The following is a 116,729-nucleotide window of genomic DNA, read 5'->3' as shown; positions in this document are numbered from 1 at the left end:
TTGATTTAGAAATAGTTAAAATCTGTTTGGAATAATAAGATTTAGATTATATATAAACAAATAAATTGTTATTAAATCCAGATATAAGAAGCTAATCGTACTTAAAAATAAATTTTAAATATTGCTTTAAAAAGAAATATGGATTAGGACTCTAAATTGCTTAGATTTTATTGTAAAATACATGAAATAAGTATTTTTTAGCTAAATAAATTCAAATGTCTGATGGATTATGGATTTTATTTTAGAGATATTGATAACGCTTAGAAGCTTAAGTAATAAAAAAAAGATATTTTAGAATAAGCCAATACTATAGTAGATAAAGTAAAACATCCATTTATTTTTTTTTTTACTTATTTTTATCCCAGCTCAGCGTGGCGTTTTACACGATTCAATTTCCTATATTTTGATTTGTATATTTTTTTTTTAGTTTTAAACCCTCTTTCTTAGCCAAAAATCTATAAATATCAATATTTAATTACTAGATTATAATATGATGTTTATTTAATTAAAAACTTAATTTTCCTATTTTAAAAACAAATAGTGTTTTTATTTAATAAGAATCAAACCAAAAATTTTAACTATTTATTTTAAAAGGAAGAAAACTTTTAAGAATATTTGAAGTAAAGATGGAAAATATGCAAGGGACTTTTTGCAGTTAAATACTTAGAAATTCACCTTGAGTTAGATAATAAATTTCCAGAAAATAGGTATTTATAATAAACAAAAAAGGAGTAACAATTGTAACTGTAACTAATGAAAACAGATGAAAATTATATAAGAAAGTTAGAAAAAAGCTTAAACAAATTCTTAGAATATAGAGAATAAGTTACTGATGAAGAAATCAAAACTGAAATTTTAATTTTAGATTTAGTTGTTTTGCTTTTTAAGATAAGACTTGGTATCAGAAAATAGAATTTACCAGAAATAATGGCTCTCTTTGATGATTATTAAATGTTCATCAAAGAAATGATGAGTTTTTAGCATTATGGATGGATTATAATTTAATCTATCCTTATTATTTTTGGTATGTGTAGATACTAGACTGAAGATTTTAAAGGAAGTGCAATTTTATTTAGAAAAGCTATAAAGCTTAGCACAATTATGATTTAATCAGATTTCTTTTTAGAAGTATTTTTTTCTAACCCAGAGAAAAAAATGAAGCTTTAAATAATCATTTATGACTGTGAAATATTACTATCTAAGGCAATATTTGAAATGACTAAGTGTCTCAAAGAATCTATATAGCTTGAATAAATTATACTCAAAATAGATAGTGATGCTTTTCTCAATGCTCAGTAAAAATAAGAAATTTTTGAGAAATTCAAAAAACAATATGAAAAGCAAAGAGCTACAATCATAAAAAATGGAGGCCAGACAAAAAACACAGATTCTGAGCTAGGTTCAGTAACTAATGATAAACAATTTTAAAGAAAGGACTCCTAACTTAATTTTTAGAAACTTGCTTTAGAAGTTTCATAAAAATCAAATAAGTTTTAGTAACAATCAAACTCAAGCTAAAAAAAGAAAATTGCATTTTTGATCAGCCAGAAAAACAATGAGAAATGGTTTAAAAATGCAATGCAAAGCAATAATATTTAAACTAATACTCCAGTCTTTCATTAAAATTCAAAATAAAGTTTATCAAGAGGAACAACCTAAAGTCTTTCTAGAGGTGGTAGTTTAGCCAATTAATCTCCTACTCAAAAGAAAGAAAATCCATTTACTTTACAAGTTCCTTCATAAAATAATTCATAATTAAATAATTCTTTCTCAAAGCAAATTAAACCTCAAGTAAAAAGCATGCTTTTGTAAACTGTATCAAATTTAATGTCTAAAAAAAAATCTATTTTATAGTCACCTGCAAATTTGGAAATTCAGTCGCCAAATCCTAACTTAGCTGCAAGAAGATCAATGGCTAGATAATCAATTTTAGTAGGGAACACTAATATTAAATAATATTTGGCCAATATCGAAGCTTAAAAAAACTCTCCCGGTAACATCAAGTAGAGAGAAGGTCCTTATGAGATTGATGACGAAGATATAGAAAATTTAGGTAATAATCTTTCAGAATTAAGTATCACTCTCCCTCATGATAATTAAAGTTTTATGGATCGCTTTACTGATTAGCAATAGGAAGATAAAAAATATGAGAAAATAAGATCCTTGAATTTTTAAAATAATATGATCATATAAAAAGATATTTTAGTAGAAAGAATAAATTTGTTTAAAAAGCTCAAAGGAGGTGCTAAATTATTCTCTGATTATAATTTAGAAGATTAAATACAAGACAAGTAAAGACTTGAAATTGAGTAATCGCTAGGAAAAGAGGTAAAAGAAAGATTCAAATAGAATCTAGTTCCTATCTATAAAGAAACATAACAATAATAATCTAAATAACCAAGCGAATAAATCATGGAATAAAGTTAGCAATCTTAATAATTTTAAATTAAAATAGTATCTCATCATAAGAAAGCAAAAAGTATGCAATTTTCCGATGCCTAACATTTCTCAAGTACTTAACTTTCAATGAATCTTCAATAATAATAGCAACCTAAGACTAATAATTATAAATCTAGCTAACAAATCAACTCTTAAGAGAAATTAAGTCAGCATAATTTAAGTTAAGATAAAAAAATAAAGAGCATGACCAGCTTGAAAGGCCATCACCATCATAGAGTTTAGTCAGCTTAATTACACTCTGGAGGTAAAACTTAAAACAACTTATTTTAAAATACTTAAAATTAATAAATGAATGAATAACAAAAACTATAGCCAGTCTTTTAACATCAATTGGCTATTCCACTTTAAATTTAAATAAAGAATCAAAATTAAAATCCATATTATAGTTAGAGTGCTTAAATTTCTCCTCAATCTAATAAAAATGTATAAAAGTCAAATATCTCTATTCTATCTCCTTAAAATAAAAATTCTATTTCAATGAACAAAATGAACATATACAATTACCAAAATTTTATGAAAACATCATAAGAATAAAAGTTCAGTAATATCAAATAGTAAAATGGTTCGGCCTCAAAGTAATCAATAATCAATTAAATCAATAGTTCAAGTAGTAAAAAATAAATTAAGTAAAATTCTCCTGTTACTTCTATGGAATTCATATAAGACTACAATGGAAATATTGGGTATAAATAATAAAAGAATAGCTTAAGTAATATCCATTCACCAGAAATGAGTTCTTTTTCAACTGAAAGAACTAATGATTCAAGGGTATATAAGTCTGCCACAGGAAAGAACTAAAAAAAGCTTTCCAATATCATAGGAATAGGTAAAATTTATTGTAAATATCAAATTTTTCTAATTAATTTTTGTACCAGACCAAGCTAACTCAATTATGAATGCTAGGCCTAAGTGGGATTTGTCATCAGCAAGTTCAACAAAATACGAAGAAAGCATAAGTCAAAAAATGAAAAAACCAAAATCGACATTAAATTTAATAGATTAAATAATTGGATAAAGTTAAATTATAATGGAAAATTAATATGCAAATCCTTCAGATATTCATACTCCTTTCCCATTTATTTAATATGCCCTCAAGAATGTCGAAAAAGAAAGAATTTTACAATAATTAATTTAAAAATCCCAAACTATTGGTTTAGTTCCCGAGAATTAAAAGAATTTCGTTAAAGAAGTTGTTTAAAAAAAAAGAGCAACTCCAAAGCACCTTGAATAAGATGAAGTTGAAAAGTTATAATAAAATATTAGAAGAGAAATATTAAATTAGCAATCAAAAATAGAGGAAGAAATCACTAAAACGGATATTGACAAAATAGAAGAATCCTTTAACAAGTACTTGCTTGACAAGCAAAAAGGTATTTGTATGGAACTTGAATAAGAAAGAGAAAGGCTAAAAGCCTAAGAAGCTTAAGGCTAAGTATAAAATGAAAGGAAATTAAAAAACAGCTAATCCATCGGTTTAGAAAATCTAAAAAAATAGTAAAGCATCAAAGATGATAGTATAAAAATATCAACGCACTTTTAAAACTAATCTAAAAATGAGATTTCTCATTAGTAGCTATCTAATTAAGGTTTTATTTTATTTTATTTTAGTTATTTGCATAAAATTATTTTGATTAATAGACTCAATAGTAGGTGAAGAGAAGTTTTTAGAAATGTAGGATATTAGTAGAAAATAGAAGAGAGATGATGGAGGGCTTAAAGAATTGATGGATACTGAAGAAAGCTAAGATGTTCTATATTAAATTGAATAATCAAAATATTCAAATAATTAAAGCGAATACCTTGATAAAGTAGATATTTTAGAAGATGATGAAGATGAAGTATTGAGTTAAGTAAACGAATCATTTGTTTTTATTTAAACTAAATTTATTATTAAACTTATATAATAACAAAAAATATAATCCAAAAAAGAGTTCGAGTGAGTTAACCCACAAAAAGACTAAGAAGAAACCTATAAGCATGATCTTTCAAGAAAACAGTGACAACGATGCTTTTGCTTCAGAAAATATTTTAAAATAATTTGAAAATATGAAAAAAAATAAATTTTCTGGTTAAGATTCACTAGAAGATTTAAGTGACGAAGATATAAACCAAAAAAAGCAAAAAACTTTCAAGTAACCCAGCTTTGCAGAAATTTAATCTTAAATGGCTAGAGGAAAAATTAAAATAAGAAAGCAAAAAGCTCTTTCCTAAAGCTAAATCTAATTTATCATGAATGAAGACTAAAAAACAATGTTTTAGATTATAGATGAAGACAATAAGCAGGGTAAATTATATTTATTTATTATTAAGAAATAATTTATTATTTTGAGCTAAAACCTTTTATAAAATTCATTTTACATTTTTTATTTAATAAAATAATTATTTTTTCATTTTTTCAAATTAAATGGAATTATAATAAAAATAAATAAATTTTCATTATTTTAAAAAAAAAGTCAACCTTGAGAAAAATCATCCATCGTTTGAATTCACATTTTATCACCCATTCAAAATAGACAAAATAAAAATCTAATTGAAAGTAAGGAATGCTTTGATTGATGTATTATTGTGTTCTTAAGTATTTATTTTTATTAAAAATATAGGCAACTCCTAATCCAGATAAAACTTTTACATATTTTTTAACATTTTTGGGATATAATATTAATGATTCTATGAAAATCGATTTTAATTTTATTGGGAACTCTAATGTGAAAAACTTAATGGATCAATACACAATATGGCCTCTGGTTTTGGAATCAATAAAAAAGCAGCTAGCTTTTTAAGGGTTGGAAGAGATGATTAATGATAAAACAATTCATGAAGGATAATATTTGATAACAGATCAAAATTTACAAAAATTAGAAGATCATGACTAAACATTAAATGATTTGCACGATTGGAAAGAAAAAATAGCTCGAACTAATATAGGAAGCTAGAGTCTCGCCTAAAAAAAATTAAAAGGGCACTCATAAAGCGAAAATATTTAATTTACTAAAGATGGTCAAGCACGAGTTCTGAAAAGATAATCAACATATTTCATGAGAACAAAATACAAGATGAATTATTTTTGTAATTTAGATAAAGAAGAATATAAGTATTTGAATGAAAAAGATATCAAAAGTATTGGCTCAATTAAAAATCTTTTGAATAATTACTTTTTAAGTTGCTACGAGCACAGTTATAGGATATCTGGTAAATAACTGATTAGAAAAATAGAATAAGAAGACATTAATTTCATCTAGGCTTAAAAGACAATTCATGAAATATTTAATTTGTAGAAAAAAATAAGTAGAATGTCAGCTAGATAATGTAAAATACTTATTTTATCAATTTACTTTTATAAAACACTATTAAAAATTAATTTTAAATCGAATAGGCATAATACCTTATGTTTGTGATAATGTTGAGCAAGGAACGTCTATTCGCATAATATTGCACAAAAAAGAAGATGAATCAAAAGTTAATACATCACACTCTTAGAGAAGTGTAAGCTTATTGGACTAATCGCTAGTTTTAACAAAGAGAGACAAAATTTTTTTAAGTTATTGGATTAAAAATTAATAAAATCATAATAAAAAAGAGTAGGAGTTAAAAATTAAATTGAGTGAGTTATTAGTATAAAAAAGAGATGATGTAATATGCTTTTTGAGTAAAAGATTACAATAAAAGTCTTATATTGGTACTCTGATAAAAAAGCAATATTTATTTAACTCTTATTTCTATATTCATATCTACTTAAGCCACAATAAAATTAAAGACATTAATTTGGTTTCAACTATAGATAAGTACTGTAAAATTAAAGAACTTCCATTCATTATTTTAGTAGATGCAGTTAACGTAGATAGTCAAGAAAAAATTATTCCATTAGAGCTTCCTATAGAAACATTAATTGGCATCTTTCCGAGAGATGAGATTCTTACTTCAATAACCTAATTATTATTGACTGGTTAAATACAAAAAAATTTTAAAAGAAAATTAATGCCTTTTATTGAAGAAAAAATTTTTATAATGCTATCTACAAATAACTAAAGATAACGACAAGGCTACTATTCTATGAAAAGCAGTTAAACAACTTAAACAAAGCAGTAAAAAGTAGCATTCTAAACTGCAAAATTTGATGAATTTAGCTAATTACACATGGATCCTTCTCTCATTTATCAAGATCTACCTCGTATATTTTCTGAAAAAATCAAGTAGTAGATTGAGCCTACAATTTATGAAAAGCTATTTGAAAAGCTATTTAACGAAGTGTATGAAAAAGATTTCATAAATCGCAGAAATGTTGATGTGGATGCTATTTTCTAAAACATCAGTTAATAAAACAATGTTTTAAAATAGAATGCCCTATAGGAAGGAGAAATCGAAATGTAAAGCTAATAATAAATTAATACTTAGCAACAAATGCTTTCTTTAAACAACTCTTTTACAAATACCAATTTAATAGATCAAGCTAGTAACTTAGATGAAAGTCTTTAGTATTAATTTGGGACAAATAATTTCGAAGATGTTGATAAACAGAATCCTACATTCTCAGCAAATCCTATTTCTAGGAAATAATTAACACAATTATCTAACAACTATTCAAACTTACTCAATAATAATAAGTTCTTAAATATTACCAAAAACGTTAAAAATGAAGTAAAATAATTAGAAAAGCACAGAAAAAGGATTATCAAAAACATAAAATTAATTTAAGACATTTAAAATAACATCCTTGCCTAGCCAAATATTTCGATTAACAATATTAGCTTAGATTCTTCATTTGTTTCTACCAATAACTTGTAAGGTAGTTTTTATCAAAACGACTAAAACATTCAGCTTAATAATATTTATAAGCAAGGTAAAAACTTTTTTATATTTTCAGTTCATTATTAAAAACAAAGATTTCTTTAACTTAATTTGCTTTTGCTTACATTTAATTATTTTTTTTTATATTTCATCTGAATTTAGCATTTAAATTTAAATGTAAAAATATATTTTTAAAAAAAGAATAAGTTTTAGATAAACTTTATAGATAACTTAGAAAGGCTGATTATCAAATGGATTGGTAAGTATATGGATTGTTTGGAAGATTTTTGATATATGTAAATGAGCTTGGAAAAATAAATTTTAAAATTAACAATTTCTTGCCAAAGCTTGAACTCACATTTGACTAAATTACCAACAAACAACAAAATATTATTATTAATATTTTAAGCTATGCTGTCAATCTAAGATATGAGGAGCAAAAGCCTATTTAAAATACTAAAACTATGCTAAGATATATGCTTTAAAACATGGTTTAGAAAGACTTTAGATCTCTTACTAGTTTTCGCTTTTTTCCCAGGAAACCTTCAGAGTATGGAACATAATAATTAATTTTGTCTAACAATAGTTCTGTGTAGTACCACTTAAATCTTCAAACAAAAGAATTTCTTTCACAATACTCAAATATTAAATAAACCTTTGCATATGGCTTGAAAGTAAGTTTAATTTAAATTCTATATCATTTAATAAATAAATAAATAAATAATTAGAATATAGGAAGAAGTCTTGTTGTAGGTTTCAGCTTTACTTCTAATTTAGATATATCTTCATCAAAATACTCAATTTTATTATCTATTAATGTTATGCCACTTCTCTCCAAAACTATTATGTATAAAACAATATTAAGCTTACAAGATTTATCTATATTAGACCCTCAGAATAGTGTCCGAATAGTTTCTTCTAAAATGGCAAGCTCTATAGTAATGTCTACTTTCAAATCAATCCTGAAAAAGAGCGTTTTTATAAATACTTAAATTGGGAGGTTACCTGTTTTTCACTATTCCTAAACAACTTACTTATTTTAAATAAACACACCAAGCACTTCGAAAAGACTTTTTAAAACATAAGTCTATGAAGGTAAGAAATTAAGTGGGATATATTCAAGAAACAACTAAAGACTGAGAGTAATATTATTGTTTATTAAAATTAAATTTAAACTGAAAGAAATAATATTTTAATAATTTTTTACTAATCCTAAATAAAAAGAGTTTGTAAAATAATCAAAACTTCGAAGAGGCATCAGAAGCAGCTTTTAATAGTTCTGTACAGGGAGATGAAGAGATGTTTTAATGGAACAACCACTTAAATTAATTAAGAATATTTAGAAATAGTATGATAAAACTAAATTTTGATTAAAAAGTGGCAGAAAAATAAACCCAAAATTTTCTAAATGAAGATATTGTTAGATACAGGTTTATTTTTTCAATCTCTAAAGTTTTTTAAAATGAATACATCCTTGTTAGCGTCTTTAGGGATTTACTTTAGCAAAATTGGCTCATTAAGTTTTACTTTCCTAGAAATTGTAGGTATCTTTAGTGTCACTTAGATTCAAGTGATTTATTCTAGTCTAGCTCGAAGTTCCTAAAAAAGACTATTAGCAATCAAATACTATGGCTTAGTCATGAAAATGAATACCAAGATATATTTCAATCTTACCTGGATTTTTAAAAGCGTCTTAACTTAAAAGGGCTATCGGATAGCTCATAAATATAATAATAAAATGAAACATTTATTTAAAGCCCTGTTTTTCTAAATAAAAAAAGAGGCACTCTACATTTAAGTAAACATGATCTCAAAAAATATTCTATTATATAAGCAAGTAATGCCAATAATCCTGCTAATGAACGTAGAAATATGAGTTATGTTTTTCAAAAATCACCATTTAGCAGTAGATCTCCTTCACCTACTAAAAGAAGTGAGATATCTCCTAATTCATATAAAAATGAATACTAGTAGTCACCTTAAGGAAATAATGTTATTTTATCTAAATTTTTTGTTCAAAAAAAAGCAGCTGAAACTGTTAAAAATAAAAGTGATAAAATGAAAATGAAATCAAGCACTCATAAAAATTAGAAAAAATCAATTATTCAAAATGAACCTACTGTCGACAGCTAATATGATATGACATCTAAAAGTAATTGCCTTATAAAACCTTTCATATCAATATTTTTTTGTGAATTTATTTATTTATTTCTTATTTTAGGTATCGGAATTAAAACCGGAGGGTTTTAGGATTACTTAAGGAGTTATATATAAACTGAAAGATAAATCCCACTTAAGAAAAGGTAGCTTTCAGGAATATTCAATGGGTCACATGGATCACTAAATAATATTGGATCAGAAAGAGCATTGTATGTTTAGCGTAACGATATTAATATTAATAATTCATTTAATGAAGAAAATGAAAAAGTTAAAAATCGTAGCATTAATAACTTACCATATATAATTCCATCTAATTCTAGTTTAGAATAATAAGAGAAAAAACAATCCCATTAAACAAGAACAAGCAATCATATAGTGTTTGAAGAATAATTTAAAGAAAAAGAGCATGATTAGTCTTAGAATTTAATAAGAAGTAAGATGGAAAAAATCCAAACAACATAAGAAAATCAAACTGAAAGCAGAAGCGGAGAAATAAAAGAAACATCTTAAAAATCGATAAGTAGCTCCTAAAAAATTAAAGAAAAAGAGGAATAAAAAGAAAATGTTATTTAAAAAAAGAAAAATTTGAGAGATATCGTACATAAACATTTGAAGTCTGTTAAAATTATAAATAGTGTTAAGAGTATTGTAGAGTATTTGAAACCCAAAAGAAATGATAAAATAAATAGAATAGAAAGATTAAAAAATATGACTTTAATCCAAGATCAGTCTTTTATAGATACAATAAAGCAGTTTGATATGAGCAAAAATATAAGATTAAGAAAGCAATAACAACACTTTAAGTTAAAATAAGAAAAAAATGATAGATATTATGAACTTAAAATATGGGAAAATATCATTAATTACTCAAATTTGAGATTAACATGCTTATAATTAGATTTAGGAGGAGAAGGAATCAATCTAAAAGAAATTCTCATTTCTAAATATCTCAGAGTTGATAAGGTAGTCTTAAAATTCAATTTAATTTATAATAAATTAACATCATTTTTACTAAATAGACCAGCGAGAACTTTTTCGAAATAAGTATTGACTTGCTAGAAGTTTTGTAGCAAAAAAATATGTAAATATAAATGTAAAATAATGGTGGATAGAATTAGAATTTTGAAATCAACTTTAAAAATATTGTGACTCAACATATCGAGTAGTAATTAAATTAAAAAGCCAAAAAGAAATAAGAAGCTATACAAGAAGGAATAAAAGAAGAGTAACTGAAAAACAACTAAAGTTCTAAGAAAGATAGCACAAAAGATAATAAAGAATAAACATTTAGAAAAGTAAGAGAAAATCCAAATAGAAGTATGACATTCGTTAAAAATTTTACAGGGATTGATTACTTCTACCCCATAGAATACATTCAATATGCAGCAACAAGTGCATTCAACTTTACTATTTCTCATATGAATTTAAATTAAGCTACATTCTAAGATATTTATTTAAATTGCAGAGAAATAACAAATGTGTTTATTGCTGAAGGTTACTTTAAGTATTAAGCTAATTATATTTATTCAAATATTAACTATGCAGATTTTTGCAATCTTGCTCAATTTATCCTATACAAAATATGTAATTCTAATTTCCTTGAAATGTTATATGACAAATCTGAATAGAAGAGAATTAAAAAGGAAGATTTAAACAGATTCAAAGTTAATAACATCCCTAAAAAATATAATAAAAAAAATATTAGGTTTATTAATCCTCAAAACATTTAATTTATGCACACAAAAATTGTAAATCCATTTAAAAGAACGTACATAAGAACTCTAATATCTACTCATGATATGACATTTAACTTAGAAATGTTTTAAATATCAACAAAAAACTCCATAAAAATTACTAAATCTTTTATAAAAATGATTAAGAAAATTCCATTCCTTAGGCAACATTTTGAAATGGGAGAAATATTCTATGTACTAAGGCACATTACTGATTACTATGAGCAGTAGTTAACAATAGCATGGTCTCTTAAGTATGTATGAAATATTTAGAAAATATAAGCTGAGTTTAATTTACTTATCTTTAATAAAAAAATATTTTAATAATTAATTAATATTAATTTTATTTTTATATTAAACTTAATTGAGTAATTTATAAATTCGATATCTTGATTTATTCAATAAGTATAAATGTTGCTACATACAGTTTATATATCAATCACTATATTTTACTTATTATATTTATGTTTATTAAGAATTTTACTTCATATATTATCAAATATTTTAATTAATTTTAAAAATAGAGTAAAGAAATAAAAGCCTTTACTTAATGAATTCAAATATATGAATGATGTAATAAAATCTACTTATTAATTAATTTCAAGTACTTTAAATAATATTTTTAATTCAATTTTTATTTGTTTGCTTATCTGTCAATTAAATCAATTATTTCTTATTTATTTATTTTAAATTACAAATTATTTTTGAGATCTAAAATGTATCAAAAATTTAAATTTCATAAATATTCAAAAATATTTTATCAATTAATTATTAATAAATAAATACGGACAAATATACAATTTGTTATTATTTTACTTTTAATATAATATCACACTTAACTAATTGAGTAATTTATGGAATTAGATATAGGAATTGACTAGATAAATATCACCACACATAGTAAATATATCAATTATATTTTACCTATTTTATGTATCGAAGTATATTTTCAAATCAAAAATCAAATAAATATCTCTGTCTTCTGGTTAATTTATTGGTATAAAATTTAAATTTTATAAAAAAAATATATTATCAAATAATTTGAAAATCAAAATTGAATTTAATAAATTGATTTTGGATTAAATTAATTTAATTGCTTTAAAATTTAAACGTTTTTAGCACAATTTTCTAGAAAATATTTGCCCAAGATAAATATTAACTTAGGGACAAAATTCTATATTAGTTTTAAGAAAGACTTATTTTTTAATTAAAAACAAAAGTAGAGATAAATAAAATAATCATGATTAAATCAATTTAATCATTAGTCAAATCTAAAATATTTTACAACAAATAATAATTAATTCTTAAAAGCGATAACTTCAACACTAATAGAATATTAAGATATAATAGTATTACTAATAACCAATAATATAACTATAGTAATTTTTTATTTAAATGGAAAGTAAGATATAATTTGATATATTTGGTTGAAGATGAGAGAAAAATGTATTTTTTTGAAAAAATTGTCAATAAGTTTGGTTAATATGGTGAAAAAGATATCTAGAAAGTAAAATCAGGAAGCGATATTATTTTGGGAACCATGAAAGATCCAGTATTTATTTGTAAAGTAAAAACACTTCTTTTACAAGAACTAGAAGAGGATAAAAACTAGGATTTCTTTAAAATTCTTTCAATTAGAACAAGTCTCCTAAATGATTTAATTTTGATAAAGGACAAAAAAAAAGCTGAATCACAATTGATCAAAATGAAAAATATGTATTACTAATTAAAAAATGAAGATATTTAATAAGAAGATTTGGAGAACTTTATTCATTAGTATATAATAAGCAATATTTAAATAGAAAATTATTAAGAAGCATTGATATTCACTGAAAAGCTAAATTCGAATTTAGAAAAATTGAAGAAAGAAACAGAAAGTGATAAAAGTAAAGAAAAAGAGTTAATCAATAAATCTGTGACTATTTCTAGTTACTTATGGACAATTTTTAGATAGGGTGAGTAGAATTATTAAAAATCAATGGAAGTTGTTCATAATCTTTCTAAGCTTGTGAGCAATTAAAACTTAAAGCTATTTTAGCTTTTAAAACCTTAAGTTTTAAATTAATTCGATTAAATGATGATTGATGTCATACATTATAATATTGAAAAAAAAGAGTTTGAAAGATCCCTAAAATATTATAAATTCTATGTAAAAAATTATTATAGAGACATGATCCAAAAATAATTATAGCATTAAAATATTATCAATACTTTAGAAAGTATCTAAAGCTATTATAACTACATTGATTTATCTTCATAAAAATTCAATAAATAAAAGAAAATTGATAAAATTGATGAGGACATTTATTCTCACTCTGTTGAGTAATATTATAAATATTCTATTTACCTAAATGAAGAAATGGGAGTAGATATTAATTGCTTTTAAATCAAAGAATCTATAGATTAAGTTCTAAAAAAACTTAGTGGAGCAAATTAGAGAAGAATCAGTGCTTCTTTAATAAATTTTGAAGAAGCTATTTAAAAATAAAAAATGAGTGATTTAGAAGATCACATGAAGGAAATAGAAGAATAAAATAAGTTACAGTAAAATAAAGAAAATAAATTTAATGATTAAAATTAAGAGCAATAATAATTATAAAAAAATACTGAATAAGAAGGCAAAGAAAATGTAATTATAAATTCAAAACTAAAATTATGAAAAAGTTATAATTACTTTACATTAATTTTATAACCAAACATCAAATATATTAAATAAATATTAAAAAAACATGAAAATATCTAAAAATATTTATTTCTGTAATATTTTTTGAATAAAAGCATATTCATATATATTAATATTTTCTATTTTATTTTTATTTTTTTTAATATTTGATTTTATTAACTATTGTTAGGAATATTTTTGGTATCTACCTCTATCAATAAATATTTAGCCATTTTTAAGCTCTGAATTATTTATTTTCGAAAAAGAAAATTAGTTTAATGATCAAAATTAAAAGAAAGCAAAAAAAAGACATAGCTACTAATCCAAGACTAAAATTATAAGATGATCTCATCTTAGAATTCACATATATTTATTTATTTTAAATAATGAATAAAAAATATCAAATTAAATTAAGAAAAATAAAATATTTATCAATTAAACTGAGCAGTAAGAATTTTAATAAAATTTTTACAAGAAATGAAAAGAAAACATTTATACAAAATAAAAAATAAAATAGTGAAATAATTATTTAATAGGAAATTATTATTTTTTTAATAGATTTTGAATATTTAATACCAATTTTTAAATTGATCTAATAAATTATTTTAAATGTTTAGTTTTGAATTATTTGTTTTTGAAAAGAAAATTAGCTTATTAGTAAAATTAAAAGAAAGCAAAAAAAAAAATACATAACTACTGACCCAAAGCTAAATTTATAAGATGATCTTCTTAGAATTCACATAAAATTTATTTATTTTAAGTAATGAATAAAAAATATTGAATTATATTAAAAAAAATAAAATGTTTATTAATTAAACTAGCAGTAAGAATTTTAATAAAATAATTACAAAAAATGAAAAGAAAACATATCTACAAAATAAAAAGTAAAATAATGAAATAATTCACTAATAAAAGTTTATTTTTTATTTTTTTTTATTTTGAATATTAAATACCGATTTTTAAATTGATCTAATAAATGATTTTAAATGTTTAATTTAATTTTGATATCTTTTTTATAGTGTAGTCATATCTATTATCTATTTTGCTTTTATTTTTTTGGTTGATATGTCTTTATTAGTTACTACTTTTAATATTCTTTGTTATCTATAATTGTTTATTAATTTTATGGTACAAATTTTATAAATTGTCCATTTGAAGTACTCATAGAGTTGTTAATCAAGCAGGAGTTATTTTATATATACAAATTATTTTTTTGAATATTTTAATTTAACTTTTAATTTTATTTTAGAGTTGAAGTGTAAACATCAAGAAGAGGATTTTTCATATATATTTTTTGAATATCCATATTAGATAAGATACCAACCTAAGAATTATTTTAGTATTTCCTTATTTTCATTCTTTCATATCCAATATTTAAATGATAACTATTAGTTTCTTAAAATCCATATTATGAACTTTAATCTATAAAAGATTAAAGATTATTGTCTTACTCTCTGCTTTCAGAAATAAGCTCTCTTTGATTAGAATTTAATTCCTTTGTTGTTTTGTTTTCTTCATTTTATGGTATTTCACTATCAAGCTAGCCATCTATTTATTAATTTTAATTTTTAGCTTTGCTCATATAAAAGGTAGAATTTTCTTAATTAGTTAATAATATCTTAGACTAATCCAAAGCTTCATCATAAAATGATTGGCTTTTCTTTGAGTAAAATGTATTGTTTTATTACTCTTATTGCTATAGCTAACACTCTTTTAAATACTCATTAAATTTTATATGATTGTTCTTTTTACTATTTACATTTGATTTGTTCAGAATATCATATTATTGCTGATCAAATTCTATTTAGTAAGGCTTATTATACCTTAATTTAGAAAGATTTTTTATGTTCTCTTTATGAGTGCTTGAGTTTGATCTTATTGTACTGCTATTTAGCTACGTTCTTAGCATTTTATTTTTTATTTAGCCTGGATTTTTAGTTGATTAAGTTCTTTAGTAAGATTATTTTGTTTATATAAATGAACTTGGTTTACAACACTTTTCAAAATCATCTTCTTCTTATTGCTACTAAGGAGATTATACTATAAACATAGGCATTAGTATATCCTTTTTAACTTTAGTAGAAGCTGGCTGGCGAGGAGATACAGTTGTATTGTTATTACTTTGAGATTTTGATCTAATGTAAGGTTCTATCTTTTCGAGCTCAGCTTTTTTTTTGGAGTTTGTTTAATACTTTTTGTCTAAATAGGAAGTAATTTGCATCAATTAATTCTATTTCTCTTTATTTTTATCCTGTGATATCTTCCTTCTACCTCCTTCATATATAGAAAATAATTCTTCTATCCTCCTAGGAGTGTGTTTAGGTATATTTTCATTCTATTAATTTATCTTATTTTATTCGTTTAGTTGTGGCAGCACATTATTTTAATTATAAATAACTAAATCACTATTTTTCTTTGGTCGCATTTCTGGAGATATGAGATTACTAAATCCATGGCTAGAATTCTATTTTGAAGAATTTACTATGTAGGTTTGATTATTAAAAGATTAAAATTTATAATTTCTATTTGTTGCACTAAAGTTTTTTGTGATCATTTCCCAATTATTTCTCTTTCTAGGATTTGTTTGAGATCTAAAGAGATGATTTTTATCTTAGTTTTAGATATCTTTTTTATTATTTTTACATTGCATTAATTTTAAAGAGCTGATTACCTCCAATCCTTCTAATTGCTTTAGCTCAGAGTCATTTACCTAAATCACTTAGGGGATAAAAATTTTAGACTTGCTTAGTATACTACTATCAGGACTTATTGATTTTTATTTATTTTTAAGTTAAGGTGAAATACTCCTGCTATGTGTAATAAGATGATTCATTAACAATGATGATTGATTTGATTTCACAATACTCTCATAATTATTTTAGCTAGCGCTTATTTGATTCTATAATCTATTTTTATAATTCAGCAAACTTTGAACTTAATTGCTTTGTGTGTGTTTTTAAGGCTAATATTTCTTCAGTTTTTAAATTTCACTGATCATGATATCTTCCAAACTTTTTCTTTTCTTTCCTCCACTCCCTACATTTTAGCATGTTTTGATAGGTTTATTAGGAGGACTATCTTAAGACTACCTATTATCTCCATATCTATGATTTTTGCCGCTTCTTTAATCGTGTTCACTGCTTAATCTTTTTTCTCTATGAGATTTTTAAGTTGAATTTTCCTAATAAATTTGAAACTAAAATAGAAATTAAAATTTGATTAAAACATTTACATATTTTTTAACGGGTTTCTAAGATGAATTCTATTAGCTTTACTGAGTTATTTATTTAACCTAAGTGTATTTTAGATCTTAGCTATCTTAATCTTACTTTTCAATAGGTTATTGTTATTCTAATTTTTGCTAATCCTCTCCTAAATGTGGATTGGATATTGATCTAACCTTACTTTTATTTGAATTTCCCATGTCTTAAATAATTTTAATTTTGATTAATATTTGTGTTTACAACCATTCAATTTAAAAAATACATTAATTATTCGTTTATTGAAATTAACAAGAAATCTAAATTGTCAAAATAAATAAAGTGTGCAAAAGATATATATCAATCACTACTAATAACAGAATGAAACTTTACAAAAATACATTTTTGAAGCAATTAAATTTTTAAAATCATCAATTTCCTTAAAACTAGTTGTAAGTCTTAGTTATTCCTCTGAAAATAACCAGATTGATTTTTATTTAATTTATTTTGATAAAATCTTTATAAATTATTTTGATGACCAATAAAAATAATTTTTATTTAATTATTTTTTTTAAAAACTAAAAAAAGTATTTAAATTTTATATTATAAATATTAAATATTAAATGAAAAAATAAATAAATAATTAATAATAATTTTTATTAACGAATATATTTATTTATTTATATCTCTAAAAAAAAGAGCGCTAATAATTTAAATTTATATTAAAATAGATATTTCTGCATAATTAATAGTTTAATTTTTCATAAAAATAACTAAAAATATAAAAACTCATTTTATTAAACACTGCTATAACAGCTAAAAAAAAGAATTACTTTTAAATAACCAAGATTAAGATATTTAACTGCTTTTAAAAAACACCATTTTAAGTATTTGATATGAAATAAAGAAGTTATTTGTAGTAGAATCACTTGATGTAGATTCAAATAGAATAAGGACACGAAATCAGAATGTTATAAAATTAGTTAGAAGAAAGACTTGAATAAGCCATTAAAAATGATAGCTAATTATAGTAAAAGTTGCAGTAGTATTATGAATTAGTACAAAAAGTCAAAGATTTAAATTATTGTTCAAAATAGAAGATCTAGAATTCAAACGCTGTAGAAGAAATGGCTAAAAAACTGTAGGATCATCTAATCTATATATAAAAACAAAGATCTGAAATAGAAGAATTTAAAAACTAATAAATTGAAAATATAACTCAAATTCAATATGACTTTGTTCTAGAAAGAATGCAGAACCTAGAAAAATCACATAAAGATGTCCTATAAGATTTATTTGAATAATATACGGAATAAAGAGACGAGCTAAATTAAATTTAAATATAAAAAAGTGAGGAAGAATAATTATGTTTGCAGGAATATGTAAAACTGTCTAACATAAACAGAAAAGAGGCTGAAAAAATAAGTAAGTTAAAACATGATCTAAAATTACTAGAAGAACAAATACTTAAGTAGAATCAATAGGAGCATAAAAAGCTATTAATTAAAGAGAATAGCAGAAAAGCGTAAGAGATAGAATAATAGGAATAGCTAGAAAATTTACTTTTATAAGAATCTGAAAAAGAAATAAAGGAATTAGAATTAAAAAAAATAGATATACAACCTAAAATTTAAGTTTAGTTTTAAATTCTTTTAAGAGAAGAGTAAAATTTATTAAATTCCTAACAAATGTTATTAAAAGAGTAAAATAACTCAATATAAAACAATAAAACATTTAAAATTTTAATTAATGTTATTATTATTTTAGTCATTTTAATAGTTTCAAAATGTTTAATACCCTCATCTATATTTTGATTTATATTTTATTCATTATTATATATAACTAAATATGGCTTCTAACTCTACTTACAAATGTTAGTTTTAAAAGAAAAAATAAAAATTTTTTTAAAATTATAAAATAAAAATTATATATATATTTTAATTATATCATTAATTCATAAATATAGATATATAAATAATACTACAAAGAAAATTGATGTAGTAAACTCTGCCTTTTTCACACATCTAAATTTTTTTGAATAAATTAATATAATTTTAAAAACTGTAAATTTTATTTTATAGGTTAATACTTTTATCATAAATGCAAATCTATATTTTAGAATCTAAAATTAAATCTATTTAAAATGTGAATAATCTTAATTTGGAAATATCCTTTAATTAAAATTAAATTATTTAATGATAATATGGATAAAATATTTTTACAATCAAAAATTTACTATTTAACTTTTTTTTTAAATTGATATTTTTGAAAAATAAGAATAACTAGCTGAATAATTTATGGAATAATGTGAAGATAGTAAAATTTATTATTTTGAATAAAACTTATAAAATAGTCTATCTTAATTGAAGAAAAAAAAAGTAAAACTCAACTATTGTTTTTAAACCACAAAAATTATGTATTATCTTCATCATATTTTATTTTGATAGACAGATTGATGGAATAATTAATAGACTTAATAAAAATAATAAATTTTAGAAGTGCTTACAATCATTTCATGGGTAACTAATTTATTATTTATTTGCCTAATATATGTATGTTTGTATACATTGACTTTTTTTAATCATTAATTGTAGGAATTAAAAACTCGCCTTTTTTAAAAGTAAACAAAAGTAATAAAAAATTATAATTTCAATGTTATATCATCAAATTTTTAATTATCTACAAAAAAAATAAAAAGAATTTAAGCAAAATTAAAGGAAATTAGTTTTAATCATAGAAGATATAAAAAATAAGTTTTTTAATGATGGTAAGAAGAGGTAGTAGTAATCTTGCGCCTACATTTTTAATACTTTTATTAATGATTTGTTGTATATTTGGATAAGGTCAAAACACCTTTTTTTCTTAAGATTAAAATATTCCTTATTAAATAGATATATCTTCAAGTAAAGGATAATAGTTTTTAGAATTAACATTTACAAACAATTTCATACAACTTAATTAATCGAAAGACACCTTTTTATGCTTTTTAGTTACTAAAGATAAAGTATCAATAATAGATTAGCAATCTATTTATTCAATAGATTAGCTTAGTTCAATAGACTTTTAAAATTGTTTGCTTTAACTTGATCAAACGGTATTAGTAGAATTAGATCCAGCAATTAAACAAGTTTATATAAATCCTATCTTTATTGATGAATTAAAACAAATTAACTTTTCAAGGCTTGTTCCTATTGAAACATAATTTAATGCTAATTTCATTAAAAAAGACGGTCTTTGCCCAGAAGTTTGCAATGGAGCTACTTGTAATTCTTTGAGCGAGCCATCTTTTAACCTATAAAATGTGTGCCAAACTTGTCCTAATTATTATATCGGATAGTACTGTCAGCTAAATTATTAAATATACCAAAGTAAATTTTAAATTAATTTATACATATTTTATGAATTACTATTTAAAAATAAAACAGTTTTTCTTTATACAAAATATTAAAAATATTTTTTTTATCCAAAAACTTTTTCTAAAATAACAAAACAAAAAAATTAACGAAAGATTTTTAAAATTAATTTCACTTGAAAAAAAGTTGATTTTTTGTAAAAAATAATAAAAATTTTCAAGATTAATATTAATTATTTTAATTTTAGTAAATAACTAGTACCAGTTTACATTTTCTAGTAAGAGATGGAAATTCATAAGAGTATAGGTTAATGTCCCTACTAAATTAAACGCTAATTATCATATTGTAATGATTTAATAATAAACATTACTTTAGTAAAATTTTAGCTTGCTTTATTCCCAATAGATTAGATTTAAATCTAATTAAGAAGATGCTTCTTATCCAATAATTGGATTTGATAATTCTTAGGTAAGAAATTCAAGTAGTACTTTAGATGAATCTTTAACCAAAGAATATATTTCATCTGTTGTTTAGTAAAGCTCAATAGCAAGTTAAAATATTAATAACTAGACATATGAAATCGTCTTTTATATTAACCTTTTTAATAACGGATATCAAGATTTTAATGTTGAATTTGCTTTTTATGATGATCAATCTTATTAAAAGTATCAACTCTAGTACATGAATTTATTTGATTTGCCTTCCTGGGTTTTCTATCTTATGATGGGGTTCGCTATTTTGTTCTTTATTGCTATCCTTTGCTTAGTCAAGGCTCTTGTCAAAAGATATTAGGATGAGCAAAGCTAAAGAGCTCTTTTAAATCGTAGGAATCTTGAGAAATTAAATCCCGAAATTGTTGAATCTCATATTCCGAAGTATACTTTCAAGCATATTTTTAAAGCTGTGAAAAAGAGAAGAGATGAAATTCTTAAAGAATGTTAGTAAGAGCAGGCTGTACCATCTCAACCAAGGAGCCCAGAAGAAGAGGAAAAAAGAAGATAAGAATAAGAAGAAATGTGTAGAAAAGTGTAGGAGAGATGTGAAAATATTTTAGGAAATGGGGAATGTGGTATTTGCTTATGCAATTTTGAATACGAAGATGAGTGTAGATTAACAATATGCGATCATATTTTTCATATTGCATGTTTCGATCCTTGGTTGTATAAAAATTAAAATTGCCCTTATTGCAGAACACCAATCACTGAGGCAGCCCTTAAAGAATGGAAGCTTAAAACGATAAAGTATTATCCTCTTGACTAGTCACTAGGTTCTGTAGCTACTATCGATAGCAAAAAATTGAATAAATCTGACATTGATTAAGAAAAAAGTAAATTACCCAAAGATAATCAGTAAGATGAACTAAAACATAATGAATAAGAGAATTGCAAGAAAGATAAAACTTATGATGGAGATGTATTTTCAGCTGATTTGGTCAAGAAAGATATAATAAACTTAAAAGTAGAAAAAAAACCAATATATTTCCATACTCTTAGTCTTCAATCATTAAAACAAGCAGAATCACCTCAGCACTAAAGAGATGTTCGCATTAATAAAAAACATGCAACAGTAAAACTAACAAAAGACACAATTTAAACCCTAGAAATGTACTTTAATAAATCTTAAAATTAAGATTAAAATAAGAAATCAGAAAATGATGTTTAAAGAAAAAAAGAAAAGGCAAGTACTTTTGTTAATCCAGCAAATTAAAATTATTACAATAACGAACCTAAGTCTGCTCACCTGGCTAAAATTATGAGAGGACATGAGCATGTTTATTAAGATACATATGCTACAGTTAATTAAAATTCTCCTGAAACATTTATTTAACCCTTCAAGCCAGTTTTTGACTTTAAGTAGAACTTGAATAACATTAATGAAATAGATAGCTCTGAAGCTTCTACAAGAATAAGATAAGATTCTCATATTTATTCATTAAACGAACCCTTTTCTCATAATAAATTATTTTAAAATCATGATTCTTCTAACAAGTTGGGCAATAATTTAAATTATAATTTAAATTTGTAGGATAGTATACTTAAAATAGGAATGATTGAGTCTCCTAGAGTGGAATAAGTTCACGATAAGCAAAGTAAATCAAGTAAGTTCAAGTTAACTCAACGGGGATTAGAATCTAACTAAGATTTATAATCAATAATTGATTTAGATAATGAAGAAAAAGATAATTATCAAAGTAATAATAAACTCTAAATAGAAAACAAAATAGGTTAAGTTGAACATTTAATTGATTAATAGTAGTAAAAAAATTAATAGCAAAATATCAACATAAACCTTAAAAAGCAGTAAAGTGCTAATTTAGATTTTAGACATACCAACTTTTTTCATAATAGAGAATAAGATAAGCAAGAATAAGATTAAATTGAATATGAAATTAATTTCATCAAAAGCAAATCCTAAAAAAGTTAAACTCTCACTAGCTTTTCTCCTGTTAAATTATTTGATAAAAATAAAGGCTCAACAACTAAATCAAACAATAATATTGACAATTTAAAATTTAATTGATTAAATTAAATTATTTATTTATTTATCTATCAATAAATTTGTTTTATTTTATTAAGCTTATTTCTATTCATTCATTAAAATTAATTTACTTTATTTTATAAAACCTACAAAAATAAATTTATTTATATATTATTAAACTTTTATATTAATCAATATATAGTTAAAAGACTTTTTTTGCATTAATAAATAAATTAATCAATATAACTTAACCTAATTATCATATCTCTCCTTGAAAAAATTAAGAGAATTTAATAAAGTAAATACAAAAGAATTACAAAAAATATATTTTTTAATAATTTTTTTTTGTAAATTTAAATCTACTATCTACTCTATATTTTAAAAAATAGTATTTCAGCATTTTTTAATTTTAATTTAGAAAGGAAATAAAAATAGATTTACTTAAAAAAAATAGTTTATCTTCTAATAAAATAATGAATTAATTAAATAAATTGAAAATAAAGAAATAAATAAAATATAATGATAAATTTAACAATATTAGGTTTTTATACTCGCTGATTCATTCATTTCTCATGAATATAAAATTTATAAAAATATGAAGAGTGAGTTAATTAAGCTTAAAAATATATTAAAATCAACCATGATTTATTTGTAGGGTTAGTAATAATAATTGGAAATATAGTTGTTAAGAGCAAACAAATTATTAATATTTTGCAAAAATTAATTAAGATATTTCAATCAAATTGGTTTAGAATTAATTAATTTTTATATTCATTTTGAAGACTATTAGTTAGAATTCAGATATCAAAATAAATTATTCAAAATTTAGAGTTTAACTAAACAATAGCTATAATGAGCATTGAAGATGAGTAGTATGATAGAGAAAATTATTCATTGATTATAATTAATTTTCTTGACACAGATTTAGAAGATAATTCAAAAGCAGTAGCATTGATATACTTAAACGGTGAATTAGATGATACAATTAAAATTAAAGGTTCAACGACTATATTTATTCATAAATAAGATATTCTGACTTTTGAAATCAAAGATATGTCACCTCCTTAAACAATAGGTGTACTAGATATAGCAACTTTATAGCTTCTCTAAGAAAATGAAAGGCTTTTCTAAAAGTGGCTTCCTAGCATTTATAATTAAAAAATGCACAAATTTCTCTTTGAATTTGAAATTCAAAAGATGGGAACTTTAAGCTCAAGCAAAATTTTAAGAAATCAAAATTAGGTAAATGAAGTAGAGTCAGGTTAATAACCAAATAGAAATAGTTAGCTTTAATCTTAGCTATCAGGGAGCGATAAGTATATCCCTTGCATTCAATCTACATAGCTAAATAATGGAAATTAATAAGTAATTAACAAATCAGAAGATTCAAGTAAAATGTAAAACTAATCTCCTGTAAAGTAAACTGCAAATCAAGAATATCAAAAATATTTAGATAATGAAATTAGTCAAAATAAACAGACTAAAAGCTAATCTCATGAAGCTTAGACTTCATAGAAAAATGGTGAGGATAATAGTTAACAATAGAAAGAAATCTTTACAATTTCCCCTATTAAAGTGATTGAAGACTAAGACATAAAAAAAAATGGTTATACATTCCAAAAATTTAAATAAAATAACTAGCTGACCTTAAATGATGGTTAAGTTGACTCCTCTTTAATTAATAGCAATGGAGATAATCTTATAATTCAATCTAGTTAGCTAAATAAAAATCAAATTTCACCAAATGGCCCTTCTTAAGCTATCTTTATGACTGAATCAAATGAGATTTATGATGTTTTAGAAGATGAGCTTGTTAAACTTGCTAAAAAAATTTAGAATAAAAGCTTTAATTCTCTTATTGAAAAGCGTCGCTCATAATACCTAGAACTTAAAAATTTATTGTAAGAAATATCGGAATAGTTTGAAGCTCTTAAAAAACATCCTTGCAGAGGATGCGAAAAGAAATATATCCCATCCATTTAAAAGGGAATTTAAAAGCTGTATTCAGGATATAAACAATTAATGAGTTAAATATCTTAATCATAATAAATTCAGAATAGTCAGTAACTACAGTAATAGTAATCACAAAGGCATTAAATGCCTGTTTAAGAATTTATTCAATCATTAAGCGCATCAAAAAAAGGAATTGCTTAAGTTTAAGCGAAATAAAACACTTAGAGATCTAAAAGCCCTATAACAACAAGGAGCTTGTAAGTACCGTAATAGGGAGTCTCAGGCAGTAATGGGAAATAAAATAAATATATAGAATAATAACAAAATGTTAGCAATTAATAATTAAGTAAATAAACCACAACTTATCAAATGAGTCCTAATAACTCTAGAAAATTAGATAAAGTTAAAGAGGAAGAAGCAAAGACTCATAATTTATAAGTGAATTCAGACTACATTAGAAATTAATTGGAAACATAATTTAAAAGAACTCACGAATTAGAAGTTGAGAACAAGCAATTAAAGCTTCGTAATTTTATTTTAGAGGGAGACTTAAAAAATTTATTGAAAAGGATATAATAAGAGAAATTAACCTTTTCAAGTCGTGCAACTTTCAAATTGTAAGAGTTCAGATAAATTTTTGAGTATTTTCACTCCCTAAGATTAGAAAGAGAGTCTTTACTTGATGAAATTCACCAACTCTAAGATGAGTTGAAAATAGGATAGTAAGGTGATAAAAAGAAGAATAGCTTTAATACAAATAACCACAAGTAAAATAATACATAATTGAAGAGTATTTAATAGACGATGAATGAATATGCTAAATACAAATAAGATACTTTATAAGCTGTATAGCAAGAAGAACAAAGAATAGAAAACGAAGGTAGAAGCTATCGTTATCCTTCTTCCTTTTCACAACAATATACCTATCCAAATCACTAATCAAATTCTCTTTCTCCAAAGCTAAGAGATAACTACAGCAATTAAATAACTTAGCAATATGGGATTGATGAATTATCTTAATTAAATTAGGATAAATACCCATCATATAAATATGAAGACTAAACCTTTTAGAATGGAGGTTTATATTAAAAAAATGATATTTCAAATATCCTAAAGACATCATAAAATTCTTATCCATAGTACAATAGGGATAATTCAGGGTAAAAGCATATTTCAAAGAGCATTAGAGAAAATAACTCTCCTTCATAACAAGGAGGAGCATATGATACAAGATCCAAAGAAAACGGTCCATCTTCATCTGGAAGTACTAGAAGTGAAATACATCATTTATTAAATCAGAGAAAAAATGTAATAAACGAGTTACTTGAGAAAATAGGAGAAATATGAATAGATATATGAATTATTTTGTAAATAAATTAATATTAAATATATAATGTTATCTATATAAACAATTTTCATGCGTATACATAATATGGGTAGCTAGCTGCAATACTTGTTTTGCAAATATATTAGACTTTAGAACCTTTTTCGAAAACAAATTAATCTATTAACTGTAATTTAAAATGTGATTTTATTTGAAATAGATAAATTAGATTTAATTAGAAACTTAATTCAAATTAATTAGCTTAATCAGAAGATAAAGTAAAACCAAATAATATAAGATCTAAAAATATATTTAACATATTAAAAATTTTAATTTAGGTCTATCTAATTTTTGATTTATCTATCCTATTAATCTATTTTTACATGTTGGTTGCTTATCATTTTAAAATTAATTTCATCTTTTAAAATTAGTCTTATTGTTAATATTATATTTATTATTTTCAATAATTTTAAAAAGATGCTATTTATGGTAATATTCTCTGTACATTACTCTAAATTAGAGTTTTGAAAAATTTATTTTCTATCGTTCTTGATTGTTTTGAAAATTCTGTTAATAAATAATTTACCACTTATTTGTAAAAATTTTTGATAGAAATTTAATTACTCTGCTATTGTGTAACATAAATAGAAGTAGGTAACTTAGATAAAACACCTTATTCAAAAATTCTTAATAAAATGCACTTTATTTTGTAATATTTTTCTTATCTTAAAAAGATATTTTTTTATCTTAATAATTTGTATATGACGTGAAGCAATAAAATTATATAGATTGTCTATTTTAAATTTAAACTTCAAAAAATTATTTATTTAAATATGAATTTAAATATGATTTAGAACATGAAAATTAATCTATTAAGAAAATGTTCTAAGCAAAATTGTTTGAAATAGACTTAATTTTTATGAGTCTATATAATATGACCGATTAATATAATCTTTGTAAAAAAAAGACAGTAATATTTTGACGAGAAAGTACTTAAAACCTTTTATATATATCTTAATGAAGCAATTTGCATTTCTAAATAATATCAATTTAACTTATCTTATTATTAATTGATATTTTTAATAAATTTCAAAGGATTTATCAGAAAGAAATATCTAATAGCCGCAGTTTTATTAATCTTGCATATTACCTTATTTAAACACAATTAATATATTAATTCATAACGATCAAACAATTTGATTGATTAAAATCTGCTTGAATATTTTATGTATTTTCTATTGAAGCTATTTGTTTCCTTTTCAGATTTGCTCGTAAACTTTTAAATACAAATCTTTAATTATACTTATCTAATTTTTGCTTGTATAAATTTCGAATGAAACCTATTTAAAAATAAAATATTACAATTTAACGAATAAAATAATAGAATCACAAAACTATTATAAAAAATTCTGATATTTAATTCTTTTATTTATATTTATATTCTTTTATCAATGGTAATATTTTTTGATCAAAATGCACCTGATTAGTTTACATTACTTAAATTATGTAATCTAATTATTAAAAAGAAAACGTCAATATTTTTTCTTCTATTTTTTTTTCAAAAAGGATTATTAAAATCATAATTTTACCAGATATTTTATAATTAAAAAAATAATAATAAATCTTACTTTTTCATAAAATTGGTATTTGAACAAAATCAACATATTATAAGTATAAAAAGGAAGGATAATATTATAATAGCCAATTATTTAATATTTAAATATGGTAAAAAACTTTACTTATATATTAGATTTCTTTCAATATTTAATTCACGCTTAAAAAGTGTTTAAATATTAAACATTTTTTCAATTTTTAGAGCAGCAATTTTTTTGAAGTCAATGATCTCCTTAAAGGTTTTGGAATACAGCCATTGAATATAGAACAAATAGGATTTGGAAACAATCCAGCAATAAATTTAGCAGATAAAGCTCCTGTTAGTAAACCAATCAGCATCCCCTAAACTCAGTAAAAGTAAAAAAAGAAAGAAATTTCATTTATATAATTCGTTAAACATAAATATTAACTCCTCATTCAATCATTTATAATTAAAAATATAAAATTGTAAAAATAAATGGAATATTAATCAATTTATCACATAAAAATAAAGGGCCTACGAATTTAACACTCCTAAAGCTGATTATAGTAGCCCATACTTTTAAGTAGGTAATATTAATTTAGGTAAAGATGGTAAAGTTAGAGCTGAATCAAGCAATAAGTATTAACCTACATCTCATGGAACTTCAAAATTTGCAGATGATTTGTCTGCAAAATATAAATATAACCCAGCTCCTGTTCCAACCTAAACCAAAGACTCTTTAGTCTATAACCCTAATAAATTGTCAAATTTAGGAACTAATCTTCAGTATCCAGCTACTAAATTATCTAATATTGGTTTAGGGTCCCATTCAAATACTGCACTACCTAATTATACAAAAGATAGCTATCTAAATGCAAAGTCACCTTCTAATATTAGCAGACCTTCCGATAGCTACCTACAACCTAGTAATTTCGCTAAATATGATACAACATCACCTCTTAATACACCTAATATTCCATTGGTTTAGTAGCCTTCTTATAACCAAGATGTGAATAGAATAATTGCAGATATTAAAAGAAATTCAGGTTCTAGCACAGGCCCTAATACACCAATTTAGAAAGATTATTCATCACCTTCTAGTGTTCCTACTCCTTATAATTAATATACAGGAGCTGGATATTCCTCAAACCCTATCTCACCACATATCCAAAATGATATTTCTCCTTTAAACATAAAAGAGCCTATAAAAAAACCAGTTGATAATCTTCCTTACAATGTTTCATCTCCTTACTCTAATCCTTCTAATGTATCTAATCTTCCAAATCCCAACAAAGCCAGCAATTTCAGCAATTTTAATAACAACTACAATTACAACCAAACTCCTGTTACTACAAACGTTAATAACAATAATATGTTGAATTCTAGTCTTTTAAAGAGCTATATTTCCCCCTTTTAATCTTAGCATAGTAAAGTAAATAGACCTCGACTTGATTAAAAATATCAATCTGCATTGAAAATTTGCATGTAAACAAATTCAGAATTCAATGATTATGAATTCCCTGCTTCAGAAAAAAGTATTGCTCCACCTTAAAACTTAAATGAATATCGCAGCATTAAAACTTGGGTTCGTCCAAGAGTTATTTGGGGCAAAGAGGAGTTTGAATTATATTTCAAGATTATTGAACCTAATGATATTTAACAAGGATATTTAGGAGACTGCGCATTTTTATCAACAATAGCTGCAATAGCTGAAACACCTTCTCGTATTTAGAGAATTTTTATTAATGAATCTAAAAGCAAGTACGGCCTTTATGGATTAAACTTAGTTTGGAAAGGAGTTCCAGTTGAAGTAATAGTAGACGATCTTATTCCTGTTGACTCCAGGAATAAGCCTTATTTCTAATAATCAAAAGAAAAGGAATTATGGGCTTTCTTGATAGAAAAAGCTTGGGCTAAATTGCATAAAAATTATCATTAGCTTAATGGCTAATTAGTAAAAGAAAGTATGCACGATTTAACAGGTGCTCCAGTGAGAAACTTTGATCCTAGAAATTGTGATCCAAAAGTTCTTTGGGAAAAAATATTAAAGGCTAAGTCTTAAGATTTAAATAGAATCATCTGTGCAGGTACTTTGGGAGAAGATACAGGCGATGATAATGATCCATTAAAAAAGCATGGCTTAATTAGTGGACATGCGTATTCTTTAATTGGTGCATACGAAATTACCTTAAAAAGTGGCTATAAAGAAAAATTAGTAAAAATGAGAAACCCTTGGGGAAATTTTGGTAACAATTTAATTTTAAATTTGATACAATCAGTCATACACATATATATTCAGTTATTAATTTTCTATTCTAATAAAGCTATAGACATTAATATTTATTTGCTGCATAGTTTTTAATGAATCAAAAATTTTAAAACCCCTCAAACAAACAAATATGATTAGAAAATTTTTAAAAAATTCTACTTGATTTTTATTAACGAATTATATATTTTATTTATTTTAAAATAGAATGGAATAAAACATATGCTGACAAGGATTATTAATGGCAAAATGTTACTGAAGAAGACAAAAGAAGAATGGAATATTTAAATGAAGATGATGGTACATTTTTCATGAAATTCGATACTTTTAGGCAATACTACGACTCTGTAGATATTTGCTACTACTATGATGATTACAACTATTTTGGTGTTAAGTAAGCAATTAAACAAAACTATTTTTTTTTTAGTTTGTAAAGCTTATTGGTTAGCGTGTATTTTTAAAATATCAAAAGAGTTTATTCAATAAAAATAATAAATTTTATTAGTGTTTTAAATTAAATTTTTGTAAACCAAAAATGCTTTGAAATAGACTTTTTTGAATATCCAACAGTCTAAAATAAAATAAATTCATTTATATATTATTTAAATAAAATAATTAATTAATTAATAGATGTCGCTCAAAATGCAACGAAGCCAAATACTTTAGAGTAGACTTGAAAAAAGACGCATATTGCTTCTTTTTTGTTAGTCAGCTCTCTATTAGATGCTTTGATGAAGATTATTAGTTTGTAAATCCTAAAGACTAAGGCCATTACTCTGAAACAAAAATTTGTGTTGCAGATTCTAATGGAAACATAATACATAAAATCAAAGGTAAAAAAAGAGATTTATTTTCTCCTAAGTATGTAGACAATGAAGATCGTTAAAGATTTAAAGCTGGAACTTACTATGTTTTTGTTTAAGTTTAATGGTAAAGAGGAGCAACCCATAGTTTTGGTGTTGGGTGTTACACAAAGGAAGCCGACATAAAGCAAGTCACTTAGTATGATGCAAAGTGTTTAACATCTTTTACTGACAAATGGTCTACTTAAGAGCTGTATGATAATGATATTGAAAAGGTCTATGGTAGAGTTTGATAAAAAATTATAAAAAATGAAAATTAAAAAATGTAAATATCTCTTTACTAAGATAAACAAACTAATAAACTAATTAACTTATCTACTAATAAAAACAAATATTTTATATTAATAACTAAAACAATGCACTTGTAAATAATTTATGTTAAGTTTTTACTACATTAAGATTTGTAGCATATGTACTCATAATATTTTATTAAATCTAAGAAATATTTAACATTTAATTTGTATAAAATAAATAGTTTTTATTCTTAAGTTTTAAATAACAAATTGATTTATATTAAATTTTATCAAAAATATTTGATAAAAAAACAATTATTTATTTATATTCAAATTAATTAATTATTTTATTATTGCAAAAATGAAAAGAAGCTTGTGTAAATTTAAGTTATTTTATTTTTATTATTTATTTTTTTATTTTCTATTTTTTACATTCTCTATTATGGTTTAAAAAAAATTCATTATACTTGTTGACATTTCATTAAAATAGGTAAAAGGTGTATTTAACTTAAAAAAATATTTTTTTGCTAAGTTTAATGATCTATCTTAAAGATTGTTATGAGAAGTTTTTCTTTTAAAGCATCTCAATACTATTATAAAATTTTAATATTAATTTTTTGTTTTAATAAAATTAATCTTTTCATTTACTACTACATTAAAGACGACTAAAAAAGTAATTTAATAGATCAAATTGTTTGAGCAATAATTGTAATAATATATAAAACATAAATATTTAAACTTTGAAAACAAAATTTTAACACATTCAATGAATGGAATTATTTAATAAAATATATTGTAAATTATTTTATGCTTTTATAGTAAAGAAATTTATCTACAAAAAGCAAATTAAACTTTTCTTTATATTTTGAGTATTTTTTATAAGTTATGATTCTTCATTATCAGATTATTTTCATTTAGCTAATCTTCCTACACAAAGAGTTTTAAGTTTTTCTTTTGCTCTTTATGAATGCTTTAAGGCTTCAAAATCATCAGACCCGTCTTAACCAGCTTTTGCAAATATAATCTTTGAACCACCTGGATGAGCATGCTGATATTAGGTTATGTCAAAAACTAAACCATTAATAATAATCCAGGCATCTGTAGGCTAATTATGCTATGCTACTTATTCGAGGGTGTATTAAGGTAGCGATAATATTTAATCTTTAATATTTTTCTCCATGGGTTTCTAGAATCCATTAGGATCTAAGGTATTATTAGATTTGCTATTTTCTTGTCCCATTCTAGTTTTTCTTTTTATAAATATGCTTTTAGTTTTGGTTGAATTATATCCTTTTTAGATGAATTTTTTGGTTAATTTTATTATTAAAAAATTGAATTCGTAAATTTTTAAAAAAATTAAACATGTTCCTTTAAATTTCCAGAGAATATTTTCTGAAGGAATCGATGAAAAATTGTTAGTAAGGAATTTAATTTTAGTTTTCATTTCATAAATTCATATATATTTTGTAATAGATAATTAATCTATTTATAACGTATTTAAGATAGATAAAAAGAAGAAAATTAAAATCTAAAACTAAAGTATCTTCATATATTTATTCTTATTTTTATTTTTGGATATTTTAGGTGAATTAAATTATTTAAAATACAAATATTTACAAAAATTCAATATATTTAATATTTATTTAAATAATATTATAAAGAAAATTATAACTACTGTCAGTATTAATTTATAAGTTTCTCTTTAAAAAAGGTAAGTTTTTATTAAGGTGTAAAAATTTCTGAAAAATTTTTTTTTATTAAATTTTAATTAGAAAGTGAGAATTTATTAATTTGAAATATTTTTTCATAATTTTTTGATATTTTAATGATTATTTTGATATTTAAAAATAAATTAATTTTGAATTAAGAGATAGTTTAGAAGAAAATTATTAGAATAGTAGATAGTTTGGTAATCTAGAATTTATAATACTCTCTATAAAATTTTTTCTAAATATTGCTGAAGAAAGGAAAGAAAAAAATTATATCATGAATGACTAAAGAAGATGAAGGTGTAATTTATGTATACTTGAAAAGTGAAAGCTATCTCAAAAAATAGTATGAAATACTCATTTTTTTTAATGAGATTTTTAAGGTAAGGGTATTTTAAATTTAAGGTGATAAAAAAGTAAAATCGTATTTAAAAGTAGACGTCTTACATTATTATAATGGTGGTATATTATACAATATTAAAGATAGAAAAAGTATTAATTCAGGTGACATTATCATGACTTAAAATGGTTAATTAAATCTTTATCAAAATAGGTAAGATATTTAACAATAGATAAATAGAAAACTATAATTTTAAAACATAAGTAAATAGATTAATTAATAAAAAAAATTATGTTTTTTAAAATTAAATTCATTCATTATGACTAATTAAATAAGAATTTAATTCAGAAATTAATTTTAGAATTTAAATTTATTTTTCTTAGATACCTAGAAATTAAATCCAGCTATTAAAATAAATAGTCTTTGAATTATAATGTTTATTAGTTTTTGTTTTATAAATTGATTTTTTAGCATTAATTTAATACAACTACTTAGCATTAAAAAATAACCAATTAATTAAAAAAAGTCATTAAAAAATTAAATATTTTATTCAAGAAATTTTAAATTATGAAAAATCTTGTTTATAGATTAAATTAATAATAAAATTTTTTTAAAAAAATACTTATGATAAAGACACATCGAAATTTTTAATTTAAAAATATTTATACGATTTACCTCAATCTTCTAGAGATAAACTATAAACATAAAGCTAATTAGCCTCTATACAATGTAAAAGCTAAAGAATACCAATACAACTTTTTTAATGTTATTTTTAAAGTAATCAATATAGATCCTTAAATAATTTTACTTTATAAAAAAAGTAATAGAAAGATTCTTAAATTCAATTATTTATCTCAAAACAATATTTTTAAACTTAACAAAATATTTTGTTTTAATAATTTTTATTTTTATAGATAATTTCTAATTATCACCAAATGATTTATTTATATGGTTTTAGTAGAATCTAAAATAAATTTAAATAACATAAAATTCATAAATAGGGATTCTAAATGAGCATAAAAATATTTAATTAACTTTAATAAAAAAAAAGACTTAATTAATTATTAAAAAAACCAGAAAATGATATTTATCCTTATTAACTACATAACATTATTTATAAGCATTTAGAACAATTTTATATTTATATTTATTTATTTTTGAATAATCTAACACATTTTATTAAACACTTATTTTAATCTTTTTAACATAGTACTTATCAAAAGTATTTTCAATATATCTTTCAATCATTATTTTTTAAATTATTTTTTAAGTTTTATTCTTGATTAACTTAGATTTTTTATTCTTAATTAACATCAAATAATAAATTATTTTATTATTAGTTTTTTTGATTTTTTTTTATCTTTTATAAATTACTCGAAATGTTTTCTCCTACAATATGCTAGACTTCCTCATTACTTCTGTTTTTTTCATTTGAATTATTTATATCTGACTATTGTTGAAGTTTTCCTTCCTTTTCTAATCTTTTAAAATATTTTTACATATGTGATCTTACTTGTATTGGTTTTTTTGTTCCAATATATTCTGAGATCTTTTTTAAATCTGTTTTAGATTAATTTTGATTTACAGTTTTTTAATTTAATTAATTCAAATTGTAATAAAAATACCTTTTTTGCCAAATTTTTAAAGTGCTTCTTTGAATTGAGCTTTTTCTTATTCTGTCCAATACACTTTTTGGACTTTATTTTTCTCTTATTTTTTTTCTATTTCTTTATATTTAATGAAATATTGAAAAGAATTTTAGCAATTTTGAAAAAAAAGCACAAACTAGTTATTAAAAAAAAAGGGTTTATTGAGCCAAAGAAAATATTTTACATTTTTTAACAGGTAGATTACTCAAGTAGTAGTCCAGATAATAATTTTAATCTATATTTTTGTTGATATTTGCTTAATAAAGCTCTTAGTATTACTTAATTTGTATTTCAGATAATATTTCGCGGTTTTCATAAATAGTTTATCGCATTTTATGATTTTTATCAGCATTTTCCATCATTCCAATCATTCTAAACACTAATTTATCTAAACACCTATTTTAAAATAATATTTTAAAAATTATATCATCCATTTTTGCATTTAAAATAAACACTAATTTAGATTTTATGAAATAACTTAATTATAAATCATGAAATACTCTAATGCTTATTCATAATTCTCATGGCACTAAGATATGTACGCTTAACTGATAAGTCTATTGTTATCATTTAAATAATCAGTAATTTTTTAAGAGATGGATTAGTTTGCTTAGCTTTAATTCTACTGTTGCAAACTTGAAATTTACTAAATATTTGGGTTATTAATTTATCTCATTATTTTTGAAATATACAATTTATTAGAATATAAATTCTGCTTCTTTATATTGAAATTTGCTTTAGATTTAATCCCACATAAAAAATTTATAAATAAGTAAATGATAAAAATGTTTTACAACAAAAATACTTTAATCTGGCTGGATTTAATATGACAAAAAAATATTTAAAGTTTGACCTATAATTTTTTTAAGTTGTAATAGTATTTATTTAAATAAATTATAAAAAATTAGATAAATTTATTTTTGAAGTCAATTTAAATTGTATTTAATTTTAATTATTATATACACACATCAAAATATTTATATTTTCAAAGATAATTAATATATTAAATGTAGGATTAAAGTTCAATCTATATATTCATACTACTCGTCATCATCAGGTTATAAAGTTATAACCTATTCTATCTTCGAATCAAATTTCATTTAGGTATCTTTAAGCTTATCATTAATATCCTTGATCTATTTAGTATTTTTATGATTAATTAAATTTTAACACAAAAAATTAAAAAATGAAATTCTTAGAATAAAAAATGTATATCAATTACATTTTCAATGACCTAACTGTGAATCTGTCTAAGTTCCTCATCTTCTTTTCTTTGCACAGACCAAGTTTTATTTACAGGGAACCAACCTAAATCACTCTCCTAAATTTTATTGATCACATATGATTCATCTCCATTGTATTCTGTATTATCTTTGGATTCTAAGTATGCTCTATAATATATGTAGTTCCACATGTAATGTTCGTACTTTTTTAATTTATTATATTTTGTTGAATTATAAAATTGTGATAAAATACAATTATACCTTAATATGATACATATATCCTTTTTTCTCCTAAGCTTTATCTAAAATTTCTCTATGAATACCACAAACAAAGCAGTAGAATTACTCATCTTCTTCTCTACTAGACATGTCATCTTTTAGAGATTTAAATTTATCAACGATAATACCTGAATGAATAAAAAATATTTTTTTATATTAATTTGCATAAACAAAACAAATAAATAAATAAATTATTTGTTTCAGTCAGTACCTTTCAAGATATTAATTAGAATGAATAATAAGACTATATTTGTGATAGTATCATAAACGAATCTTGAGAAATAAACTCCTGTGTATTGTTCGAGTGTACCATTAGGACTAGTAGAACTAAGATTTGTTAAAGTAGGTGGACTTGCAGCAGCTGCATAATTCAATAAACTATTTGGTTCCCACATACTCGTTCCAACACCACCATTTTACTTAAATGTCCAATCAAAAACAGTAATAAAACATCTCCACAGTGTTTCACACCTGTTATCTTTGAAGTGATCATTGAAATAAATGTAAGCGATTAATGAAAAATAATATTAGAAGATAATGAATAAAATCAGTAGCAAAAAGATTTCTCCTTTTGGTATCCAAACTGCAGCAACTACATTTTTTAATACTTTTGTTCTCAACAAGTCAGTTAAACAACCTTATAAAATAAAATATATTAATCAAGGGGTAACTTTTTATTAATTAATAAAATACCAGCAAATAAAAACGGGTGAATTGTAAGACCAAAAATGACAACTGCCATGTTAAAAGTGTAATAAACGATTTCATAGTCATAAAGCATAATAATGACACTCTTTAAGGCATTAAGAACAAAGAGCATAATTTTATTAATTAGATCAAAAAAATGAGAAGATAGTGCGCCAACTAATTTAAGTGGCATTACACCCTTATCTTTCTTCTTTTTGTCTTTTTTCTCCTTTGTAGTATACAATAAATAGTATTATTCCCAAATATCACCTATCAAAATAGGTGCTTTTTTCATTAAGAATACAGCCACGACAATAGAATAAAATATGATAGTAACTGTACCAAGCGAAATTATATAGTTTTCAGTATCTAATAAAGGTTATTAATTAATTAAAATTCTAAAAATGAAAGAATAAAAAATAGTTTTACTTGTTTAACTCTTAATGTAGAAAAGTCTAGGATCAAACAATCTCTCAGTTTTAAGTTGATTTGAATCTGCTTTTTATTCATCAGTTGCAAAGAATTAACTATAACTGAATAAAATAATGATGTTAATTGCACTAGCAAAGAAGAAGGCTATTTTTTCCCATAAACGTACATGAGATGCTAAAAAACCAAGAGCTTTATTATTTTAAAAGAGTAAGCGCAATCTTTCTTCATGTTTCATGATCTTTATCATAAAATCAGATTTATCCATCAATGCAGATAATTAGGTCTTGACAGATGTACGTGGCACATGCTCACGGAAATCCTCATTAATTTCTTCTGGCAACATTTTGCAGAATGGCAAAATAGGGAAGTAAATAAATTAAAGTTATTAATCACGGACTATTTCAATTCTTCCAACTTACTCTTTGAAAAACTTGATTGCATTCTTTTTTGTTTCTTTATTTTCTATTTCAATAAGTTATTTTTATTGCTCTTCTATCATTCTTTTATCACCAAGTGTTGTAGCTTTTTTATACATGTCCTTCAAAGCTCCAACACCTAATCCGATAAATGCTTATCCAACCTTCGTAAGATCCATCAAAAAATTATTTTTTAATAATCCTTTTAGACCGCCTTCTTCCTCCTCTTTAGCAAATTCATCGAAGAATTCTTTAATTTCATCATCTTCTTCATCAAGGCCTTTTTTGTTTTCTAAGAAAAGATTCACTAAAATATATAAGTTAAAACCATTTTCTATGATAAGCTCAGAGTATTCTTCTGGTTTTTTAGGATCAATATCTTCATCTGCTCTATTAAAGATTGACTAAACATAATCTTTTTCGTATTTTTGATATAGTTGGTAGATTCTTGACAAGTTATTTGTAAGTATATTCAAAGGGATAGATCTCACAATCTTAGTTACAAACTCTTTTGAATTGATATTACATTCAAGCAAACTAACTATAGTTATTAAGCATTTATTTTTTAAACGTGCTAATTTTCCTAAGTGGAGAGGGAAATCGTCTTATGGTAGTTCTTAATAAGTAAAAATTTTCTTAACAACTTTGAATGAATTAAAAATTAAAATAAATTACCATCTCTATCTGTATTTAAAAATCCAGAAACATTATTTTCAACATCTACTTTCTTGACAGATTTTTCTTTAAGAGTCAAGTTTTTACTTTATCTGTCACCCTTAGAATCAACTTAACCTGATTTTTTCATCAGCTATGATGCATTATTTTGTTTTTCGCTTTTCTCTAAAAACTTTTATTATCTTAATTCTTAAGCATCCAAAATTTTTTTGTCTCCACTCAGAATCAAGACTGCATAATCTAAAAATTTACTACTAATTATGCATTATTAGTTTCCATGGCAAGGTCCTATATTAATATATTTAAAAATACATTCTTCATATAATAGCTTTATAAAAAGAAATTTTACCTTGAATAAATTCAGTTAATGTATCGAAGCACTGAATAACGGTTTCATAGTTTTCATTGTGTATTTTGTAAGTTGATAATAATTTTATGATTTAAAGAATAAAGTTGTATGATTTTTTGTTTGTTTTTTAATCCCTCATTAAATTTTGTAAATTATTGTTGTGTCCTTCACAAAATAATTGTAATAGTCTTAATATTCTCAATATGATTTTATCTGATTTTTTGCCAACAATGTATTTTTAGCCTGTAGTTTCTTACATAACTTAATCATTTAAAATATTATAAATCTTATAAAAGAACTTTTCAGAAAATTCAGAATATAAACTGGAGTAAAAGAATTCATAGACTGTCCTCTAAACAGTTTAATTACCACCATCAAGAATTAGAATAAGGAATTTTATAATATAATAAAGTAAATCATTATCAACTGTCATTTAATCACTAGAAATTAAAAGAAGGCAAATCTTTGTAGCATTTAGTTTATCCAGCATAATTTGCCTTTCAAATTATACTTTTTGTTACTCTTCATCATCTTCATCCTCCAGTTTAAGAATATTTGAGAGTGATTTTATTGTAAAAATGATGTCATTTTTATCTGAGTGATTCTTCTCCCAAAATTCAATATAATCTTCACATAATAAAATTAAATTATTAGTGAAAAAATTAAATATTGTTTATTTACGATAAAATAATTTTAAAATAAATAAGATAAATTTGTAAAAGTTTTACTTAGGCATTTTGTTATCAAATCTTCAGAGTTTAAGAGTATGTCTTTTTAGTGATCTTTCAAATCTGCCATGAAAATATTTTGGACATTTAAGATGTTGTTAGAAAGCAGGCTCTTTTCATCTTCTAATTTTTCTTATATTTCTTCATTAATTTGAAGCAGTTCTTTTAGATTATCCCACTAATCTTTAATTTGCAGATTGAATAAAACTTAATCTGCTGGTTTCATAGAACTCAAGTGTTTGTTAAGATTAACAGTAAGCAGCTTATTATTGCTTAACCTATTTGAGTTAATTTTATCAATACCCTGCATATCTTCTTCAGCAATATTATTTTTCTGAATGGGATTAAAATTAATCATTTCTATATCCAAATTTTTTCCATTTTGATGTTATGAAGGTGAATTTTACAATTAAAGCAAAGGACTTCCTCTATCTCCATTTAATTTTTATTTGATAGCACTGCTACTGTTGTTATTATTAGTGTTAAAGTTACTTTATTTTTTCTTAAGCTTATCTCCTTCGAAGCTCATATCATCTTAATCTACTTATTTTGATCTGCTAGTAAGACTTCCTCCTCTTTTAGTATTATTCATATTAAAGGAGTTTTATCTCTTACTATTTAGAGAAGAGTAACTATCTAAACGGCTATTTTCTAATCTCGCTACAAATTGGCCCATTTCAGAATCCTTATTTTATATAAATCCATCTCCTTATTCCCTAGCAAAATTCAAAGTTTTTGGTATGGGAACTGAATAGAAATTACTAAGTCTAAAAAGATTTCTATATCTAACATCTTTAATGAAAATCGGTTCATATTCTTTGTGGAATCTTTTAATTAAAAAAATATTTATAATTTAAATTAAAAAAAGTAAGAAAGAAGGAAAGTTACTAATCAGCTTAACGGATATATTCAACAGTAAACTACTAGAATGAACTTTTAGAAAGAGCTAAGAAGTCTTACGATTCTGTTAGCTATATGTTTTATTCTCTTAAAAAGAGCTCTGAATAAATATTAATTAAAGGAATAATCCTATCTATAAGAATTATTTAAAACTTAATAGTATAAGGTCTTTCTTCTTTTAGTCTATCCGTGATTAATTAGATTAGTTATAATAAAACTTTACTTCCACGGAATTAGTTTTCGATATAATCTTTTTGACTCTTTGTCAAATAGTAAAGCAGTATTTTTAATATTTTTTTTTGTTTTTTATAAGAAGGTATCATTAAATGCTATTTTTCTTGCGATCTTTCATATTGGATGCTTTCTGTTTATGATTGATACAATTCTTGTAATAAATTATCAGCTGAAATAACTTTATTCATTTTCGAAATCAAAGAAATATCACTATCTTTATCTAATCCTTTAGATATCAACTATTGGTTAAGAAAATTAAAAATTTTATTAAATTTTGTTTTTTGAACAAATTTTTTTTTACTCTAATTAGAATTTCCTTGTAGCCTTTTATATCAGGTAATTCTGCAAAGAACTAATAGGTGTTTTCATCTTGATCTGAGTAGCTTTCAACAAAAGGCTGATTAAATTTAATTATATTTGATTAAATTTTATTATAATATAATTATTGAGATTACGTTGATCTTTTAAGCAATTCTATCATCAAATAGAATTTTTATAACCATAGATTGCATAATTTTGCTTTATTTATCATCTTTTTCAGTGACTGTTTCTATGATAATATCAAATATACTTAAAAACTATGTGTATTTTCCATGGTTAACAATAAATTCTGCTATGAATTTTAAATCCTCTGCCCTTAACTACGTGCAAATATTCACATTCCCTTAAATGATTTCTTGAATTAAAGGTAGCTGTCCAAAGTTAAAGTCTTAAAATTAAATAAGAATTTTAAATATCTTTTCAAAGAAAAGCCTATTTTCATAAAAAATATATTTGATTAGCTTGATTATAAAAAATAATATTAATATGTGTTTTTACTCTTAGTGAGCGCTATTATTTCTACAGAATAATACTAATATCTAATAGCAAAAGTTAATCATCTGAATGATTTGGCTTATTTTTTCATTTTTTTCTAATTGGTTATTAAAGAATATTTCTTTCTGACTATGAAATAGAATAGTAGCTCTTTCTATTAATTGTAAAATGGTATCATCTCCTGTAACATGTTTGAATATACTTTATCCTATCTTCATTTACTGTTATCTTTTTTTAATAAAAAAAAATAGAAATTAAAACATTATTAATAATTTAAATTATTTACTGCTCTTCTGAGTTTTGAATATCAGAAAAAGTCAATTAATTTATGATTTATTGTAAGCATTCTAAACATTGTGTCATTTTGATTTCACTCTCTTTATTTTATGAGATTTAGAGCCAAATTTAACTATTTTAGATAAGATTCTTAAGTTTACTCACTTACAAGCTAAGTGTATGGTAAGTTTTTTTACTTTCGTGAGTAAGTAATAGCTCTATTTTAGCTATGTTATTAATCAATTCTCCTTTTTAGTTGCAAACTCTTTTTAAGAGGTTCATAATTTCATTGCTCAAATTAGGATTATCTGCAAAGTAAAAGCTAATCAATAAAGTTTCCATAAAAGATCTTTCGAGAATTGCATCAAATGATTTAGGGGGTATCTTCTCTGTATAATTGACAAACTTTTGAAAAAAAATAAGGAGTTAAAATGAAGATTTGTATTTAAAAATTTACTTCTTCTTAATTTTCATATGGTTGACCAACCTCAAAAGGATCTTCGGGAAGAAGTGAAGATATATTTATCTTTTGCTGAGATTTTGGCTAATTAATTTTATTATGAATTTGAACCAAATTCTTTTTAAAGAAGCTGATAGTATTGTCTAAATAGAAATCTTATTAGATGTTTAGCATTTCTTAGAAAATTTAACAAATTTATATTTTAATTCCAGTTTCGTAATCTTCTTCTTAATCTTTTTTAAGCTCTTCCTTAGAAAGGTAAGTTTTATTGGTATATTTGTTTAAAACTTTTTTAAGGCCTTATATTTTCTTAAAAAGTGGATCAGTAACAATATCAGCGCTAATTTCATCTAAAGCAACAGCTTTCTTCTTTTATTCATTTTTTTTACCTTCCTTATTACCTCCTCCTGTAGCCAGATCAAATATGTCCTTAATACCTGTTAATCCCTATCCAATAAGGTTCATACCTATATTTTATTCATTTTATTAATTAAACTATCCAAACTAAAAAACAAGTTATTTTAATACCTCCTTGGAATACCTTTAAATTAATCATATCTGTAGGCTTCTTCACTTCATCTGTTCTTCTAACGATATTGAGATCTTACAAAGTTTCCTAGTAAAATTGATCGTATTCTAAAATCTTCACACAAATTCCTATTAATTTTTCTATTTCAGTTTTTGGTTTTGGCTCTTCCTTCTTTTTTAATGCTTCAACAAGCTTTGTTGGGATAAATGTTTTCATTGTCTTTTTTTTAAAATCTTCAACTGGGGCTTCCAATTCTTAATTGAAAATTCCAAACTTAAGCATCATCTTTAACATTTTAATAGCTTCATAAGTCATTGCATTAAAAATTTTATCTTGTGTGTCATGAGTAACCTTCTTCAGAAGCTCTTCCTTTTAAAGCAAAAACTTTAATAAATCACTCTTTAGTTTTTTTAGACAGTTGATTTCGTTTTAATCTTATTCATTCAAAGTTGTGAGTAATTCTTGGCCTTCAACTTTTTAAAGCAAACTTATTGCTTCTTAGTTGTTTTGGTTTAGCTTATTTACTTTGCTTGCTTGTGACATAATTTACAAATTTTACATTTCAATATTTCCATTCTAATGATTATTATGAGTTGATTCTTTATATGTTAAGCTAGCTACTCTTTTTCTCTCTGATTAGAATTTTTCAATATACAACTAATCAGCTTCCTAGTCAATAATTCTGATATAATTTGGTTTTATCTGAATAGTCCTAGGCTCCTTATCTATTCAAAAGAAATAAAAATAAAATTAAAAAAAAAATAATTTTTTATAACATACCCAAATAAATATAGTGAATAAGCTTGAGGAAAGCAGCTTTTACTTATTCATTTTTAATAAGCTCATTCTCAACTTGCTCTATAAGAGTCTTTAGAGGGAATATCTCCATGAAGTAATTGCAGCAATTATAGTTACGATTTAAACAAAGGTTCGAGAATAGATTGAGCTAATTCATCAAAAAATTATTGTTAGGATTTTCTTTTTCAGCATTTACTTTAATATTTTATCCTGATAATTTTTTCTTTGAATCAGGTTTTTCTTCTTCATCTGCAATTCCATCCTAATCATCAAATTCATATTCATCTTCATCAAGTTGCAAAAAATCTGCTATTTATAACTACTTCTCGTCAAACTAATTTTTGGTAAAAGTAATTTTTTTAATTAAAATTTAAAACTAAATTTTCTATACGTTGTCAAGAAGTTATATAGTCAAACAATCCCCTCCTTAAAGACAAAGTTAAAACAAAGGAGACTGAGAACTATTTTTGTATTTAATGATTAGATTACTAAATATAACTTCCTAATTATTAAAGATAGCTTTATCCATATATTTACAAAATTATGTAAGAAATTTAAGGATATCATTCTTTTTCTATCCTTAGTATGAAACTAATTTATTAATTATCATATTTAAATGAGATGTTTTTTCTTCGCCAGCACTTAAATGGCTTCCTGTCTACTTAACGTCGCTTGGTGAGGGAGACAATTATGGTGGAGCCATTCTACTTAATTTCCTTTATGTCTTTCTATGATAAATGGGAAGAGAAAATCTTTAAATAATCATCCTGTTCAATCTAAAGAATTTGATTAAGCTTTCACAAACAATATCTTGTGAGCCTACTTGCTTCTAAAATTCGCTCATATACTTAAAAAGATATTCTTAATTCTATTTATTGTCAAAGCACACGTTTTGGAATATCTTATAGATAAGAATGCTAATGCTGTATTTTTTTAAAATTAAGTCTTCCATCATTTTTGAAAGAGGTTTTTTGTTTGTCCCATCTAAAAATTTTAGTTTAAAAAATTAATTTATATTTAAAAAGCTATCTATTAATTTTATTTATTTACATTCTGAAGCTTAATATTAATGGACAGTATTATTGCTATTGTTTCTGTTAAACCCTTTCTCTTATTCTTATCTTATTCTTTCTGTTACATTTTCCATATTTAGAGCTTTTTGTAAATCTTCTCTTGGATATGTCTTAAACAGTAACAGGCATAAGATACCAATTACATGCTATTCTCTCAAAATCTTATTTTTTCACAAAAAATAAAAATTATTTGATAAGTTTTAATGAATGGTTGCTTTACATTAGAACGTTCAATGGAAGGTTTACCATATTCTTCTGTTACTGAAATGTTAGATGTTAATGTATTGCAGATAAATGCATCAATATCTTTAAGAACTTATTTTATTCTTGAAAACATATACTCATAGGTTGACCTATTTTTAGAAAACCTCTCAAGGATAGACTTCTTACCCTGTTAAAGTAATAAAAAAGTAAGAACAAAATATGCAAAAAATAAATTTCAAATAATACAATTCTGTTAATAAACTTTATAGATTCAGTAAGAATAGGAACACAACACAATAAGAAATTAATTTCCCAATTATCATCAAAGTTGGCTTTCTTCATTTTGAAAATATTGAATTGATTTTCTTTTAATTAATAAATAAAAAATTTTTAAACAATAAATGGCAAAAAATCAATTCAAGTAAATATTTCTTCTTACATGTTTAATTTATCTTCATTTAGCATTTATTTTCTTCTAAGAGTTTAAGCTAGTTTATTCCAATATATCCATCTATAGTTTTGCTTTTTAAGCAATAAAAGCTGTCTTTTGAAATATATTTTTGTTTTGAAAAAGTATTCAAGTTAGAGGATATAGCTTGCACAGCTACAAAATTAAACAAAGTCTATGGAGTTGGTCTTGAAGTAAGGACCATCTCAACCTGTTATTATTTAAATATATAAATGTTATTCAGTATTACTAATTCAAATAATTTTTACTTATCCATTCTTTTGTTGAAGAGATAGATACTTTCCTGTAGCAAAATGTCTTAGACGGTAATTTTACTTCCATTCTAAGAAACCACCAACTGCAAAGTACTCGCTTTCTATCTTCCATAGACCTTAAGTGTTCAAATTTTAAGATTTCTAATTTTTTTGATCTGTTTTGATTTCTTCATCATCCGAATCATTTTCTTCTAATTGATTTGCTTAAGCTTTTTCATTTTTGTATTAGGAAGGAATAGATCTAAATTTCTAGCCCTCTTCTTTCTTATCGAAATTGTTCATATCGTCCTGATTTTAATGAATTAAAGCCACTTCAGCATTATGAAAAATCTCATTTTCAAGTATTTCAATATTATTATCTAAATTTTCATCATAGTCTTCCTCATCTTCAAACTCATGGGAGTTGCTTAAACCACTTTATTACCTAGAAACTCTTGAACCGCTAACAGAATATGCAGCATTTTGATCTTCGACTTGCAGAGTGTTCATTTTTTAATAATTAGGAGTGAGGAATTCTTGTCCTTGAGTAAACTATTTTTGAATTTTTCCAACAGTACTTGATGATTTTTAATATTACTTATCATTAGCAGTATTATTTATATTGAGGTTATTTAAAGCCACAGGTGAAAAAGGTATTTATTAATTTTGAGTAGATTGAGGTTAATTTGCTTATTAGTTCTATTGGTTTGGGATAGCTTAGCTATTATTTAGCATAGACTTATTTTTATTTATGTTTACTTCAGAGGCATGGCTTTATAGATTGTTAGATTACTGTTAATCGTTATTTGAATAAATTATGTTTTTTATTCTTTGATAAATATTAACAGTCCTTGAAGTAGAAAATTGGTACTAATTATTTAATATTTGATTAATATATAAACACACCTTTATAACTTATTTACATGGTATTCTGATAAATTTAGCCAAATAGAATCACCAACATTCATATAATAAGATTTATCGGCCAGCTCAGGCTGCTAAAATATGTTAATTCTATAAATTTTAATTATTAAATTAACAAGATTTGTCAAGTAAAAATTCAAAAATAAATAAATAAATAATATTTAATATTTTAAGGTAAATAAATAATTTAGGTGAGAACTAATTTTATAAAAATATTTACCTCCATTTGCAAGTAGTTTCTAAATTTGCGTAAATTTTGCCATACGAAGACTCATCCTGGAGTACATTTATTTTATTGATTTCTTTTTGTCCTGCATAATCAGTAAATATGTAGGGTTTACGATTATGAATGGGCTTAGAACTTACTATGTAAAGATTATCTTTGTTAAATACTGCATTTGAGGTAGTTTGACGCTGATTTTAAAACATGAGACAAGGCATGAATTTAAATAAGCAATTTTGATCTGGAAAGTCGACAAATTTAAATCTGTTTGAAATATAAAAGATTTGTATTAATTCTATGAAAAAGGAAATTTGTGATATCGTTTACCACTTATTTTCTACTTTTATAATTGAATTAATAAATAATGAAATAAAAAAATAAAATTAAACATAAAAAAAATTTACATGTAGTTATCTTAGTTTGTATCATCAACTGAAAGATATTTCAGTGATGCTTTATGGACTAAGTGAAAAGAAGATGTTGAAAAAGAGACAGGAGTGCCTTTGAGTTTATTAAAACTTAAGATATTAGCACTAAATTCACCCTCTATATTCTATTGAAATGTTTGTATCTTTTGCTTACGTTCCTAAAGTTCTAATTGAGTTTTTTTTAAAAAAATAGATAGATAGTTAAATTAATAAATTCTTCAAAAGTATTTCATATGTGTATATAAAATAAATAGAAAAATAACTCGTCTGCGATATAAATTTTCAGTTAAGAAGCATTGTGAATAATTGAAATAGTTGAATTATTTACACTATTGCAGTAATTTAACTATAAAATTTTAAAAAAAGCAAGTATTTTTAAGTTTATTTTTAATCTAATTTTGCTATTCAATTTTATTTATACTTTAATACAATTATATTTAAATAATCTATTATTTATATATTTGTTTGTTTGCTTGCTTGCTCATTGGTTGATTGGTTAACTTTCTTTAATTGTTTCATTTACACAAAAACAAATTTAGACGTTTAAATATTTTAAATGTAATCAATATCAAATAAATTACTGTCATTTCCATGCTTCTTTTTAGACTCAGGAAAAACGAACTAATGAAGAAGTTGGTACTAGTATTTATATTCCATGGTGGGTAAAATCATAAAAACTGAGTTAAAAAAGTCGAGGTCACGTTATCCGCAAGCTGATTTAAACTCTTTTAATTTAATTGTTTTCGAAGAGAAGCCGTCTGAATAAATGTAACAATCTGTATATTCTGCTAATGAAATTGTAATTAATGAGCCATATTAAACTTGTATTGTTCTGTTTTAATATTTTTCATTCTTTAGTATCATATCCTCTTCATTTTCTTCGATTTCTTATTTTTCCTTTTTATAATCAAATCCAAGATCATTAAATGAAGTCCTCTAATCAATGACTTCATCTTATTTTGGCATTATAAACCCTGATATTGCTAGTTTATCTTTTAAAGGCTATTAGGATCTAAACATATTGGAATTTTCTTGTATTTAACCTTGGAAGCTACTGTTAGCTTATCCTACCTAGCTGTTATTTGCATCTAGGGTATTTACTTTTTTAAAAGTTTTTTATATATCCATTTTACTAATTTATTATCAGTTTAGGTGCAATTTTTAATGTGTATGTTACTATAGTAAAAATGGAAATATGCTAATTAATTAATGGTTTATCTTTTAATTTTTAGTGTATGATTCCCTAAAGAGATTAAATATTTAAATCTAATCTAATATATAGATAATCTTGCTTGAGCTCTACTTGTGTATAATTTATAAATAGACTAAATTATAAAATAATCCTTATTTTCACTTTGTAAAAATCAAACCTGCCTTTTTTATGAATAGAGATTTCTCTCTTATTTTTAAAGTTTTGTTGAATGAATAAGATAATTAAAATCAATTTGTTCTAATATTATTAAATATGAAATATATATCAAACGAATTTGAATAAATAACAGGTTCTAAATAGTAAAATTTATTAAATTAATTAATTAATTCTAATTATTGTATTTAATTTTTATACTTATTAAATTACTTACTTTTTTTTCATAGTTTCTGTTTAAAACGAAATGTTAAAAATAAAAATGAATAAAATAAAGGCGTTGTTTATATACACTCTCTAAACCATTCTAATAAAGTAGGTAATTTTTATCTTTTTTTCTATAACTTAAAATACTTCATAATTAATGTTTAACTAACAAATTAAACTAATTGTGCTTATTCCCTTTTTCTCTAAAATAATATTCCTATTATTAAGCACATACTCATTTTATTTTCTCTTTATTTTATCATATATTTATTATTAAAAAATGATTGAATTATATTATTTTCTTTTAATAATTTTTATCAAATTATATCTCTTAATTTCAATTAACAATTTTTTTTACAGGTATTATAAAAAATAAAATTCTATCCTTTAACTCAATTTGCATGTTCTTTGATTGCTTTAATATATCTTAAACCAAAATTAAGTCATAAAACCAAATTCAATCTTTAATAAAAATTTTTCAAATCTAAAGAAGATATGAGAAAATCCTTAAGATTTTTAAGTTTTTTAGATTTATCTTTAAATTAGTTGTTATCAAATTTAAAGAATTAATTTTAGTTTAGATTTAATCAAAATTTTAAATAAAAGCAGTAATTAATTAATTATCAAACTAACTTTTCATTTTATTTATTTTTAAATTTAAGAAAGATAAAATTTTGCTAAAATCTTTAAAATTTTAAAACTAAAAATAAGTTACAGAATTTATGCACTTATGCAATTTGATGTTTGTTTTTTTTTGAATTATAAAAGAGTTAAAAATTAAATAAGTTTTAATTTATTAATTTAAATTCAATGGATTAGCTCTATTTTTTACAATCATATAGAAAAAATAAATTTTTTCAACTTATAGTAATACTGTATATAGATATATTTTTATCTAAAGCAAAAGCAATTAGAATTTTATTTTATTACTCGCTTAATTGTATGAATTAAACTCTTGGAGACTCTATAACAGTGTTTATATTCTAATTTTTAGAAGGAAAATCTATCTATTAGACTAGAGTAGCAGACTTTTAACCAGATTAGCAAGTATCTATCAGATAAACTTCAAAAAAGCTTGAATAGGAATAAGTAACAAAGGCATATATGTGCATGTTAACAGATAACACATTCAAGCCTATAACCTTTAATGGGAGCTCTTGCTTAACTAAAACTCTATTTTAAAAGTCATTCATTTCAAGGAAGTACTTTTATTCTGTTAAACCTTAAGAGGTTATGCTTAGATAAACTCTATCTGAGTTCATTAAAACTTGCCCAATATATAGACTTAAACATGAGCGTTAAATTATAATCTTCTTTTTGAGACTTTTAAACTTATTTGGAGTTTAATTTGTGTACTCTATGTCCCATAAAAATATTTCGCCATTCAAACTAAATGTTGCAAGGAGATATTCGTTTAACATCAATGCATCATTTATGCTTTAAGCATGGTTTGTATTTTCAGTCAAGATTTGATTTGAATTTGTCAAATTCCATGCTATTATTTTTTTGTCTGAGGATATTGAAAACATCGTCTCATAGTCTAATGGAGTCTATATTATTTTACAAATCGTCCTTAAATGTCCTGGTAAGCGAATAATCTTTTATAGGTTTTTTAAACTGTATATGCATATGTCTATTGTTGAACTTAAGCTTCCCATACCCACAGCAATTAAATTCTGCTATCTTTTTCTTTTTATGCTTTAATTTTAATTATTTTCTGACTAAATTGCTGATGATTCGCCTGAGTTTTATTATGTCCCATTTATAGTAAATAAATTATTTTATAAATCCTATTGTACACTTTAGAAATATGTAGCATCAGTACTGCTCTTAAACATTTCTGAATACAGTATTTCATTTTCATATTCATAAGAATAAAGAGGCTAAATACATGTTGGGAGTGTGGGCTAGTCACCTCTTATGTAAGAGCATTTTAGTACTTTTGAACTTAAAATATCAATTAAAAGTAGATTATTTCTTGTGCAAAGGACTGCCCTTCTATTATCATCTAAAATAGAAAAACACTTAACATGGCTGTAGTGATATTGTTCAGGAAGGTGACTAGGTGATTCATTTTTAAAGTCAATTTAACTAAAAATCTCTATTTAAATATTTTTTTATTCATTCTACAAGCTATTTTCTTGGTTATTTATTTCTGTTGTTGATTTTTGAAACAAAATATTTGAGTGCTATCTGTCTTATGATAAGCAATAATCTGAATAAAAGTCTATGTTTTTCTGGCTAAAATCTATAAGTTTGTTGTTTATATTTTAAATTGAATTTGAATATTGCTCTGAAAATAAATTTATTGCTTTTTTTAATATGGAATAAACTTCCTTTAATTGCTTTTGATGGCTTGACTACTGCTAATCTGTAACTTATTATATAGGAGGCAAAGCTTATTACTCTTGAGAGTCTTCTACTTCTAAAATATCTAAATCTTCATTCAATTAAGATAAAAGTATATTCTCAAAATACCCTTTTAGCAAATTTTATTATGGTAAGGAGTGGTAGAAATTTATATTTTATTAAATTTGCTTATCGTATTTGTCAATCTTATTTACAATTTTTTCAGTCAAATCCTCTAATTATTGCTACAGAAACCTTTACAAATTATTTATCTGAGATAAAGATTTGTGTTTGGTGATGCTTATTTTTTCATTAAAATCTGTTATGCTCTGTTCAATTGTTTTTACCATTTTTTTTACTTTTTTTAAGCACAAAAACTTACTAATTTTTTTTACAAATTGAAAACAGGAATTAATTATTCAAAATTTATCATTAAATTACTGAAAAAATAGAAAGAAAGATAGATAGATAGATGATTAATTTCTATTTAAAAATTTTTATAATGTTTTTGTTTTAAAAACTTTTTGATATTGTCTGTCTTTATTATTATGAATCTTTTAAAACTTATTCAAATCTTTCTTCTAATTTTAAATTTTTTCATGAAAATACTTAAAATAATATTCCTCCCTATAAATTCAAATAAAATACATTTTTTAGGATTTTTAATAAAAAGATCAATTATTTATCTTATATAAAATATTTTAATTTATAATAAAAATAACACCCCCTACAAATTTACAAGTCAAAATATTATACTTAATTGAAAAGTTTTAAAATAAATGATTGACAAATATATATGTATGTATGTATTAAAAATTATAAATATTTAATACAAGAAATCTCATTCATCCATCTATCATGACTTTGAGAATAGTTTAATGATATTTATTTTAAATATTAAATAACTCTATAAATTATTATTAACCTAACCACTAATTTAAAGTAAAAAAATTAAAATATTTTATTTTAATAAAGAATTAAGAATTTTAGGTTTTTTTGAAAATTTAAGTTAAGAATTTGTGAAAACGTGGAAAATTTATTTGGAATTAGCTTATTTCAATAAAACATCATTTGTTTTTATAAAATATTGAAATTTATTTATTTTTCTTATTTTATTAGATGATTAATTAAATAATAATCAATTAATAAAGAAATTATTTAAGAATCAAGTTCTATCTAAATAAAACTTAATATTTTTGATAGACAAAGTAAATATATACATTAAGAAATACTTTGAATCATAAATTCAACAAAAGAAACAAAAAAAATCTTATAGCATATCAAGAAGAAGTTATTAATTAGTTAATTAATTAATGCATTTATTAATATTACTAAATTGAAGACTTAGTTGAGATAAACATAAAAAATGCAATATGAAATTAGTTTTTATGAATAGAGAGAGGTGTTATATGCAAACAAGTTGAAATTTTTATAGACATGTTAATGAGTTCATTCTTCTATTCTGATCATTGAGCAGTTTGAGTTTGAGGAACTTTAACAATCCAGACTTTATTGCTTACATTGATTAAATTAGTAGAGCTCTTAATACTTGGAATAGCAGTTTCAAATTCAGGTAAACTAGAGCAATCCCAGATGAAACCTTTGGGCTTTTGCTTCTTTTCATTAATGTAGATGTTTAAGAAGATGTTGGTTTCTCCTTCTTTAATTTTGGAATGTTGAATTTAGGCCTTTTGGAAGAAGAGATATTTGCCCAATTATATAAAGCTCTTAAACTTGTCAATATTAGGAAGAATACAATGTATTTCTCCAGTTTAATCACGTAAAGTGATATGATGATTAAGGGGTTAATCTTCAGGCTTTTCGGCTTTGAATTCTGGTGATAAGAGTTAGCTTCCTTTGGCAATTTCTCCTAAAGGTTTAATAGCAGTGACTACAGCAAGAATATTAACATATTTGTTGTTGGCAGTAATATCCTTAATTTGATTGATTTCTCCCATCTTTTTATCGTTATTCTCGAAGAATCTCTCGCATTTCTTAACTTAAGTCCATTCTTTAAGTTAAATAATTTTTTATTTCTTTGTAGTTTCATTATTATCCCTTTACTTGTTTTCTTTTTCTCTTTTGAGCTTACCATTCAAAATTTCTATCAAAACAAGTTCATTATTATCAAGCTACTTCTTAGCATTTAAGAAAAAGTTGTAGTGCTTTTCCTTTTATTTTTCTTCTAGGTCCTTGTAAAAGATTGGGTTGGGAGGATGAACTTTTATTTAAGCCTTTTGGGTTTAGTTTCTTTCTTAAAGAATTTATGCAAGACTTACAATCAAAGTTTTAGCTTGATTGCTAGTAGGGAATTTTGATTCTTATTCTTCAATGCTAACAACTTGAGCTTTAATAAAAACGCTATTTGCATTTTTCTTGCTGTTCAATTCAAGATCATAATATGTAGGCTTAACCTATTTGGGTGGCTCTTGATTTTGTTAGTTATATTAGTTGTGTTGTTGGTCAGATTTATTGTATCCTCTGCTTTTTTGTTGTGACATTTACTGAGCTTTTTTCTTTTTTATTAAAAATTTTGTTTATGTATTTTCTTGTTTTTTTTAAAATTTATTTAATTTATTTGAGATTTCCTATTAAAAATAAAATGAAGAAGAAGATCTCATAAAAAAAAATAAATTCAAATAATTAAAATGCCAAAAAAAAATTTTGCATTAATTTTTCCTCATAAATGTTTAAATGTTTGTCTCTCTTTTTGATAAACAAAATGATAATTATTCATTAAAAAATATCTTTCTTGGAAGCTCTCTGACAAAAACCCCTTTTTAAAAGATACAAAACTTAGTCAATTTATAAATTCTAATTGATTTTCTTCATTATTTAAAATATTTTTATTATTTTTGAACGGCAAAAAAAAGCTCTTCAAAATTTTTTTTTCTGAATTAATTGTATGCTAAATATTCATTAGAAAAATATAAATGAATAATAATAATAATATGATTATTAATTCTTATTTTAAATTGCAAATAAATTTAAGAAAAGTAATTAATTTTATTTATAAAACAAAAAATTTATCTTTTTACTTCTTGGTAATTCCTCTATTCTTTCTCTTATTTAAATTTGATATTTATATTAATAATTATCTTATCAAAGGTTTAATTTCATTTTTTTGCATATTCTTCAATTTATTTTTAATTTGTATCTAAGAATTTAAGTAATTATCTCATCAATCATCAATTATTCTCTTAAATTATATTTTATAAATATTTAATTGTAATAAGAATATTAAAAGTATTTTTTTTATGTTAAAATAAGAGTTTTTAAATTATATAATAAAATAAATAAGATATTTACTTTGATATTTTATTTAATCTATGAGAAAATATATTCAACATACTTTTAATATTTTTTACATATAATTTTTTTTAATAGAACAGTACTATTTTTTAATTAAATCTTATCATAATTATTTTATTCAATAAAAATTTTAAAATATCCATTGGTTATTTTTATTTTATTGGTTAAAGTACTTAATTTACTGAAAATGTAAAAAAAAATAAAAACACATTAATAATAAAAATAAATCAAATAAAAACATTTTGAAGAACCTTTTATTAAGAAAATATTAATTAATATTTAAATTCCTAAAATATGAAATCAAAATAATATATGATTTTTTTTTAAATAATTTTTATGAAATTGTTTAGTTGTTTACACTTATTAAGTCCAAATTTTTTATTAAATCTTAAATATTTAGTGCACTTTTCAAACATTTATTATATTTAGCATTTTTTATAAAAAATATGCTTTTAGCCCATATATAATGAGAATTGTTTGAGACTCCTTTAAGATAAAGTAAATTAATATGATACCAAACAATATAGATTGTATTCGAAAAGAAAATAGTAATCAAATAAAAATTATCTGTCATTAAACTTGATATATAAATAAATTAAAATTCTGTGAATAATTACTAAGAAATTTATTAGGAAAAACTTATTAAAAACATTACCTATTTTAAAATATTTATCTAAAAAGGAGTGTACTATGATAACATATTTGTTGCAATAATGTATGAAATAGTTTTTAAAATTACCAAAAATAATTTTAAACATTTACTAATGATAAAAAATGGTTAGAATTTCCAAGAATAATATTTATAACTGAGGATATTTTAAGAACAATCATATATGATATGCTAAATAAATCATATAATTTATCACTAAAATAGGGTTTTAAATGTTTATAAAGTTTAAAAAAAAATAAAATTGAATGATTTCATAAGTATTTTTATTAAATTTAAGTATTTTCAAATTTAAATTTACATTTACTATTCCTAACGTCCTTATTTTTTATTTTATATCTAAAATCAAATATACTAATATATATACAACTTTACTCCCTAAAAAAATTAAAACTCCAAATCAAATAGCTTATTTAATTAAATTCACAATCTAATTCTAAATAAAAACAGGGTATTTTAATTAAGATTTTTATATGTTTGAAATTATTTGTTTTTTAATATAAAATATTATTTAGAATTTATCTAGTTTAATATCATGATTTTTTTATAATGGACATATATTTTTTATCATATGTTAATGAACAAACAATAATAGCAAAAAAAATAAATAATTAGAGACTATTTTGAATTGTTTTAATATGATTACTACAATATTTAAAACTAAGAAATTAAAAAAGCATCATTAAAAATAAAATAGATGGAGTTATTAAATCATAAAAATTCTAGTAAATAATTCAAGAAAAGTGAAAAAAGAGACAGTAAATATATTTTAATAATACCAATGAAGGTATTCTTCTAAATTTGATAATATGAAAAATAATTTGTTGATTATTGTTTACTATTTTCTTGAATTACTAAATATATCTTAAATTTAAATTTAGCCTAAAAAATAGGTACTAACTTGTTCCCTCACCAATAATTTTATTCCTTAATTTATTAAAGCTTATCTTTAGAAAACTGAATATTAGTAATAGTAAAAAAATTATACTTTATTTTTCAATACAGTACATAAGTAAAGCACTGACCCGTACCTTGTCAAATTAAAAAATTAAATTAGCGAATTTAATTTGACTTGTGCTAATATGGAGAAATGTAACTTTTTAAATAAAAATTTTGATGCAAAAATAAAAGAGTTGAGATTAAAAATAAGAAATTTAAATTCTTTAAGTAAAATAAAGCTTTTTACAATGTTGATAATTAATCAAGATAAATATTTTTTCAATTTATACTTAGTTTTAAAAAGTGATAACTTGCTTGCTTCACTGGAGGCTAATTATTTCAGTGAATTAATCACATGATTAATTTTATATATTATTGAATTTTATATTATGTTACTCATAAGTAGTATCTTTAAGAGTAAATGCTGTAATTAAAATTTTATTTGGATACTTTTTCTAATAAAAACATCTTCGGATCTCTAACTTAATACTTTAGGATTAATTAGTTGATACTTAGTTTCTTCTATACACAATTTAAATTTAATCAATTTATTTTCTTTCCCTTTTTATAATTACTATTTGAAAAACTCTATAGTATTGTTCATTTTGTTATACATAAAGTAGAAAAATTATTAAATCCTATTCAATTTATCACATTTTTACTATAATTCTTATTTCGAATTAAATCGCTATCTTATGGCTTTTTTGACATCATTTGATATTTAAATTGAATGATAATTTATGTATGAATAATTTTTATGTACCTTTGTTTTTTCCAAATTTGTTTGATTAATTTGAAAAGTATTACTTTTTTAAAAAATGCTCTAAAAATATTCAATTTTCACTTTTTTTTTTTGTAAAAATAAGCTAGACTCTTACTTTAATTATTTTATTGATTGAAATATGAATTTATCTTTTTAAATGTTGATCGTCAAGAATTTCATTGATCAGATTATTGATTGTTTACTATTTTATTTATGCTTAAACAATTGTAATTTCAAATGGATTTACTTCTCAAATAGCCCTAAAATATAAATTGAAATGGAGTATTTGGGTGTTTGTGTTAAAATTCCTGCTAATTTTATTCCAATATTTAGTTACTTTTGAATTAAAATTAGATAGTGTTTACTTATTTTTAGGTAAATGCATTTGTTAATATAGATCAATTTATAGAACCCTTAAAACAAAATATATGATGTATGTACGTATATATCCGTTTTAAAAAAATTAGTAAGAAGAAAAAAAACATTAATTAACAGTCAGCTTAATTGTTCATGCATGCTAAATAAATTTTTTGTTTATAAAAAAGCAAATTTCATTAAAAAATTAAAGGAAGCAGCATTCTTGTAAATATAATGTAAGTGCTAGTTTGTTAAAATAAATGGTATTTAAAAATCTAAAATGTAAATTTAAATTTAACTTGCTGCTATTAATGAATTATTAGGTGGAAAATTGAGAAATAAAAAAAGATTATAGATAAAAGAATTAATTTATAAGGAAGTTATTATGGGTGAGGTGGGGTTCTCTTAATTTTTAGCTTGTTTGGCAAATAATTAAGTAAATTTGATGGTAATATTATTAAAAGTACAAGAATTTCCTCAATATTTAACAAATATTAAGATTCTTTACCACTTTTATATTACTGATTCCTTCAAGCTTAATCTATCTTTTAAAATAGAAGAAAAAATTTTCAAAGATTTTATCTAAAAAGAGACTCAATTAAAATCCTTTCTTTTGTCTATGTAAATAATATAATTAATAATTAAAAAAAATCAGAGATATTAGAAACAAGAAAAAAAAAATTAAATTCTATACAAAATTCAATAAAAAAACAACTACTAACTTCAAACAAAGTAAAGGAAAAAAAAAAAAAAATATTTAGTATTCACTTATTATAATTAAAAGAAACACAAGCTGAACAACAGCAAAATATATTGAACGCTTATGGCAGTTAACTACGTTTGTGATAATTAAACAATAAATAACAATAGAGAAATCTAAGATGAAAAATAAATAAGTGTTTCTACTTCTAAATTAATTCTTTATTTTAAATCCCTCATCATTTTAATGAAGAGATGGAATGTATGTGTTATTGTTTAAATAATTATGGCTGGCATACTCCTGATTTCTGAGCAGTAAGCAGCAAAAATTAACTTAATTTTTGGGTTATTTATTCCCATCTATTAGCACCTCGTTGCTATAAAATCTCAAAGACATATTAATTCAGCAAATAACTCTTTTTCATCACCTATTTTAAATTCATATAATTTAACTAAAAAATTTGGACCTTCATCTATTCGTTTATCATCACCATCATCTTCTTACAATTCGTAATCTTCTTTCTCTTCAAACTCATCCACAAACTCTTCAGCGTCAATCAACAATGAAAAGAAAATATATCCTATAGAATAAAATGTTAATTCTGAAAGATCTCTACAAGATAAGTTAGGATGTGCTGAAGTTTATAACATAGAACATGATATAAACTTGCCACTTAGAGATGATTTTTGCTTAAAAGGTTTAGCTGAAGATTCAAATAAAGAGCTTACTCATGCAAAATCTTAAAATATTTCAAATTCAAGAAATAGCTTAACTTCTACTACTAATACCTATTCTGTACATATTAATTAAATTCTTTCTTATTGGCCTATGTTTTGTGTGCTTCTTATTATTGAATAACAGCTTTTACCTAAGTCTATAGTCAGAAGCCATGAATTTTAAATCTTAAAATGCCTTTTCATTTTGATTTTACGCAGTTATTCATTTTCAATTTATTTATTTTTCAAGGAAACAATTGAAATGAAAGCTTTTGAACAATCTTTATTTACAACTCCTGAGAACATTAAGTTAAAAAATTAAATCATCATGCAGAAAATAGATGACTAAATCAAATGCTATTCAAAACTAAAAATTTCTCTATCGAAGTACTAGCAACCTTTAAAATCTCCAATTGTTTAACAATCTTTTGTTTCTGCAAGAAGAGTAAATAATTGAATGAAATTAAATTAATTCTAGTCTACCTTAAATACTGATTTAGGCTTTATAGATTTAAAATATCAAATTTCAATCACTTTTATAATAATAATAATAATTATAATTAATCTAAGTTACACTAACAAAAAGCGAATAAATATTTTTTGAAGTAGGTAGCAAAAATTTATCTCATAATTAAATTTGAATATTGTGCCTTTACCTATCCAACGAAAAAATATTTAAAAGCCTAAATAGTTTGCTATAATTCCCACTTTCAAAAATTATTAAAACCTATATAATCTACTATTTAAATACTACTGCATTTATTTATACTACATTTTTAATTATTATTTGTTTGAAACATTTTTTATGTTATTTATTCATTGTATTTTTACCCTTTTCAGCTAGTTATAACTAGTTTAAATCTAGATATTAATATCAATAACTCTTATTGTAAACAAAAAACAAACAATTTTTTTTAAAAAGTACTTTTATAATAACCAATTAAAATATTTATTGAGTAAGTAATAAATTTCTATTTAAAAAAAATAAACCCTTTTAAATGATATAGAAAAAATTTTATTCTAAATTATAAATTTGCACAAGATAAATGATTAATATTGCCAAGAATTTATGAGCCAAGCTAATTAAAATTAACTTTAAATTTTAAAAAAATCATGTAAAAGCATTTATCTGAAGGAAATTTAGTCATTCAAAAATATTAAAAGTAGAAAAATCTAACATAGTATATTATAAAAAAACATTTGACAAAAGCAATAAAAATGGAAAAGGATTAGCATCGTACATGTTTGACTATTCATAAGAATTTATAATAAAATAAAAACCTTCTTTGATTTATTATTACTGTAATTTATTAACATGTAAATTTATAAAATAAAAGTTATTAAATATCCTTCTTTGGAAGAAAAAAGTGATAATATTAATTTTTTTAATCAATAAATTAATTAATCGAGTCTATGAATTAATTAATTGATAATTAGAAGGAAAAAATCCTAATTAAAATTAATATTAACTAAAATCAGTATAATCCTATTTCACAAAAGAAAATTGAATTTATTTATTTTTTCTGGCTTATAACTATAATTTACGCAAAAATTATTGTAAAAAAACAGTAACTAAAAACTATTAATAAAATATAAGCTTCTAAAATTAAAAGAAAATAAACAAGGAAGGCAAAGCGCATATTCAATAAAATATTTTAAAGATTATTATATAGCCATTATCACTGCTGAATAACTCAAATAGCTTATTTTTAAATATTTTTTTCACTCTTAGCATAATTAAAAAAGGACAGTCAAATAAATTATTGCTTGCTATATAATATTATTTTAAAACTAGTTAGAACCACTATTTTACTTGAACGCTACTTAAATAAATAAAATAACTAGACTTAAAAAAAACTGGCTACTGGTAAATATAATAAGAGATAGAGATATAGTTTATATTAAATATATTATTAGAAATAAGAAGAGTTTTCAAAGTTTTATAAATAATTATTATTGGATTGTAATTATCAAATTTACAAAAATGCTAAAAAAAGTAATGAGAGGAATCAAAGCAACGATTCATGGAGGAACGAAATATGAAAGATCAGTAAAAAAGAGTTTAAAAAATGATGAAGTACCTCCTAAAGAAAAACATTTGATAAGAATAGTTAACGGATTAAATGATTAGGATGATGAAACTTCTTTAATTAAAGCAGAAGAGTTAATGCAATAAAAATTTGTAGAAGCTAAAGATTAATCTTTAATACTACAAAAATTTAAATTATTATTAGTCATAGATGTTGTAGCTGATAATAAATATTTATGGAAAGCGAAGGATGAAGAAAAATTAACGAATTGGATAAAAGAGCACTTTCTAGATTAATAAGATGTTAATTTTGATTCAAGTACAAATGAATCTATATAAAATATAAATACATTTTTACTAAAGTACTCTATATATGTCAAGCACAAAATAGCTTTACTACACAATCTTAATCCTTATCACCAAAATTAGTTGAGTTAGAATACGACACCGCTAGAAGAATTCTTCAACTGTGTTCATTAAATGAATGAATTTGAGGATATTATTGTAGAAAATTTTTTAAATAAAGATATTACAGATATTGCTAAGACAAACGATTTAATAAAATGTATTATAGTTAATGTATTTGCTACAGAGTGCTCTCTTTTTACCTCTACTTTAGTCCTTATTGCTCTCTTTTCAGAAAGATGTTTCTCAAGCAATTAGTTTATGCTTTAGTAGCTGATCGAAGTCATTAATATTTTTATTAAAAAGAGTAAACGCTTTATCAGTGTTCTTAAAAATATAGAATTCCTAGGTTAATTCTAGCTGCTCATATTTAAGCTCAAAACATCTTTGCTTAGTAAAGAGTTTTTATAAATATTCTAAAAATTTAGCTAAAATTCTACAAATTCTTCCTTTGAAGATTTAGAAGAGCTTAGAAAATCTCTCTCAAAATGCTTAACTAAAACAACTATTGATTTTTTTTAATTAGTGCAAAATATTGAAAAAAAAAGTGCTTTTGGTAAAATCTTTTAGCAACAGTATTAGGATCTTTTGAATGAGGAAGATCCTCACAGAGCTTTCAAAAAAGACAGGGACCATCAATTAGATCATGATCCTTTCGAACTTTACTAAAACGTATATAGCATTTCTAAATGATGCTAATATTTCTATGATATAGTTTATCTTAAAAAATAACAATCAAATAAAAATCTTCGAAATTTTGAATAAAACACTAATCTAACTATTTATTTTTCGAAAAAGAAAATAAAAGCTAATGATTAAAAATCAGTAAAATAACTAATAGGCAAAATCATTCAAAAAAGCTTCCCTCAAAAAGTAAATATGTAAAATAAAAAGACTAATTAAAAACCATTAAAATAAAAAAGGAATAAATTTAAATTATATGCACGATGTTAAATAAAATAAAAGTAGAAGCTAAATCTGCTTCCAATAAATATATCTTTCAATAATCTAACTTAATATTTTACATCCTAAAATAACAAATAAAATTTTGAGCAATTTAATACTAAATAAATAAATAATACTTTAAAATATAAATCAAATAATCTAAATAAAATATTTAAGTGAATTAGTCATGATTTTAAAGTTTATAGATCAATATAAACAAACAGTCATAACATAGAAATCACTTAAAATCAAATATTTTTTATGTAAACTTTTTATATATATTGAATAATCAAATTTATTCTAATATCATAAACTAATTCTTTATTTTTAAAAATTAATTTTATTAATATACCCTAAATCCTTTTTTTATTACCAACTATCTAACTTAAAACATATTAATGGAAAATTAAACATATTTGTCTATTGTAATCAACCAATTTTATTACTCTACTCTATTGAAAATAAATATTAACATTAAATATTATTTAAGAATAGTGACTCACTATTATTACAATTTAAAAAACTGAAAGATTAAATAATAATTATATTAATATAAAATTAAAGCAAACTTTTCACAAAATCAAAAAATGATGAAATGGCACACAATTGTTATATTAAAATGGCTTTTTAAACATCTTGAATGCACATAGTGCATGCATGATAAATAATTTTGGAAGAATATATTTGAATAAAGTAAGTAATAATATTTATGAAACTGGACTAAAAATGATTACATTCATTTGAATTGTAAATGGCAAGTAAATATGAGCTAATTAAATAGAAGTTAATATAAATATTATGTTGAGTCAATAAAAATAAATAATAATTGAGATAAGAAGAGATTGAAGAAGAATATTATTTTGGAAAGATTAAATGGAAATTTTAAAAAGTAATTGATTGTATATTAAATTAATAAAAATCAAATTAATAAATTAACTATTACACTTTAAAATGCCAGCAAATAAATAGAAATAAGATTTATTTTTCAAATTTATTTGATAAAAAAGTATTATCTTCATAATTTATTTTTTAAACATTTTTGATTGTAATTTGATCCAAGACATAACAATTTCATAAGTTAATTATAATTAAGGATTTAACATTATGAACTCTCCACATTCATAGTAGTAGTAGAACAAAGCTAAAGATTTTAATTCTTACAATCATATAAATCTTTAAGAAACTTATTATGCGGGAGCCAACCATTAGGGTGGTTATGATTCAAATAATAATAATAATAAAAAAGGTAATCTAATGACTGAAGATAAAGTATTAAAACATTAAAGAAAAAATAATCAAGTAAATAGTTTTTTATATACAAATATGATTACTTAATTTAATATTAATTTACTAACTTAAGCTGTATTTTCTAAATGGTTTTGATTTTATCCATTTTTAAATATCGAGTAATTGTATTTTAATATGCTTTCAATTTAAAAAAAGGATAAAGAGTAAATTAAACTGGATAATTATTCTGCACATAGTTTAAGAGAGGACACAGAAAGCAAAAATAATTTAGATAAAAAAGGATACGAAGAAGATGTTATTAGTGATGAATTATCATCTTAAGGAAATTTAACTCCAAATCATAAAACGATTGAATATTCTTAATCACAAATTGAAAAGATAGATTCTAGCTAAAATGTATCTAGCTCTCAGGCTAATAAACTAACAACATTAATGGATGATTCACAAGATTAAAAAGTTAATAAAATTCTATTCATGAATTATTAGGATAAAAATTATATAGGTAATTATAATTTAAACAATAAAGTTAGTGATAACTTTATTATACAATATGATGAAAACGAATCAATTCTTTCTGAATAAAATATTACCAATTAAAATTATTCTAGTTCCTCTATTCCTTAAACTATTTAGAAAATGTTAAACTAGCAATAGTTGCAAAGCTAATAAAAGCAAAATTATTAATAGCAGACATAAATTGGTTAGTTAGAAAATGAAAAAGGTGGACATTAAGATAATTTATTAAGCAGCATAAAGGCTGAGTAAAGATAAGACGATGCAGTCCATTTCTAATTTGAAAAATCCTCTAAGTATTTTTAAAAATTTTTAAATGGAGAAAATTTAAATGATAGCTCAATGATGTAAAGTTCTTCTATGCTTTTTGATTACCCTCTTTAGCAAAGAACCAATTCCAAAGATATGCAGAGTTTTATTTAAGATCTGCAAAATTAAGAAACAACTAATTTAAGAGCCTAATTAAATGAGTCTACATAACGTTACAAACAAACGTTGACTTAGAACAAAGTAATAAATAAGTTTGAAAAATAAAAAATTAAATTCCCTTAATAAAATAGATTTTGATTGATGGTTACGAAAAGCTAAAGTAATAAGTCGACGATCTATAAAAATAAGTTAACAGTAAGATGATTTTAATTTTAATTTTCTTTTCAAAAAGAATTTTCTAATGTAAAGTGTGTTAAATTAAACAATAAAAAATTTAGGTTATCAAGAAAAGTAATAAATAAAAGATGAAAATTAGACCAATCAACGCAATAAGAAAGAAGAAAATAGCTTTAATTCCCCTTCAGCTGGTAAATAAAAAGATGATAGAACTTCTCATAATAGATCAGCTAGCCATTCTTAAAAACACGAGGAGCTGCAAAAACAACTGCAGGATGAAATTGTTCAAAAATAAAATCAAGAAATAGAAAGTTTAAGAACAAAAAATTTAGAATTGATGCAACAAAAAGCTGAGTTAGAAAATAATATAAAATCATCAAATTTTAGGATCCTTGAGCTGCAATCACAGTTGAATGCCAAAGATGTTATTTTGAAGGAAAAAAATCAGGAAATAAAAAAGCTTTATTTACAAAATGAAACACTGAAGTTAGACCTAAAGCATGTTTAGTAAATATTTTTATTTTTTTGCAAAAATTCTTAATCTATTCTAATAAAATAGATCTTTCAATGGATTATTATCACCAAGTACAAAGAAAATCCAAGATAAGATAGGACATAATAGCATAAAGTCTCCTAAACAATAAACATCTCAAAGAAAGGGGAGCTTTTATTCAGAAATAAACATTTAAGCTTAAAGAGAGAAAGCAGATCATAGTTAATTAGAATATTAAAAGGAGTTAAGTGTAAAATCTGCTAATATTCCAAGAAAAGTGGGAATAAATAAAATTTAGACAGAGTAAAGCTAAATTTTAAAAGATGAAAAGTTTAACAAAAGCATGAATTAATATTACACAAATAACAGCTCCACAAAAAATTAAGGCTAAAATAATTCAACAACTTAAAAAATAAGCATTGAGAAAATTAGTTCGGAAATTAAGTAACTTAAAAACTCATTAATGAGCACTGATAGCTTGCTTAGAGTAAATTTTTATAACTTTGATAAATTTTTTCTTAAAGTTTACATTTAAAAATAAAATATTAATTTATATAAATAGACTTAACGTACAAAAAATTAAGTTTTAAGTGAAAAAGTTTATCAGGCAGAAAAAATAAGATCTAATTTAGACTAAATACCAAAGCAGTCATCAGAGTCTTAAAATATAAATAATTAGAATTAGCTCTATTCAAGAACAACAAAGCCTCATAGTCAAAATAATGAAAACAGTTAATAAGAATAAGATACAAATCTTTCTGCATCTTAAAAAATAAATGATCAAAATAAAAATTTAGCTGCAACTTAGTTTAAAACTGTATTTAACAATTAAGTAAATCAAAAAGAATTTTAAAATGAAATGGATAGAATAAATAACAAATAGCTTAACGAGACAAGCCAGAGTGAGATTCATGGAGCATCAAGTTATACTCCTAGGGATTTATCACAAAATATTCCTACTCCAATGAGGAATGCTATTCCGATATTTTAAGAAAAATCTTAATACGAAGAACAATAAATTAATTAACCAATTTTTAACTAGGAGTCTTAATTTACTTTATAAAATTAAACTTTGTAAGAAAGCCGTAAAGAAATTGTAAATTAGTAAATTCATGCAAATTAAAATTACCCTCCAAATGGCTATATGAATTAGTTTTAGCAATAATAAATGTATGAATAATAACTTGAGCTAGAATAACAACAACATTATGATCTTCAATAATAGAATAATCAATAATAATAATAACATAATTTATAATAATAGCAAGCATAGTATATCCAAGGACCAAACATACAGTAACCCAATTATCCATAAAATTAGTCAACTTAAAAATTAAAAAACCTGCTTAATGAATAGTATGATAATTTTTCTTAAAATTCTAGATTAGCAGTGAATTAAAATATCTAGAGTAATCAGCATCCTTCTCAAAATATGCTTTACTTCAACCAATAAAATTCAAACAATATTAGCTAAAATTAAATTTTATCTGCAGATTAGTCACATAGTTAATTTAGTAACTTACTGAATAAAAGAGCAATGAGTAGTTAGTAGTTGTATCCTTAAAATGTGTAGCAATAACCTCAGACTCTTAATAAATCGATGTAAAATTAAAATTAAATCCTTACATAAACTCCTCAGCATCAGCCTTTTGAAAGATAGCCCAGTTAAAATCTATCAGATATACCAATTTAAGATAAATAGATAAGCAATAACGGATACCAATAATACAATAAAGTTCAATAGGTATAATTAGTACCGAATAATCCTTATTAGCAAATGTTCTTTTAGTAACGAACTTCTACTCCTCAAATAAATAGCTAATTTAATTAAATCACTACTCCTTAATCTCCCAATTAGCTTCACCTAAATTAATCTCCAAACTAACTTGTCTTGAATCAGTCTATGTAATCAAATTAATATCAGTCAACAAATTAGTAGTAAAATAGCTTAAATAATGCGTACTAAATTGGATTAAGTTAACAAGCAAATAATCCACACTCTATTTATTAGTCTAACAATTTACATAATCATTAACAAAACTCATCTACAAACTACTTCCAGCCTACCAACAATACTTTACAATAGTCATAGAATTTCTCTTAAAATTAATTTTAATTTTCTAATTATCTAAGTACATTTCCTAACAGTCAAAATAGGTCTTCTGTAAATACAATCTCATCTCTAAAAGGAGAAAATTTAAAAAAGTTAAACTAGTAACTTGTTGAGCTTGAGCTTGAAAAAAATTTAGTAATTAATTTTAAACTTTTTAATAAAAAATATTTTTAAATTGTTAAATTTATATTTTAAAACATAGATTGAAACAAAAATTATGAAAGAGTAAAGCAAAAAATACGGTCAAGGATTGAGCAGAAGTGCTGCAATAATAGATTTGAATAATAAACTTTAGCAAATTAATAGTTAAATTGAAGAAATAAGATATATGATGATGGAATAGGCAATGTGATTAATATTTATAAAATAGAATATATTTGTAATAAAAATTAAAAATGATTAAATTAATTTTAAAGAGTTGTAATTTTAATTTATATCTATTTGCACTTTTTCAACAACGAATAAAATAAAATAAAATAACTCATTAAATTTATTTGTTTAAATTAATTCAGTTATTGTTTTTCCTCAAATAAATTATTATTTTATTTATATTTAAAAAAAACACACTAAATCAATAAAATTTTATTTACTCTAAAAATCATAAAAATTTTGAATGCATATTTTTTTAAAAATTAGAATCAATCAATCAAATTATTTTTTAAATTAGTACTTGACTGTTATCAATCCCAAATAATAACAAAATAATTACAAAATTTACATCAAACTAATTTACAAATTTTAATCTTGAAAAAAAAAATTTTGTTAAATTAATATCATGAATAACTTTTAAAACTCTATTATTGTATTCTTTTGCACAAAGACTTTGAGGTTAAAGATAAATATCTTTTTGGTTAACTAATTTCTTAAATTTATCGAATGACCCTTAGTGCTTAGTGCGCAGTTTAAATTAAAACATATTAAAGTCAATAAATTAAATTATATTTTGACCTTTAAAATAATTAATTTAATTTGAATATTTATGCAAAAATTTAGTTGATAATAAAAGATATGAAGTATTATTTAAAAATTATATCTTTTTGTTTGAAACGAATAATAGATGTTTAGCTCTTAGTATGTATGCATATAAGGCATGTATTTAGTATTTTACAAATATAGAATTCTAAAATTTAATTTTAAATAAGAAAGAATAAAGAGATTTTATTGATTATCAAAGATAATAAATAAATAGATAGATAAAGGAAATAAAAGAGCTTGGTTAATCAGTAAAAACAAGATGAAACTTTAATAAAAAAGAAGAAAAAATAACAAACAAATAAAGAGAAGAAGAAGATAACGAGAGAGTGAGTGAATTAAAGAATATTTTACTAAAGAAAAGATTAATTGAAATTTTAAAAAGTAATAATATCAAATTAAATTAAACAAAAAATTAAATTAATTACCTATTACACTTTTAAAGACAATTAAATAGAAAATAAGATATATTTTTCAAATTTAGTTCATAAAAAAGTAGTATTGACTTAATACTTCATTTTATAAACTCTCTCAAATTAGAATTAGGCTAGCAGATCTTATCAATTTGAAAAGTTATTTATTATAACACATACTTACTCTTTCACTTTATGAGTGCCCAGCGATCCTAATAGATCCAGGAAACTAAGGAATACAGTTTATACGATCATTTAAATATCTAACAAGATGGTCATATAGAAGGTAATTAAAGCAACAGTTTTGAACCTTAGAACTTAAAAAAAAGTAGCCAAATAAGCGCAGATTTTAAAAATTATCAGCATTAATTGAAATAAGATAGCAAAGAGGTAATTCATTTTTAGAATTTAGTTAAATGGTGTTAAATTTCAAAAATATCTTACACAAAAAATGTTGTATTTTTTTAAGTTCTTTATATTTATTTATACAATTCCTTTATTTCTAAATATTGAATGGTCTTTACATATTAAAGTAATTCCTTTGTTCAGTAATTTAAAAAATAGGAATAGAGAATTAGAAAATCTCATCATTATTCAAGTAGCAGCTCAAAGGAAGGAAATGAATCAAGCACAAACAATATAGAAAAGTAAGAAGGTGATGAAGAAATGATTAGTGATTAGGCATCATCCCAAGGAAATTCAACTCCAAATTAAAAAATAATAGATTATTCTTCATCCTAAATTGAAAAAATTGATTCTATATAAAGTACATTCTCCAGGTAGATTTCAGAATAGCAATCACAGCAATTTAAGATGCCTTCAGATTACGAAGAATCACAATAAGCAACACCAATAAGCTAAACTGTATCTAATTCTTAGATTAATAAAGTAATGATGATGGAGGAAGGTGAGGAACAAGAAGAATTTGTGATGAATTTTAAAGATTAAAAAAATAACAAAAATTTATTTATTGACTACTCAAAAATGAATTTTTTGGGAAATTTAAACTCTCATGATGATACTAGAAACAAAGTTGAGTAGTAATATAGTCTTGCTGATAATTAAGAGTATATGGAAAGAGAGCAAACATAAATTTTGAGCTAAATTAAAAATCTAAATCATTTCTTATAAACTAAGGATTCCAAATAAATTTAAAATGAAGAGTAAGTAAGTAAAATGAGTGATAGCGATGACAGTTAAAATAGCTTTGATGAATAAGATATAGATTAAGATATTGAGGACTACTCAGATGAAGAGGATTCAGATGAATAGCATTAATATTTTAAAACAAGGGAAGATTTAAAAGATTACTAGGTTCTTGAGAAATTATAAGAAAAATTGAACAGTGCAAAATAAAATTCAAATATAAATAAAGATACAAATTTCTAAGAGTAATTTAAATTATTATCTGCTTGTTAAAATAGAGAGGATTTGAATACAAACATTAAAAATGCTAATAATTTCATAGAATTTAATGAATTAATTTCTTAAAAAGAAAATCAACCAAACTAGCAAAAGCAAGAACATCTTCTTAGTAAAGATCAAAATATGTGTATAGTAGGCAATAAAGCGGTTGATTCTTCACTATTAAATGGATAAATTTCAAATTAGCAAAATAATGACTTATCATCAACTTCTTTATCATTCCTTTAAGAAAGTGAAAAAAGATAGAAAAAAATAGATTTGCTTTTAAGGATGTAACAATTTAATGGGGAATTAAAAAATGATTTTGAATAAGCTTAAAATGAGCTCCTAAAATTAAAAACATAAAAATCACTTAAACTATAAGATTCTAATGACTCACACTCTATGCGAGATTTGTAAGATAGACAAAACAGATACGAAGATTCCAGCAACACTAAATAAACCTACAATAAATATTTTGAGACTAGTAATTCTATTTAAACTCCAGCTTTTATTATTGAGAATAACTCTGAATCTAAGTAGAGCAATAGTAATGGCGGAATAAGTACTTAATCAAATACATCTTTTGCCTAGCTAAAATCATCAGAGGTTGGGAGCATTTACTTCGAATAAAATTTTGTAAAGTAAGAAATAAAAAATAACAATTAGGTGAACTCATAAAACAATTTCAGCTAAGAAAAAGCCATTTAAATGAAAATTTAGAATGAAAGCAATGAAATTAATGAAAATGATGATTAAGAAATAGTTTAAACATAAACTAAGGTAAATTAAAAGCTTATTCAAGGTAATAACCAAAAAAATGAATAAAATTGTAGCAATTTTGATCAGTAATATTAATAAGATCAAAATGTAACTTAAATATAAAAATAAAAATAAAAGTAGTCACTGACTGAAAATAAAGTTCAAAATAGCATATAGGATCACATGGATTAACTCTAAGCTTTAGAGTAAGAGAAGCTAAAAATTTAAAAACTAATTTTAGAAAAGTAAAAAAAGCTTATGATCAACTCAGAAAACTAATAACATGCTGAAATTTAAACTAAAAGTAGTATAACCACTTTAAATTCCCCTTCTAAGAATATTTCATAATTTTCAACAAACTCTGAATAGACACAACAAAATAGTATGCCATCAAGCACCAATTAATAGTCAAATCAGCAATCTTTTATTCTTTCTTAGCAAGATGTTTTCTATTAAACTTTTAATGGCCCAGCTTAGCTTTAAAATGGAATAAATGGGCACAATCAGATGTAGTTTTAAAATTAGCAATAATTAATTCCATAACAATTGATATAGGTAGTTTAACAAAATTATTAACAGCCTGTAGAAAAAATTTCAAGTTGTTAACGCCAAAAAGACTAAGATTTCAAAAAAAAAGCTACAAGCAGAAGTAAAAATCCATAAAAAAAGAGCCAAAGCTAAAAATCAGCCAAAAAAACAAATTAAGACTAATCAAATATTAAAAGCGAGGCTACTAGCAATAATACTTCATCAAAAAAATTAATCAGCAGAAACGTTTCAAATCCAAAAATATAAAGTAGTTAACAAAAATGTGAAACTGTTGCTGCAGAAGGTGTAGAAATGAAAAAATAACTTGAAGAAAAGTTTTAAATGTAACTAGAAGAAATACATTATAAAAATCATATAAAAGTTTAAAAAATTATGGAAAAAGTAAAAAAGCTAGAGGATGAAAATAAGAGCCTTAAACACGAGCTTCAAATTAGATCATTAGCAGCTAAAGAGCTTAAAGAAAGTGAAGCACGTGTAGCTAACCTAGCATAAAGTATATAGGATATACAAATAGGTAAATTAATTTAAGATGAGTTAGAAGTAAGATCTATGCAAGAGGCCTATTTGAAATTAAAAAATGAATTTAAAAACTACAAACAAGAAAAAAAATTTATTAACTGTATAGTTGATATGGTAAATAGCTGTAATCCTCCTTCTAATTAGAAGTCTTAGAAATAAGGAACACATCAAAATATTTCAAGTTCAATAGAATAGTAAAGTTAGTAGTAATAAAATGGTGACTAAAGCAACCTAAAATAAGCTTGGAAATGGCTGAAATTCATAATAGAAGACTATGTTAATTTAAAAAGTAAGATAGGTTTTTAAAACAACAACCTTCCTTATGGTAATAAGCTTGATAAAAATAGCTAGATGTATAAGTCATGCGTGGTAGAGAATCAGAGTTTGAACAAGTAAAATTAAATAGACTAAGTTTCACAATCTCTCCCTTTGACATCAGATACAGTAGTACTTTAAGAAATAAATACTTATCTTAAAGCAGAAAACAAATATGAATCTTTGAAATAAATCAAAGAAATAGTATCTTAGAATGAGCTGCTCAGATAATAAGTTACATACTATTAAAAAAAAGGAGCAGATACTTCAATTTCTTCATCAGTTTCATCTTCTTCGAATATTTCCTAAAATAATACTACATCTAAAAGAATTCAAACTGTCGGAAGTGGAAGCTTACCTTATAACATTACTAGAGAATCTGGAATTCATTCTCCAACTTCTTCACAGCCACTATTTATATAACACTCGTAGTAACAATAGCGTTTACTTTCACCTTCATCTTAACAAAAGCAGAATATTCAATAAAGTCTAAAATAAAACACTCAATTCGCACCAAGCTAAGTATAAAAAAATAATACTTAGTAAAAATAAGTGTTTTCTTAGGCAAATTAAATTAGCACAAACAATAATGCAAGCAGTTTGATCTCAAATTAGAGCGATGGGATCAATACAAAGTAACAATTATTGAGAAAACTTTCTCCCAAAAAAGTGAACAATACAAATATTTAGAGTGAAAATGATTTTAATAGCTTAAATTATAACAGTAATAGTATTGCTGGATCTTAGGGTAATGGCCTTAATATTAACTTCAATCAGGCATACTTAAAATAAAGCGTTCCTAGTAATTAAAAAATTTTGAATAACTAAACGAGTTAGAATACAGCATGTACTTCGCCTTAAAGATAATACACATAAGGCAGTATAAAGTCTTCTTAAAATAACGAAAGACTTAGCACTCTTCACTAATCACCAAGAGACAATCAAAATCGTAACTATAATACCAACAACTCATAAAATCCAAACTAATTAATGAGTAGCCCCTCATCCTCTTCTTCTTATTCAAGAATTAAAGGAGGAGGTTAATGCTATAGCACTAATCCCTACTTGCAAGTTGTTGAAAAATAATAATCTATGTAGTTTTGAGATTCTCCTTATAAATAATTATTCAATAAAAAGCATTTATATACAAGAAATTCTATATTATCAATTTATCTATCAAGCTAGCTAGTTAGCTATTTATCTTGCTTGCTGGCTGGCTGCCTTTGTAATTTTCTTTCAAATTTTAAAAATAAATTAAAACATATAATTGAAAATAAACGTTTATGTATTGATCGTATCAATCAATTCAAATATTGATTTTTATCAGTAATATATTCTCATGATTGAATCAATTCTTCATTGAAAAAATTATTTTTAGAATAATAAATTTCTCTTTTAATTTTTATCTTAAAAAGAAGTCAAAATATTTTTGCAATATATGCTATGTGTCTTTGCTATAAATGCAATACTTTTGTTATTTATAAAATTAAATTCTGATGAATATTGATTTATTATTTTAAGAGTTTCTTTAATAAGAATTTTTATAAGATACATTTCAAATATTTAACAAATCATCTACAAAACTTAATTATTAAAGATTAAAAATAGGATTATTCGTAAGTAAGTAGAAAAAAAAATAATTAAGTAGAAAATGAACAATTTTTGTAAAATTCATAGAAAAGAATAAATTAAATTTTATTGCACTGATGACTTCTGCATAGAAGAACAAAGAGTCATGTGTGATAAGTGCTAAAAAGAGAAATTTCATAAAACTCATAAGATAACAAACATAGAAAATATTTAAGAAATACTTTTTGAAAATCATTCAAATATTAATATCTTAAAGTAGGAAGGTTTAAGCTAAATAGAAGAACTATGCAGTAAAAAAATAAAAAAATATTTAGAAATTATAGAGCAAACATTGATAAAATGGTAAAAATAAAAAATATAAAGCTCAAGAAATCAAATCATTAAAAAGTTTTAGTTTAGCAAGTAAATTTTAAAAAAGATACAACCTTGTAAAGTAAAGAAATAACATAAATTAAATTAAGAAAGCTCTTTTGAATAATATAATGGTGAAGAAGAGGAAGAAAAAAAATGTAGTGGTAAAGATATGTATGACTATTTTGAAGATGTAGATAGTGATGATGACAGGAGTGAAAGTGATAGCGATAGTATAAGTGATGAAGATGATATGGATTAAGTAAATAATAATGAAGTAAAGTATTTGTAGTTTTCATCAGAATAGAATTAGTTTATTATGCAAGCTGTGAGAGATAAGAAATAAAAAATTTCATAAAAGGATTAAATAGAAGCAATTTTAAGTTAAAAATTTTCAGACATAGAAGTTTAAATATAAAAGCTTTAAAAGTTCATAAGTAATAAATATTCTTTTAGTATTAAAGAATTTAAAGGGGCTCTTAGAGACTAATGGAATTTCGAATATGTTTGCGATTGCCCTTCTATCCTTCAATTTAATGATGAATAAATGTTGGTGATCGCTGCAGAAAATAACATTCTGCTGTAAAATCTTAACGAATAAGTTACTGAAGAAATTGCTGAAGCTCATGAGCTGAGTATAGTAGCTCTAGAAAAAATTAATGAAAATATGTTTGTTAGTGGTAGTTATGATGGAATGATTAAATCTTGGTGTCCAAGAACTGGTTAACGTTTACCCTATAGAAATTCATTCCATATTTCAGGAGTATCCTGCTTAAAAAAGCTTGATAAATTCCACTTGATATCTGGTATTTATTCATTTTCTAAAATTTGAATATTGAAAATATTTTATAAAGCTAAAATTAAATTTTTATTTATTATGATTAAAGGAGATGGAATAGGTAACGTAGTCATAAGTGATGTCAAAAATAGCAAAATAATTAGAATTATGAGAAATCCATATACTTCAGATATGTCTTTGCTGTGTTGCATTGAGGTCATGAAACCCTAAAGGTTAATTATAACTGGAAGCAAGAAAGGAATAATTGATTTTTGGGATTACTCAAAAGGAGAAATTATAAGATAAATTAAGATGCATTAAGCGATAAGTAATTTCTTTATGCCCACTTCCTTCTTATTAATGGTTGGTTAAGTAGATGGGTAAATTACTTGTTGGGACTGTAGGACAGGGATAAAGGTAAAATCTTATGAATAAGATAGTAATTTAGGAGTAATAAAAAGATTGGGACCTGATACATTTGTTGCTTCTTACCAAAATAAGAAAATCAAATTTTTCAATTTTATGTAATAAAAACCTTTCAAATAAATTGAACATGATGAAGAAATAATAGGTATTTTGCCACTGTATAAAAATAATCAATTGGCAACTATAGATGCGTGTAATGAGCTTGCTTTATGGTGTTGAAAAACATTTAAATTAGTTAAAAATTAATAAAAAAGTAAATAAATTCATAATTCTTTTTTGGTTTTAAAGAAAAATAAATTTTATAAAAATCAAATTATTTTTTAAAAGATTAAAATATTTTTAGTATTTTATTTCTCCTTAAGATGTGGGCAAGAAAATGATAGCTGTTTTATGACAATTTTTTTGTTAATAAAAATATGAATTGTTATTTAAATTGAATAAAGCACCTAACAAAAATTTATAAAATGTATTATTTGATAGATTATGTATAAAAAAATAAAAATAATTTAAAAAAATTTTTAAATTTCACAAAATAAGAAAAAATTTATTTTCTTAAAATTAATCTAAAGATTAAAATTGAATTTATATGTTTAAAATAGGTAAATATTACTCAAACTCAAAAATGAATAATACTTTCTAAATTAATATGAGTTATAATTTTTTATATTTTTTAAAATAATCTCTATTAATAGATAAAAATCAAATTATAATTTTAATTCTAAAGACAATAAATATGTTTTCTAGATTAATTACATCTTATATAATAATCGTTTGGTTAAATTATAGAAAAGATTGATATGAGTGTACTCATCTTTCCTTTTTTAACAAAATCAAAAAGTAGAGATTTTACAAATTATCATTTTGGTAAATACTTTGATAAATAAAACATAGTTAATTTTAAAGGATTAAATTTTTATTTTCCTAGATCATACTTCTAGTTAAATAAATCTTTTTTGATACAAATGTATAGATAATTCATTTACAAATTCGAGTACTTCACTTTGTTTTAAATATTGAATAAAAATCTTTGAAGAATACTTGTTAATTATTTTTTTAAGTTTTTAAAGTGATTTTTTAACTCATTGATTTAAATAATTTGCAAAATTCTAATGAATGGAAGTAGAAAATGATTTATTTTTAATGATTAAATATTTTTTATTTTAAATAATTTTTATGAAAATAGATTTGTTGCATATTTTATCTTTTTGACATAATAAGGATTGTAAGAATAAATTAAGATAGGATTCATGCAAGTAAAATTCTTATAATCAATAATTCGCATAAAAAATAATAACTTAATCAAGGGAATTGCTTGTTTAAGTTTTTGATTAATTTTAAAATTTAGATAAATCACAAAAGTGAAAATAAGTAAGTAATCATTTCAATTTTTATTTCAAGTTAGGAGAAATAGAGATACTTAACTTAGATTTAAATCGAGATAAGAAGAAATTATAAAAAATTGAATATGGGAATATGTGGAGCTAAAATGAAAATAGTAGCTGAGCCTGTTTAAACAGGTAAGACGCCTGAAAATAACAGATAAAAGAAATAAAAATAGAGGCAAAATAATATCAATTAATAAAATAAGTTAGGAGAAGAACTTAATAATTCAAAAAAAGATGAAAAGGCTCATAAGATCTAGTCCTCTTAAAAAAATGTCATAGTTCAAGCTAATTCAAAAATAAATAAATAAAAAATGTAAAAGAACAATGCTAAAAGCGATAGTAATTTATTTAATTTGATTGATTGTATTAATTAATTATGTTTAATCCATTAATTTTGCGATAGTAATTTCAAAAGTTAAAATTATTTTAGGCTCTAAAAAATTAATGCATTTTCTTTATAATATTTGAATTGATTTTATTCATTGTTTTTTGAACATATTTAAAGGCTAATTAGAGGCTAACGATTAATGTAGCCAAATTTAAGATCTAGATGGAATAGATGGATCAGAAGTATTTTAGGTGTAAATGTAAAGAAGTAATCTTTAAAGTGATGGGTATAGGGATAGAGTAAATTTTAATAATTAAGATTATGATAGAAATGGTGATATGAGTTGCCGTAATTAGGAAACAAAAAGAGTTTTAACTTTCAAAAAAGGACATATTATTGATAGAGGGTCTTATGGTGAAGTTTATTAATGTTTAGAGGTAAATACAGGATAACTGTATGCTATAAAAACAATACGTAAGAATAAAGACAAGGCGGTCTTAGAAAAGGAAGTGTAATCTTTGGCTAAAGAAATAAAAGAATACAAAAAATTATCTCATAAAAATATAGTTAAGTACATCGATACTGAACTAGATGAAGATGAGAAGGGTATCAATATAATATTGGAATATGTTTCAGGAGGGTCGATTCGATAAATGCTTGATAAATTTGGCAAGTTTAATGAGAAAGTTATCTCTATTTATACAAATTAAGTATTACAAGGATTAAAGTACCTTCACTCGAATCATGTATTTCACAGAGACATAAAGGGAGGTAACATACTGATAGATACAGATGGCACTATCAAATTAACTGACTTTGGTACTTTAAAGCTTCATAAAAAAGATGCTTACATTAATCACAGTAAGAGTCAAAGTTAATTATCTCATAATTAGCTAGACTATGGTACCATTTAAAGCTAAAAGCCATTTTGGACTGCCCCAGAAGTAAGTTACGAATCTTTAAAAAAAATAAAAATTTTAAACCTAACTCAAAAATAGAATAGAAAAATTAGTGCGTTACAAATAAAATTAATTCATAAATCCAATTTGTATTTCAGGCTATAAACTTTCAATTTTTCACGCGAATTTTTTAATTTAAGGCTAAAGAATTGGATATAATTATCTCTTAATTTCGAGATAAGAAAAATACTTTTGAGTTGTCTATTTTAATTGCTATTTACAGCAAACTATTTAATTTGATGTCATTTTTCAATTCTTGTTGAGATGTTTATGGTATATTTGTAAATCATAATTTTTTCTAAATAGGTATTAAAAAATGAGGATTCCCATGATGCATCTTCTGATATTTGGAGTGTTGGATGTCTAGTTATTGAAATGATAACAGCTCTTCCACCATATTATAACTTAAATGATAAATCTTCATAAGAAATAACAAAGTACATTATGGATGGCAGTAACATATTTTTTTGAAAAAATAATATTTTTAATTACATTAATCAATTTATAAGATATTCCAAACTTTCCTGAGAAACTCAGTGAGCAGTGTCTAGAATTTCTTTAAAAAACTCTCAAAGTCAATCCTAAGGAGAGAGCAACTGTAAATGAATTAATTCAACTTAAGTTTATTGCTGGTATAAAAATATATAATAAAGTTACTTCCATTTATAAACATTTTTAATTATTATAGAGCCTGACCTAATTGAGCTAACTTCTGAGTAGTATAGTCCTAATTAAGTTAAAAGTGGTATGTTTTAGTCTTAGACATCGCTTGGATTTGTTCAAAGAGAATTCCCTAACAACAAAAATGGATTAAGAATTTAAAACGATTTTTATAATGATGAACCACCTTAGTTTATGAGGGATGCAGGATTTTTTGAAAATTAAGATAATTATAATGCAAATAAGAATGATAGAAATAGAGAAGATGAGAGTTTAATTGATTTAAAGGGTCTTTCTGTCATACAAAATGACAAATAATTTAAAAAAATGACTAGAGATAATACACCTTTATCAAAAAATAATTAGCAACAATAATAAAATTATAATTTCGAAGATCAAATCCATTACATTGATAAAATACACTAAAAAGAGTAGCTAGCCTTTGATAACTAAATTAAAAGAATAATGCTTGAGTCAAAACAGAATTTTAATGAAGCCAGGGATGAATATCAGTAGTAACTTATGTCGTAGTTAAAGGAGTTCGAAGATAAAACACAGCAAGATTAGAACTAACAAAATTAAAATAATGTAAAAAAATAAGAATAGAAAGATGTTGAAGATGAAATTCTAGATTTAATTAAAAAAAAGAAAAATAAGAGGAAATAAGGCAATAATGCTGGAGCTAACACTCCATAACAAAACAAAAACTCATCGACTAGCACATTTGATACTTCTATGTAAAATCCACCCCCATAAGTTAGATACTAAGTATTATTTAATAACCCAAAGGATAATTATAAATTTCTAAGTTAAGATGAAACAATTTAGCATAATGAAATCCTTCTCAAAAAGTAATATAATGATATTTAACAGCCTGAGTTAGATCAGTCACCATAAGCTTCGAAATAAAATCACTCTTAAAATTAAGTTATTCCACTCTCTAAATTTAACAGTTTAAAATAGTAGCAAGAGAATTAAGAAGAAGCTTAAAATAAAACTTAGGAAAAAAATGATTACATTATTGATAACTCTAAAGTTAATGAATCGAGTGGATAAATAATTTAATAAGATTTACATCATGTAAGTTCATAAGGAAAAAGTCTAAAAAAAGTGGAATCTTCAGAAAAAAAATTATAAATTTTATAATCAGATCCTTTAAGTTTGACTTCTTTAGGGATTGGAGGATTTGATAAATTCAATGTTGATCATTAAGATTAAATATTATATAACTATAAGATAAACTAAATATAACCTAAGAAATCTGGGAGACATTAAAGAAATAAAACAGATTAAATAGGATAAAATCACAACTAAAATGAAGCCTCATTTTTTAAAGAGGTTAAAAGAGATATGAATGGAGGGAACAGAGATAACTTAGTAACTTACAGTTCAAAAGAAATACAATCAGATTTAAACATAGAGGATATAAATTAATCTAATATTGAAAATATTCATAAAAATGGTTAATATGATGAAAATAATATAAATAACCTCTCAAGATCATCTTTAAATAGAAAGCACAAAAAGGAAAATAATTCAAATAATATTTTCATCGAAAATTTCTTTTGATAAAAAGTAGCATACGAAACAAAATAATTTTGAAACAGTTTAATAAAAGAAGCATCAAAAATATTTTATAGCAAATCATTTAATAGTAATAACATTAAATAAACAAACAATTTACATTAATTCTAATTTAAAAATCTTAGAATGAGTAAAATAAAGTTATAGTAATAAATTAGCAATAAAATTAAAAAATAAATAAATAAATAATTCAATCAATAAATAAATAAATAAATAAGTAAACAATCAAACAACTAATAAAATTGATAACAAATAATGAAAAAATAAAGAATAATAATTAGAATTGCTAGATAAAATAAAAAATCTTAGCTATTAAAAATATCCTAAATTTTTTGATCTAAACTACTACTTTATAAAAAACTACCTTCTAATGAACTATACTATAATTAACTAATTAACAATTTTAATTCATTTCCAATCTGTTATCATTAAATTTTCATGTCAACTTAATTTTAATTATTTCTATTCCATTAAAATGAATGATTTAATTAAATTAAATGCATTTCAAATAATAAATAAATAATAATTTTTTGATGGGCAAATATTGAATTAATTTTAAGATATTATCATTTTCTTCTCATTTCAATTATTTCGATTTCATCAAAATGAATGATTTGATAAAAATATTAGTTCATTTGAAATAAAAAAATAATTTATATCATATTAGTTTTATAGAAATAAACTAAATCTTAAGATTTTAACTTTAAATTCATATGTCACTTTATTGGTTTTAATTATTTCCATTCCATAAAAATGATTTATTTAATAAAATTATTAATTAATTTTCAATTAATAAAATAATTTATACCTTTTATGGAGATGAGTATAAATTAAAATTATCATGTTATCATTAAATTTTCATGTCAATTTAATTAAATTATTCAAGAATTTTAAACAAAAAAATATATTATTTGTTTGAAAATAAACAGAAGAAAAATTAATTTTTTATTTCAAATATAAAAATCATTTTTTTTCATTTTAAAAATCTATAAATTTAAACAAATTAATTAAATTTGAGGAGTGTATTTTTATCAAAATTGAGTAATAAATTTATCTAAGATATCATTTACATTTATTTATGCAAATTAATTGAAAGTAATTTAAGCGATTTTTAAATATTCCTTGTTAAAAGAATAATCGAAAACTTCTTCATTTAATAAAATTGATGAATATTTAGTGGATAAAATAAAATAATAACACATAAAACCTATAATTTAATTTGGTAAATTAAATATAAAATTCATGACTTATATTTGTTTCTTCTTTTGAATTTAACATGATACAAATTTTAGTATTTATTTAAAAATAAGAGGGAGAGTAAGATAGAGTAGTTAGATGTAAGTAAAAGCCAAGAAAAAAATTAATTATTGTATGAAGTTGATCTATTTTCTTGTAAATTAAAATATATCCAAAATTTCAACTTAGACTTATGCTTGTGATAATTAATTATTTACTAGCAATTCAAATATAATCAAATTTTTATTAAAATTTTAGGATAGTTTAAAAAGATAAGCATTCAAAGTAAAAAAAGAAGAAAATCAAAAAAAAATGTAGGGATCACTCAATTATATTTGCATTTCAAGAGGTAACACCATCTTGACAGACTATACAGAGGAAACTGGTAACTTTAGATAAGTTCTACAAGAAATTCTTCCTGAAATAAAGCCTGAAACTAGGGATATCTACTAAACAGGAGATTAAAAGTTTTTCATTAGATCTACTTCAGAAAACTTCATTTTCTGTATTCTTTGCTCCAGGGATTACTAACAAAGAATAGGATTTACAGCAATTGATTAAATTATGCAAATATTCATGGAAAAGACAACTTTAGAGCAAAGAAAGACAGCTCTTAGTCATTCTTTAGATAAGATCTTAAAGAATGATATTAAATAGTAATATTCTTATTATATTTTTATTTCTAAGGAAATTTATTACTTATAGGAAATACCAACTCTTCAATACTCCTGCTTGTGATAAGTTGACTACTCTCCGTTAAAATGTTGACTAATTGAAAGATGTCTTAGAAAAAGATTTAAGTTTACTTTTGTAAAGAGGTGAAAAGCTTGAAGTAATTGTAAAGAAATCTGAAAATATGAAAACTGTTTCTACTGAATTACATAGAAATGCTAAGAAAGTAAAGAATCATATGTGGTGGTAAAATAAAAAAATGTTAATTGCTATAGTATTAATTGTAATAGTACTCATTTGGCTTATTTCATCTTTCATTTGCGGATTTGATTACAGCAAATGTTGAAGAGTTTATTTTGTTTCAAAGAAGAGGTTAAGTATAAGTACTTCTTGAGTAATTTCATCTACTACAAACTCTTCTTAAATTTATTAAACTAAATTACCCTTATAAGAAATTTTGAGAGAGATAATTAATTATCAGACAACCCAATCTAAATAAATAATTAAATAAATAACCAATTAATTGATTCCTAACAAATAAAGTCTAAAAATAAACATTTTCTAATACATTTATTTATTTATTTGAGTGTTTATTTGTAGAATATATAAAAATATTTTCATCTATTTTCAAATTTTGTAGAAATATTTCTTGTAAGTTTATTATTTCTGTGTTAAATTATTTTTATTAAATTTTTTTCATCATTTTTATCATAGGAAATTTATACACTCAATTTATTACCAAATAAAAGCATAAATTAATATTTGTGTTACATTAGAATATTAGAAGTAAAATCTCTTCTATTTGTCAAAAGGATTTAAATTAAAATTTTTCTATTCTAAATTATAATGACATAAAGTTCAATAAATTGAAAACATATCAAATTAAGACATATATTAAATTCTATATTATGATTTCAATCTCATTTTTTTAAATTAATGTTCCAAAATATTTTTTGGGAAGTTTTTATTATTGATTAAATATTACTAAAAAGTTTTTATTCATTTATAAAATTTTCTAAGAATGTATGAATTTATTTTTATTGAAGTTGATAATTTTATAGAATTTTGATTGAAAATACAACAAATTTGTTTAGAATTTACAATTAAAATATTTATTTTAAATAATTTAGTTTATATAAACATTTTCACTTTTCCTTCTCATTTGATTTTGTTCCTACTAGTCTATCGTATTCTAAAGACATTAGGAAGATCTTCATATAAGCAACTTTAAGTTCATTAGATGCTGTTATTAATTACAGTTATATCTGCTTGTGTTTAATTATTAAATCTCCATTTTCTTCTGTTAATAAAATAATTTACTATTAATGACGTTAACTTAAATATTCTAACTGCTAATCTTTTTCTTCTATTTCTTTTTTGTTTTTAGTTACACAGCTCTTCAAAACTTTGTTTTCTTCTTCAAATTTAATCACTTCTTCATTAAGGAGCTTAAACTTTCCTTTTAGACTTTCAGTAACCTTAACTTATTCGCTAAGCTAAGCCTTCAAATTAACTACTTTTGAAAATTTAGCAATATATCTGACTATTATTTATTTATATTTGAGCATTATTTTTTCCATTTTTACTTTTAAATCACTGTTTTCTTACTTAATTTTATCAAAAGCAATAGCACTAACTCCCTCATTTTTAGGATTGTTAGAAGTTATTTAACGTATCATTTATTGCAATATTAAATTTTCTTCATTCTTTAGCTATATTCTCTCCTCTAATTCGTTTAACTTTCCCAGAGAGTGCTAATATTACTTTATAAGTTAAGTCTGTTCATCTATTTTGTTTTAAAGTTCTTTTTCTTTGGAAGGATTATTGTTTATTGGTTAAGTTTTAGGAGGTGATGAAGATTTTTTAGATTTATTTTCTATCACTCTTATTTTATCAAGTAAATCTTATTATTCTGACTTTAATTTCTTATTGCTCTATTCATATGCTGTTACCGATTTGTTTAGAAGAATAATTTTTTATCCTAAGGATTCTGTTTCATTTTCTTTCTCAACTAACTAGGAAACAAATTATTCATTTGATTTTGTTAATTGTTCATTTTTATGTTGAATTTTTTTAAGTTATTATTCTAATTCATTAACCTGATTTTATAATTCTAATTTCTCTGATTCCAATGACAATAATTTTTGTTTAAGAGTTTCTATTTGACCGTCTTTAGAATGTTAGTTTTGTTAATCTTGATTGTTTAACCCATTTATCACTTCTTCTTTGCTCTTTAGTTCTGCTTTTAAATTTTCTAACTATTGAGTAATTGCTGCTTAGCTTAATTCTAATTCTTCTATTTTCGATAACTAAGTTGAAATTTATTTCTTTTGCTCCTCTATTGACTTTTAATCTGCTTAATGCTTTTTTTCGTAATCAGAATATTTTAATTTGTGTTATTCTTCAAACATATTTAGTTTTCCCTTCAAATCAGAATTTTCCTTTAAGCTCATCATCATTTCTTCTTTACTCTTTTATTCTAATAATTATAGCTTTTCTTAGAGACTTCTTATTTTTTCTTCTAATTTTTGTTGTGCATCTTAATAAGTTTATTCTATTTCATCCAATTCTGCTTTATTTGATAAACTTGTCCTTTAAGCCTCATTCTTTTCTGATTCTGCTTAGTCTATAATTATTTAGAATTAATTATTAGATTCTTTTAACTCACTTAATTCCTAGTTGAGAGTTTAAACTTATGACTTTAATTAGATTATTTCTCTTTCTTTTGATTAAATGTTAGAATTGAGATTATGAATATCTCTCGTTAAAGATTCTTTAAATTAGTTTTTACTATCAATAGATTCTTAAGATTCACGCATAAGCTTGGTGATTTCTGATTGCTTCACTAAAATTTCATTCTCCTTAAGCTAAATTGATTTTTTAAGAGTAGCAGTTTCTTGGGTAGATGTTAAAATATCATCTTTTAATTTCTTTACTTATTATTAAAAATTATTCACCTATTATACTAATCTTTCACATTCGTTTTCTTTATCTTGGAGACTACTTTCTAGATCAAATTTACTCTTTTCTAAATTTTAGATACGCTCTTCTTTCTCTGTAAGAGTTGAATTACTCCTTTCTTCTTTAGCTTGGTCTTGAGAAGAAAGCTCCTCTTTAAGCTGTTAATATTAAGAGTCTTTAAAATCGCATTACTTTTATAATTTTTCAATTTATTTATGCATTTCTTCATACTTTAGCTTTTATTCTTAATTCAATTCATTAATTTAGGAGTTTGTTTCTTCTTTCAATTGCTCAAGTTCTGCAATATACTCTACTTACTCATTCACTTTATTATTTAATTCTTATATCTCCTTCAAAAAATTTTATATTTGATTTGATTACTCCTCATTAGATTTTCTTGTCAAACTTATTTACTCTTCCTTCTAAGCAATCTACATTTTTTCTCTTTCTAATTCCTATTCTGCATTTATAGCACGCTCTTCCAATTATTAATTTTATTGTTTGTATTCATCTAATTACTAATTTTATTTTTTTAATTCATTTTGCACTTCAGATAATTTATCTTAATTTTGCTTTATTCTTTTTTCTTTTTCTAAGATTGTTTCATCTTTTCTTTAAATTTCTTCTTTATTTTTTCTTTACATAGCTGTGAGCGATGTCAATTCTTAATTCTGCTCTCTTACTTTTCTTTCATACTCTTCTATAAGAACGTTCTTATCTATTTCTCTTTGTTCCATTTGCTGCTTTTCATATGCATGATTATTCTCATTCTCCTCAAGAGATAATTTGAGGACTTCTAATTCTTAGCGAAGCTTTAAAAAGGAACTTTGTGCTTCTTCTATTTCTTTTGCTGATTCTTCTTCTTGAGTTTTCAATTTATTATTTGATTCTTCAAGTTTATTTTAAAGAGATAGCACTTTTTCTTCGAGCTAATGTTTTACATTTTCAGCTTTCTCTTCATTAATCTTAATTTCATTTTATTTATTTTTAATAATCTCATCTTACTTGATGATTTCTTCATTTTTAAATTTAAGATTACTTTCTAAATCTTAAATTTAGCTTTTTAATTATTAGATTTCGTTTTAGAAGGAATCAGTTTACTCTTTGAATTACTGTAACTGAGAGTTTTATTCTTTTTTGCTATTTTCTGCACTTCCCAGCTACTCATTTTCTAATTCTTCAATTTCCTCTTTTAAACCATCAATAATATCTTATTTTTGCTTCAATGAAATCTCTAAGCTATCCAACTACTCACTCTTAACATCAAATTATTCTTACAAACTAGAAAGTTTTTCAGATAATTAAACACATAAAACTGTTTTTTCTTCCTTAATTTATTTAGTTTCAACTAGTTCTTTATGTGATGTAGCTAACTATTCTTTCAATAATTTATTTTCTTCATGCAAACTTGAAATTTCAGCTTTAACTCTTGCAATTTCTTTGATAGATTAATTAAATATTTCATTTTTATCTTTTAATTCTTAACTATTTCTAGTAGATTGCTCTTATATAAGGATTTCAAGAGAGTTAGATTTTTTTATTGTCTCATCTAATTCTCTTCTCATATTGCTGTTTTCTGTTTCCAAATCATTCAGCTTTTTGTTCAAATCCTCTGTTTCGTTTGTCTTTGTTTTTAATTAATCACCTAAATCTTTATTGCTTGTCTCTAATTCAGTAATTTTCTATTTTAAATTCTTAGTTTCCGTTTCTTTGCTCTCCTTCATACATTTTAATTCTTCCTCTATTTTTTTTATAACTTCTTCTAATGATTGAATTCTGACCTAACTTTCATTCTTATTAGCTTCAGATTATGCATTTAATTTAGATATTGTGTTTTCAAATTCTTTTGAAGCATCTTTTTGCATCTATATTTCTAGATTTAACTGCTCAATTATTTTTTCAAAATTTTCTTTTTTTTATTTTGAAATTTGTTGCTCATCCGTCAGCTATCTTTTTAAAGTAGTTAATTCTTCTCCGATTTTTATTTTTGTCTGTTGCATATCAATCTAAGATCCTTTTAATTTGGAATTAGCATCATCTCTTTCTTACTCCAACAACTTATTTTTTTCCTATAAAGCAGATATTGTTGACTCCATTTGGCTTTTTATAGATTCATTTTGCTTTTAATAGTCTGTTTTTTCTTTTTTATATCTTTCGTCAAGCTCTTTTATCCTTTTATTTTAAGCTTCGAATTCTTCTTTGTTCTATACTTCCTTAATTTTATTCTATTTTATTATTTGTTCTATCTCTTACTGCAACTAATTCCCTGTTTTCCTAAACATAAAATGCAATTATAAGAATTTTTTACTAAATAAAAATATTTTGTTACTTTAATGATTCGTTTTCTTGTTTTAACTTTTAATTTAAATCATCTATTGTTTGTTTCTCTTATTTTAGTTACTAGTTGAGAGTTTATAAATCTTTTACTTTATCTTGATAAATTGGAATAGGGATTTCATTTAAATTCCATTTAGAATTTATCAATAAATCATCTTTTTATGTTTTATCAATCATATCTTTTTGTAATTCAAATGGATTATCTGAAGATTTTGAGCAAATTGAATCTCTGTTAATGAATAGAAAAGTGGCAATGTATTTAATTAACTGAGTGTATTTACTAGTACTTATTGTCATTATAGAATCAAAAACAGCATGACTAGTTTCAAAATTTACCTTACCAATTAGTAAAGACTCTATCAAATTTGATCCAGAATCATCTAAAAATTTTTATACTCTGCCCAACAAGTTTTAGTCACACTTGAATTTTTCCTTTAAAACTTTTAATATTTAATCATTACACTATTTCTTCAGAGGATTCCCACTAATTGAGAATTCTTCCTCGGTAATTGGGAATAAGTGAGTTGGAATTAATTATCCAGAGTAAATTTTTTCTAAAATGCAAAAAACTTTAGGAGGACTGCTAAAACAGAGAAGAAATACAGCTGTATTCATTAATTCCTGTAAGTAAAAAAAATAACTTAATTTTCATATTTGTTTATTTAATTATCATCTTTACATCAGAGAATCCCACAGTGCTGTGATACTTAGATAAAAAGGATAATATAGTCTCCTTAACTGTTTAATGAACTTTCTATTTAACATCTTGCTGGCAATAAAAAAGCATCTCTTGAAAAGAATAATTTCCTTAAAAATTATTATTGTAGGATTGCTAGTTAAAAATAAAATATATAATTTAGTGGTGCTTTAACATTTGCTAAAATATATTTATTATACAATATTTAGAGAAGTCGAAAATAATTTATAAGCTTATGTTTCTTGCATTTCTTTTGTGACTTAAATCATATTTTTAAAATTTTATTCGATATCTGGCCTATTAATTTTAAAATAAGCTTATTTTTAATTCAAATATAATTCTAATAATCTACCAATTATCAATTCCTATTGTATTCAGCCACATTGGCACTATCTTACTGTCTCTACCAAATTACATTCCATACTAAAAACAATATTTATAAAAATCATGATTAGATTTTTTTAAAATTTGCTTGAACACTTTTAAATAGCTTAAGATATGCTTTAATTAATTAAAATATTACCTCTTTTATCATATCCTCTAATTTGTCTGATTCTTTTTTACATAAATTGCATATTCTATGCTCTTTCTCAGGCTTTTTTTCATAACCTACAACCTATTTAATTATAACATTAATTAACAAAGTGTATTACTTAAATTCATTGCCAAAAAATAAAAATGAAAGCAATAATAATTGATATTATTAAATTTGTTTCTACTTTTTTTTTATTCTTGCCACATGAAGAACAAATGCTTCTACTACACCTTTTGCACATATGCTCTCTATGCATCATATTGAATTTTTCAGAACATAATTCGCAATTAGTCTTTTTACCCCTTTCTGCTTGTGGTAAAGAAGATCTGTAACTAGTTGTGCCAATACTACTTAACCTTCTTGTATTATTGTTCATACTTAATACCTTTGTTCTTATTTTGAATTTCGATTTTTTAAAATCACTATAATAAATTTTTTTAGCTTTTTTTGTCTTTGGAATACTTTGGTGATAAAAATGTATAATTTTGTTATTTTTGATAAAAGAAATTAATCAATTAATTTAAGGATCACAATTTTTTAGATATTTTTTATTTGGTCAAATGAAATCAAAAAATTTTCATTAATTAACTCCTATAATTATAAAAGATTTTGGAATGATAAATAAATTGGTGTAATTAATTGACTTTAACAAGTAAATAATCAGGAACGTACGTCCTATCTAACAATAAATATTTTCAAAACAAAAATTAACATAAATTTTAATTAATTTTTAATTTTTAAAGATAATATTTTATCTAATGAACATAATACTTTAAAAAAATTTTAATGAACAAAATAAATTTTTATTATTTTGATATTAATTCAGTTTATTATTGAATTAAATATATTACAGCAATTTATATATCTTTTAAATAGTAATTAATATAATTTATATAGATAGATAGATCTCTTAATTCTTATAATATAGAAGAAACTAATTATTATTTTCTGTTAATTTTATGCTTATTATGGTCATCTGTCTAATTTAAATTCAAATACCCTTAAAAACTTTCAGTATGTCCAGTGTTACTTTTTGAGTTATGCTTTTTCCAAAATAAATTTACCTTCCTTATACTTTTAAGATTCTTCAAAAGCTCGATCCTGTGTTTTTAAAAATTTATTAAACTTATTTAAATAATTAAAATTTAAAAAATATATACATATTTCCATCCTAATACAGTGTGGCATTTTTTACATAAAATATCGCTCACTTAATGTTTACCACTTAGAAGAATTCTTTCCTCAATTGGACCACAGGTGATGTTAATTCTTAAATAATATTATTGAATTAATTAACTATAAGCAAATAGCAAAATTAATAATCAATACACTGAATTGAATAAGTATGCTTTACCATGTCTACCTTTAAATGCCTATGTTTTTTAAAAATAAATAAAGCTTAATAAATAATCTTCATTTTTCTAACTAGAATCTATTTAAAAGATTAAGTACATACTTTTGAAATAAGTTCATTATATGATGTCAAGTGCACCTAACAAGTAGTGCATGTAAAAATGTTATTGCCTTCAAGGTAATCAAGATAAAGTCTTCCCATATATTAAAAACTAGATTTAAACGATATGTATATTTGATTTATTTTTTTATGAAATGGAACTAATAAGTATTTATTGGAACGATATTCCTCGCTTTTTATATTTATTATTTTCCTAGTAATTTTTAAATATTGTAATCGCAAAAATATAATTAAATAATAAGAAATTTTTGATTTTTATGAACCAACAAAATTTCTATCTATCTATTTATCAATCTATCTATCTTTCTGATCACAATATCAAAAGAATATTGTATAACTCTATTTGAAATACATAAATATAATAGTTGTGTATTAATAATTGTGTAATGAATGATTGGTTTCTTTATTTATTTTCCTACATATCTACATAGAGTTAATTTTAAATAATTATATTAATATTTAGTAGAAATGTCTTATAAACTATTATTTACATAAGAATGTATATTTATATGAAAAAAATTATTGATGAATGATGAAATAATTAATTGGATCGATTTTAAAAACTGTAAATTTATTAATATTTTTGAGTCTTTTAAATGTAGTTTTATATATATTTTATTACTTTAAAACTATTTTTTTTTCTTTATACCATAAACTATAAATTAATAGACACTTTCAGTATTTACTTAATATTCATTTAATTTGATCTATTTTAAAAACTGTAAATTTATTAATATTTTTGGGTCTTTTAAATGTAGTTTTATATAAAATTAATTACTTTAAAACAATTTTTTTTTTCTTTATACCATAAACTATAAATTAATAGACACTTTCAGTATTTACTTAGTATTCATTTAATTTTATCTATTTTAAAAACTGTAAATTTATTATTTTGAGTCTTTTAAATGTAGTTTTATATAAAATTAATTACTTTAAAACAATTTTTTTTTCTTTATACCATTACTATTAATTAATAGACACTTTAAGTATTTACTTAATATTAATTTTATTGATCTATTTTAAAAACTGTAAATTTATTAATATTTTTGAGTCTTTTAAATGTAGTTTTATATAAAATTAATTACTTTAAAACAATTTTTTTTTCTTTATACCATTACTATTAATTAATAGACACATTAAGTATTTACTTAATATTAATTTTGTTGATCTATTTTAAAAACTGTAAATTTATTATTTTATATAAATTTTATTACTTTAAAACAATTTTCTTCTTTTTTATACCATTAACTATTGATTAATAGACACACATATAACTTTAAGTATTTACTTAATATTTATTTTGCAATGCTTGTTATTAAAAAGAAACAGAAATTTAACAAAAAACACTAGAAATTATTTTAAAATATTCAGATTAAATTTACATTATAGATATTATATTTTTTTAAATTTTGGTTAATACTAATACTTAATTATCAAATTTTTAAACATTTATTTACTGTTTTAAAGCTAGAGTAAATAATTTTCCTTACTAAATATGTGTAAACAACTCACAATTCTCCACATTCCTCAATAACAACTGGAACTTTAGGCTTGTTAGTTTATCCTACAACAGGAGTATTTTCTATTTTTCTTAAGACCTACATACTAGCTTAATCTATAATTTTTCCAAAGACTACATGTTTTCCATCTAACCACTCACACTTGTTGCATGTTAAAAAGAATTAAGATCCATTAGTGTTTGGTCCAGAGTTAGCCTACAAATAAATTTAATAAAAATGTTAACATAAATAAAAATAATTTCCAAATAAGATACCATAGAAAGCAACCCAGGTTCATCATGTCTTAAAATAAAATTTTCATCATCAAATCTTTCCCCATAAATGCATACATTTCCAGTTCCATCATTCTATTTAAAATTAATAAATAATTTTTAACTTTTTTGCTATTCAAAATTGCCTAAATACAAATAAATAAATGTTTTATATAATATTTAATATATTTTATTCTTCAATAATTTAATTTTTATATAGTTCCTAAAAAATAATTAATATTATTTCTTTTTATTACCATTATAAAATCTCCTCCTTGGATCATAAAATCTTTAATAATTCTATGAAATGTGCAACCTTTAAAGCCTGCAGGTTAATCAAATCTCTTGAATTCTCCAGTGCACATTTATCTAAAATTTTCTGCAGTTTTTGGGCAAACATCTTTGAATAGTTCAATTTTAATTCTACCAGCTTTATGTCCACCTTTTAGTTAAAAATAACAATTAATAAGTAATTAGTTTAGATAATTTAATGAATTGAAGTTGATTGATCGATTTTAAATGTTACATTACTCTAGCTTTTTCATTTGTTTAAACTAAAATAAGTTAACATCATTAATTTGCCATAAATGTTTAATGTTTTTAATAGCTTTTTTCTAATTTTGAGTTAAATCATGGTATATTTGTTTTATTTGGCGCATTTTATTTTCATTTTAAAACAATCAATATATATATCATGAAATAAAACAATATAGAAATGTTAGGCGCGAATTATAAAACTCTACACTAATTAATGATTTTATATTAAAACTCAAAAGTATTTGAAGTAATTACCGATAGTAATATCAAAAAAAACCACAGGGTTTTCTTTATCTCTTAGAACACCAGCCATTTTTATCAAAATATTACAAATAATTAAATTTTTTGCTTCTAGATAGAAATAATACAATTTATAATGTTAATTTAATAGATAAAGCTAAATAAATATCTTTACTTATATCAATTTCATCAAAAATTTTGTTAAGAATAAATATACTGTCTATTAAAATTTACAAAAATCTAACAAAAAATATTGAGGCTATTTAGATATTTGGTGAGAGAAGATTAAAGTAAAAATATTTTAGGTTGAAGAATAAATATAAGAAAGCATTGGTTGAGATAAAATAGATTTGATTAACGAATAGAAATAAGTAATCTAGAAGAAAAAAATAAACAAAATAAGAAAGGTTAATATTATATAAAAGTGTATCTATCATTTATATCTTTTAATTAATATTTTTGTTTGTCTGTTTGTATGTATTTTTTTTTTTTCATATTAAAGATATTAGGAAGTGATATACACACGTTCATTGTTATCTGTAATTTTTTTTGATATTAGGACAGATTTAATATAACAAATTTAAAGAATGTGAGAAAAAGAAGGTAAAAGAAAAATAATTAAAAAGGAGGGAAGCTTTGATATAGATATAATAACTTTATCTAAATAATTTAACAATTTTACTCAAATTTGTTTAACAAAAAAAAAACCAAAAAAAAGAAAGAAAAAAAAGAAAAACAACCAAAAAAAAGACGAAATGAGCAAACCAGAAGCCGCTTTCGATGCAAGCAAAGTTCAAACTTAAATTGGTTTAAGAATCAGAGATTTACCTGAATCTTGCACTGATGAATTATTATTCGCTCAAGTATTTTAGAAGTTGAAAATCGATACTAAGAAGGTCAAGGCCTACAAAGTTAAGGGTCACAAGACTTTCTTCAATTGTTTGGGTAATGGTATCGTTTATTTCGATTCCGAAGAAGCTGCTCAAGATGCTATGTCCAAGATGATCGGATTTTAACTCCACAACAAGGTTATTAGCTGCAGTCTTATGATGCCTACCTCAGATTTGAAGTTAAAGAACGGCAAGAACATCTACGTTAAAAATTTGAAGAGTACTGTAACTCAAAAGCAATTCTACGATGCTGCCCACGCTCACGGTTAGGTTTTATCTATTCTCTTAAAATAAAACTCTCTTGGCAAGCAAGACGGTTATGCTACTTACAAATCACAAACTTCTGCTGAATCAGCTGAAAAGAATGGTTTGAAAATTGAAGAAACTGTATACTCTGCTAAGATTTTGAAAGAAGAAGATAACAAGAATAAGAGAGGTGTTATGAACACAAACAGCAGAAATATTGAATTACATTTCGATACTCCTCTCGTTTGTGAAGGTTTCGATGATGCTGACTTTGAAAACTAGTTGAGAGCTTAAATCGTTGAAAAATTCTAACTTCACCCTACTTCCCTCTTCGTTTGGGGTACCAGAGCTCGTCACTTTAGCAGAAACAGCGAATAAACTCTCTAGGATTCCTTCAATTTAGTTAATTCTGAAGTTACTTAGGCTTGTGGTAATCCTGTCAACGGTGTCCATGCTTGTCATGAAAAACCTGTCGGTACTTCTTGCCCTGTCCTCAATTATTTCCACAAAAAGGCTTTCGTTTGCTTTGATATTAAAGCTGAAGCCCAAGAATTCTTGAACAAGTTCTATGCTAACTATGTTAGTGAAACTTCTCAAAATGAGACTGACAAGCAACTCTTTAACTTCTCTTTCAAAAAGGGAGATAAAGAAGTTAAGGTTGCTACAGTTAGATGTGTTCCTGAAACTGCCAACAAAGAAGATAAGAAATACAAGGAATTAGAAGAAAGACTTAATCCTAGAGTTCTTGATAAGAGCTTCATCTTCCTTAAGAACTTGAAGAAGGACATTACCGTTGAATAAATCGTCAAGTCTATTGAAGATAACGCTTAAACCAAGGTCGTCTCAGTCAAGTTGAGCACTCCTACTCAAGCCACTTTTATTAGAGATGCCTCTAAGACCACTGACACCAAGTTTGCCACTATCTAACTCCAAGATATGAGCAAAGCTAATGAATTTATTACTAAATTCAAGTAAGAACCAACTATTAGAGATAAGTTCAACGATATCTTCGAAAACTACAAATATGCCAACTACTTAGCCCCTAAGAAGATGCACAAGCAAGACCTTAAGGAAAAGAATGAAAAGAGCAAGAAGCAATAAGGAAATAAATCAAGTTTACCTCCCAACGCATTCCCTATCCCTCCTCAATTCTTCTATAACTTGTTTAATAACCAAATGGCTTTCCCTAATCCTAAAAATATCATGCCCATGTTCCCTTTCCCAGGAAGATAACCTATGACATTCCCCATTGGTGGTTATTCCAACAACAATAACTTCAAAAATCAATAAAACAACTAAAACAGAAATACCAGTCAACCTCATAATACCTAATTCAATAATTAATAACCTAACAGACAATATAATAACAATTTCCAAGGTAACTTTAACAAGGGGAATACTAGAGCTAACACTGTTGGTTAAAACAGAGGATACAATTACAATAACAATAAACTCCAATAAAACATAGGTGGTGATTAAAAGAAGAGCTTCAACCAAAGAGGTACTGCTACTTATAATCATTAGAGACAACAACAACCCCACGATAAGAATCGTAACAACCTCTAAAAGCCTACTGACCTTCCTGAAAAGAAAGTTCAAGCTCCTAAAGCTCCTGCTCCCAAAGCTCCTGCTCCTGCTCCTAAATAACAATTGTACATTCCTAAAATTGAAGATCTCGTTGACAAGACTGATGAATAAAAGAAGCAACTTCTCGGTAAACCTTTAATGGAAAAGGTTGGCTAATCACTCCCTGAACACCAAAAGCCTCTTGCTGGTAAGATTACTAATTTACTCCTTGATTTCGAAATTTATGAACCTGAAGAAATTATTTCTATGCTTTCCAATGCTGATGAACTTAAAGAAAACATTGGTACCGCTTTGGAACTCATCCAAGAAAATACTGCTTAATGAAAACACTTCTAAAATACAAAGAGTGGATAAGTTATTTAAACAACTTTTTCCATTACTTTATAATATATTTATTCAAAAACAATTCTTTATTTGTAAATCCATATTAAGCTGTATATAAAATAGTGCAATGAATATTATTGATTAATATATTTTCTTAAAAACTTTATTTTCAATTTCATTTATTAAATTATTTTCTTATCATCAATCAATCAATTAAACAACTAATTATTTATTTATTTATCTATTTTTTTTTTTCACAAGTATTTTTAAAAATATTCATTAAAAATTTATTTCTATTTACTAAATATTAATTTAATAATTGTTCATATGTGGTAAATTTTATAGTCTAAAATTTAAATCTATTTTTTTTACATTTAATTTAAATAATTTTATTTAAAAAAATAAATTTATTTACCACGATTTCCTAACTTGTCTTCAAATAAATTAGTAAAAAGAAGGGAAGAAGTAATATTTTATTTATTAGATAAATTATTTTTAATAAAGAATTGTCATAAATATGAGATAGATGATTGTTATATTTAAGATAATGATCTAATTAAAGTATTAAATTTTTAATTTAATATATTTATCTAATTATTATTAACAATTATAATCTTAAATAAACAATTTTTATAAGCTTTTGAGTTATCTTGGTTAAGATATATTATCAATTACTCTAGAATAATTTCTACAATATATAAATAATAAATACGAATTTAATTTTAGATCTTTTAAATTTAAATTATTACTTAAACAAATATAATTTTTTTTGCATTAAAGAAAGCTATTAATTAAAACATTTTTGTTAAATTTACCTATTGAATATGCATGTATCAATTGATAATACATCTGAGTCAAAATGAAATAAATGATTTAAATAACCTTAAATGAAGCAAATAAAATTCTTATTTTAATCAACTAATAATATTCACTTTTCATTTTTTTATTGTTATCAATCATTATTATTTTAAAAATCTATCTATCTATCAAGGGGAAAAAATAGAGAAAAGAAGGATTTTATTAAGAAATTCAAGTCTATATGTTCAATATTTTTATAATTGAATATTAAAAAAGTTGATAATTTAATAAACAGATTTTAATACTTATAAGTACAAGTTTTAAGAATATATTTAAAATGAGACATTCGTCATCTAAATCTAGATCAAGATCAAAGGGTAACAAACGCGGTGGATAAAAAAGATCTTCACAAGATAGAGGATCTTATAAAAGAAGCTTCAGTAGATCTGATAGCAGAGGAAAAGATTCAAAAAGAGGGGGAGGAGATTTCAATTCTAGAAGACGCAACAAATTTTCAGATCCTTCATAGAATGGTGGAAGTAGCTAAAGAGGTGGCTTTAGCAGTGGTTTCAATGATTCAAATAGTAATTAGAGAAACGATGATAGAGGTTATCAGAGTGGAAATGGAGGATTTGGATCTAAAGGAGGATAATAGTATGGATCTAGAAACGATAATGGATACAAAGGAGATTAGAATGGAAATGGAGGCTTTTCTTACAACAATGTCAGGAATTCTTAAGGACCTAATATGAATGAAGACATAGACAGAATTTTACAGAATTCAAAACCTGAATCTTCATACAACCGTAACTAATATGATAGATCTTCAAATGGAGTAGGCTTTAACAATAATTTTTCAGGAAATTCAGGATAAGGAAGTAGTTACGATAACTACCAGATATCTACTTCTTCATTAAGATAATCTTCTTCAAAAACTTTCCGCAAAGTCCCTATTCCTTAAGATGGGAAATTTAATTATATTGGACTAATTATTGGCCCAAAGGGTTCTAAACAAAAGTAATTAGAAGAAATGACTCATTGTAAAATTTTAATCAGGTAAATTTCCAAAAAATAAATACTGCTTTTAAATTATGTCTGTATGAATAATTATAAAAGCAAATTTCGCCCATTATTTCATAAATATTTATTTACTTTTTTATGATTTTTTCTCATTATTTTGCTTTTCGAATTTACATTGAGCTGGGTATATCTACTTAACCTGACTGATGTCTATCAATTAATTAATTATTTAATTAATTAGTTGCCAAATCAATTATAATTATTTAATTTTCCCTAAATCACTTTTTTTTATAATAATAATTATAATAATATTCAAATTTTAATTAAAGTAACTCAATTTTTTTTGCTTTCAAAAAATTAAATAAATAAATGATTAATTAACAAATAATTATTATATATATCTTAATCATTTAAATACTTAATAATAGGGGAAAGGGCTCTCAAAAATAAGGTGCACCTTAATAGCCTGATGATAATGAAGACTTACATGTTTTAATTGAGGCAGATTCTGAAATGAATGCAAACAAAGCCATGAAAGAAATCGAAAATATCATTTTTATGGATGATGACTAAAAAGTTAAGCTCCGTGATTAGTAACTTAAGTCTAATTACAATGGTGGCTAGTAACATAGACCAGATGGTTAATATAACAATAATAATGACAGATAGACTTTCATTTAAATTCCAAAAGATGTTGTAGGACTTGTGATTGGTAAAAACATTTTCTTTTATTTTTTCATTTTTTACAATGTTTATTAATTTATTAATAGGAAAGAAAGGTGAAACAATCAAATAAATCAAAGAAAAGTCAGGTGCTGATAAAGTTTACATGCAACCTGAAAATTAACGCAATTAATAAGATGATTCCTATTAAAATCTTATTGTAGAAGGCTCTGCAAGCTAAGTTGAAAGAGTTAGAGAGCTAGTCAATGACATTAAAAACTAATAGCAACAAAAGAAATAAGGGTACAACGATAATTTTAATAACAACAATTTCAATAATAGAGGTGGTAATTAAAAGCAAGAAGCTAGAATAGAAATGGAAATACCAGCAAATTTGGCTGGTTTAGTCATTGGATCTAAAGGCTCTACCTTGCAATAAGTGGGTAGTGAAACAAGGACACGTTGTTAAATTAATTAAAACAATAATGACAACAGAAAAATATTAATAATTGTTGGTAATACAGAAGAGGATTGCCAAAGAGCTAAAGAAATATTCTAAGAAAAAATGAACAGCAGAATGGCAGGAAACTAAAATGACAGAGACAATAACTAAAGAGGAGGTGGTTTCAATAATAGAGGGAATAATAATAGTAGTAGAGGAGGAGGCAGAACCTTTAATAACCGTCGTCCTCGTAAGAATGCTGATGATGATGAAATTGTAGAAGCATATTAGTTTGAATCATATCCTACTTACAATCTTGAAGAATAAATGATGCATAGCTAGTAAATGTTGCTTAACATGCAAAATTTCTACAATCAATAGGGTTAATATCCTCCTTAGTAATAAGTTCCACCTGCATACGGCAATCAGCAATAATAGTAACCCAGTGATTCATATGCTGTAGATTCCAAACCTGGTTAGTCAACTGATAATTTAACTAACACTAATATTTCTACTTCAGAAAATAACACCGTAAATTCTATTTCACCTCAACCCCAATAATAAGCTGCAACTACAGAATTTTAGCAGTATCCATAACCATATGGTTAAGCACCAGGCTATGATCCAAACTAAGTGTAAATGTAAATCTCATAATATCTTTAATATTAGCAAATGTACTTGCAAACACAAAGCTACACAGGACCTGTTATTGAAGAAGTACTAGCTGACGGAACCATAGTTTCTCTAAGTTAAAGTAATTAATTATTCAATTCAGGTTATTATCAAAATAAAAAATAAAAATTTGATAAAAAGCTTAATTTTTGCTAACCTAATTATAAAGTAAATAAAAAGAAGCAAAGTTAGTAAAATATAAACTGGATTTATTAATTTTGTTTACAGAAATTATTAACAGCTAAATAAATTTATGAATATTTAAAATTAAATTAAATTAAAAATTTTATTTTAATTAAAATAGATGCAGATGACAAAAAGAAAGGTAAGAGAGGAGGTAGAAGATGATAATAGCAATGTATAAATAGAAAGAAGAAATTCTTCTTATTTAATATTAGATTTATTGAATTTACTCACTCACTACACACATAAAAACTAATAAAATAACTAACTATATCATCTAGATTATATACAAGGAACAGTTAAACAAAATTCATTAATAAAAAATAATTAATTAATTAATTGAAAATATAATATTATTAAAAATAATTAATTCGATTATATTTTAGCAAACTTTACAAATAAGCTCCTATTTCATAGCTTGTTTCAATGAAATTTGCTTATTTTTTTGTTTTATCATTCAATTTAAATCATTCACTTACATCAAGGATTGGTACTAACTAACTAACATATGAGAACAAACTAACAAAATTAAAATAAAAGCAAGCTAGCGAGACTTCATTTAACTCATCATTTAGTCCATTCATCAGACACTTCTTCCTAAATTAATTAGTTAGTTTATCAACCAACGATTTAACTAAACTGTCAAGCATTTAAAATATATTTTAATTTTATTAATTTTGAAGGATCGCTAATCAATTAACCAACTAATATTATTTAAAAATTTACATAAATTTAATTATCTTGATAAAATTTAACATTTCCATCAACTTTTATTTGATTTGTACAATTCTCCTTAGAAGAGACGGGTAGGTAAGCGAACAATTAAAATTAACATACATACATCAAAAAAATAGCATGGGTAAGTATACATTTTTAGTTTAAGTTAACAAAATGCTAGCTTCAAAAAAACATAATTAATTATAAAAGAGCCAAAAATTAATAAAAATGGAGGAGGTTTCTTACTTACTTACTAATTTACTTATTTATTTATTTACTCAATTCACTCACTTACTTGCAACATAATCAAAGTTTTATTTGATCATATACAAATAATTATATTATTTGTTATTTGTAATTATTTAAAAAGTTTATGATGGAATCTGCAATGAAATAAAATATGTTAACTTGCTTTTACTATTTATTCAGCTTTTAAGTTTTATTTAATTTAATTTATTAATCTATTATATTATTTTTAAGAAAATATAATGAATAATTTTAACTTATTTTACATGTTACAATAAATTATTAATAAATTTAAATATTTAATTTTTTTTATTTTTAGGAAATTAAATTCCAAAATTTTATTTAATTTATGAACATCGATTTGTAAAAAGATGCTTATATATACTATTACACTTAATCTATTTCGAAATTAAAAATATTTTTTATAACTGCTTGTAGCATTTTTTTTTTTAATAGTTAATTTCATTTTCTTTTAATTTATTATAAATTTTAAGATAATATTTTTGCAAAAAATATATTTAATTTCTTGCTTTTAAAAAATAAATATAAAGTTATTCGAAATAAATTTAAAAAACATTTTAATTTAAGCTGTAAAATAATAGATAAGTTTTTCTTTTAGAAAAATATCTTTAAAAATAAATTCAAATAATTTTTTTTTTGAGAAAATAAAATGAAGCAAGGAGTTTAAGATATTAGTTTGTTTGAAAAAGATTTATTTATGAATGAACTTATATAATTTATTTTGAAATAATTATTAATTAAATATGATAATAAACTTGTAAGATATTGACACATATGGCTCATCTAAATAGCTAATATTAAATGTTTTATAACAGATGAGTTATAGTTTCATCATCTTAAAATACTATTACTAAGTCTTCTAATTATGATTTTTAAATATTTTTGAAGCAGGGTAAATAATTTTAGTCTGAAACCTATTTCTCCAACTCAGTAATATAGAACTTGAATTACTCAACAATAGTTTTGATGCTAGTAGATGGATCTTGTGAAGGAAATTATTGATTAAATGCTGTAAAGACACTCCAAAAGAAAGTAAGAAGGTGCTCATCATTATTTTTATCACTAAAATTAATAGTTTCAAGATGCTTAATTATAAATTAAAAGAATAATTCTCTTCTTTAGTTATCTTCTTCAAACTAACGGAAATTCATTATAATAGATGACATTTCTTCCAAAGTCAACTGAGGAAAGCAAGAAATTAAGTGATCTATAATTAGATCCTTGTTTTAGCGTTCTAAGTGATAATGGAGAGAGAATTTGAAGCTAAAAAAGATAAAGTTTAATTAACGCATATTAAAATTTTTTAAGTTCTTAATGGTAAATTGTTCAAAGCTGTTATAAAATTTGAGTGTTCCTTTTGAATGAAGGGACATGAAGTATAAAATTGTAGAAAAAGAATGCAAATCGTTATCAAATTGCTTTTTTTCTAAAAAGTATAATGCTTATCTTTCTATTTAGCCAAATAAATAGTCAGATGGAGTGTAATATAGAGCCATTCCTCTAAAGGCGTTTGCCAACTATCTGGTATTCTTAAAGCGCAGGTAAATAAAAATATTTTCAAATCGCTCATAAAAATCATATGAGAACTTATTTTCGTTAAAGTTAGCAATAGAATTAAAGAGAGTGCAGATAGAAAGACTGTCAATCTCTAAGTCGTTTCTAAATAAACTAGCTATTTTCTTTTTGTCATTAAATTTATTGTCTTATAGCCAACTTTATTATTTGTAATTATTTGGTTGGCTTTCTTTGATATAATCTGAGTCAAATGGAAGTGCTGCAGCATTTTCAATTAAATTAAATATTTAAGAATTTCCTAAAATATTTTGATTTTTTGAGTAGCTAAAAATCATATCAGATAAATCTCTGCATGACATATTATTTATAGCTCCTTTTTGTGAAAGCTTTTAAACAAGAATGGAATCGATTTTTTGAAATAAGTCATCTTAAATAAATCCACTTATTGTCAAACCATAAAATATAGTTAAGAGCGCTTTCAAATTCATGTTAGGATTTAATGCGGCTTCTATATCTTTATGGATGTTTTGAAGCATATCTATTTTACCTCTCTTTCCAATTTGGTAAATAAAATTTGCTTTTTCTTAATCATTCATAGCTGAAAAGACTTTTATACCTTATTCATCTAATATTTAATATATCTACTATATTTTTTGATAGTATTTATCTTCCTACTCCTCAAATCCATTTCTTTATTCACTATCATGAGCTTTTTTAAACTATTACAAATCCAATATTTTTGACAAAAAAAAGCTTAGTTAAGCTATTGGTCTAGAAATCTCTTCTACCTATTTCCAATCTTAAAAATTTAATAGCTTATTATGCAATCCATAATTTATTTAATACAACAAATCCTTATCTATCTTATCTCTAGATAGTTAAAAAATCTTTTTGTAAAGAGTAGAATAATTGATAAAATTAAAAACCTCTCCATTATTCTGATGTATTTTTAATAACTCCGTTAAATCTTAACTATCTACAATTTTATGATTAATTTGAATATTCTAATTGAACTAAACATTTTTTTTTTGGCCTTGATAGCCCCTCATTTTTATTTAGCTAAACTAAAAAACAATAAATTTATTTAATCCTCTTTAAAAGATGTTCATCAAATTTGCTGAAAGATGTGTGTATATATACTAAACTTTATATTTTTTCTGGTTGAAATTGAAAAAGATAAATAATATTTTGTAGAAATTGTTAATCAATCAATTAAAGTATGTAATTTTATTTTTATTTAGATCCTAATAAACTTGATATCAAATAAGATTCTGCCCACAATATAAATATAAAAATCTTAAAAAGAATATTCTATTGAAGAATTATAATTATTTTTAAATAAATAAAAAAAATCAATTTTAAAAATTTCGTTGAGACAACAAAATGTTATGTAGATTGAATACTAATATATAATATAAATAAGTGTGTTATTAAACAGTAAAATTATTAAATATAAAACTATAATTTATTTTTTAACAGCCCTTTTAGCATATTTTAACTACTATTTTATATATTTTTATTATAAAAATTTTAGATACAAAAATATCATTTAGCACCATTTATTTATTTAACTATTATAAATTCATTTTTAGGATTTTTTTGCAAGGAATATAAAGCAAAATTTAAAGTATATTTTGTTTGTTTCTATGGGTATTTTATATTTTTAAAAAGAAAGCTGTTTATTTTTTGAATGTTTTATTTATAAAATTTCGAAATGAAAAGTTTTTGTTCTTAAACTAGATTTTTGTTTATTTAATTTTTGTTTTTTACTAAAAATATAAAAATAATTTGATCAGTAATAGCGATATTGCTATTATTGTTGTTGGTGTTGAATGTCAAACATATTTTGTTGGTAGTATTATGGTTGAGAGTTTTGAGATCCATTCGTATTTAAAGGATGACCTTATTAACCTATGTTTAAATGATTCTGCTACTATGAATGGTGATCTTGTTAATTTTAACCGTAGTAGTTGTTAGGAGGATAATTCTATTAATTATGGTTATTTTAATTGCTATACTAACTATAATTAATTGGTTGATGCTAAGGATCAAAAGAGTTATTTTAGTTATACTATTAATTTTAATACTACTATTATTATTAATGATATTAGCCTGAATTAGAGTTATTATTATAGTAGCTTTACTATTAGCTAGGTTGATGGTGAGAATATTATTAATTTTCATTTGAGTTATTATTATAATTTTTGTTAAGCTAATTGTTTTCTTAATGGTATCCAGATGAAGATTAATGTTAATTCATTTATTAAGAATTATTTTATTATTAATTTTAGTATTGGTAATCATAATTTCCTCCATAATAATTACCATCATTTTAAGTTTAAGGTCCTCCTTAATTCTTACTGTAAGGCTATTGTTGCTAGTTATGGTTTGACTAAGATTGGTGTTAATATTAATTGTGTTATTAAGATTAATTAAATTAGTTATTATCATATTACTTATTGCTTCCACTGTATTTTCCTTAGTCTTCCTTCCCTTTGTTTTTAAAATTTCTACTAAAATCGTTTTAATAATTGCTATTATTTCTGTTTCCATAATTATGATTACCGTTACCATTATTACTATGCATTTAATTTTAATTATTATTGTAGTTATTCGAGTATCCTTTACTACTACTGCTGCTGCTATGATTCATGTTGCTAAATTTCTCTTCATTATTTGAAAATTTAGATGAATACTAATTTTCCTAAAAACCTTTTGCGTTACGATCATAATTTCCATTTGTCTATCCATTTCCTTTTTTATAAAAACCTGATCCGTTTTAGGAGTTATTATGGTTATTTCCGTTGTTACCATAATTACGGTGAGGTGAGTTACTGTATCTAGAGTGATGGTTATTGAACCTGCCTTCGTTATTATTATTTCTTCCATGATTATTATGATTTGAAAATCCCCCTGAGCTGTTAGAATGTTTATCGTAGCGATTTCCGTTATTTCCGTGATTTGAAAACTTATTAGATGAATTAGAAGAGCTTGAGCCTCCGTTCGAATTGCCATTGCTTCCAGAGTAGGATTTTCTCTTTTTTATGTGGTTAGTAAATTCTTTTAAGTGACTCAAAAATATTTCAATATAACGACTGCCCATTTTTTCTTTATCTTTTTCTATAGCTTTTTGAGCATCCTGCTTTGTAGCAAATATAATAAAAGCCTCACCTGAAGGTCTTTTTCCATCATAGACTTTTTAAATACCATTTTGAACAATTTGTGAATCTTTGAAGAATTTTTAGATATCTTAGTCCGTTGCATTATATGGTAAACCTCTTATTTTAACAATGTTTGCACTCTAAAGAAGATTTGGGTCTATTTGTGAATTAATTTAGGATATACCAACTTTTTAATCATCAATAATTTGAGAATCTTAAGCACGAACAAAATCACTTTATTCAGCAACAAATACTTCAATATACCTCTTACCCATATTTCTCATGTGCTTATCTTTTATTTTGTCTAGTTAGTTTTGATCCTTAGTTCTAATGACACACTCACCACTAAATCTGCCATCATTGTCATGCTTAAAAGTAATTTAATCTTATTCTAAACTTATTCCTAAAAATTATTAGATTTCAGCTTCTCTGGCATTGAAGGGAAGTCCCCTTAGCCTTAGATAATGATAAGAATCACTTCTACTACCAGACTTAGAATATTTACTATCACTTTAGCTGTCTTAAGTCCTAATATGTGAAGATGATGATTATGAAGAAGATGAGGAAAAGCTATTAGATTTTCTGCTGCTACTTTTAGAAGTCTTTTCTTTACTTCTGGAGCTTCTACTTCTCGATACATCTCTTCTAGATGCCTTCTTTCTATCTTTAATCTAATTATCACTTTCTTTCTTACTTGAGGATGTAATTAGTTGTCCTAATCCATGCCCTAAGTTAGATGAATTACCTTTTTCAGTTAAGTAAAAGTTACTATCATTCATATTTTATGATTCTTAAGCTTAAACAAATTCAATTTTATCAGCTACAAATATCTCAATATACCTATTTTTCATAGTTTTTTTATGCATACTTTTTATTTTATCAAATTGATCTTGATCCTTTGCTTTAATAAAGCATTCTCCTGTAAATTTTTCATTTTTATCATATTTAAAAACCATTTGATACTTGTCTAATGTTAAACCTAAAAAGTCTTAAACTTCTGACTCTTTTGCATTATAAGGTATCCCTCTAAGTTTCAAGAAATAATGTGAACCACCATTAATAAGCAAGCCTTTTGGATCACTCCATAGCTCTTCTTTATCTATAATTTGTCTCTAATTTGAGCTTTCACTTGACTATCTTATAATTTTTAATTAAGGACTTTATAAAATATTTTTTTAAGATTCTTTGTTTTCCTAATTTTTAATTATTTAATTAAATTAAAACTATATCAATCAAATAAATTTATTTTAAAATTTTACCATCTTAGAAGTCAGGTTCTGATTCTTTAATTTCAAAATTTCTTAATTCAGTGGATCTTTGAAAGGGATAGTTGTCCTGAGCATAATAGAGACAATTTTAGATATTAACGTAGCTGTCTAAAAAGTTTCAGATTTTTAAGCTGTTTACTAATCATTCTAAAATGAGAAGTAATTAATCAAGTCTTTTATGGAATCTTTTTTATCAGAAAATATTAACTCTGCTTAATGTAAGATGTCAAATATCTCATATTTGTAAATCCAGTTCAAATTACTCATCCCTTACAAAACAGAATAAAGTTATGAATCAGAAATTAAAAATGAAATTTATATTGTAGGGTCTTAAGAAATATCTTGAATATAGCTTTAAATACTCTACAAATTAAAATCCTTTTTTCATAATAAAAAATGAATTAGTTTTTTTAAAGTAAATTATTTGCTTTTCATGTAGTAAATTATAGATTTTTCTATTCAGAAATATCAAATGTTTTTCCATCTTTACCCATTAAAATATTGTTTTTGCTATTTGCATTTAAATGACTGTTTATTCGACTATAAACTGTTTAAACCAAAAATATAAACCCCTTTTTCCTCCATTTTATGGGTTTTGAAATAGAAAAAAAGTAGAAAAATAATTCTTTAATTGAATCTTAAAGCTACGATTTCAATCTAATTCAACATTATTAATCCTGACTGAATGACTGACAGATATCAATTGCTAAATTTAATAATTAATTAAAGATAACTAATTATTAGTTTTTTCTCTTTTTTCATCAAATCAAATAATATTTTTTAACGAAAAGATAGACTTAATGATGAGCAAATAGAATTCCTCCAAACATGAAAATTGCTGAAGACAACTAACTAACTGATTACAAATCATCCCAAAAATTTAATAAACACCCTTTATATTGCTATGAGTAATTAATATAATTTTTGCTCCCTTTTGAAAATAATATGCCTATTAATATCTTAATGCAGATATTTCCCTATACAAAGAAAACCTCCAACAAAATAATCTATTTTCCAGTTTATCCTCTATTGAATTTTTCCCATTTTAACAATAAGTATTTATTTTATTATTTTGAAAATAGTATTGATACAAATCGATGTTGTTACCTCTGGTATTTTACAGAGAATAAGATGTTGAAAATAAAAATTGTATATTTAAACTAAAAGTGCGAAATGGATTGATTGATTGATTGATTGATTTACATTGCTAATAATTTTATTTTATTTTGTTATTTATCCAGCATTATTTATTTATTTATTAATTGATTTGAGTGTTCACAGAAGTATGTATGTAGAATAAAGAAAAATAGAAGAAAAAATATTATTCGAAAAAAATCTAATGTAATTAGTTATTATTATAATAACTAATTAATTAATTTAAAATAGGAAGTTTGTTTTAATGAATGAATAAGATTTTATATTTTAGTGATCAAATAAATAGAAGAAAAAAATGCATAAATTAATCAATCACTCTAAAATTTAATTTTTGTGTAAATCCTTTCTTAATTAATTAATCAATATTTGATAAGGGGGTAGCTTTTAAATGCAATTAGCAAAAGAAAAATAAGAATTCTTTAATTATTTATACAGCTACTTGCTATTTTTAGACATTTTTGTCTGATATATGTTTGTCATCTGTGGTAAAGATAAAGATGAAATAAAATCAAAAAAAACTCTTTTTGTGAATTATATATGTATGTACTTCCTGCTTGATAGATTGAACATCCGTAAGACTTTTTTTGTTTTGCAGATCAAAAACCTCCCAGCATAATTCCGATAATTAAGATGAAGTAATTGTTGATAATGTTGTTAATGTTTGAAGTTGTATTTGTTGTTGTTGTTGTTGTTGCTAAAGATCTTCGCTTGTCTTCTCTTCCACCACCCCAATATTACTATTACCAGTGCTGGCATTATTTTGATGACCATCACTAAGGTTTTTCTAGTTATTTATTTTTAAATCCCCGTGTAATACAATTAATATATTCTTCTAATCTAACAATATTTAATAATATAAAATAAATATCCCATTATTCTTTGTTTTTATTATTATTATTTCTTTTTACCACCACAACCTCCCTTATCCATTTAGAGCTATCAATAACCTTTTATATTCTTCACTAAATTAAATCTCTCTCCAAATTTTTTTATAACACTCTTCAGTTTTCTTTCCAAATAAATTTGGTGTTTTTTATGAATTTTCTACTTATTTTTGCTTATTTATAATTTTCTTTCAATTAATTATTTATTATATCAAGAAATTAATATCATCGTATATCAAATTGGATTATATTATTCAATACATACATACACATATACATGCAAATATTATTAATCGAAGTAAACAAGCAAACATGCATACATAAATACATATTTATTCATTCAAAAATACATAAAAATATATAATACATTCTTTAAGTTTGTAGAATTCAAATTAAAACAAAATCTAAATGTAAAAAAGCAGGTAATAAGCAAAAAAAAAAATAGGGCATTCATTTTTTCCCATAAAATCTAAAATATCAATTTATTTATGTATTACTTTAAATATTTGAATTGCATATAATATAAATAGTTTACAATTCTTTCAGATGAAATTAAAATAATCCCTAATTTAAAAACTCAAAGTAAAATGAATGTTTGAAAATTGCTACAATAAAGCAACAAAATTAAAAAACTAAAATAAATATTTTTACTTTCTAAAATGAAGATTATAAACAAGAAATATATAATTATTTAAGATGAGCAATTTTATTGATCCAATTAAATAGTATATCTATTATTAATGTTAATAATCAAGAATTTTCTATAATCATTTAATCATTATTTTATTGTTAAAATGTTATTTCTTGCAATTTTAGTATAAATTAATTGAGTTCACTAACTGAAGGATTTATATTTTCTAACTTAAGTTATTTTTATAGCTTTTCTATTAATATATGAACTATCTCTTCATAAAATTAACCACATTTAAATACTTAATTTTCAAAATTTTATTATAAATCATTATCGATATCCTCTGCAAATTATTTTAGTAGACTAAAAATCTATTTTAATTTCAAATTATTGTTTGAAAATTTAATTAAAAAAATTAATATAATTACAGTAGAGTGAGAAGAAGCTGATGCTGTATTCATATTTACTGGAGATGTTGATTTTAATTTATTATTTACACTAGATAAAATCTAAAGGGATTATTTCTAAATTTTTGTCCTAGATTAAAAATTTTTGCAAATTAATTTAACTATATAAAATTTTTGAAATTAAATAAATAAATACTTAATATCTGGGTCGTATTTAAGTGCTATGTCTAAAATAGTATTTAAAAAGTATTTTAAATAGTTCAACTGTATTTCTTCTAAAAAGCTTTTTTCAAATTCAATCGTGCTTGTTTGTTAAAATTTCCTCAATACTTTTAATATTTTTCTCATGATTAAAATTTCCATTTCTCTAATTACTTCCTAGCTCTGGCTTTAAAAAAATAAGAATAAATATTGTTTGTAAACAGTTTTATTAAGAGTATCTCTAACCATATTTTCTAATTCTTTTCTTTGTAAATGAGTTTAGTTTTCATTTTTAACTGTTATATATTCCATTTGATTAATTTAAACAAAAACATAAAGAAAAGTATTTATCATCTTCTTCTGTATTAAAGTTTCATCTAAAATTTGACCATTTTCGTTTTATGTTTCAGCCAGCACTAAAATATTCAACACTTCTTTGTAAAGCGTATTAATTTTTGCATTTTTATTCATATCAACTTTAGTATAATATTAAAATTTAATTTCTTGTATATCCTGTATAAAAGCATTTAGAAGTTTCGTTCTAAAGATTTAATTTTTTTATTATTCTTTAGGTTACAATTATGATTATTCAAGTTATTATTTTATTGAATCTCTTAATAAAATGGAGCATTTTTCTTCTACTGTATTTGAATTTTTAATTATCATGAATATTTCAATAGATTTTAATTAAATAGTCAACTTTAAAATAAAATCTGTGTACTTAGATTTCAAACAAAATTTAATAATTGGTTTGAAATCAGGTCTACTTTATCTGATTAAATAATTTAACATTTTAGATTATTCTAGTTAAAAGTTTTCTAAACTAAAATCTTGCTAAGCATTTTTGAGAAACAATTAATTCCAAACTATTTTTATTTAATCATTTAAGAATTTTTAATTTTAATCATCATTATTTTACAATTAAGAATTTTAAGTTAAGATTGATTTTTGCTCTAAACTTTCCTCATTATTTATTTATATTAACTTTCTTAAAAAGTACATTGTCCTATTAAAGAATTTAAAGCATTCTGATTGCTTTACATCCTTCAAAATGGTATCAGTTATACAACTCTTCAATTAAGTAAGTAATTGACGTGGGATGATAAATTTATTTAAATATCTATCTTCTTCTCTTTGAAGTTGTAATTATAAATTCTTTATTATCTATTTAATTATGTCGAGCTCACTTTCATAAAATTACTCTTATTCAATTTTAAAAATTTAAGTAAAAACTCTAGTTTTTTAAAGTACTTAAAATAGTTTATCTGTTTGTTTTTAAGTAAATTAGTCTCTTTTTTAGTTATATTTGCACTTAAATTGCAATACTCTTTCTATAAAGATACTTAAATTTTAAATATACTTATATATTAACTGTACTTCATTTCCTTCATAAGAAATAAGCAACTTTATAAATAAAGTTACAACTGCCTGCAAAATAAATTTTTCAAGTGGATGCAACTCAGCTATATTTTAAAAATTTTTAAAATGTTAATATTGAAAAATAAATATTTTTTATTTACTTTCTTCAAGAGAATAAGTGTCTGATTTATAATTGAGGCAATCTTTAATAATCTTATAATGATCTTTGTACAAAGATAAAAACTAATTATAAGTTTGAAAAATTAAGTTATATCTTTTGATGAGTAAACTGAAGTCACTTAATTCAGAATAAATATCACCCATAAATAAAGGTTTATCCTAAAGCAGTAAATTAGAAATCTACTCAAATGAAATTTATGGTTATTGCTAAAATTATGAATTTAAGACACAGCCAAGTAATTTAAAACTCATCTCTATTGTTCTTGTATTTGGGTGAAATATTTTATTTTATTTTTTCATAGCTTCTTGATTGAATCTGTAATTAAATAATTAAATGAAAAAAAATTACTAAATAAATTTCTATTTAAATTTAATTGAATTAAAATCATAAAATTAAATTAATTCTAGAAAATAAATTAGAATAATTGTAAGAAAAAAATAAATAAATATTTATTATAGCTTTACTGAAATAAAACCTTAAAATTAAGTAAATTAATTAAATAAAATTGGAATTATTAGAAGAAGAAAAAAAAATTACAGTTGAGTGATGAATTCAATTAAATTTTTTTTTAACTTTGGGCTAATTTAAACAATACAATCGTGAATCTCGTTTAATTTTTTATTCCTTTCATCTTTTATTTTATATTCTTAAGCAAATTATTCATCATCATCATCAGAGCTTTCAGAAGATTATTAATTATGCTAATTACTGAAATTATAATTTTCTATATCTCCTAGTATTTTATTTTAATTTTCTATTTATATATTTTATTTTATTGAAGAGAGATTGAGTGATGCTTAGCAAAAATCATTAGAATTGTTTTAGGAGTCAAGTAATGTTTAATTTTTGTAGTTAGTCTAATTAATGATAGTGGAATTCTATTCATTTTACTTTTTAATATTAGGGATAGTCTATGAATTTTAGTTTATGGTCACTGTATCGAGTATTGTACTAGGATATTGATAGAGTAAATAAAACATTTAAAGTAATAGATATCTAAAATCAGGATGAATGATTTAATTAGGATTCAAAAAGTTTATTAAATCATCACTATTAAGAAAGGTTTTTATAAAAAGCTTTATAAATTCAGATGATCTGATAAGCATAGAGTTAATTTAACCAAATGCCCATAAGACAGTATATTAAAAACCTTCAATCAGCTTAGTGATATACAAATTCTTTTGATTATTTTATTTATTTGTCAAATAAGTGTTATTCATAATAGCCTAATTACTTGAAGTATTGTTATATTTTTCAACTAAAAAACTTAAAGCAGTATAAGTTGTTTGGAAAATTTCAATATATGAACTACTTGTATTAGAGTTGTAATTTTACTGATCAAACGTTTTCAAGAGATTTATGTAGGAACAATGAATAAGAGTCCTAGCTTTAATAGCATTCTCTTTAGGATCTGGAAACAATTTTTTAATTAATTTCAAAATAGTTGATAGAATCATTTTATTTGAAAAGTCAAAATTTTTGATAAATACTTTTATGATAAGTATATCTCGAAGAGTTATTTCTTTTAGTTAGTTATTTCCGATAGAGTTTTAAATTGAGCTCAATAACCTCATTTAATTTTTACTGATTCTTAAATTTTAGTCTTCCATAAAATTTCTCTCTAGCAGTTCACTAGGGTACTTTATTAAGAAGGCAAGTTGTTTAAAAAGTTATTGTTATGAAATGCTTTAAGTGTTTTTTTCATATTATAAAATTTTATTATTGCCATTAGATTAGATACTTTATACTTTATCCTCTTCATTCACTACTTCTTAAAATATTTGCATATAAATTTCGTTTAACAAGTCTTTCTAGTCTTTTATATTATAGTTGATACATTCAACAACTGTATTCATGAGTTTAGTAATTAAATCACTTGAAATATCAATATTAAAAACAAATGTGCTATCAAGTAAAATATCAACTACTCTATCTACTCTCTTATTAATATCTATCAACTTTACTAAAATTAAGCTTTTCTCTATCTAAGAGTAAGTGCTTTAAAAAATACTGAAGAATTAAATAGGACTTTGCTCAAAAATAATTTTTGTGATATTTAATTATCCTTCTCTTTTTATTAAGATTTTTTTCAAGGTATTTATAAATAAATCCTTTTCTGTCACATCCTCAGCATAGAAAAGATGATGCAAAAAAATCATTGAAATGTCAAGATTATCAGAATTAAGAGAACAAATATTATTTGTATATGGTTAAAAATATCTTTCAGAGACAACCTGATCATTCGAACAATTAGAAAAAAAATTTATAACTGATTCTGCATCAGATGCAAATAAATTTATCTGTCTTTCTAAATCTAATTAATTTTTATTCAATGCTCTACTCATTTCTTGCAAAAGAATTATTTGCTTAGAAATATCTCTTAAAATTTCTTCATTAATTTCATGGATATCTTAAGATGCAAAATTGATCTTTTTTTACTTACTCACTTTCTTTGGTGTATTGTTGTTTGGAGCTGTACAATCTTCATCAAGCATTTCTCTATATCCTATTTCTGTTTCCATACATTCCTAGCCTTCACTATCAGATGGATTTTCGATATTAATTTATTAATATTCCATTAAGTAAATAATTATGTCAAAAAATATAATGCCTAAAAGTTTATAACTATTCATAATATAATTTTTGTAAACAAACTGATAGTACAACTCTTTAAGTTCTTCATTTTAAAGTCCTATAACAAATAGGTAGAGCAGTTAAATAAGATAATCCTTTTCATGAGTTTAGAGCTTGTTCCAGAATATTTGATTTCTGAGAATGCAAACAATTTCTAATTTTAATTTTTTTTAAATTTCTTTATCTAGATTTTCATCCTCCTTTATTCTATTTTATTTAACTTTTTCCAACAGATAAAATATTGTTTATTCAGACTCAAGTTTGTAAGTTATAGTGAAGTTTTTAACTTTTAAAATATTTGTTGCTTCTTCCATCAAACTATTTGACAAATTGCAAGTTTTAGGGAGATCATTCACAATACTGCTCCTGATTTCTTCAATATCTTTTACATTATAATAGATTAACTACTGTTAATTCTAAAGTGCCATTATTAGCTTTTATTCAATCATTTTCAATGCTTGATATGTAACATGTTATTAATCTAAATTTGTGTTTTGAATATTTGCAATCTATTTCTATGATGTATTTTCCTTTACTTTTCTAGGCATGTACTTTGTATAAAAAGTCTTCTGCTATCTATTTAAAAATAAAATTAAATCATTAATGCTATTTAAATTTAAAATTAAAATACCTTATCATTTTTTGAATTTTATTTCTCTTGCCTTATATCTATTAGCCTTTTTTATTTTAATACTTGCCTTGCTCTAAATTTTCAATTTCATCAACCATAATTAAACTAGAATCTTCATTATCAACTTCCGTAATTTTTTGTTTATTAGGTTTTTATATTTCATTAAAAGATATTTAAGAGTTTTCAAACTAAGCAGAATCTTATTCGTTGATAACTGATTGTTATGATTCATCTTTAATTAATGATGAATTTTTCTATTTTGCTTATTGCTTTTATTTCTTATTTTAATATTTTGAAATAATTTAATCTGATGTAAAAAAAATGCGTTATTTGATTGGGTCATTTTTAGTATTATTAATATACCTAGTATTACTCAATATTTTGCTTTCTAAGATCATGATGTTTTTGTTGACCTTTAACTTTTACTGTTTTGGATCTTTTCTTTGTTTTTTTTCTTGTTTTAACATTTTAACGGCCTTTTCAACTTTTATCTTCTTCCTTTTTTCTTTCTAAAGTTAATAATTTGCATCATTTTATTATAGTAGCTACTCTGTGAAATTATGCAATTTTGCTTTTTTTTATTTTCTATTTAAAATTTTGTTTCGTTAAGGTTTTTACTTTTTTTAAGTTTATTTAAAAGCATTTAGCATTTCATTTTCATTTTCTCTTTTAAATTTCTTTTAAGCATCTAAATTATCATCTTCGTTTTATATATTTATTGCTTTTTTATTGTTGCCTTCGATTATATTTTCCTTTGAAAGAGATAGTTTATTGTCAAATTCAAAAGGATTAACACTATTTTCATCAAAAAAAGAGTATTATGAATTACCTAACTTCTCTATTTTATTTAAGATATTTGAATTATTTATTTAATCTTCCATTTGAGTAAATTTAGGTTATGCTATCATTTTATTTTATTAGTTTTAAGATTCACCATCAAAATCAAAATCATATTTGTCATCAATCTCGTTTATATCTTTTTCTTACAGCTACTAACTCCAATAACTAAATTAAGAAATATTATCCTCAGTGCTAAAATTTATTTCACTTAAGTCTGGTAGTTCCATCAGATTTTCTTATTAGACTTGCAAATCATTTTATAATTCATTTGCAACAGGACATGTTATATTAAGTTTATTAATTTATTGCTTAAATTACTGTTGCTATTTATTAGCTTTATTAAAGCTTAGTTCTGGTTCTGAATCATATCCGTCAAAAATAGGTTACATATCAAATTCTTGTTCTTTTATTCTTTTTTTCCCTTATTTTTAATATTTATTCTTTGAAAATAAATCTACTTGCTAAAAGCCTTGGTTTGGCTATTAATTATCAAAATTTTAAATATCTTCTGTTTCCATTTCTCCATCACTATCTTATATGCATAATTCTTTTTTTACTGATTTTTTTTATTTATTTTATTAATCAGCATTATTTATATTGCTTTTTTTCTTGTTTATAGCTTATTTGTCGTTTTACTCATGTTCCTTTGCTTAATTATTTACTTTAACTATTAAAGAAGCACTTTCTTTTATTTTTTCAATGTCATTCTTTGGATCTTTCTTTAGGATAGCTAAATCATTAATAGTTTAATAATAGAGATATAAATGTATAAAATTTACGTGCATTATTTAAGTCGGTCCCTTATTCTAACAAATTAATGAGATTATCTACTTTTGGTTTAACTCTGCGTTAAATATTAATGTAATCTATTCCTATCTTTAATAATATAAAATTTTGATAAAAAATAATTAAATAAGCATCAAAATATTTACAATTTAACAAATTTATTCTATCTTGTCATTTGATATCTTTGTACAAATCTAATCTAATTCTTCAATTATGAATTTTTTGAAAGAATTGAATTCTTTTTCGAATTCTTATTCACTATTTAAATTTATATTTTTCATTTTTGTAGAGCTAAGTAAATCATTTAAAATTTATTTATATTATTCTGTCTATTTATTCAAATTCAAATTTGTTCTGATCTCATTATATTTTTGGTAGCACATTAATCCATTTTTCCTATTATACTTTAAGCTAATTATTCCCCATAGACCTTTTAAATCCTAAATTTTAGATTTTAATAACTTGTAGAACATTTTGAATAGCTCAAATATTTCGTCTTCTCTCCATTAATCATTTCTATTAAAATTCTCAATTGAGTTGTTGAAATAAATAAAAAAAAGGTTCGGATTCTTTTCAAAATTTTTCAAGACTATTCTATGTATAGGATACCAATTTACTTATATTTATTTAAAACTATACAAATTGCAAGAAAATTCTTATTAATTTAATTCTACATCCATTATTTCCAACTGAACAATCTTTTAGTTTATAAATAATATCTTTTTAATGTCTGATTTTTATTTAAATTTATCTTTTAGTTTGTTATTTCTGCTTTCAAAAGCTTAATTTTAAGCCTACTATTTATTATTATTAAATTAATTAATTAACAAAGAATATATTAATTTTTTGTACTTCGCGCAATTTTCAAAAACAGTTAATATCCTTTAAGTTTTTTATTTGAAAAATATTTTCTTAGAATTAATTTAAAAAGAACTTCTAAACCGCATTTATCCATAGATTATATCAGAAAAATTTGATCAATTA

General features: G+C 23.2%; 28 protein-coding genes across 28 annotated transcripts; 15 read left to right on the top strand and 13 right to left on the bottom strand. All coding sequences in view use genetic code 6, as the record gives it.

Annotated features, from left to right (window-relative positions):
- Window positions 1-222: 222 nt before the first annotated feature.
- TTHERM_00051949 (hypothetical protein) lies at window positions 223-11,402 on the top strand (the record flags this gene model as incomplete). The annotated part of the gene is made up of 13 exons (XM_001471278.2): window positions 223-321; window positions 595-3,286; window positions 3,336-4,046; window positions 4,099-4,310; window positions 4,390-4,744; window positions 4,914-4,996; window positions 5,061-5,766; window positions 5,834-7,297; window positions 7,447-7,919; window positions 7,974-8,387; window positions 8,470-9,397; window positions 9,467-10,368; window positions 10,425-11,402. The coding sequence occupies 13 exons, from the start codon at window positions 223-225 to the stop codon at window positions 11,400-11,402; spliced, it is 10,017 nt and encodes a 3,338-aa protein (XP_001471328.2).
- Window positions 11,403-12,378: 976 nt separating this feature from the next.
- TTHERM_00051940 (hypothetical protein) lies at window positions 12,379-13,797 on the top strand (the record flags this gene model as incomplete). The annotated part of the gene is made up of 1 exon (XM_001014891.2): window positions 12,379-13,797. One exon carries the CDS (start codon window positions 12,379-12,381, stop codon window positions 13,795-13,797), a length of 1,419 nt encoding a protein of 472 aa, XP_001014891.2.
- A 1,027-nt stretch (window positions 13,798-14,824) lies between these two features.
- Window positions 14,825-17,260, bottom strand: TTHERM_00051930 (hypothetical protein; the record flags this gene model as incomplete). Its single annotated transcript, XM_001014890.2, has 2 exons — window positions 17,033-17,260; window positions 14,825-16,981 (listed from the first exon to the last, which is right to left on the bottom strand). Exons 1-2 carry the CDS (start codon window positions 17,222-17,224, stop codon window positions 14,825-14,827), a joined length of 2,349 nt encoding a protein of 782 aa, XP_001014890.2. The 5' UTR covers window positions 17,225-17,260.
- A 672-nt stretch (window positions 17,261-17,932) lies between these two features.
- Window positions 17,933-18,579, top strand: TTHERM_00051920 (hypothetical protein; the record flags this gene model as incomplete). The annotated part of the gene is made up of 2 exons (XM_001014889.2): window positions 17,933-18,425; window positions 18,485-18,579. The coding sequence occupies 2 exons, from the start codon at window positions 17,933-17,935 to the stop codon at window positions 18,577-18,579; spliced, it is 588 nt and encodes a 195-aa protein (XP_001014889.2).
- A 1,101-nt stretch (window positions 18,580-19,680) lies between these two features.
- TTHERM_00051910 (RING finger protein) lies at window positions 19,681-22,873 on the top strand (the record flags this gene model as incomplete). Its single annotated transcript, XM_001014888.2, has 2 exons — window positions 19,681-20,368; window positions 20,601-22,873. Exons 1-2 carry the CDS (start codon window positions 19,762-19,764, stop codon window positions 22,871-22,873), a joined length of 2,880 nt encoding a protein of 959 aa, XP_001014888.2. The 5' UTR covers window positions 19,681-19,761.
- An 810-nt stretch (window positions 22,874-23,683) lies between these two features.
- Window positions 23,684-26,131, top strand: TTHERM_00051900 (hypothetical protein; the record flags this gene model as incomplete). Its single annotated transcript, XM_001014887.3, has 1 exon — window positions 23,684-26,131. One exon carries the CDS (start codon window positions 23,684-23,686, stop codon window positions 26,129-26,131), a length of 2,448 nt encoding a protein of 815 aa, XP_001014887.1.
- Window positions 26,132-27,830: 1,699 nt separating this feature from the next.
- Window positions 27,831-31,046, top strand: TTHERM_00051890 (calpain family cysteine protease; the record flags this gene model as incomplete). Its single annotated transcript, XM_001014886.3, has 5 exons — window positions 27,831-27,833; window positions 27,925-28,079; window positions 28,216-29,930; window positions 30,158-30,344; window positions 30,581-31,046. The coding sequence occupies 5 exons, from the start codon at window positions 27,831-27,833 to the stop codon at window positions 31,044-31,046; spliced, it is 2,526 nt and encodes an 841-aa protein (XP_001014886.3).
- A 910-nt stretch (window positions 31,047-31,956) lies between these two features.
- On the bottom strand, window positions 31,957-32,286 carry TTHERM_00051880 (cytochrome b5-like heme/steroid-binding domain protein; the record flags this gene model as incomplete). Its single annotated transcript, XM_001014885.1, has 1 exon — window positions 31,957-32,286. One exon carries the CDS (start codon window positions 32,284-32,286, stop codon window positions 31,957-31,959), a length of 330 nt encoding a protein of 109 aa, XP_001014885.1.
- A 2,049-nt stretch (window positions 32,287-34,335) lies between these two features.
- TTHERM_00051870 (Myb-like DNA-binding domain, shaqkyf class protein) lies at window positions 34,336-35,486 on the bottom strand (the record flags this gene model as incomplete). The annotated part of the gene is made up of 4 exons (XM_001014884.2): window positions 35,245-35,486; window positions 34,929-35,140; window positions 34,721-34,822; window positions 34,336-34,655 (listed from the first exon to the last, which is right to left on the bottom strand). Exons 1-4 carry the CDS (start codon window positions 35,418-35,420, stop codon window positions 34,336-34,338), a joined length of 810 nt encoding a protein of 269 aa, XP_001014884.2. The 5' UTR covers window positions 35,421-35,486.
- A 280-nt stretch (window positions 35,487-35,766) lies between these two features.
- On the bottom strand, window positions 35,767-48,228 carry TTHERM_00051860 (MIR domain protein; the record flags this gene model as incomplete). The annotated part of the gene is made up of 27 exons (XM_001014883.3): window positions 35,767-35,880; window positions 35,967-36,170; window positions 36,229-36,374; window positions 36,458-36,883; window positions 36,940-37,302; window positions 37,363-38,397; window positions 38,457-38,744; window positions 38,806-39,432; window positions 39,534-40,360; window positions 40,422-40,906; window positions 40,969-41,064; window positions 41,123-41,420; window positions 41,487-41,711; window positions 41,770-42,164; window positions 42,217-42,686; window positions 42,748-43,473; window positions 43,529-43,880; window positions 43,938-44,530; window positions 44,597-44,780; window positions 44,840-45,010; window positions 45,070-45,188; window positions 45,263-45,482; window positions 45,541-46,395; window positions 46,449-46,539; window positions 46,670-46,936; window positions 47,077-47,266; window positions 47,682-48,228. The coding sequence occupies 27 exons, from the start codon at window positions 48,226-48,228 to the stop codon at window positions 35,767-35,769; spliced, it is 10,314 nt and encodes a 3,437-aa protein (XP_001014883.2).
- A 1,302-nt stretch (window positions 48,229-49,530) lies between these two features.
- Window positions 49,531-51,372, bottom strand: TTHERM_00051850 (hypothetical protein; the record flags this gene model as incomplete). The annotated part of the gene is made up of 1 exon (XM_001014882.1): window positions 49,531-51,372. One exon carries the CDS (start codon window positions 51,370-51,372, stop codon window positions 49,531-49,533), a length of 1,842 nt encoding a protein of 613 aa, XP_001014882.1.
- A 1,116-nt stretch (window positions 51,373-52,488) lies between these two features.
- Window positions 52,489-53,829, bottom strand: TTHERM_00051840 (hypothetical protein; the record flags this gene model as incomplete). Its single annotated transcript, XM_001014881.3, has 1 exon — window positions 52,489-53,829. Exon 1 carries the CDS (start codon window positions 53,704-53,706, stop codon window positions 52,489-52,491), a length of 1,218 nt encoding a protein of 405 aa, XP_001014881.2. The 5' UTR covers window positions 53,707-53,829.
- A 2,207-nt stretch (window positions 53,830-56,036) lies between these two features.
- On the bottom strand, window positions 56,037-56,883 carry TTHERM_000051839 (hypothetical protein; the record flags this gene model as incomplete). Its single annotated transcript, XM_012797403.1, has 3 exons — window positions 56,037-56,097; window positions 56,231-56,270; window positions 56,337-56,883. The coding sequence occupies 3 exons, from the start codon at window positions 56,881-56,883 to the stop codon at window positions 56,037-56,039; spliced, it is 648 nt and encodes a 215-aa protein (XP_012652857.1).
- Window positions 56,884-57,883: 1,000 nt separating this feature from the next.
- Window positions 57,884-58,933, top strand: TTHERM_00051830 (transmembrane protein, putative; the record flags this gene model as incomplete). The annotated part of the gene is made up of 1 exon (XM_001014880.3): window positions 57,884-58,933. The coding sequence occupies one exon, from the start codon at window positions 57,884-57,886 to the stop codon at window positions 58,931-58,933; it is 1,050 nt and encodes a 349-aa protein (XP_001014880.1).
- Window positions 58,934-60,460: 1,527 nt separating this feature from the next.
- On the top strand, window positions 60,461-61,603 carry TTHERM_00051820 (transmembrane protein, putative; the record flags this gene model as incomplete). The annotated part of the gene is made up of 1 exon (XM_001014879.1): window positions 60,461-61,603. The coding sequence occupies one exon, from the start codon at window positions 60,461-60,463 to the stop codon at window positions 61,601-61,603; it is 1,143 nt and encodes a 380-aa protein (XP_001014879.1).
- A 1,356-nt stretch (window positions 61,604-62,959) lies between these two features.
- On the top strand, window positions 62,960-67,180 carry TTHERM_00051810 (hypothetical protein; the record flags this gene model as incomplete). The annotated part of the gene is made up of 7 exons (XM_001014878.2): window positions 62,960-63,154; window positions 63,299-64,126; window positions 64,177-64,240; window positions 64,324-64,729; window positions 64,782-65,202; window positions 65,278-66,963; window positions 67,031-67,180. The coding sequence occupies 7 exons, from the start codon at window positions 62,960-62,962 to the stop codon at window positions 67,178-67,180; spliced, it is 3,750 nt and encodes a 1,249-aa protein (XP_001014878.2).
- Window positions 67,181-68,408: 1,228 nt separating this feature from the next.
- On the top strand, window positions 68,409-72,866 carry TTHERM_00051800 (hypothetical protein; the record flags this gene model as incomplete). Its single annotated transcript, XM_001014877.2, has 2 exons — window positions 68,409-68,603; window positions 68,763-72,866. The coding sequence occupies 2 exons, from the start codon at window positions 68,409-68,411 to the stop codon at window positions 72,864-72,866; spliced, it is 4,299 nt and encodes a 1,432-aa protein (XP_001014877.2).
- A 547-nt stretch (window positions 72,867-73,413) lies between these two features.
- On the top strand, window positions 73,414-75,126 carry TTHERM_00051790 (B-box zinc finger protein; the record flags this gene model as incomplete). The annotated part of the gene is made up of 2 exons (XM_001014876.2): window positions 73,414-74,509; window positions 74,591-75,126. 2 exons carry the CDS (start codon window positions 73,414-73,416, stop codon window positions 75,124-75,126), a joined length of 1,632 nt encoding a protein of 543 aa, XP_001014876.2.
- A 1,066-nt stretch (window positions 75,127-76,192) lies between these two features.
- On the top strand, window positions 76,193-79,808 carry TTHERM_00051780 (plant dual-specificity MAP kinase kinase family domain protein; the record flags this gene model as incomplete). Its single annotated transcript, XM_001014875.2, has 5 exons — window positions 76,193-76,631; window positions 76,798-77,564; window positions 77,886-78,033; window positions 78,089-78,211; window positions 78,268-79,808. The coding sequence occupies exons 1-5, from the start codon at window positions 76,373-76,375 to the stop codon at window positions 79,806-79,808; spliced, it is 2,838 nt and encodes a 945-aa protein (XP_001014875.1). The 5' UTR covers window positions 76,193-76,372.
- Window positions 79,809-81,371: 1,563 nt separating this feature from the next.
- On the top strand, window positions 81,372-82,077 carry TTHERM_00051770 (synaptobrevin; the record flags this gene model as incomplete). The annotated part of the gene is made up of 2 exons (XM_001014874.3): window positions 81,372-81,715; window positions 81,765-82,077. 2 exons carry the CDS (start codon window positions 81,372-81,374, stop codon window positions 82,075-82,077), a joined length of 657 nt encoding a protein of 218 aa, XP_001014874.1.
- A 799-nt stretch (window positions 82,078-82,876) lies between these two features.
- Window positions 82,877-88,637, bottom strand: TTHERM_00051760 (hypothetical protein; the record flags this gene model as incomplete). Its single annotated transcript, XM_001014873.2, has 7 exons — window positions 82,877-86,966; window positions 87,022-87,650; window positions 87,709-87,861; window positions 87,927-88,023; window positions 88,079-88,149; window positions 88,250-88,342; window positions 88,446-88,637. The coding sequence occupies 7 exons, from the start codon at window positions 88,635-88,637 to the stop codon at window positions 82,877-82,879; spliced, it is 5,325 nt and encodes a 1,774-aa protein (XP_001014873.2).
- A 635-nt stretch (window positions 88,638-89,272) lies between these two features.
- On the bottom strand, window positions 89,273-89,816 carry TTHERM_00051750 (yippee zinc-binding protein, putative; the record flags this gene model as incomplete). The annotated part of the gene is made up of 4 exons (XM_001014872.2): window positions 89,273-89,362; window positions 89,422-89,530; window positions 89,591-89,634; window positions 89,718-89,816. The coding sequence occupies 4 exons, from the start codon at window positions 89,814-89,816 to the stop codon at window positions 89,273-89,275; spliced, it is 342 nt and encodes a 113-aa protein (XP_001014872.2).
- Window positions 89,817-91,243: 1,427 nt separating this feature from the next.
- Window positions 91,244-92,356, bottom strand: TTHERM_00051740 (peptidyl-prolyl cis-trans isomerase, cyclophilin-type protein; the record flags this gene model as incomplete). Its single annotated transcript, XM_001014871.3, has 4 exons — window positions 91,244-91,450; window positions 91,510-91,602; window positions 91,764-91,948; window positions 92,299-92,356. The coding sequence occupies 4 exons, from the start codon at window positions 92,354-92,356 to the stop codon at window positions 91,244-91,246; spliced, it is 543 nt and encodes a 180-aa protein (XP_001014871.1).
- A 682-nt stretch (window positions 92,357-93,038) lies between these two features.
- TTHERM_00051730 (RNA recognition motif protein) lies at window positions 93,039-95,330 on the top strand (the record flags this gene model as incomplete). The annotated part of the gene is made up of 1 exon (XM_001014870.1): window positions 93,039-95,330. One exon carries the CDS (start codon window positions 93,039-93,041, stop codon window positions 95,328-95,330), a length of 2,292 nt encoding a protein of 763 aa, XP_001014870.1.
- A 1,081-nt stretch (window positions 95,331-96,411) lies between these two features.
- TTHERM_00051720 (KH domain protein) lies at window positions 96,412-99,273 on the top strand (the record flags this gene model as incomplete). The annotated part of the gene is made up of 4 exons (XM_001014869.2): window positions 96,412-97,184; window positions 97,577-97,860; window positions 97,919-99,007; window positions 99,230-99,273. Exons 1-4 carry the CDS (start codon window positions 96,466-96,468, stop codon window positions 99,271-99,273), a joined length of 2,136 nt encoding a protein of 711 aa, XP_001014869.1. The 5' UTR covers window positions 96,412-96,465.
- A 1,996-nt stretch (window positions 99,274-101,269) lies between these two features.
- On the bottom strand, window positions 101,270-101,875 carry TTHERM_000051719 (transmembrane protein, putative; the record flags this gene model as incomplete). Its single annotated transcript, XM_012797402.1, has 1 exon — window positions 101,270-101,875. One exon carries the CDS (start codon window positions 101,873-101,875, stop codon window positions 101,270-101,272), a length of 606 nt encoding a protein of 201 aa, XP_012652856.1.
- A 1,524-nt stretch (window positions 101,876-103,399) lies between these two features.
- On the bottom strand, window positions 103,400-108,121 carry TTHERM_00051700 (RNA recognition motif 1 in heterogeneous nuclear ribonucleoprotein hnRNP protein; the record flags this gene model as incomplete). The annotated part of the gene is made up of 4 exons (XM_001014867.2): window positions 103,400-105,961; window positions 106,028-106,414; window positions 107,739-108,028; window positions 108,100-108,121. 4 exons carry the CDS (start codon window positions 108,119-108,121, stop codon window positions 103,400-103,402), a joined length of 3,261 nt encoding a protein of 1,086 aa, XP_001014867.2.
- A 704-nt stretch (window positions 108,122-108,825) lies between these two features.
- Window positions 108,826-116,425, bottom strand: TTHERM_00051690 (hypothetical protein; the record flags this gene model as incomplete). The annotated part of the gene is made up of 8 exons (XM_001014866.2): window positions 108,826-109,077; window positions 109,135-109,243; window positions 109,310-110,777; window positions 110,835-111,169; window positions 111,392-114,064; window positions 114,120-115,689; window positions 115,739-115,835; window positions 115,892-116,425. The coding sequence occupies 8 exons, from the start codon at window positions 116,423-116,425 to the stop codon at window positions 108,826-108,828; spliced, it is 7,038 nt and encodes a 2,345-aa protein (XP_001014866.2).
- Between the last annotated feature and the right edge of the window lie 304 nt (window positions 116,426-116,729).

The sequence above is a fragment of the Tetrahymena thermophila genome, assembly GCF_000189635.1.
Source record: "Tetrahymena thermophila SB210 genomic scaffold scf_8254659, whole genome shotgun sequence".
Classification (NCBI taxonomy): domain Eukaryota; phylum Ciliophora; class Oligohymenophorea; order Hymenostomatida; family Tetrahymenidae; genus Tetrahymena; species Tetrahymena thermophila.
Note: the sequence above shows the minus strand (reverse complement) of the source record. Positions and strands in the feature narration are given on the sequence as shown.